The 144,179-nt window shown below is 41.4% G+C and overlaps 3 protein-coding genes and 2 long non-coding RNA genes across 6 annotated transcripts; 4 read left to right on the top strand and 1 right to left on the bottom strand.

The window, feature by feature from the left end:
- The first annotated feature begins 35,439 nt into the window (after positions 1-35,439).
- LOC122647333 (probable glycerol-3-phosphate acyltransferase 8) lies at positions 35,440-37,321 on the top strand. The gene is made up of 2 exons (XM_043840761.1): positions 35,440-36,117; positions 36,396-37,321. Exons 1-2 carry the CDS (start codon positions 35,488-35,490, stop codon positions 37,308-37,310), a joined length of 1,545 nt encoding a protein of 514 aa, XP_043696696.1. The 5' UTR covers positions 35,440-35,487; the 3' UTR covers positions 37,311-37,321.
- Positions 37,322-39,913: 2,592 nt separating this feature from the next.
- LOC122647332 (mitogen-activated protein kinase kinase kinase YODA-like) lies at positions 39,914-67,641 on the bottom strand. 2 transcript variants are annotated; one of them, XM_043840758.1, is made up of 13 exons: positions 66,999-67,641; positions 66,786-66,789; positions 56,675-57,490; positions 55,784-56,521; positions 55,277-55,364; positions 55,049-55,111; positions 53,266-53,426; positions 53,074-53,149; positions 52,633-52,692; positions 52,441-52,548; positions 52,035-52,274; positions 44,032-44,123; positions 39,914-41,011 (listed from the first exon to the last, which is right to left on the bottom strand). In XM_043840758.1, exons 3-13 carry the CDS (start codon positions 57,226-57,228, stop codon positions 40,489-40,491), a joined length of 2,703 nt encoding a protein of 900 aa, XP_043696693.1. In that variant the 5' UTR covers positions 57,229-57,490; positions 66,786-66,789; positions 66,999-67,641; the 3' UTR covers positions 39,914-40,488. The 2 variants fall into 2 exon arrangements, with proteins under 2 accessions (XP_043696693.1, XP_043696694.1); XM_043840759.1 differs by lacking the exon at positions 66,786-66,789 and having other exon boundaries at positions 67,499-67,635.
- Positions 67,642-77,102: 9,461 nt separating this feature from the next.
- Positions 77,103-77,368, top strand: LOC122647329. Its single transcript, XR_006330851.1, has 2 exons — positions 77,103-77,209; positions 77,310-77,368. It is a non-coding gene; the product is annotated as an uncharacterized LOC122647329 (long non-coding RNA).
- A 226-nt stretch (positions 77,369-77,594) lies between these two features.
- LOC122647326 lies at positions 77,595-77,923 on the top strand. The gene is made up of 3 exons (XR_006330850.1): positions 77,595-77,636; positions 77,724-77,762; positions 77,893-77,923. It is a non-coding gene; the product is annotated as an uncharacterized LOC122647326 (long non-coding RNA).
- Positions 77,924-80,261: 2,338 nt separating this feature from the next.
- LOC122647327 (ascorbate transporter, chloroplastic-like) lies at positions 80,262-142,344 on the top strand. Its single transcript, XM_043840749.1, has 11 exons — positions 80,262-80,431; positions 98,553-99,169; positions 99,356-99,463; positions 111,490-111,645; positions 126,779-126,994; positions 127,758-127,967; positions 136,079-136,216; positions 137,240-137,341; positions 140,359-140,424; positions 141,999-142,083; positions 142,180-142,344. Exons 1-11 carry the CDS (start codon positions 80,377-80,379, stop codon positions 142,275-142,277), a joined length of 1,851 nt encoding a protein of 616 aa, XP_043696684.1. The 5' UTR covers positions 80,262-80,376; the 3' UTR covers positions 142,278-142,344.
- Positions 142,345-144,179: the final 1,835 nt, after the last annotated feature.

Below are 144,179 nucleotides of genomic sequence, written 5' to 3'. Positions count from 1 at the left end.
AGTAGGAATCAGCCATGTTTTGCCATATCCTCCTTGCAGAACATCATTAAGAACACAATCCGAATTTTGAAACACTTGCGTTCTAATGGTTTTACTATTCGTAATATTGAGGAATCAATTGTGATGAATGAGGCTAATCATTTTAGAGCAATTAGCATTTCAAAGCTGGCTAATAAGCGTGAGTACTAATTTTTATTTATTTTTATTTTTATTTTAAAATTTATTTAAAGTTTTTTGTAGTATCGTGAGTCCTATTTCCAAAAAATATCAGAAATTCAAAATCCTTCCTAAAGAATCCTTCCTAAAGATAACCAATTCGATCATTGATAGAGTTATTCTTTCATGGCTCGTCATTTTTCCACGAAATCGCTCTGATCGGCATTATCTTCTATCAGGTCACTTCAGAACCCTAGGGAATAAAAGATATTATTATTATTATTTATTTTTATTTTTAAATTTATTTAAAGGGTTCACCACCGGATTTACCTTAGCAATCGGACTTGCTCTGATTTCAAGTAAAAGTTTTTTGTAGTATCGTAGGTCCTATTTCCAAAAACATACCTAAATCCTTCCTAAAGCTAATCACATTCAATATTTCCATTTTTTATGGAGTTATTCTTTCATGGCTCGTCATTTTTCCTCGAAATCACTCTGGTCGGCATTATCGTCTACCAGGTCACTTCAGAACCCTAGGGAGTAAAAAATATTATTATTATTATTTATTTAAAATTCTGACATTTTTTAGAAATAGGACCTACGATACTATAAAAAATGTTTACGTGAAATCAGAGAAATAACAATCGCAGGTCCAATTGCTAAGGTAAATCTGGTGGTGAAACCCTTTAAATAAATTTAAAAATAAAAATAAATAAATATTAGTACTCACCCTTATTAGCCAGCTTTGAAATGCTAATTGCTCTAAAATGATTAGCCTCATTCAACACAATTGATTCCTCAATATTACGAACAGCAAAACCATTAGAACGTAAGTGTTCTAAAATCCGAATCACGTTCTTAATGATGTTCTACAAGGAGGATAGGGCAAAACATGGTTGATTCCTACTCCATGTAAAAAAGATATCAACAGCACTATCGATAAAACCTTGAAGATTCACGGTAGAATCAAAACCTAATATAGCTTCGGGTCGATTTGAAGCTTCTGAGGTTAAATACCCTCTTGGTTTAAATATAAAATCATCATTGGCTGCACGCATTGCTTCATAATAAGCTGAAGGAGTTGGCCACGTTGTGGCAAATTTGTCGTTGAATTTCTGGAAAGAGTGAAAATGATGCAGTATCTTCAACATTCAAGATAGTACTGGATCCATGAGCCAAGTAACCATCATCTTGATTCACCTTAAACAATACACAAACTCCACCTTGGGTACCGCTCATAAGCAACTCCATTTAAGGGTGTAAATGAATAACCGAAATCCGTTTCCGTATCCGTGTCCGTATCCGTTTAGCACTATCCGAATTCGTCTGAAAGCTAAACGGATGCTGATATGGATAGGCTATAGCTATCCGAAAAGCTATATTTACATGTAAAAGGATAAAATATCTGATCCGTATCCGTGTTCATATCCGTTTAGCACTATCTGAATCCGTCCGATAGCTAACCGGATGCGGATACGGATATAGCACTATCCGAGCCGAATCCGATCCGTTTACAGCCCTAAAGTCTCCATCTGAGGGGTTAGGATCTCCAGGATTTAGGATTTTTTTTTTTTTTAATGAGAAACAAAGAAAAAAACCCAAGTTGAGGATTTAGGGTTTTAAAGATTTGGGATTTGGGATTTAGGATTTGGATAGGGTTTTAGTTTGACCATTAGGGGAGAAACAATGTACCCTCTGGAACTGGTTCAGTCCAACCCATTTATTAGGAGTGTAAATGAATAGCCGAAATCCGTTTCTGTATCCGTGTCCGTATCCATTTAGCACTATTCGGGATGCGGATACGGATAGGCTATAGCTATCCGAAAAGCTATATTTACATGTAAATGGTTAAAATATCCGATCCGTATCCGTTTAGCACTATCTGAATCCGTCCGATAGGTGATCGGATGCGGATGCAGATGCGGATATAGCACTATCCGAGCCGAATCCGATCGATTTACAGCCCTACCATTTCTGCGATTTTCCTATATAAAAAAACCCAATAGATCTTTTAAATTGACCTGTAACTTAAGATATGGTTAATTAACCCAGAAGTTAAAAGGAATTGTAAAATGGCAGCAAGAAAACAGACACAACAGCAAAGTATCATTGATGATGACACAACTGCAGCAAATAGCAAACAGATGACTAAAACCAACCAAAATTTACACCCACAGGCAATTTAATTGGTCTATTCCATAACCAAAAAATCTGAACCACATGTTCCCCATGACTTGCCTTTATTGATCATCAACTTCCCTAATTCTAAAAGACCAACTTATAAAAATTTAAGGATTCAAGAAAATACTATAAACAGTAGTTTTGAGCTTTTTATGAATAAGAAAATCAGAATTGGATATCAATATTAAATATTATTCACTAGAAATAGTAAAACAGTATATACTAATACAAGAAAAGAAAATGAATTTAGTAAAAGTATAAAATTGTAAACTCGAACCATAGGGGTATGGTAATTCTATGTTAGGGGTGTGATCATCGCCAGTCAATGAAGTAGGTTGGACCTGAATTCAGTTTATAAAAGAGTGTGCTTGGATTACAAACATTAGGTCCAGGCCCAGCCCATGTGCACCCCTAACCAAAGGTATCAAACAATAGAATCTAAACTGGTTGATGTAGATTCTGGCCAGAGGAAGAAGCAGAAGAACCATCAAACTAGGTCCTTTTTGGGCCAGAACTGGACCAGCTCGAGCCAGCCCAACAGGACTTCTAGAAGTTGCCCAAAGATGCTCCATGATTTTGCCAGCTACTCCTTTCACAAGTCAACTAGGATTGGTACACCTTAGTTTCTATTTTTAGGATTGCAGCATTTAGTACTTACTATATTTACTAATTTATAATTGTTCCTTGCATGTTTTTTTTTTTGGGATGAACAAGTATTAAATTACGAAGAAAAAAGAAGGAATATACAAGCCCGAAGGCAAAGCCGAAGCCAAGAGCTAGCTAGGGCGCAAAATGGAAAGAGGGAGACCCCAGGAGACAACAATGAGCCTGTTCCTTGGGGTGTTCCTTACATGTTGGCTGAACTATAAAGCCTAGTTTCTATTTTTAGAAGCTACTATTTTTTAAGTTTCTAATTTTGTAAGCTGACCAATTCCATTAAATAGGCAGACCCTCTTGTAATAGAAACAGATTTTGAAGAATAGAATTTTCTGGCCAAGCTTGCCATCGATTATGGGAGTAATTCCCTGTTTCAACAGCTGGAATAGCTGTGGGTGAGAGACCCAGGCTCAGAGAGTCATTCCCCTTTTCTTCTCTATCTTCTCTTTCCCTTACAATCGAACCCTGTGTGCTGCTGCTTTCCTGTGAGCAATACTAGTGCTGTAAAGACTCAATCAAAGGCTGCAAACAACTCCACAATCCAAGACTGTTGCTGCTACTCCTTCCTCCATTCCAGAGAAGACTGTTGCTGCTCCTGGACTTGAGTTCCTGCTGCAGAGCTGCATATCTCCACAGACCTCAAAACCTGCTGGATTTTGTAACATAGAACCACACCATCAACCACCCCACTTGATCCCAAGTCTGGCCCATCCATTGGCTAGATTGCTCCATATTCACAAACCTTCTATTTTCATTCCGCTCTCATATCTTCACTTCTGTCCATTAGAAACTCACCAAAATTGTAGCAAAGCTCCTTCATACCCAGCCCTACACTTGAACCTTCTTGGAGACCAAGGGCAGTGCTGATTTGCAAGTTTTCTACAAACCTTCTAATTTGGTGTTGCTGCCATATCTCCCAACTCAGCCATCCGAATTGAGTGAAACTTTCAGCAATGCTTCTCCTCCATACAAGCACCCTTCGATCCAAGTTTGTTTGAATTCCAAAGGCTGATTTGGTTTGAAATCCTAACTTTCTAATGTCTGCCCTAGCTGCTATTTTTTATTTGTGGGTTTGATATGGAGCTAAATTAACCCTAATTTAGTCTTACATTACTGGTAGAAGTAGATTAGAAGAAAATCCATAGTAGACTCAAAAACTTTTGGACTATATATTATTCTACTAGAAGTGTAGAGATCCATGATGAAATCGAATTATATTGGCTAGGTTATTCAACATGAAAGAAAAAAATTGATAAGAGAGATTTACGGAGTAACATTATAAAGAAAAGGGGGACGAATATGGACTAAAGATTAAGAAAAGTATATCAGAATACCATACTGGCTTTCATTTGGGAAAACTACTTACAATTTAGTGAAATATTAGAAAAAAAGGTGCATTCTCCATACAGTTGTTTTTGAATTGGAAGAAGCTTCAAGTACAATTATAAGACAGATAATCTGATGGCTGTTTGAGGGAAAAGGAGTCATGTACATGTGAAAAAGAAAAACTAAATTACACATTATATTTGCACCATCATTCAATGAGAAAAACTATTGGGTTCTTATCTAAATGGATTTACCTTTAATATCTGATTCTTTAAATTAAATTTCTATTTGAATTATAGGAATGTAATTATTACAGTGTGGAAATGATTTCTATGGGTTTACATCAGGGGTTATTTTTGTTTTTGAATCAGTTAGCCTGCTTCTCACTAAGTGGCGGTCCCTTGGTTTATGTTGTTTGCTAGTGACTTATTGGCTGTTGGGACAGGAGTGGTAGAGAAACCAAAGCTAGAACTATTGAGGGCTGTAGATCTTAAAAAAAAAAGTGTCCCAGTGCACGAGGCTCCAGCTACAACAGGGTCTAGGAGGGGCAAATGTACGCAGCCTTACCCCCTGCTTCGCAGAAGAGGCTGTTTCCAAGTTTTGAACCCACAACCAATAGGTTGTAATAGCGCAACTTAACTGTTGTACCAAGGCTCATGAGGTCTGACGGTCTTAAAATATGTAATAACCACACCTCCCCCTCCATCCCAAAAAACCCAAATAATAATAAATTATATTAATGTTACCAAAAATCACGAAATAAATCTAAGCCATATATTTTGAGATTCTTTTAAAATCTAAACCATCTGTTCCCACTCAAAGTTGGGACAATGCACATTACTGTCTAGAGTATTGCGTACTGGTATATATGCATGGGCATACACGGCATGTGTGCCAATACAAAAGGGGGAATTTGATTGAATTAGACTCTGAAATTTGACACGTGGCGAATCTAGACCATGGCTTCTCTATCCAATGGTCGGAATCGACATATCATTTGTCCACCAAGGTTCAAGGAACTGAATTATTTCGGGTTTCAACCGACTTCTGGTTGAAATTCAGCAGGGGTTGGTTGGTGGATTTGTTTGACCATTTCAGTGGTCAAATGGCCATATTTTGGGCTGAAACTTAGCAAAGACCCTGATTAAGCATCCCTAAACACATGGAACCTTTAGATTGCTGATAAACACACTCAAATTGTTAGTTTGGTTTCATACCCTAGGTTGGCAATGTACATTGTATCTTGCCTTTTTTATTTCTCAAAGATAATCTATGTTACATTTAATTTACTACTATAACATACCAAATAGAAAGAAATTAATTAAATACAAAATTGCAATTGACAAATGGAGAAAAATCATTAAATATATTAAATGTCAAAAAATAACATCAAAGGTGCAAGTGTATAGTCACTGACTTCACAAGTTCAAACCAAAGCCCAAAGGTGGAAATAAGCAAAGTACTCTGCCCTTCCTCCTAGTCTCTTATTCTATGTCAATACACCACGTAGAGTTCTGGGCAAGTTCGAAAGTTATGAGTAAGATTGATGTCGTCGACGAAACTAGATGGCTATTGTGATGGTATGTTGAAAGAAATGCTAAAAGTCCATCACAATAGCCTGATATGTTTCATCATCCACATACTCTAGGTACCCCAACCTTCGATACAGATCACCGGGTTGGGAAGATGATACGAACGTGCTTCAATTTTAGTTGCTTGGTGGACTGGACTGATAGGGCTATTGGGACCTACCAACACAATTTTACTATCTTTCGTATAATTAGAATTTATTTTTTAAGGCAACATATCTTTTCTATGTTGGTGCCTTGATGGACCGTCCTACCAACCCCATTGTGCAACTATAATGTAAATGAGGCTAGAATGAGAGTTTACCAGAGTAGACCAGCTAGTGTGTAGCTGCTTGAGCACGTCATAAGATAATGGCCTTTGGGGTTGGGCCAATCTGTGAACATTGAGGAATTAAATTTTGGATAGACACACTTGTAGATGAGTGGATACTTGGATTAAGAAATTTACTTTTAGATGGCCCAATCTTAGATTTGAGTTGGGACATTAACTAACCCTAATACCTCCTGTGTTGGATTGAGAAATTTTTTAACAAAATTAAACCATGTATAAAATATCTCCTGTGTTGGACATTTGTACCTTAATCATCCTCAAAATCAAGAGAAGATGTGGATTATTTATTTATCAAATGCGAAATTGCTCTTTAAATAAGTTTAAAAGGCATTTTAAAGGGGTTGATAACAATAAATTTGTAAGTTAAAAATCGTTTAGAGTTCATCATAGCTATATGGTGCAATCATTGAGAAACTAAGGAATAAAGATAACAAGTGAAGATGGTGCAATCATAGAGAAACTAAGGAATAAAGGTAACGAGTGAAGATGTTTTGCATAGACCAATTCAGCCAATCTAATTATTTGATTCTTAAAACAATGATGTCTAGAAATACAATATAACTAAATGCATAGATAATATCAAATTAAGGTTTATTTAAATTATGTGGTCTTACCAAAATTTTCCGAGTCCACCCATTCCAAGGAGAATCATTAACCCAAATGGTCTTATTCTCTTCTAAGCTCCAACATTTTACTAGTGGAATGCAAACTCCAGAAACAATTAAAACGCAGATCCAGCAGAGACAATGCCCCAAAGAAACTTTCATCAGCTTCTGTATCTGCTTTTGTAACTGGAATGCCTTCTGCAGTGAGACAACTGAAATCATATAAAAACCACAGATGTATATATGGAGACAAACATTGTTAGCTGAATGGAAAGGGTGACAGACAAACCAGTATCTCATACCGAGATCTATCGGTTCGCGGAAGTAGGGAGCGGAGAGACAAAAGAACAAATCGTCGTTCAATCTCTTCACAGTCACTGGATCTACGCGTAGCAAAAGAAAGAAAACAAGAAAAACCCCAAACCCGAGGGTGAGACCTCACGAGAGAGGAACCAAACCTTATTATCAAAAAAACCGGGAGGCAGAGCGCGCAAAAGGAAACGAGGTTTGGTCCCTTTTTTTTTTAATCAAACATTGATACGAACATCGTCAAGTAAGGGAAACACAGAGAGAGACCGTGAAGCAAAGAAAACAGAGAGAGGGGTTCGAACCTGACTTCCGTTGGATCTCCGGCAAGGCGAAAAGTTCGACAGCGAGGTTGCAGAGGTTCTTCAAGGGCAAGGCGAGACTTCCTTCGAACCTGGAGAAGCCTCGCGCGGTTGCAGATCCAGATAGGAGAGAGAGGTCCCTTTTCGAAGAGGGTTTCGCCGATTTTGCAGATCCAGAGAGGAGAGTCTTCTCCGGCAGGAAAGCGAACTCCGGCAGATCTAGAGAGAAAAAAAATCCCTCTCCAATTTTGAACTCCGGCAGAAGACTCTTTCTCGCACGCAGGTTGCAGAAGAGAGGAGAGAGAGAATCGAGAAGACAGAGAATCGAGAGGAGAAAGACTTTATAGCGGAAAAGAGAAATCGTTTTGAGAAAAGTGATTTGGGAAAAGCAAAAAGTGAAATTTGAAATGGATTGCCCGAATCGTTTTGGCCGACCAGCGGGTGAAGAATTGGAAGAATCGGAGGGATGTCAGAACTGGAGGAGATAAAAATCCGGTGACATAGGGTTGGGTTTATAAAATTTCAGTACAAACGTAAGTCCTCTTAACTCAGCCTAAGCCCAACCTGGCCCTGAGGGCTAGGCTACTCCGCTGGTATGCTAGGCTGAGGTGATCAAATTGATCATATTTTTGTAATGACTCTTTTTTTTTTTCTTTTTCTTTTTTTTTTTTCCATTTGTGTCTTCTTATTCATTAAAAAAATGAGAAACATGTAATTGGTTATTGGTTTTTTCATATTCAGGTGATTATTAGATTTTTCTTTGGATTAAAATATTAGTTCAATCTTAAACTTTTAAACATTTTCGTTCAATAAATAATTAGACATTTTTTTTGTAAACCAATAGATAATTAGATACTAAAACAAATATTGTAATATGTAAACATTAATTTGTAAAGCATAACCTAACACAAGGTTGGGTCGGACCGGGCTTAACCAAGGCCTCAACCCAACTTGACCCTAACCCCAGGCTTGAAAATTCCAACCCTAACCCGCCCTCAAGGCTGAAAAATCTAGCACAGGCTCTTTTTGAGCCCAAGACAAACCAAGGTGGCCCAGAAAGGGTGTCATTTAATGGCAATAATGTGATCAGGAGAGTCGATCCCATGACCTCATCGGGAACATGCACTTCAACTGGCACCTGTTCAACCTCATTGCAATGGTTTTTTATATTAATTAGTTTTGTTTTTTAGAATTTGGAATGAAGGATTTTACCATTGGATTATACATATAGTAAAATGATCAAAATATTCTTTAAATTTCAATGCAAAAAGTTTGTATCTAAATTAATAGATTTTCATTGAGATTTTTAAAAAAAATGTTTTAATAGATGGATTCAATTTAAGAACAAGTAAGTTACGATTCTCCCAAAAAACATTGCACTATGTGCATTGGGTGTGTGGGTTTAATCCTCACATCAGGTGTGTGTTGTATATATCTGGCATTCCGCGGCGTCGAAAGTTGATTAACCTTTTGGGATTGGTTACGGTTTGTGTGATTACTATTAAAACAACAAGCAAGTTACAATTATGGATTGATTGATAGTCCAGCATCAGACCAAACTGGTTGGACCGCGGTGTTTTATTTAATCAGTAGTTGATCAATGTCAGTTTATTACATTTGGTTGAACCATAGCAAATTCATAATTGTTGACCAACAGATCCCCTTTAGGGTTCATGTATCTGGTTCTGACCTCAAGTGTCTATGATATCCTTCTAGGTATCCAGTTTAGTGCACAAGTAAGTTTCGATATTTCCACATTAGACCTGAAATTGTCATGCTATAGACTTTTATCAAATCTTTCGTAGGCCAAGCCGATTTATGACATATGGTTGGACTTGGGTTTTTAAAGCTTATTTTGCCAAGTTGTCAACTTCTTTTGTGTTGAAATTCAATATGTGAACAAAGGGTTTACAAATCAGGGATTTAGTAACCCGTATCGGCCTATAGAAACGGATCCGGATCGGACGGTTTTATTCCTAATTTTCATTAAAAATAGGATTCTAATACTTTTTAAGGTTTTGCAATTTGAATAGGACTAAGGAAGACTTGTTGACTTAGATCCTTTCCATTTCCGTATGAGTCCAGCTCAATGTATCTCACGTTGAGGCCCAATTTTTCTCAGGGACTCCTCCACATGATGCCATTTTGGACTGGTATTAAAAAGTTTTTTGCCCTTTTTGGCCTTTTTTGTAAGGGGTGTTAATTTTGGATCAAAATCGGCCCGTTAGGAATTGGAACCAGAATCGACCCATCCAATAATTTATTGGTCTGGTTTCGAATTTATAAATTAAGAATCTGTAGAACCGGAATAAATTCACATTCTAACATTAATTTTTAAGACTCAAGGTCATGAGAGCTAAGATCAAACCCTTTATGTTTTTTAAATCTTTCAATTTTAGCTGGTACCATTTGTTTCATTAATATTTTACCAAAGATTTAGCTGTAAATTTAAGGTCCAATTTTGTTATGCTCATTTAAGAACATACTTTAAAAAAGAAAGTGTCCCATTGCACGAGGCTCCAGCTACTACAAAGTCTAGGAGGGGCAAATATAAGCAGCCATTCCCCCTGCTTTGTAGAAAAGGCTGTTTCCAAGTTTTGAACCCGCAACCAATAGGTTGCAATAGCGCAACTTAACCGTTGTGCCAAGGCTCATGAAGCCTGACGGTCTTAAAGTATGTAATAACCACACCTCCCCCTCCATCCCAAAAACCCAAATAATAATAAATAATACTAATGTTTCCAAAAATCACGAGATAAATCTAAGCCAACTTAACCGTTGTGCTGAGCTTTCTTGATTGGCAGAGTACAATTGGGATTCGTAGTTCGAGTGATTGAACGAAGAATATGTGCATTTGATTTTGTAATTTTCTGTTCTTTCCCTTCCAAAAGGATTCCTTCCTCAGTTCCAATACCCTCTCTGGTGTTTGGTGTTTCCCTCACAGCAACAACTGAAATACTAGTTAGCTTTCAATTCTCTTCTTAAGGAATTAAAGTGACTTAAATATGGCAAATTGTTTGAGAAGGGTGAGTAGACTCAGTAGAGTCATAAAACTTGATTTTCCATCAATGATAAGCTTGATTAATTGTAATTAAATACGTGAAAGGAACAAATCAGGTATCGTCGTATCGGTATGGTAGGGGAATCAGTTGAGTCCAATCGGTCTTCCCCACTTTAGCACCTCACACCATGATCAGTCCGTTTAAGTAATCGATCCTCATAGGCTAGGCCTGCTCCCAATTATAAACGGTCAGTCGAGTACCAGTCCTTAATCATGGTACCAATAATTGGGCTAAGCGGGTCTTAGACAGACTTTCAGCGGGTTAATGAAACATTTATGTTGAAATGGGCTATGAACGGGCTTTAAGTGTGTTGGGCTGAGTAGACGGGATCCAAACGAGTTCTGGCTCTAAATGGACTATAAACATGTCGGGCTAGTAATTGGTTGGTCCCCGTCGGGTAACACACTTGTACCAGGAACGACCAAATGTTAGTCGCGCCGGGGTTGGGCAGGTTTCAAGTTTTTCAAGTCAAGCTCAGTTGGGCCTTGAATTGACACCTCTAGGTATCGTTATCAATATCTATCCATATCTATCCCGATCAGCCATGGGCCAGATTGTACTGTTTTCTCTCAAAATAATTCCGACACCTTGATTTTTTGGACTATATTCACTATACCTTCCCTTATAGGCCTATATGGATACCCACACAGATTATGTATTGAAACAACCGATCCGAAACCGATACCTTGAACCTTGGATGAATCAGAGGGGGATTCTTCTCTTTCACAGTGGGCAAAGGAAAACTCGATTCAGTGAATATTGATTGCTTGTGACATTTAACATTTTTAGCTTCGTGTGATGCCACATATGACAACACTCATTCTAGAAAGCATGATGGGCCTGGGGTGCATCCCAGTTGCATCATTGGCAGAACTTGGGCCTAAATATCAAGCTTTAAAGTCCAAGGAAAGGTCAAGGTTTGCCATGTTATTTTGCTTGGGCCTTTTCTTTTCGGGTATGGGTGCAAGTTTGGCTCTGACGGCCCGAGCCCGCCCTGAGCCCGAATAGGGCCTAGGCTGAGATACCTTGGTCATGAGGACAGGTCAGGGTTGGGAATCCAGGGTTGAGGCCTTAAGTTTAACCCGGCTAGGCCCAACCCGACCCAATCATATCTTCTTCTTCTTCTTCTTCTTCCTCTAGAGCTGTCTCGATTTGGGATTTCAGAACACCAACCGGATCTGAAATTTCTTCTTGCTTGGATTTTTCTGGCCCTGAGTTAGGGCCGAGCCAAGCTAGGGCCTAGCTAAGGGGACTCAGGGTTGGGCTGGAGTTTTAAAAGGCCCGGCCCAGCCCGACCCTGTTGCAGCCCTACTTTCAAGGTTCCTGCTTGGTTTCTCGAGTTCATTTTGGTACCCTCTTCTTCTTCTTCTTTTTTTTTTTTTTTTTTGGTGGTATGATTCATTTTGGTATCTTCAAGGATGAGATAAAATGGACTTCAGGAAATAACATTGACGTATATAATTCAGTGTTAGGCTAATTGCAGAATAAATTCAGATTTTTCATTAATGAATAGCATATTATAAGGTTATTACGGTTGTTTATTAAAACTTCTTTTCTGACTCTAAAAAAAAAAAAAAATGCCATTGTGCACATTTTCCTAGGGTTTTGGATTTAAGTGTGGTAGTTGCTTCAGTTTCGATTCAGGCTGATGGTTTTTTAAGTGAAACAGAAATCGAACCGAACCAAATTAAATGCACATATACCAGCATCGAAACCAAACCGTATTTATTCGGTCCAGTAAGTCGGCTCTGATTCGATTTGGTTTTGACACCCTTAGGGCCATGCCCATTTGAATCAATTTTGGATCTTAGGTTTATGAGATCCGTAACCATGTCCCGTTCACATGGTTTTAGTATGTTTGCCTTCTTCTAAACAAGTGGTTATGGACTTAGTTAACATATGCCCTTCATCTAAGAGACTATGAGACCTTCATTTGACCTTCGTTTAAGAGACTATAAGACCTTCATTATGTTCATAATTCAAAATTTTTAAGGTTGTGTTTGATATGCATTCTTGATGGAATACAAGACATCGAACCCAACACTTTCTCTCACCAAAACTCAACATCACAGAGTAAGATTGCACAAGAATAGTACAAACTTGGAATTGAAGAAGGTTTAGTACTTCGAAGCAAGATAAGTTCCAGATATCACTAGGTAAAACACTGGATCTCTAAGTCAATTCCTATTAGATTCCATTATTGAGGATACCAAACTTTATCGATAGTTGTAATTTGTTGAGCAGGTAAAAAAGAGAAATCGATTATATGGTAGGATGACCATGCGACATTGTTGGGAAAGTTTTCATGACGAATTTACAAGTGTAATTATACAAGACTGCTCGACCATTGGCGAAGAGAATAAATTGCCATCCACCATACCCGAACACACTGCCCGAGCGGTGGCTAAATTGTCATTTCACGTCTCAAATGAGAGGACAACACTCTGCTGTCCGGACAGCGGACAGCAGAGGATAAAAATTCGTCTTTAGATTGGTCATTCGTCTATGCTAGAAATAGTAAAGAGAAAACCTAATCATTAATCGATGTCGAAGTAAATTTCGGGTAGCACGTAATTGAATTGCTGGATCAAGTTTTCGTATAAGAACCATTCTCTTATGCTTGATCCCAAACAAATGGAATCCACTCATTCTCTTGGATTGCATCTGTGTGGGATCTAGCGTATAGGTTCTCGTACAAAAACCTAAACCATTTTCGAGGAAGAAGATTAAGACATGGGTCCCACTTCCTTTGATAAGGGGAATTAGTTCTAAAACATTGAGTTGGAGAGGCTGAGCAAATGTAAGATTAATATAAGGGAGTGAGAAATTTTACCTTTTATAAACTGCTTAAATTCCTTACCGTTGTCATTTGTAGGGTGTCAAACACATTTTTATCCAGTTACCTAAAAAGAAATGTTCTGACACCCTCCTGTTCATCCCACGGATGAATTTGAAAAAGATAATTCGTACGAATATAAACTCTCTTTGTCTCCTCTGTTTCCCTCTTTTCTCTTTCTCTCTCTCTCCCTCTACTCGTTCATTGGGTTAAGGAACCGAACGAACAGGATGGTGTTCAAACCGAAGATGATAAAAATCCGATGTCAAATGGTGGGTTTGATATGGTTTCGATCGAGCCAAATCGGTTTCAGTCTAGGAATGAGTGAGACCAAATTTGGGCGGTTTTGATTTTGGTTCGATACGTCTTCCGTTTATTTAGGTTTTTCATTATCGAGTTAATATCGGTTTAGATTGATTTGTTTTTTGATTGAACCACAGTAAAACCTTACATTCATAACCTTTACTCACTAAATATTCGGTAAAAACACCTTCAATCATTTTTCCCCAATCAAACAAGTACACAACCAAAAATAAGCAAATTGATTTTGATGTGTTCAGATTGTATGGGAAACAAAGAGGAATAAATAAGACTTGCAGAGAAATCAATGGTAAAAATCAAATTATTATTTATTAGTGTAAGGGAAAGATAACTAATATTGAAATCAATGGATAACTAATCTGTAAAAAGAAAACTAAAATAGAAATCACAAAATAAACTCTACTAACTAATCATTCATTTAATTGTCCAACTAATTTTGTATAGTGAACAAGGAGATCAATGAAAGCATTGTTAAAAATCAAAATTTCTATTCATAACCCCATGCTCATTGATTTGTAACAATTCGCCTTACAACCATAAAGATTCTCACTAATATTGAAATCAATGGATAATCAATTCAACTATTCATGACTTCATACTTAATGTTTGTTGTACTAGTTTTATTCAATTCGGTTTTTGGTTTGGATATCAATCGGTTTAGTGCGGTACAATTTTCAACCGGCCTCATCATACCCCAGTCCAAAACCAATTTGATAATGATCAATTCAATTTGATCCGGGTTTTTTTGATTGTTTCAGTCAGTTTTATTGGTTCAGGCTAGGTTTTGATACCCCTAATCATTTGGTGTTAGGCAGGGTTGAGCTAGCCTTGGCTGGCCATATTTTTTGTCCATATATACATACAATATAATTATATATCAGCCCAGGCCCGACCCTCGGCTTGGAGTTTGGGGCTTGGAACTTAGTCCAAGCCAAGCTTGTACATAGTAACCCTACTTTTAATTATGTTTATGGTCATCGATCAAAGATGTCATCAGTTTACATATATGCACACTGCAGCAGGGTATGCTAGCATTTCTATGTCTAGCTCTCCAACTGATCAAATAAAATAACCTTGCTACTATCCCATGTACGATACAAATTTTTCTCACCTCATTGGTGTACTCCCTTATACCACTTACTCAGGCTGAGATGACCCTCTCCCTACTAATAACAATAATCTCAAAGGTTCTTTTTTTAATCGTAATTCCTAATGGACTACCCCTTAGTTGGACGTCCAACACAAAAACCCCTATTCCCATTCCCATTTATCATGCAAAGAGTTTACAATGTAGATTACAAACCCCACTCCCCTCCTTCAAAGTTCAAACGTAATGTTGTTGGCCTACCATAAAATAAACATAAGATCCTATTTGGTCCCACTTATAGGACCGACTTTACCCACACCCAGAGTCAACTAAGGGATTCGGATGGGAAAGAGAGGGTTTAGCTTTGCACCAAGGACAGGGCATATTAACAACCATTCGTATACAGACGCACAAACATTTATGCTCAAATTTTCTCCAGTAAACTCGTTGGTGAGTGTTCTGAGATTAGAACTGTCCAAATATCTGTCAGCTGACAAATTAAGAGGGCCCACATATTGTTTTGATGGGTAGACCTCCAAGTCTCCTACCTACTACATGCATGGTTCAAGCCTCAAGGTATCACTCACTATCGGATTTAACATTCTGGGTGATACGTATGGGAATGGTTGGTATTCCATACCGATATCAATTTCGAGTTGGTGGGTATCAATCAGTAGGAGAAAAGGTAAAGTGATCCAACAAACCAAGGTATCTGTATTTTAAGGGGGAAAACAATTTGAGCCGCGGCATGATATGGCTGATCTGTATCAGTATCGGTTGAGACCGACACACATACTGATACTGAAACAGTGAAACCTAAGACCTTGCTTACATATCAAGTTTTAGCCTAAATGATATTTGTTGAATGATAAAACAAAACTACGGACTACAGTGGGGTGCATGGGTATACGGATACAATTGAAAAAAAACATATATAAGGATGAATGGATATTGATACATCCAATATTCACCGGTCAATCAACGATCGCCACGTGTCACAGACGACCCGCCTCATAGCCAAGGGGAACGAACCGGGGTCCAAGGACCACCCAGGCGCGGTCGGGGCGCGGCCTCACCAGGCGCGGCCTCCTCACTGGCGCGGCCTCAGGCGCGGCCTCCTCACAGGCGCGGCCTCATCAGGCGCGGCCTCACCAGGCGCGGCCTCACCAGGCGCGGCCTCAGGCGCGGCCTCATCAGGCGCGGCCTCACCAGGCGCGGCCTCAGGCGCGGCCTCACCAGGCGCGGCCTCAGGCGCGGCCTCACCAGGCGCGGCCTCACCAGGCGCGGCCTCACCAGGCGTGGCCTCAGGTGCGGCCTCGGGGCGCGGCCTCCTCACAGCCTAACCCACGCGGCCTCACCTAGCCGCAGCATCAGGGGCACCTGTGGGGGCCACCCATCTACGACCCGATCGTATCACTAAGACTCATGTCACTACCAAGACTCTGGACCTTAGAGGTCACGTCATCCAGACGGATTCAAGCACCAAGGACGTTATCACCACACGCGGATATCTATCCACCAAGGATCCTGATGCCACCAGGACACTCCCTCCCGCGGGGAGATGGCCAATCAGGATAGAGCCCCGTTACCCAGGGCCTCTATCCACTCAACGGCACACTCGCCATCAAACTGGGACTCTCCACTCTGCCATACACCGCCATATGCTACTATAAAAGACAAAGGTACACAACCCCAAGGGGACATCTAAACTTCATCGAATAATCACTATTCATCCTGCTTGCGCCAGAGATCTAACTTTGGCATCGGAGAGCCCTAGGCCGGGACCACACCGGTTCTCTCTGATCGACCCCTTTGGTCCACTTGCAGGTGACGGCACTCGCAGGACCGCTCGACGATTTCTTGACGCAACAGATTGGCGCCGTCTGTGGGAACGACGCTAGCCATTACATCTACTAGCTCGCTTCCATACTCATTCAATGGCACGAAGGAAGACTACCACCACCAACAACGGAGCAAGGAATGGATCACCACCCCCGAGGGCTCTCGCCGCAGCCAACGACCAGTGACCATGTCCCTCTCGGGAGGAGATCCCCCTTAATGACCAGCCGTGATCGCCGAGCCCAACAATGACGAGGCCAACGATGTGGTGGTGGAGGTGACACCGACCCCAATGCTCCAGCCCATCGTGGGTCGATCAACGACCGCAACGACGGATCCTCGATGAACAACGACTCTTGCGAGAATACCCGACGCAGCATGCGACATCTCACCGTCGGAGGACTTCACCCTCAAGAAGGGTGGAGTCCATACCTCAACAAGAGCCAAACCCTAGGAGATCATCTCCCGTGGGGCGCGAGATCGAGAGACTTGCGCGACAGCAACCCCCACTCGCAGCGGGGAGCCTTCCCAAAGATCCCAGGAGAACAAGAGACCTCTCGCCACTGGCCGAACGTGGGAGGACGCCAACACCCAGGGCGAGGGTGTCTAGCCCGCAGGATCGATCCGAGGTCCGTGTTCGACTGACGACCGGGAAGAAGGTCACATACCACGACGGCCGACCCCAGAGAAGAAAGCCCTCACCTTCACGACAGGTTCATCCCAAAGATGACCATTCACCATCCCGCCAACACTCAAGGCGGGAGGGGACATCCAGAGAGAACGTGAACGGGTCGCAGCCGAACGTCCGGCTAGGCGTGGGGGCGTGCACGGACGAGGAGCTCGATCAAAGACTCCGCGACCTAGATGAGAAGTCGGAAGGGTTGAAGAAGCACCAAAGGCGAGACACACTCCATACCGGGACAACACCCCTTCTCGGCAGAGATCATGTCGCGACACTACCTTCCGTGCTTCGACTACCCACCTTTGAACTCTACAAGGGTACCACCGACCCTAATGACCACATCAACTACTTTAATGGCATGATGACGCTGTATGGGGGTCGGACGTGGTATCCTGTCGGGCATTCCCTGCGTCCCTCAAGGGAGCAGCCACATCATGGTTCTCCAGGCTACGACCGAGATCTATAGGCTCGTTCGCAGAGCTATGCGAACAGTTCGTCACCCGCTTCCAAAGCAGCCACAAGCGTAAGAAGACCACCGTCAATCTATCGAACGTGGTACGTAACCCCGGGAATCTCTCGTGAGTACGTTACTGTGTTCACCAAGGAGTCCCTGGAGGTACGAGACTTGGATGACCAGACACAGCATGCAGCCCTAGCAGGAGGTATTAGGGACCTGGACTTGATCAAGGACCTGGCACGTCATGAGACCAGGACTATGAAAGAGCTTCTGGAGCGATGCAACGAGTTTGCAAATATGGCCGAGGTATTACAAGCTAGAACAAAAATAATCGAGGCCAAGCCACAGGACAACAAGAGGTCAGCACCTGATGACCGCAAAGAGGGTAAGAGGTCGAGGACAGAGCGCCGACAAGAGAAGAGCGACCGCCCATCTAGGAGGACAGACCGCCGCCCAGAGAGAAGTGAGAGGGCAAGCACCCCTGAGTTCACACCACTGAACACCACCAGGTCCCAGATACTCATGCAGATCCAAGACCGTGACCTACTCCAGTGGCCACGACCCATGCTAGCAGCGCCAGAGAAGCGAAACCCTAACAAATATTGTCTCTTCCACAAAGAGAATGGGCACGACACGGAGGAGTGCTATCAATTGAAGAGAGAGATAGAACAACTGGTAAAAGCAGGAAGCTTGAACAAGTATGTGAAGGGGAGACGTGACAACCGCCGTGCCAAGGAGATAGAGGTCGCGACGGAGACAGAGTGGAACCGAGACGAGAAGAAAGAAGAACAGATCGAGAGAGAGACCACCTGAAGGCGGAGAGATGCCACCGAACCTAGTGGCACCAAGGGACCTCCTATCCTCACCATATTTGGAGGACCAGGGCAAGAGTCCACCGTAAAAGCTAAAGCTCATGCCAGGTTCGTGGGAGTGGCAGAGAAGCCCAGCAAGATAGCCAGGACCGAGGCGGTGATCTCCTTCTCGGATGAAGACCTGGAAGGACTAAACTTCCCGCATGAAGATGCCCTGGTAGTACAGGTGGAGGTAGCCAATCGACTGCACACGTGGTACCGATAGACACAGGGCGTCTCGTTGACGTACTCTCCTTGGACGCCTATCGACGCGGGTTCGGGGACGACCAGCTCAAACCAGAGCCCACTTATCTCCATGGGATTCTCAGGTGCCACCGCCTCCATCAGAGGTACCATAGAGCTACCCGTCACCTTCGGGGTACACCCTCGACAAGTAACCATCATGGTAAATTTTATGGTAGTCAAGTCCGTGGTGTCCTTCAACGGCCTCTTAGGGCGACCATCACTGACAGCCCTTAGAGGAGTCATATCACCACTTCACCTGAAGATGAAGTTCCCCACCGAGAACGGGGTAGGCGAAGTCCGAGGAGATCAGAAGAAGGCAAGGGAGTGCTACGCCACCTTCATGAAAAAGAATAATGGCAACACCCGTGGAGTGGCACTCTGCCTAGAGAGCATGATCAGTGACCAGAGAGATGAGCTGACAGAGAGAAGGGGAAGGCCAGTGGAAGACCTCATCCCATGGCCACTCAGCCAGGATGACCCCTCCAAGGTCGTTCAGGTCGGCTCACTGCTAAGCAAGGAACAGAAAGAAGAACTTGGACACCTCCTCCAAGCAAACATAGATGTCTTCGCATGGTCAACCTCCGACATGCCAGGAATACCACGTTCCATAGCGGAACACCGACTACACGTCGACCCAACCAGGAAGCCCGCTCAACGTGCGGCGTAACTTCGCCTCGACCGACAAGCAAAGAATCAAGGAGGAGGTCGAGAAGTTAAGCCGATCGTGGTTCATCGAAAGGAGAAGTTCCCAACCTGGCTCGCCAACGTGGTCATGGTACCAAAGCCAAATGGGAAGTGGAGGATGTGTGTCGACTACACCGACCTGAACAAGGCATGCCCAAAAGATGAATACCCACTGCCCAGGATCGACCTACTGATCGACGCCACCGCCGGCCATGAGATGCTGAGTTTCATGGACGCCTACTCCGGATACAACCAGATCCTCATGTGTGAGGATGATGAGTCTTACACCGCATTCCGGACTGACAAAGAGAACTACTGTTACCACGTCATGCCGTTCGGGTTAAAGAATGCAGGGGCCACCTATCGAGGATGGTCAACAAGATGTTCGAGGAGCAGATCGGGCGCAACATGGAGGTATATGTGGATGACATGCTCGTGAAAAGCGTCCACGCCACCAACACTGATCGACCTAGAGGAAGCATTCACAAGATCGAGGAGGAACCAGATGAAGCTAAACCCTCGTAAAGTGCGCCGGCGTAACGTCAGAAAATTCCTGGGGTTCATGGTCTCATCCGTGGAATAGAAGCCAACCCATCCAAGATCAAGGCCATCCAAGAGATGGCACCTCCTCGAACGGTCAGAGAGGTGCAGAGGTTGAATGGAAGGGTCGCCGCCCTTTCCAGGTTCGTGTCACGATCAGGTGATAAGTGCTTACCATTCTTCAAAACATTGAAGAACCTCCGAAGCCCTAAGGACTTCACATGGACGGAAGAGTGCCAAAAGGCGTTCGGAGAATTGAAGGAGTACCTAGAGAGCCCACCCTTGCTTGGGCGACCGGAACCTAACGAGGAGTTGCAGCTCTACCTGGCCGCCACCCCTGTCGCGGTCAGCGCAGTACTGCTGAAGGAAGAAGACAAAGTCCAGAGGCCGATCTACTACGTCAGCCATGTCCTGATCGATGCAGAGACCAGGTACACTAGGATCGAGAAGGTAGCCTATGCATTGGTAATGGCGGCTAGGAAGCTACGACCATACTTCCAAGCCCATACCATCACAGTCCTCACAGACCTACCCTTGAAGAAGATATTGCACAAGCCGGACGTCTCCGGACGATTGATAGCATGGGCGGTGGAGTTAAGTGAGCATGACATCAGGTTCCAACCAAGAACAGCCATCAAAGGCCAGACTCTTGCAGATTTCATTGCAGAGTGTACCCAATCTGAGATCGAGTCACAAACAGGGGAGCCCGAAGAGAAAGATCACGGATCGTGGGACATGTTCGTGGACGGGTCGAGCAATGCAGCAGGAAGCGGCGCTGGGCTCATATTAACCAGCCCCGAGGGATTTCGTATCCAATATGCTCTCAGGTTCACCTTCCAAGCATCCAATAATGAAGCAGAGTACGAGGCATTACTAGCTGGACTCCGGGTGGCCAAAGCCATCCAAGTCACACACCTATCCACCCGGAGCGACTCCCAGCTCGTGGTGAATCAGGTGAATGGAGAGTATGAGGCAAAAGATGAGAGGATGGCATCATACCTAGCACGCGCTCAAGCGTTGATCGAGGGTTTCGAGAAGTTTGAGATGGTTCGAGTTCCCAGGGAGGAGAACGCCGCCGCTGACGCCCTATCCAGGCTAGCCAATGAGGAACTCCGAAATTTGGCTAGCGCAGTCTATGTTGAGATCCTGCATGAGCCAACGCATAAGGAAAAGCAGGTTAATGAGATCACGGAGGGACCTAGCTGGATGGACCCTCTACTCAACTACCTCCAGAACGATGTCTTACCAGAAGACAAGGCCGAAGCAAGGAAGATCAGGATGAGAGCTGCAAAGTACACCGTCCTAGACGGGGTACTATACAAGCGGGGGGGCAACAGCACCACTACTCCGGTGCCTAGGACCCAAGGGGGCAGAGTACGCCCTAGCCGAAGTCCATGAGGGGATATGTGGAAGCCACATGGGGGGACGAGCCCTAGCCTACAAAATCCTCCGCCAGGGACTATACTGGCCTCGAATGCAAGAGGAGGCCATCCAATATGCCAAGAAGTGCGAGCAATGTCAGTTGTTCGCCCCAGTACCCCATCTACCCGCCACCAAGCTGACATCAATCCTCAACCCCATACCTTTTGCCATGTGGGGACTAGACATCTTAGGCAACTTCACCGCAGCACCAGGAAACAGAAAGTACCGGTCGTCGCGATCGACTACTTCACCAAGTGGGTTGAAGCTAAACCCTTGCCAAGATAACAGAGACAGAGATGGAGAAGTTCGTCCGCGACGACGCCATCTACAAGTTCGGGTACCACGGATCCTCGTCTCGCATAATGGAAAACAATTCAACAACCCCAAATTCCAAGCATTCTCATCACCGCTACAACATCGACTATCGGCCGTGTCGGTAGCATACCCACGCCAATGGTCGTGGAGGTCACCAATGTAACGCTATTGGAAGGAGTCAAGAAAAGGCTAGAAGGAGCCAAAGGCAAATGGGTAGAAGAGCTACAGCGCCCCGTGGGCATACCGAACTACAAGACGGACGCCCACAGAGAAAGCCCATTCCGCCTAGCATATGGCATCAAGCATTGGCGCCGTAGAGGTCGGCGCCATGTCCCATAGGGTTCTCGCACTTCAATGAACGCACCTATGTCGACGGATCGCGGCGAACCTCGACTTTATAGATGAGGTCCGAGAGAGAGCACTACTAAGGAACGCCGCCACCAAAGAACGAATCGCCAGTACTATAACGCCAGTGGTCAAGGAAAGGCTATTCCACCAGGGCGATTTAGTACTACGGAGGGCAAGTGCATCGCAGCCACGTATATGGGAAGTCACACCCAATCGGGAAGGACCCTACATAGTCTCCAAGCGATACGCCTGTGGACTTACCGCTTGAAGACTCTGTGGGCAAGAAGGTAGACCGCACTGAACTCGTAACATCCTCAAGAAGTACTACCAAGAGAGGCATAGCAAAGAGGGGTAGTGATAACAATCGCAGAGTAGAGGAGTAGCAGAGAGACGACATCAAGGGCAATGTGAATTTCAATAAAATAAAGAAATGTTGCAAGAATACTTGTCTTCTCCTACCACTCAATCGAATCACGGCCACTACACTAAGGCGGTATGCCAACATCGAGGCTTCGTGCCTAAGGCGGTATGCCAACATCGAGGCTTCGTGCCTAAGGCGGTATGCCAACACCGAGGCTTCGTGCCTAAGGCGGTATGCCAACACCGAGGCTTCGTGCCTAAGGCGGTATGCCAACATCGAGGCTTCGTGCCTAAGGCGGTATGCCAACACCGAGGCTTCGTGCCTAAGGCGGTATGCCAACACTGAGGCTTCGTGCCTAAGGCGGTATGCCAACATCGAGGCTTCGTGCCTAAGGCGGTATGCCAACACCGAGGCTTCGTGCCTGAGGCGGGATGCCAACATAGAGGCTCCAAGCCTAAGGCGGTATGCCAACACCGAGGCTTCGTGCCTAAGGCGGTATGCCAACACTGAGGCTTCGTGCCTAAGGCGGTATGCCAACATCGAGGCTTCGTGCCTAAGGCGGTATGCCAACACTGAGGCTTCGTGCCTAAGGCGGTATGCCAACATCGAGGCTTCGTGCCTAAGGCGGTATGCCAACACTGAGGCTTCGTGCCTAAGGCGGTATGCCAACACTGAGGCTTCGTGCCTAAGGCGGTATGCCAACACCGAGGCTTCGTGCCTAAGGCGGTATGCCAACATCGAGGCTTCGTGCCTAAGGCGGTATGCCAACACTGAGGCTTCGTGCCTAAGGCGGTATGCCAACATCGAGGCTTCGTGCCTAAGGCGGTATGCCAACATCGAGGCTTCGTGCCTAAGGCGGTATGCCAACATCGAGGCTTCGTGCCTAAGGCAACATGCCAACGCTGAGGCTCCAAGCCTAAGGCAACATGCCAACACTGAGGCTTCATGCCTAAGGCGACATGCCAACACCGAGGCTCCAAGCCTAAGGCGCCATGCCACCATTGAGGCTCTACGCCTAAGCCGCTAACTATCAAGGGTCAAAGAGCATCAACGTGCAAATAATCACCAAGAGACAAGGCAATCAAAGAAAAGCAAAAGCGATCACATAGAAAAGTCATAGTAGTTACAACTCAAGTTCAAAAAAGGAAAAAGGTTGAGACGTCTACAGGATCGGACGACCGTAAGGTCAAGGGATCACAGAGTGATGGGTCACCTCCGACCCACCGGAGACATCATGTCCGCCTCAGAGGACGCACAAGAAGACACCCCTCAGCAGGGCAGCCTCCACCTCGACACCGAGCGCTCTCACCACAAGCCTACACCCGAGCGCCGCAAGAAACTCGTAGAGAACCCCAAGACAGAGAAGTCATAGTCGTGGGTCACCTCCAGACACAAGCGGCTAAGTCCCGGACCCTCCCTCATAGGCGGGCTGAAGTCGCTACCGATACAGCCGAGAACGCAGAGGATGCCTCGAACTCACCCACGCCGCTCACCGCAGACGCCACCCACCTCATGCCTTCCCTCAATGAATGAAGCTCCTCCTCCAAAGCCGTAACCCTAGCCGAGCTCTCGGCCGCACCACAGTCACACGCAGCCTCCTCGTACACCTCTAGGAGCTTCCCGACGCCACAAGAAGTTCCCCGACACCTCTCGCGTCGCCCTCGGCCTTCTCACGGCATCGACTGACCCTGGAGCTCCTCTCCATGTCACGCAAGGTGCGCAGATCTCGCTCACGAGAAGCGTGACCTCCAAATAAGCACCGCCTCAAAGAAGACGGTGATGGACCTACAATCAACATGGCAAGCGATAAAATGAGGTAAAAATAAATGGAGCAATGGACATGAGGAGACAAGAAAGGAATAACTCACCGAGCCATGTCATGGTAGAGGGTCCGAGCTGCATAAGCATCACTAAGCCTCTGCAAGGCCATCCTCGCGGTAGGGAGCCTGCCCCGTCCACCCACTCCGCGACACGCCGGCCTCGCCAAGGTCGAGCCCTCCCAAGACGCCCAAGGTGATCACTGTGGACTCACCCAGTGGGAAGATCAGGCGCACCGCCGAGGAACCCACACCTTTCCCCTTGGAAAGGGGCACACAGTAAGATCCGAAGGAACAAACAGAGGGGGACAGAGGCACAGAGCCGGGGACGCCATCGTCACCAGGAGAAGTACGGGGAAGGAGGACCCGCACGCCGCAGCTCGCACGCGGCATGTCCTCGGTCCACCCTTCCGCTTCGCTCCAACAACCACAGCGCAGTAAGCACCACTAACATCGGTCACCCAAGCAGATGGACCACCCTCGAAGTCGCTTCCTCCGCAGATTGCCACGAGCAAACGAACCGGACGCTGATCCACCGTGATAGATCGACCAACCAATCGATGACACATACATTCAAATACCAACATGCCAATCAAGTACAAAAGACAATGCTCTTACCAGACTCACTTCCAGAGAGACAGAAGGCCTCCGAGTCCAACTCCTGGACGTGGAACGGATCGCGACCCAGCACGCCTTGAGGGAGTCACCCTCAAAATCACTCACCAAGCCCCCGATTGACCCTCTTGAGGTCAATAACTTCCCTAACAGTCCGTAGTGAGCATCGGGGGACCGTGGCAAAAAAGAAGCGATCCCTCCAATACTTCACGTTGCTAGTGATCCCCGTAAGAAGCTCCACAGAGGCATAGGGCCCCTTGAGCACGCGGCGGGCAAAGTGATAACATTCATGGTTCCCCTTCTTCAACAGATAAAAGTGGGAGAACAGGGAATCAGGCGGTACGCCCAGGCGGGCGAAGAAGACATAAAAACCCAAGATCACCCTCCAAGAGTTGGGCAACACTTGCCCAGGGGTGAGGTGCCAATGCTCTAACACCAACTCGACAAAGCGAGGGATAGGAAGGCGAAGGCCCTGGAGGAAAAATGAACGGTAGAGGCAGATCTCCCCCGCGCGATGAGAGAAAGCATACTCGCTAGGCCCAGGAGCACGCAACATGACCTCGGCAGAATATGAAACTCCTCACTGAGGGAAACCAAGTCGTAGGATGACAAGATGCTAGCAACAGGCCTAACCTATCAAGACGACCGCACTGGGATGGCGCCTGCAGGGTCGACGATCCCTACGGGGACCGGAGACACTAGAGGGTCCCACTCGTCCATCGCATCACTAGGGGAGGGTATAGAGGAGGGAGTACCACGTAAGAAGGCGATCCGGGAACACTCAAGATCCAACCCCGATCAAGCAGGCCAAGGTCACCCGGGAACGACATGAAGGACAAGAGGGGAACGAACTACTTACTCAAGAAAGCGATCTCCCCGAAACTGGCAAGAAAAAGGAAAGGAATGTCACCTGCAAGATATAAACAGCAGATCCATCACATACAAGAAGAAGAACATGGAAGAAGAGCGAAGGTCCATCACACCCACACCGCGGCCACCATAGGCGCGGCATCACTGGCAAGGCGCGGGACACAGGGCGCAGCCAGGCGCGGCCAGCAGGGCGCAGCCTCACCGCGGCCACGCCCCAGGTGCAGCTTCACCGCGGCCACGCCCCAGGCGCGGCCTCACGCGGCCACACCCGCCGGGCACGGGCTCACCGCGGCCACGCCAGCAGGCGCGGCCTCACCGCGGCCACACCCCTCAAGCGCGGCCTCGAGGAGACACCCTACAAAAAAAAAAAAAAAAAAAAAAGAAGAGGGTGGGGATCGATTTACCTCAGAAAAAAGGTGACCGCGCGAAAGGACAAGCACACGGCGATGACGGCAGCCACACCAAGAGGCACAATCAAGGGATAGAGGTCACAAGAGCCAAGACACTCAAGCCCAGCACCACTCAAGCTTCCCAAGCAAGCCAAGGCACCAAGGGCACCAAGAGAGCACAACCCAAACACAAGGGCCCAAAAGCAACAAAGTGTATACTAGTGGAGGTGACCCAAAAACAAACACATGGTGGGCACCAAAGAGAGGACAAAAGGCAAAAAGGGGGAATTAAAGGAGAAGGGGAGACAAAAAGTAAGAAAGAGAAATGAGAAGTGAAAGAAGAAGGAGAGAGGAAGGAACATATACCCACAAAAAACAAAAAGAAAAAGTGTAGGAGGTAAGGTTTGAACCCCTAACCTCTCCTACCTCATTAGTGGATTTACTGGCAAACCCCACAGAAAGTTTATTCGCAATGACCCCTCACTATGCAAAGACACCTACTCTCGGGACATCCTATCCCAAGAGAGTGGGGGCAAATGATACATCCAATATTCACCTGGCCAATCAACGATCGCCACGTGTCACGCATTTACCCGCCTCATAGCCAAGGGGAACGAACCGGGTCCAAGGACCACCCAGCGCGCGCGTCGGCGCGGCCTCACCGGCGCGGCCTCCTCACGCGCGCCTCACCAGCGCGGCCTCAGCGCGCCTCACCAGCGCGCCTCAGCGCGGCCTCATCAGCGCGGCCTCACCAGCGCGCTCAGCGCGCCTCACCAGCACGGCCTCAGCGCGCCTCACCAGCGCGGCCTCAGCGCGCCTCACCAGCGGCCTCACGGCGCCGGCCTCACCAGCGTGGCCTCGTGTGCGGCCTCGGGCGCGGCCTCCTCACGCCTAACCCACGCGGCCTCACCTAGCCGCAGCATCAGGGGCACCTGTGGGGGCCACCCATCTACGACCCGATCGTATCACTAAGACTCATGTCACTACCAAGACTCTGGACCTTAGAGGTCACGTCATCCAGACGGATTCAAGCACCAAGGACGTTATCACCACACGCGGATATCTATCCACCAAGGATCCTCGATGCCACCAGACACTCCTCTCCCGCGGAGATGGCCAATCGATAGAGCCCTGCTACCCAGGGCCTCTATCCACTCAACGGCACACTCGCCATCAAACTGGGACTCTCCACTCTGCCATACACCGCCATATGCTACTATAAAAGACAAAGGTACACAACCCCATAGGGGACATCTAAACTCTTACTGAATAATCACTATTCATCTGTTTGCGCCAGGAGATCTAACTTTGGCATCGGAGAGCCCTAGGCCGGGACCACACCGGTTCTCTCTGATCGACCCCTTTGGTCCACTTGCAGGTGACGGCACTCGCAGGACCGCTCGACGATTTCTTGACGCAACAGATATAAATGAAAATGATATTTATTCAAGGAAGTATTTGATATGCACGCTATCAAGGTCAGGGTCAGGGTCAGCACGGCCCAATCAGGGCCAATCGGGTGGGACTTGGGCTATGATAAGCCCAACAGGATGACGATCAGGGTCATGATATGGCTGATCTGTATCAGTATCGGTTGAGACCGACACACATACTGATACTGAAACAGTGAAACCTAAGACCTTGCTTACATATCAAGTTTTAGCCTAAATGATATTTGGTGAATGATAAAACAAAACTACGGACTACAGTGGGGTGCATGGGTATACGGATACAATTGAAAAAAAACATATATAAGGATGAATGGATATAAATGAAAATGATATTTATTCAAGGAAGTATTTGATATGCACGCTATCAAGGTCAGGGTCAGGGTCAGCACGGCCCAATCAGGGCCAATCAGGTGGGACTTGGACTATGATAAGCCCAACAAGATGACGATCAGGGTTGAGTTTTTCAGACCCGACTCAGAGTCAGGACGGGCCTGGGCCAAGGTAGGAGGATTCAGGGTTAGGTTGAGGTTCCACCCCAACCCGACCCCATGAGTTTTGCATTTCATCCCGGCACAGAGTATGTTCTTTGAAGCTCAAGAATTTCTGTGACTTAGCTCTAGGTCAGCATCCATAATCCATGCGGGCAGAGATAGGGCAGGGTTGGGGATGGGTATTCATTGCAAGGATGGGGGCAGGAAGATACAGGAGGAGGTTGGGCTAGGAGCTGCAAGAGGAGGGAGATGCGGATGGAAAGCAGAGGAGGGCAAGTTGGAGAGCCAATGAGGAACCCACGCTAGAATTAGAGTTGGGGAACGAGAGGGAAGGGAGGGAATTAACATTACAAAATTAACCTCATTAAAAAACAGGTTATCAGTATTGTGACCAAGGGCAAAAAATCAGTTTAAGTTGCACACAAACAAAACTAAGTCACAAACAGAACTAAATAAGTTATAAAAGAGCAAGACAACAAGTACCCTTCAAGTACCCTAAAGGTCACCTTACCGCAAGGGACTAAATTGATCAAAAAATATACTAAACAAGTCCATAAAAAGAGGAAAAAAATTCATTGTCAATCCTTCGAAACTGCAAAAGAAAAAAAAATAGAAATGATTACTGATAAATGTTAAATAATAATAATTAAAATAAAAATTAAATATTACTTACATGAATAGAATTGTGGGAAAGTAAATTGCGAGAATAACGTAGGAGATCATTTGGGTGACACGAATATGGATTAACACCCTTTATGATGCCTTGGTGGGTCGATGGATCTGTCATACGAAAAAAACACATTACATTGGCCTGTAGATCTGTGTGTGTGTGTGTGATTCGTGTATAGAAAGATACGAGTATTATGGAAAGATAAAAGAGCATAGAAAGAAAACATACAATTGTATATAGTTGTGTAAAGATGGTACTGCAAAACCAAATAAGATCTCCAATCAGGGAGATTGTTTCCAAGCATATTAGCGAAGTTTCCCCCTTTAAGGAATGTATTGATTGCACGTCAAACATCTGCCTTAGGAAATAAGATTCCACAATTGTCCCAGATAAAAATAAAATAGGCTTCTCTTTCTTTGGGGCCCCAGAATATGAGAGCCTCATGGATGTTCCGCCCATTGGGGTTGTTGGGAAGCCTGTAACATTTGGAAAATAATATAAACTTTCAAATAAATATAAAAAAAATTTATAAAAAAAATTTACTCACAATCGGTGAATAAAATATCTAAAATCAGGCAAGTTTTGCAAGCCTAGGATGAGGCCCTCCAATCGAGCTAGTTCTCTTCGAAGTACATTGGTTAATGCTTCATACGGAACTAAAACAAAACCATAAAAAAATTTTTTAAAAGATATACAGTAAATAGAGCAAAAATATTCAGGTAAATGGAGCAGATATATAGTAAGGGAATCACAATAACATGCATTTTTGTATAAAGATTTCAAATACGTAGAGACAAAAACAAAATACAGCAAGAAAGTAACAGTAACATGTATCCTCACACAAGAATCTTAATAAGAAATCTCTTATTCTAAAAAACGATTTCCAACAAAAGCGATCAGGAATACAATGAGATGCGGGGATATTAAAGACTTTCATGGCAATTATAATCCAAGAATCCTACTCTTAATTCAAAGATCACCATAGTTGTCAAGGCGACCATAGTTGTCAAAGCGTCGCCTAGGCAACGACTAGGCGTCCAAACGCCTTGCTCTCGCCTTGGTCGCCTAAGCGACGCCTTGTTAGTGTCGCTTTGCTTTTAAGCCCCTCGATCGCCTTGGTTCGCGTAGGCGCCATAACAGCTTTCGATCACATATTAGAGAAATAGGAATTGACATAATGAGAGAAAATCAATTACACTTATAGATTCCTAGTCCACCCTTAAGTAAGACACAAACTAATCAAAATAGGAAAAGAAACTGAAAACAGAATTTTATCTAAATAGAACCTCATAGTAGATCAAGAATAGGATGATTCCCAGTGATACTCAGGGTTGGGTCGGGGTTTTAAAAGGCCCGGCCCAACCTGACCTTGTTGCAGCCCTACTTTCAAGCTTCCTGCTTGGTTTCTCAAGTTCATTTTGGTACCTTCTTCTTCATTTTTTTGTTTTTGGGTATGATTCATTTTGGTACCTTTCAGGGATGGGGAAAAATGGAGTTCAGGAAATAATATTGATGTATATAATTCAGTATTAGGCTAACTGTAGAATAAATTCAGATTTTTCATAAATGCATAACTTATTATAAGGTTATTACGATTGTTTATACACACTAGGGGCTACACGACTAGTGAACGTTCTCTTGCCCTACTAAATAAATGCCTTAGTACTATTTCAAATTTCCTTTTAATTGTCTAGTATTTTGGAGTCTTCTTCCCATTTGATGTTTCAAGTTTCCTTTTAGTTGGTCTACCAAAAAGTTTCCTTTTAGTTGTCAAGAATTTTGGAGTCTTTCCATTTTCATCAAAATAAAGCTACTCCTAATTGTGTACTAGGAATCTAGGATTATCTACTTCCATAAATTAAACCATAGTAATAACTTGACCTAACCAAATGAGATAACAAAAGACCGTTGCCCCCTTTTTCTTTGTTTTTCTATTTTGGACTATCCTAAATTCCTAATAAAGGGGTCATGGCCAACTACAACTAAGAGGGGGAGGTAAGGCTAAGACAAACCAACAGATCTACAACTACAAGGGGGAGGGAGGGGAAGAAAATTAGTGCCTTAATATGGCACAAATGTGACCTTTAGAGTCGAACCTATGACCTCTGGGGGGCAAGCACTTCAATTGGCAAGCCTCCAACCAACCAAATTAGCGGCCGTTCACACTGTTGCCCTGTTCAATAGAGGGAACATCTAGGTATTCTATAATACTAGGGAGGATGAGAGATGGAAGTTTGCTAATATGGGGATAATCAGAAAAAGTAGCTCTTGGTAGCATGGTTTGAGCCTTTGAGGTATTGGTATGTATCGCTCGTATCAGGAGATACGTGTCAGTATCGCTAGTCATTGATCTCGATGCTGTGTCAATACCATATCAGTGAAATAGTACGGACAAGGGATAAATTAAAATAGTAAAATAAAGTCTTCTTTAAGGAAAATCAAGGGCAAATTTGTCTAATACAGTCGGTCCATGTCAATTCCGTATTAATATATTATCGGTTTTGCAGGTGACAAATACCCAATTCTATACCATGCACTAAAACCATGCTTATTAAGGGAGCTTGAGCATTAATAAGGCAAGTTTAAAGGATTTAGAATTTTTTTTTTTTTTTTCTTTGTTGGAATTATGTTCTTTTCTCTGATTGTGATTTGATGTTATGGTTGGATTCTAAGAAGGCTGAATGTTGTTATTAATTGTCACTTTATCGTTGAAGGTGGACATATCTTTCCGTAGTTCAATGGAGGGTCAGATCTCGTAGATAAAAAAATTATCTCTTAACCGTGGGTTAAGAGAAATGGGGTCCTTATTTGTTTTGTTTTCTAATTTTAACTATGAATTGTGAAAATTCAAATAGATATCCGATCTTTTTAAGAATTTAAAAAAGACATGATTTTTTTAATAAAAAAAATTGGTCTGCTTTTATTATCAAAAACATAATTTTTAAAGTAAAAATTCTTAAATTCAGCTTGGATAGTTGGGTAACCAAACCAAACCAAACCAAACCAGATGAATAAAAGAATTAAAAATGGTAGTTTTGCTTTGTTTTTGCGAAGGAGGGGAGGGGGGATTGGGTGATAAATAGAAGGGTTAGAAAGTAGCATTAATGGATGGAGATTGAGTTGGTTGCCGTTGCATCTGCCCCCTAATTGTTGAAGTTTTCTTGCTTGGTGATTGGTAAAGTCGTCTCTATTCGATTTGCATTAAATGTAGTTATATTGACATAAATGTTAATTCAAAATGAAATAAAAACCTTTATCCCTTTTATTTGATGGAGTTGATGGAAGAGTCTACCGTGTACAAATAGGGAATACATCCTAATATCTCATAAAGTATAGGGATTTCTTCTCACATCCTCTCATATGATGAGGGACAGGTGAGATTCCATTCTCATACATTGAGTGAGTCGCACAGATGGCATCCACCTCGAGTGGGTCTCATTCCTAGGATCCCAACTCAATGAGGGTTAGGATCTATGTTGACACTCGTCTGACACAGGAGTGCACAAATGACTACCGTACCCTTGATCATTTCTATTTTTCCAAGAAGGTGCAACGGTCATTACACACACCCTAGTATCCGGGCGCAAGGATGGCATGCGTTGCATGACAGGATGGTGTTCTTTCCCCCATATTTAAGCTCTTATACTGACCCTACATTTTGTTTATGGGAGACTGTCACACACACAATTTATGACCCCACATTATGTGCGAGATAAATATGATTGATTTTATGTTATTTTATTTAAAAGATGGAAAAAACAGTAAAAAAAATAAAGATCAAACATGATTTACCATCAAACCAAAAGTGGTTCAAAAAATCTAATAGAATTGAGATATAGTGTAGCCAATTTTGATTCATATTCACATGATCTGATTCCAATTCTTCAAACCGTGCTATGGACCATATATGGTTTCAAATTTCAGTGTTGGATCATCTATACGATCAATCCATATCGATATTTGTCTAGATCCGATCGATCCTGTATCGATGGAATGATTCTTATTAAAAGCAAGATTGTCCAAAAAGAAATTTTAATTGAATTTGAAGACAAAGTCCTCTATACAATTCAATTATCGATATTGGAATTGGTATCAATATGGATCCGATATCGATATTAAAACCCATGGGACTCGTGAATGTTAAGCTCAAACCCCACCCATGGAGTTAGTAATCGGTATCAACGTCGATACTGATACGATACCGATCCATATCAAGTTTGGGTCCTTTGATATTCGTTGTTGGAGACTTGGAGTGTACAATTATAATTTCTTTTGGAGAAAAGTTCCCCGTGTAAGACACAGGGGCCACACCCAAACACATTGGGGGGGAAATAACCGCCCAGCCCCATGAATGACAGAATTTCCGTCCCAATGTGCCAGTCAGCGTGGTCTCACTGGCTGCCCCGGGTGTGTGGCCTCTGCGCTCTTGAAAAAAAAAAAAAACCCTCTATAGTGCCTTAATCTTGTTGTGCACTGTAATGTAGGCTTGAGAGCTCGACACGTGAAAGTTGCAACATCTAACAATGCTGAGCTGAGCTTGAGAAGAAATTAAAAAAAAAAATTTGTCCTACATTGAGCACACATTGTTAAAGTTTCTTCCACACATGTCGAGCTCTCAGGTCCGCACTACAATGCACCGCAAAATACCCACAATACAGAGGATTTTAATCCCTCTAGCGGTCCCATGCAAAGAACGGTTCCCATTTTTTTAGACTTTGACATGTATCTCCATGTGACATGCTTCCCGGTGGGCCCCTAATCCCATCTTCAATTCTCATCTATATTCTATAAATATGTGGTGGGCCACGGGCCCAGAGAGGAAGCCCTACTCGACAAGTAAAAGTGTTAACCGAAAAAAAGGTTAAAGTTATTAAGGACCAAGTGAAAAAAGGTTCAACTACTTCACCTACCCAACCATACATAACCATCTCATAACCATCTCATTACTACACGTTACTACTACTTAGTTCATCTAATACAACACGTTACTACTTAGCTGGTTTACCAAACTCAACTTAATTAGCAAAATCGTCCAACTTAACTATTCCTATGAAAGTACTCCTGATTTCTATTCATAATTAGAATTTCAAATAAACAATTTTGGTTTTGATATAGTTGGGGAACAACTTAAATTAACCAAAAAAGACATGAATTAATAGGGGATTAATATTTGGCCGCTGGACTAGGGGTGTCAATAATACCTGGCTGGCCCGAACCCGCCCGAACCCGCCCGAGCCCGGCCCGACCCGACCCGACTCGATCCGCCAGCCCGAAGGGCGGGTCGTGGTTGAGATTTTGGCTGACCCTGGCGGGTCGGGTCGGGTCGGGCTCAAGGTGGTGGGCCTAGCCCGGCCCGGCCCCGACCCGACCCTATATAAGTTATACCCATTTATTGGGATCCCACGATTCTCATCAACTAACACCTGATGAGAAGCATAGGGTTGCAGAGGCTCTCTATCTCACACACTCACACCTCTTTCTCATCTTTTCCTAATTCATCAAAATATTCTCTGCTTGCTTGCGATTGCAGCAAACCCTACCCTATTATTATTTTTTTTGTTCCCCAATAGTTACCGCTCCTGGCGATCCGATAAACTCCCCGGCCAGAGAGAGAGGCGAGGCAGCCATGGCGGAATCCCACAACGGAGGTAGTTTCCACAGGCGCTCAACAAGTCCAAAGCTGAAAGTGTCACCTCCGTCTCAATCTGAGCTCTACAACCAGAGATGAGACCTGCGAATCCCGACCCATTGACACCCCTACGCTGGACAAATAAATAGACATCTCCTAAAGAGGGCAACTTGCCATCACTAAAGTGTGAACTACGAAACTCTGATCTTATTTTATTCCTAAAAATTATTTATTGTAAAGATAAAATATATCTTATAACCTTAAAGGCCAAAAAATAAGATTACGAATTTTTATTTTCATCGACCTTATTTGCAACAAAAAAAATTTCATATATAAATATCGAAAAAAAAACAATTTCCAACATGCACCCTCTAACATAATGAGATGTGGGCTTACACGGACATTCTCACTTCTATTCTAACACATGTATGGTTTGATGTGATTGATATCATTCTCTGCACTGCCATTGGCGTAGCAGTGTTCGTATTCCTCCCACACTAACTTCATGAATGTAAATTTTGTTTAGTTTACCCTCATCTTTCTTATTAAATAAACATTTCAGTTTAATCATCATAATGTAAGCCCGTCCGTCTCCCATGGTTGGTTCCACCTTAGAGGTTAAAGTAAGCAGAATCAGCAACAAGATCGGCCTCATCTCATACCAACTCAGCTGGAATTGATTGAACCCTAGAAATCTAGTACAAATCGGTTGGACTCGAAATCATGTCGATTCGATCCCGGTTCCTCGAACCATGGATAAATGGTAATTGAACGGTCGGGGCAGATCAGACCGGGCCCTTAACCCTGTATTTCACCAGCTCGACTCATTAAAGTCAATGAATGTCGTTGTCGTACTGCAAGCCCCATTTAATGGACAACCCCGGCAGTTCAGCTTCTCATCTAAAAAACCCTCAAACCCCTTCACTCTCTCTCCCTCGCTCCCTCGCTCCCTCCATGTCCATCACTGACACAGAGACTCCCCTCTCTTCCCTTTCCTAGTTCATAGTTCACAGTTCTCTGAAGCAGAACAGAGACTTCAAAGCTTTGAAACATGTCTCCTGGGCCTCGAAGAAGGTTTCCATCGATCTTGCACTGTGATGTGTCGGGGCGAGAGGAACAAACGGTTGCGGCAGACCTGGACGGAACTTTGTTGGTGTCCAGGAGCTCCTTCCCATACTTCATGCTGGTGGCCATAGAAGCCGGCAGCTTTCTCAGGGGAATCGTTCTCCTACTCGTCTCTCCTCTCATCCTCATCGTTTACAAGCTAGTGTCTGAGTCCATGGGGATCCAGCTTCTCATCTTCATCTCCTTCTCTGGTTTGAAGTTTCGTGACATCGAACTCGCTTCAAGGGCAGTGTTGCCGAGATTCTACGCAGGAGACGTGAGATCGGAGAGCTGGAACGTGTTTAGTAAGTGTAGGAGGAAGGTGGTGGTCACGGCCAACCCGACTGTGATGGTGGAGCCGTTCGTGAAGGATTTCCTGGGAGGAGATAAGGTGCTTGGAACAGAGATCGAGGTGAACCCCAAGACTGGTAGAGCTACTGGATTCGTGAAGAAGCCTGGAGTGTTGGTCGGAGAGCTGAAGAAATTGGCTCTCTTGAGGGAGTTTGCCGACGATGATTTGCCTCATCTTGGGTTGGGAGATCGTGAGTCTGACCATCCTTTCATGTCCCTCTGCAAGGTTCGTACGTTAGGATTTAATTCAATTTTAATGGCGCAAAATGTGTCCATTCTGTTTCGTTTTCTAGTTTCTGCTACTTCCACCCTGGAGAGACTGGAAAATGAAACAGAGAAGGGACAATTATGAATTCTGGTCCCTCCATGACCAATTAAAACGTAGAAGTAGTAATTGTAATAATGTCATTCACCTAACAAACCTAAATTTTGATCCGTAAAGGAGAAATCATTATTTTTGGTCTTCTGGGTTTATCAATTTAATGGTGAAACATTGATTGACAGGAGGGATACATGGTCCACCATGACCCATCAGCGAAACCTGTTCCACAGGGACGACTGAAGAGCCCCATCGTCTTCCACGACGGGCGTTTGGTCCAGCGACCCACCCCAGGCAACGCACTCGTCACTTTCCTCTGGTTACCGGTGGGATTTTTTCTCTCCCTGCTCCGAGTATACATCAACCTCCCACTCCCAGAGCGCATAGTGAAGTACACCTATGCCCTCTTGGGCATTAAGCTGGTGATCAAAGGCACACCACCCCCGCCGCCCGGCCGGGGCTCTAAAGGGTCACTGTTCGTTTGCAACCACCGCATGGGGTTGGACCCCATCATCATTGCCATCGCACTGGGACGCAAGGTCTCGTGCGTCACCTACAGTGTGGGTCGCATCCAGCGCCTCCAGTCTCCGATTCCCACGGTGGCCCTGACACGCGACAGGGCTACAGACGCCGCACGCATCTCGGCGCTGCTGGAGAAAGGAGACCTGGTGGTCTGCCCTGAGGGGACGACGTGTAGGGAGCCGTTCCTGCTCAGGTTCAGCGCGCTGTTCGCAGAGCTAAGTGATCGGATAGTGCCGGTGGCGATGAAGACGGAACAGAGCATGTTCTACGGGACGACGGTCCGGGGGATGAAGTTCTGGGACGCTTATTTCTTCTTCATGAACCCAATGCCTGTCTATGAGGTCAAGTTCCTGGACAAGCTTCCCCAGGAGATGACTTGCAAGGGTGGAGGCAAGTCCGCCATTGAAGTGGCTAACCACGTTCAGAAGCTGCTTGGGGGAATCCTGGGCTTTCAGTGTACGGCTTTTACACGCAAGGATAAGTACATGGTCTTGGGTGGCAACGATGGCCGAGTCGAATCCATGTACTTATCTTCTTCTTCATCTACTACTACTGCTACTACTACTCACAACAACTGAACTGGTTTGATGATCATCTCATCTCTCTAATAAAATTTGGGGAAAGAAATTTATATCTATCATAAACCCTGTGTCCTAAGGTGACTGGACTAAGCCAGAATTCATGAGTGAGAGCAGAGGTGGTTCATTTCAATGTGATTTCAAACGAGGCTCCTTCTCTTCCACCCAAAATCACCTCTTTGTATGCTCCCAGAAGGTATTGCAGGGATTTTATTTTTTCATTTGAAGTCTTGCAGGGATTGGAATTGAGTCATTAACTTTTGGCTTTGGAGTCTTTTGGAGGTTACTTGAATTGGAGTTGGGTCATTCGGTATGAGTGGGTTATTGTGTCCAAGTTCTGGAGATTTGAAAGAACATTTTGAGTTTTTTGCAGTATTTATTTTGCTATTTGAAAATAGAATATGATTTAGATTTGGATTTGGTGTCCAATAAAATAATACATGTCTCACTGTGTGATTTTTCTCTTCCCTAATTCCATTTCTCGTGGCTTTAAAAATTGGGATTGGGTCGATCGGATTCCCTTCCAAAATCTAGGGTTAGGCCAACTTTGGGCCGATTCTATTCCTCATTGATCCAGATCTCGATTCTGAGTTTTTATTCCCTGCTTCTCTCTCCTTGGCTCATTTGTCTGGCTCCTCTCCTACAACTGGCCCACCTCCCGAATTTGGCTCCTCTATGGCCGGGCAGCGGATTTGCCATTGTGCTTTCCACATCCAGTCGGGTGAAATGACCGTCCTACCCATTGCCTGAACACCCTGCTTGGGTGGGGTCCACGCTCCTGTCTGTGTAGGCAGCACAATGGCTGCTACCTGCCCAACTGTAGAGAATCCAAATCCCCCACCTCCCTCCCTCCCTCCTATCAGACACAAAGAGGGGTGGACCTTGCCCCTGCTTGTGTCTGGTAGGAAGGAGGGAGGTGGGGCAGATCGTAGGAGAGAAGCCGGATCCCAAAGAGAAACTAACCTCACAGTCTCCTCTCCCCAACTATGAATTATGTATATGGGCAAAGAGCTCTCTGGAGCGTGAATCCTGCTCGTGCATGGGGCAATGGGAGTGCTGTGTGACGACATCAAGCATGAAATCTTACATCATTTGATACCTCCTGCAAACAAACATTTGAAAATTTTTCAACGTTTTACATCAAAACAAACAGAGCCTTATTATTTACTTTTTCCTAAGCATTTTTGGTTGTGAAAATCCATCTCAAGTATTTTCCATTGAAAAATTAGGGCACCCTTCATGAAATAGAAGGACCGAGTTTCCCTTCACCCATGCCCACGATGATGAAAGAATTTCTTAAACCACGACATCTGACCTTTGAATTCGACTATGAAAGAGTAGTTTTGATTTCATACAATAGAAGGCAAGAGTTAATGACAATGATACCTTAAAAGAGCTTCCTGAGGGGTGTTATATCCAGCATCATCAAAAAGATTAAAGGGAGGGTTAGTGTCATTTAGCATATTTAGCTACACTTTTCAGGCTTTCAGCTTCTTGGCTGCTTGTTCCTCAGTTTTAAAACATGTAGTAAAACCAAATTAAAATATGAAAAATCTTTGAACTCCTGATATACTAAATGCCCATAAGCCTTTGAGTATCATATGAAACATAAAATTTACATCCAGGTCTGCAACGTTTCTTTAACGCTGATCAGATCTAGGTCTGCAAGTGAAGTCTCTTCTGTTTTGTAACGACCTCCGATGTGAGATTGAGAGAGAGAGAGAGACAAGAGATCCATGAAGCTTTTATCTGTTCAGAGTCATTTAACTAGGAGAACAAATAGAAAATAAGCTTCACCCAAGAAAATCCTCAATACCGTTGTAGCATTGCCCCTTCCATAACTTCCGCACAGGAGCAAAGTTAAGCATGTGCAAGGGCAAATCCCTTTTCTATATTGACAATTAGGTTTAGGTTACCACCTATCCAGAACAATTCTTAAGGTATTGCCACTCGTCAATTCCTCTGAACTGTTAAATATGTGAAACATAAAATTCATTTTTAACATTTGGGAGAGGGTCTCTAAGCAAGTGGCATAGAGGAGCACACCAATGAAGTGATACAAAACGGTATCGCACAATGAAAGACAGCAAGGTCATTTCATGTAAAGAGGAGAAAGATAGAAACAAAGGTGCTAACATACCCTACCCCAGCGGCTCAAGCTCAGAGAATCTTTTTCCTTGACATTTTTAGGGTTAAAAGTTCATGAATAATCCAACATTTATGTCACTGACACAGGAAATCTTTCAGGAATTCACTCGGTCATGAATTATTACCAAATTTACCAACCAGGCTCCAGATACAAGAATTCTAGTTATGACCAGAAGAGTTCAGGTAACAGAAAGAGGAATGGAATTAGATTTCTTCAATTTACTGCAGTTATGATGTACATACAACAAATTAGGTAGAACAATCTACAATTGTTAATACTGATACAGCATCAAGTGGTATGTAACTGAACAGGGCAAGCTTTGCAAATTCCCAACTGCCTCCCTGACAAAATCTGGACCCCAATCCAGTTTCCCATCTTCTGTACATTAGTTTTGGATCAAAAAGCAAAGCATCAAAATTTGAAAAAAAGGGGTGAACATAAAGAAAAATGGAGTCCAAAATGCCAATAACTCTCCCAACTTACTCTTCTTCATTTGTATGATGATCTACAATGTACAGTTCTTTCCACTACTAAAGATATTTTTTTTTAACTGTATGGAACTGCTGAATTTTCGGCCATTGGAATCCGTCTCCCATCCAAAATCAGATTTCTAGTTCACAATTTAGTCAAGTGACTCGGGCAAGTTTCAACCATATCTTGTTCCGCAGAAATTGACAAAGCAATACAAAATGAGCTTGATACCAGCAGAATAGCTTAAAAGCTTGAAGCATGTTTCAGCAATTGTCATATGTCAAAATTAATTGAGTGCAGATGGCTCGGGCATCAAAACATGAATTAGGATAGCAAGGTTGCTTACTATATGGAGGAACTGAAAGGAGACCATAATGAGAAACCTCTGTTGGCCACTTTGGCTTCCAAGGATCCAACCTTATTCCAGTATTTTCCTATGGGGGTCCTTATTGTACAAATGAGCCTTCTTTGCCAATAATATGCTTATAAATCAACTTCCAGACTCACAAAAAGAATCCTATATGCTCAGGAGCCTGCTCCAAGGGGTACGTTGTGGAGTCAGATACCATTGGTATGGTGTAACATTGGGGAGCCAGGACCAAGGTCCAGAGATGGATTTGATTTCATGAGATCCCTCAACAGCTGCTGAGATACTCTATCAGCCAGCACAGACTGACCATCATACAATTCCCTTGAATCCCCATGGGCACGCCTTCCAAACTGCTTCCTAAGAGAATCATTTTCGGATGACATAAGTTCCCGGAATACATGAGATCCGGGCTGCATCCCCCGAGAGAGGTCAGGCCTGGGGTCATGATATGTGGAACCATTGACATAGAGACCGTTTGGAGACCTTGGCACGCTCCCAAAGCCTTCGTGCAAGTAAGCTGACTGCTTCAGGTGATGAAATGGAATGGCACCATTTCCTCCAGTGAGGGGTGTGGATGAACCAGAAGTGGTACGGGGGCTAGATATAGGAGAAGGAGACAACCTTCCATTCACATGTTGGGGGGATCTTGAATGGAGAAGAGGGCTTCCGATGGGAGAAACTGGACATGATATGTTCCTCAGCATGTTATCACTGGACATCAAAAGGATACTCATTCAATACATGGGTCATTAATAGCTAATCATAACCATCCAGAATATATTTGAGGTGTTCTTTGCACAGCAATTAAGAAACTCATCTGTTGGGGAAAATTAGCAAAACCAATTCTCAACCCACCAACATTGACTGGACTCAAAAAAAATCAGAAACAGGGGTTTTTGGATCCTAGCATGGAGCGTCTTCTATATAGTTCCAAATCATGGAAAGACATAAAAGTTATAACTGAACCAAAAGAAATTATTAAAAGGATAAAAAGAGCAACATGTCATATTTGATATTAAGCACAATCAAATGGAAAACAACTAAACTCATTACGCCTGATCTCAAATACCTGGGTTCAATATATATATATATATATATATATATATATAAAGGGTGTACCCAGTGCATGGGGCTCCCACCACTGCGGGGTCTGGAGAGGGTCATAATGTATGCAGCCTTACCCCTGGCTTTGCGGAGAGGCTGTTTCCAGAGACTCGAACCCATGACGACTTGGTCACAATGGAGCAACCTTACCGAAGGTCCACTCTCTCTCTCTCTCTCTCGATCGGGTTTAGCAGCTAAACTTGTGTTCCACCATTTCACTCTATTCCAGCCCAATCACTTAAAATAGATTAATTAAAAAATTAATCACCACAGAAATAACAAGTGATATCTAGTGAACATCAGATCATTTCCTACACTCCATTATGATTTCCTCTTGGTGAACACGTAATGCATCCCAAGGATAGGTTCCCAAATACATCTGGATTTATGTTAATGTCATTTCCAATGTATTATTATCACAAGCGCTGAGATGCATTTCCTACCGTATGCATGTGAACAAATGTGCACACAGGAAAGCATACAGAGCCTCCAAGTTGATGTGCATTAGTTCACCACCTAGGGTCTCAGGTGTGGTTTTTGGCTAGCTGCATGCCTACTAATTTTCCTTCTTATTACATGCTTATCCATATGAACCCAGAACTACCATGAAAATATTCCACAGGTTCTACCGATTTAGTAAAAATGAAGTTAAGATAATAACTACCTGGAAAATGCATGCAGTGGATGGATGAAAGTAAAACCACTCGCACTTAAAAAGTCACCTACGTGCTTCCACCTAGACAATCTCCTAGGGATACCCAGGCATTTTTGCAACATTGGCAACCCAGCACAGTTAGACTTGCTAAGCAGGAGCAGCCACATAACTGTTTGAGCCGGCTAGGCATGTTCAAGTTATCTGTGCACATGGGCATGTTCTAAAAATTAACTAGGGTGTGACATTTTAGGGATTCTACGACCAAGACAACAGAATTCATTGACTGTTGGTTGACTGACTTAATGGTGATCAAGTTGATTGAGTAGTTATACATCCCGACTTATTATCACCGACAATCCTGACTGATTTGAGCAGTCATGTTCATATACCAGTGTACGCATTCAAGTAAACAATCTCCTGACCAATCACTTAAGTGGTATCTCTAAATGCTGGTGATCAAGAAAACTTCCCCAAAATACTGTGCCTTGATGACAAGATGAGGCTCAACCTAAGTTCTGACACCTTCATGCAAAACCTTTTTCAAGAAGATGATGATTAGGACAGTTCGAGGATCATGATTTATTCTCCAGTAATGACCTTGGGTTAATAATTCACACGTCAGGCTACAAAATTAGCAGAAGTTTCAGGTTTGGTGATTGGGTTTACAGGTGACTGATTAATATTTGGGGTTAAAACGAAGGATTTAAGGGGAGACAGAGTCAGCTGGCCGAACATTGGGTATGGTAGCACTGCAGCAGTAATATAAACTAAAAACAAAAAGATGGTGCTCTGTGGGAGGAACGTACAGAGAGAGTGAAGCTCTCAAGAGATAGAGAAAGCACTCTGTCACATATAGAGATAGATTTATGCACGGATACTGTGGTCCGCACACAGTGTGTGAATAGAGAAGGTGAAGGAGGAGGAAAAAAAGAACAAGGAGAAGAGTTACCTACTTGTACAGTTGAGTCACAATGATAAAGCTCTAGCAATCACACCTAAAGTGTGTATGAAATTTCACACCTTTAAGAGGTGTGGACGCAGCATCAAACTAGCAATAAATTATACATCTCTTCCTATCTATCAAAAGAAAACCATACAACTCTTCAGGAACCTTTTAGAAATCAAATCATCAAATTAAAAGCTTGCATTGATGCTTCAATCTTCTGCATCCTTTTTTATCCCTCCTTCAACATTTTGATCCAATTATAAATAATAAATCTAGAATAATTCAATAATACAGTAAACTTGCTCAAATAACACAAAATTGATCCAAACAAATACTTAGGAAGAAAAAATAATGGTACCAGACAATAAAAGTATTGAGCCAAATATAAACATATTCCTAGGACCTCAGATAAGGAAATTCAAATATTTAAAAAACCTCACCAATCAATTAATCTAGAGGCCCCCATGGTTTTCATGTCCTTGGCATTTCCTGGGTGTCAATTGACCACTAATGCCCCATAATGTAACTAGAGAAATTGACCTTGCCAAAAGTAGAGAAGGCAATAGGCCAATTAAAGTGAGTACCCACCAATGGAATGACCTTTATTGGGTGAGGGTTGGTATGGTATTTGAAAAAACCCATGATACCCACCCTGTTACCTTGTAAAATTAGGAGGCTATGAGCACCATGAATGTCTCCCAGAGCAGGAATTTTTTTTTGGCAATATTTTAAGAGGGACAAGTATGCTATTGGTGATACCATCCAAAACCAAGCCTGTTGCCATCCCCTTACCAGAAGTGTCCTAAAGAATTTTGCCCTTACTGGGTCCTACAACAAAAGTTCAGCTGCTGATCCCTACTAAGGTATCCAGACTGGGAGAGAGATTTCAGCTGTTGATCCCTACTAACATATTGAGATTTTCATTCCATGTGTGTGCACAGATGCATGCAAATACACACATGAATATGAGAGAGAGAGAGAGAGAGAGAGAGAGAGAGAGAGAGACAGACAGACAGACAGACAGACCTGGATGCAGGGCCACCTTTGGTACCTCTGGACTGATGGATTGCTAGCCCTTCTGCCTCCAAGGAAGAAAGGTTTCTCACATGCCCAAGACCCTGAAAGATAGACCATAGAAAATATCAACAGTTAAACATCCAAATTTAACCAAAAAAATTGTTTTGATTTTTATTTTTCAGTTAATTTCATCATTTAAAGAAAGCCCATCAGCAACGTTAGGTTCTATAGCTCTTTCGTTCATTGCTCATTACAATATTCTTGAAAAAATGCCATTCATCGAACCATTTCAATTCAAGCTAAGCTATCATATTTATCAACTTCAAACCAAAACTGTAACCGCTTCTGCCAAGAAAATGTGTAAAGAGTACCCATAACCCACAGAAATAGCATTTGATTGATGTACTGAGACCTAATAAATGGCGGGTGGAACACTTCCCACCCTGCCTCCTTCATTCGCATTCTTTTGAAATATTCCATTACACAATTGGTTGAAGCAGTTACAGAATGAGCTGGGTGGAACACTTCCCACCCTGCCTCCTTCATTACTGTTGTTGTTGAAAGTTGACAGGTTTTGTTCAATTATTAAATTGGTGACCTGGTCACTACAAGAGTTGAGGGCTAGGCAGCTTTCCGAATATTGCCTATTCTAAAGAAGTCATTTATGTTAAGCATGGTCCTAATATGAAACTAGTGAAAAAGCATTAGCATGCTTGATTACTAGTTTGAAAATGATTATCCATGGGAATAACGCTTTGAGTATGATAGGGAAATAGGCCAACCTTGAGAGGTAACAATCCAAAGTACAGTATGATTACTGTTGTAGGCTTGCAGCCTTGCAGGTTTGACTGCTGAACTGTTTCCATGTAAACAGTCTGGATGAAAACCTTGGTGACTCATACAGGCTCAAGATTTTTAACCTTCTATTGATACAACCTTAATTCCTCCAGACCTCCACTCTAGAAATAATTTCCTTTTAGTTCTAAGGTCTATATTATCCTACCACAAGAGTCCTGAGGTGTTCTGAAATTACAGAATTGCCACTGTTTGCCCAAACTTCATCAACAGATCCTGATTCTAAGTGTGGTCCCTACTTCTATGATCATCTAGATTCTATTCTGTAAGGTAAAAGTCAAGTTTGATAAAATCAGAATCAAGGAAAGCACTTTCAACATAGCTCAACTCAACTCAGCTCAATGAAGTCCATTTGCCCTTTTGCCAAAAAAAAGATGTCGGCTACATGGATCTTGTTTCTCCATTCAAGTTTGTTTAAAGTCATGTTTGTTGTCAACCTAACTCCATTCATATCCATTCTGAATTGGGAAAAAATAATGAAAAGCTCCAAGAAAATACTATTGAGGTTAACATTCGTCATCCCCCCCCCCCCCCAACAAAAAAAATTGTTTTTCCCACGTGTACCAACTGCTTACAACCCCACCATGCAGATTCCGAACAATAAGATTCGATCAATTGAAAAGAATGGTAATCTCGTAATTATTCGAAGATCATAATATAAGAAAAGGGACATAAGTGGAGTGTAACATATTGGGGGGGAGGGAGGGGAAAACTTGGAATGGAAAACAAATAATGGTAAGAGGTAAATAAAGAGAGGAGGGGTGTTTTGGGAAGTAGGAATAAAATAAATTGTGCCGGGGGGGGGGGGGAGGGAAAGCACTGTTTGAAGCGAAGATTTCTCACAATCAGCCTTCTTGACCCCAACAATTGGCTGCCCCAAACATCGTGTGAAGAGAAGTTTCTCAAGCACTGAAACTGGACATGGCAGTAAGGTATAAAAACCAGGAATATGTTTGGATTTCGGTCTCACAGTATGGGGGTCCTTTGGGGATGAGATTCTAGTGTTCAAGTCACCTAGGGTAGGGGTTTCTTCAACTCAAAATTCAAGGTGAAAGGGTTTGAAAATATGGGATTCATTCCGGTTCTCTTGGGCTGCAAATACTGCCAGAACAGAGTACCAGTAAAAGTAACAGCAAATAGAATAAAGGAAGAAAGATGGAGCAAGGGAGAAGAAGATCTCACAGGGGGCGAGAGAGAGAGAGATCGCATACGCACTGGCCACACAGGTACTTAACCACATAAACTTAATCTTTTTTCATTGTATTCCATCCCCCTAAGGCCCCGTTTGTTTGACGGGGAGAATGGGGTGGGAATGTTGTGGGACTGGGTCCCACAGTAAAGTGGGTTGGGGAACAAATGTGGGATTTTTACTTTTCCCATGAACAATAACCCAAGTCCTTCATTTTTTGTGGGACTTTGGATAGCATAGGGGTGGGATTTTCAAGTACCCGTCAGCAGACAAAGCATTTAATGTTGTTCCCTGAGATTTTATAAGTTCACCACCCCAGGTTAAACAAACAAGGTTGGGGTGGGATTTTGAAGTGCCACATCAACATTTTCCCACCCCAACTAAGTCCCCTCTAAACAAACGGGGCCTTAAGAGAAACTGAGTATGCTGAATTCATAAAACGAGGGAGAGTGGGTAATGCAACCCCGAGTTCCAAAACCCTGTTTTTTGGGTCTCTATGGGCCTACTAAAGTAAATAAATCCAAATAAAAAGGAGTGGCAATTTCATAATTTCACAGCACAATTCAAGACTCTTTTGAAAGGAAAAAAGGGACTTTAGGGTGGGTAAATAAGTTTAGAAGGAAAGGACAAAAAATGAAATTTTAATGAGAATAGTTATAAAACATAAATAGTTCTAAAATTAAGGGCTTTTATGTAAATAAGGGAATAAGGATTTATCTTCTTCTTCCTCACGCTAGATACAAGCAAGGCGGTGAACCTGAGTTGGTTTCCAACACTGAAACTCAACCAAACAAGCTCAGATCAACTAAAAATTTCAGGGAAAAATTTCTGATTCACAGACCTATTAATTCCACCAATCAATCAAAGGGTTCAGCTTCAGCAGCTTCAAGATCCAAAGGTATTTTCTGAAACAAGGTCTGGCAGAAAGCTCAGAATCAGACCAAGGTCTTCTGTGGGATCTCACAGCAGAGGAAGCTTTTGGACCTGAGCTCCTAAGGTTTGAATCACCCTAGAGGAGGAAACTTACTCCCAGAATTTGAGAGAGAACAAGAAATGATTGAAGAAGATTGATTCAACCATGTAAGGCTGCGAGTGACGCCCACAAACACAAGGAAGAAGAAGAAAGAAGAAAAGAGAAAAACAAAAAGGAAGAGGGAAAATAATGGATCATAAGTGAGCTTGAAGGGTCATAAGATTTAAAAAAAAATGGAGAGAGAAAAGAGAACCAGCAGCCAACAAGCTGCTCAGGCCATGCAGGAAACACTCAAGCGAAAACTCAATATTCATTCTGTGTTCAATTCGTTGGATGACATGCATATATATAAAGAGAAAAGAACGGACTCCTAATCCAATTCTAAAACAGAAATAGAAAGCAACTCAAACTAGGAAACTAAACAACTCAATCCAATATCTAACGTATCTAACACAAATAGAACAGAATAAATAAAATAGAAGATACAATTTCAATTAATGCCTAAATATCCTACTGGACCACAACCAGATTTGGACCCGGTTCATCTCAATCTGGGCTCCCAAACGGGTTTGTACCGATCCAAGAAAGCATTACTGCATGAGGGGGTTGTATGCTCTTTACATGTATTCACAGAAATCAAAAACCAAGACCAACTAACCAAGCTCTCAACCAGCTCAGGAAACCTCCTACTTCAGCTAGGACTCTAATAAGATTTATAAAACTGGAAAATGGCTGATACAATTCCAACCATGATTATGAGATGGATTAAGAATAAAAAAATCAAAATAACTCCTACATACTAAATACTAAACCCACGACCATGAGTGACACTAACTCCTAATTTCATGAGGAAACATCAATGCAAGTCAGGTCCTTCTCTTGGTCTTCATACTGCATCAGTGCCATTCGAATTCAGTTAAATGAAAACCACTAACTAACCCCAGTCCAATACACAGCTGCCCTCCCAGTAAAAAGATCCAGGCTTCACCCTGGTCCAAGATAGCATCCAAATCCAGTGCAAATGAAAACCACTAACTTTCAACTTCTACCTTCAATAAGGGCGCTCATGATTTTTCTCCACTAGAAACAACATATCAGTCAAACGTACACTCATACAGTGGGTTGAAAGTTCCCAAGAGACTATCTCTGTCTGATTTCCAAGCTAGGATTTAGGACTTGGACTCAGAACCAGATCTGATCCGAGTCAACTTGGTCAAGTTTCAGCTGAATCAGCCCAGTTTGGACACAACAGTAGTCCTCCAGACCTATTACAACGGAGTTTATAGGGAGGGATTGTCAAGTCAACTCGATCCCAAGTCCCAAATCCATGTCTCCAAGTCCTGAACAGACTACAGGATGACCAAGCTACTAGTTTAGCAATCCTATAGAATGGAACCTCTTGATTCAACATAAATTTCAAAGAACTAAAAAAAGGGGGAAATTTTGGATGGGGCAGAGAAATTCCTTGTGCATGGTAAATTTTGCAACAAAATGTAAGCTGAAAGTTCAATTCAGTCTTCATTCATTATGCAGCTGCTGTTCTCCAAATAAGAAACATATATTCGGGAGGAATTCACCTTTGGAAAGTAGTTCTAGAATAATCTTGTCTATACACCTTATACACCCACCCCAAAAGAGACGAGAATGAGAGAAAGGAGCACAGAAAACACATGCTTAAAGCTTGAGACTAACCTCCACTCCATAAAAAGGAGAATACAAAAACATGCTGGAATGTAAAGAAAAGCCTCTCCTGATACGGGCCCTTGGAATCTACTACAATGAACTAATAAAACTTAAAGCCCTCTGTGAGGTCGTCATTGAGAAGAATATTATCCTTTTGACACAGACAACTGAGTCCAAGAAGATGGTTCATTTCTGAGTACAAACATCTATAACAACATCCCAACCCCGCCACCAAAAAAAAGCACACGGCCCACACACAAATACATAGCCAGAGAATAAGAAATTGTACCTTTTCTTGTATAATGGATAAGATATATCCTTTAATTTTTTTTTGAGGACAATAATCTTCCATCAGTGAAAAATACGATGGAATGCACACAGGTAACACACAGAAGGCAAACCAAATTAAAGCAAGCTACAACACATCAAAAACCAATATTAACCAAATACTAAATCTCTTATGTTCCATAATAAATCCTCGCCTAATCATTGTCTTAAATGTCCCATTATAAATCATAGCCTAACATATATACTTTGTTTGGCCAAATCATCTGCACCAAATGCTTGCATTCACCCTGTAACAACTAACAATGGCTGAATCACCCTCTAAAATCACTTTAATAAATCCTCTTCACCTAACAAATCCAAAGCCATTTTGAGGGATAAGATTCTGCCTTGGTAGAATAACCAATTCCAGTTCACCCAATTATGGACCAACACCAGGATTTGAAGTATCAGTAAGTTCGTATCCTCCGATATGTATTGTTATAGGTGGGTATCGATACAATACTTATTTTTCAAAAACAATTGTATCGACCGATACAGGTCAACAGACTCAACAGTCCCATACAGGTAAGATACACTTGATACGCCTCCTTTCAACTTGCAAAACAAAAACCGTGATACAGGATCACTCCCTCGGACCAGGCGGAACCTATTTGAGAGTCCTGACCAAGAACCAAACCCGAATTGGGATTTGGGTTTAGTAGGATAATTAGAAATTTATTTTGTTAGGATGATATATGATCTTTTTATTTTTTAGAAGTTCAGCTACGTAGCAAGGTACTAAAACTCGGGTCTCGGTACCAACTCAGCTCTTGGAAAAACTAAGACGAGTCGAGATCTCGCCGAGTTGGTGCATTTTTTTTTCCCCAACTCGAAGCCTCAACTTTGGGTCAACCTGAGATCTGGACCCAAGATCCCAGATCTCGCCGAGATATGTCGAGTTTTGGCAAGTTAGGTAAGGTATTTAAGTGGTAGGTGGGGTAAAAAAAGGGTCGAAACCGAGATCCAAACTGAGATCCGAGATCTCGCCGAGATATTGCACTTTTGAGACTCGCAGGCAATCTCGTCTCGGTTTTTCCAAAAACCGAGAAATTCAGCGAGATCTCGCGAGTTCTCGATCCATGCTATGTAGGATATTTGGTTTCCCAGTTTGAGTTGTTCTTAGTATCCTACTTAAGAGTTTCTAAATTTTAGGAGTCATTTCTTATTTATATGTTTGTAGCTACCAAATATTGCAGATTTGATGAATGGAATCTTGAGTTGTTTGGTAGTAGCCTGCGTGGCTTAGGGCAGCTTGGTTGTCATCCTCTTTCCCCCCCCCCCCTTCTCTCTCATATTTTCTTTTTCTTATCAGTCGTCTCTTTTACCGTTCCTTCTCTGTTCCAGGCAGTAACAGCAGGCCCTTCCCTTGGCCTATCTCTTCCCCTCTCTGTTTCTCATGAGGTTAGGGTCAAACTGTCAAAGTTTCAGTCCCTAATCCTTACCCGACCTTGAGAACCAGACCTGCAACTGGGTTGTTCATGAATCTGCCCGCCAGTTGCGGCTCCAGCCCTAACATCTCAGCAGTTTGATGGTCGATTGGGTCTCTGTTGGGTTATAATACAGAGGTCTGTCAATGATCCACCTACCATTAAAACCCTAGACCAAACAGTGAAGCACCAAAGGAGTTATCTCCATCAAAGTTTTGCTGGTTTTTCAGCCTTGCTCACAGTCGCAAGGTTGAAGATGATTCTTCCCCACCCCACCCTTTTCATGATTCTTCTTATCTCCCCTCTTCTCATAATACTCTTTTGTCCTTTATTACTTCTCCCTCCCAATAATGCCCCCCCTTCTCTTCTTATTTATCCTTTTTTTTTTCACTTTGCTTCCAAGTTTACTCCTATCAAATAAATACTAACTCCCACTATATCCCGTCTACCAATTAACACCTTAACAAATCTGGTTATTTACCAGATAGCCACTCCCCTTGCAAACCTTGAAATATTTACAACATTGCCACTTTCTATCCATTTTTGGCTATTATACAATTGGGTGGATCCATAGTGAACCTATATAGAGTTTTGTGACTCAGGTTCCCCATCAAACCGTGATATACAAAGCTAAGAGCAACTGATGGCCTTGCAAACTTTTTTTTCCTTCAATATGAGTTGGAGGAAATCGTCTAACATAAGAACACTAATCTCCACTATTTCAACAAGTTTTGGGGATTTACAGTGCTCAAATCAAATATATATATATATATATATATAACGACTCACATCCTTGCATCAAACTGATATATATTTACATATTGCATAATGAGGTGTTTTATGCTTCAAAACTGTATTTTATATTTGTATATATATCATAAGCACATCCATGCATTTCTTGACCTTTTCCATGCATATCTTGCATATCTTGCATCTTTCCGATACGATACGATCCATTTCTTAAAATCACCCCTCCTGGCCCTCCAATATGATACCCGATATCAATACTTAAATCCCTGACCAACACAGTAGCATCCACAATAACTACCACCTACTCTGAGTCTGGACTGCCTAAGTTCTCCAGTCAGCAGCCCTGTATCAAAGTTCTTCGGTAAAGCTGGAACAAGTCCGAATAGAAGAAACACTCTCTGGATGAGACAACAGAAGTGTATATGATGAAGTTGTCAATATGTTAACTAAGAATTTCCATGTTTCCCTCATGTTATCACCCAACCGTTCAGCAAAAGTAGCTAGACCTATGGTGTATCTGAAGACCATTCCAACCTACTAATAAGCACTAGCAAATTACAGATGGAATATGCTAAACCTATTTTCAGATCATGCAGTCGTGGAATTAACCACGGTACACATGCAAAGTGACTTTCATAGAATTTCTCACAAACACTGACTGCTAAAATAACCAGAAACAGCGGGCAGATAAGCAACTTTGTTCCAAAAACTAATGATTTACAATGCATCCTGTGACTGTCATATGTCATAAACAAGCCAGCAACAAGTATACAAGACAATAGCCAAGAAGAGGAAAGTATATCCATACCAAAGTTCTCACTCCATCAGTAATTCCAGGCAGTATTTCTGTAGGCTCAGAGGCCAAAATGGGTCTCTCCAGTGGTGCAGCATTTTTTACAAAAGGGTGTTCCAAAAGCTGAGCAGCTGTAGGACGACGTACAGGATTGCGTTGCAAACACTCCCTGACAAAATCCTTCCCCTCATCTGAGAGATGATCAGGGATTGCTGGAAGCTCTTTACTGTTCCCGATCTTAAACATAGCAACAACCTTTTAACCAAAACAGAGAAATGTCAGTATAAGAAGCCAAAAAAGTGAAATTTATATTTTAATTAAAGAAGAAACAACTAAAATTTGGACAATTTATGATGAAATATAAGATATATTAATAAAAAAAGATTTCAAAATCTTCCAGCCCTGATATACAACGACTGACCCCTTCATACTGGCCCCAAGGTGGTTTTGTTGTAGCCATCTCAAGAACCGTGCATCCAAGACTCCATATATCAACAGCAAGATTGCAGCCATTTGAATTCTTTATAACCTGAATGAACAATTCAAATGAGAGATGCTACTTAAAAATGTTGTAAGCCACCAGAAATGGGTTTTAAAAGCAAAATATACTGACCTCAGGTGCCATCCAGTAAGGGCTTCCCTTGAAAGATAAGGGGCACGATTGCCCAGTAATCTGCAATTGTGATAGAAATATTGAGATTTTCCTCAACCAGAATGTCAAACAGGGACCATACAACATACGGCATTGAGCATTCAACTTTGTGTATAACTGTGAACCAAAATCGAAAACAAAATGACACAGAAAAATTCTAACAAGCCACAACCATAGCTTCTGTTCATTACAAACTACTTCTCATCCAGTGGTTGGAAATCATTTGAGATTTCACCCGGGGACCAGGAATGATTTCAACCCTCAGGGAAACACAAATATTTTGCTAATTTTGACAGGTTTTGTCCAAATTTTCAAACATCAGATTTGCCTACATATCGAGATTGAGGAACGGTAGTGAATGGATTGAATGCTAAATAAAGAAACAAAGAGAAAAAAGATTACATGCTTTGCCATCCCAAAATCTGCCAATTTCACACGTCCATTGGGGTCTACAAGTATATTTGCTCCTTTAATATCCCTGTAGAGCAAATACAGCTGATATATAAAGACAGACGACTTAAACAATAGCCACTGAAAGAGGTAACAACCACATCTGACATAACCAAACCAACAGAAAGTGGCAACTATACCAACCTATGGACAGTATTCTTAGCATGCAAATATGCAATGCCTGAAAGAATTTGCTGAGTATAACTGCGAATTGCCAGTTCACCAAACTGCCCATATTCTTGAAGCAGCTTATGGATGGAGCCACCCGACACATACTCCAAGTATATGTACAGTTTGTCATCAACCTGTTCAAGAAAAAAGTTTGAAGATCATTAATTAAAAATAAAAAGTTAGGAACTTGTACAAACGACAACTGGTGATAAAATGATAAAACAAAAAAGTGAGTCAGTATCAACTATACTGTTCTAATAAAGGAAAGGTCCAAGACTCCAAGTAATATATCAGAAAAAGACAGGTTCGAGTCATGACTTTTGACACAGCATCCTAGTTGATAACAGGCAGGCAACCACATATGTAGCTCCTGTTCTAATAGTGCAAAATATAATTAGGGAAAAGATAAGATGAATTGAACATTCAACCCAGTAACAACCCAAATGAAACTGATAAAGGAATTCACCCAGACACATGGACTCAAGTTTCTTATGTTCAACTATAAACGCAAAAGTTGCAACTAAAGACAAAGAAGTGCACTCTTTCAAACCTTAATGCTATCCAAGAAGCTGGGAGCTGAAAACTGAAAAACCACATTAGCGAGCAACGTAGAAACAATTCAACAGATAAAAGTATAAGATGTATGAAATGCAGTATATCAACCAGAAGAGAAAGAAACATTAGAATGAATTACAGCAAAACCACAACACTACCACATGTCAACTTTTGGAATAACCATTTACAGAGTGAAACATTCCAAAATTTGGTCTCAGGATGGAGTTATATTGCAGGATAGTTCTGGCATCATTGCCGTTAGTAACTCCATCGCTGTGGAATTAAAGAAAATTATCAGAGGCTTCACATTTCCTCTTCCACAGGATGGATGAAAGTGGAGGTCAAAGGTGACTCGTCATTGGTGATTGCATGGGTTTCTCACATGATACTCAGCCTTAGCAATAATCTTATTGATAAAAACAAAGCCAGATTGTTTTGATCAGGATTCTTTTTTTTTTCCATGGAGGAAGATATCAGTTAATTCATTGGCTGACGAGCTTGCTAAGGGTGGGGTTAATAGGAAATCTTTGTAGTTGGGTCATTACCCTATTGAGTAGTCCTGTACATGGGTCCTAGGTTCAGCCTCTTGTTGTTGTTATTGTTGGACTATATGCTTTATATTGCTTGCATTTTATTTCAGCAATAAAAATCATTTGTTATCTATCAAGGGGGGGGGGGGGACTTAAAATGAATAAGAATAATAAATGAACTTCCCCAAACTTCTCATGACTATGGCCATTAACTATTTCTGGGATACACTTGACAGAACCATGGTTTAAAATGACACCAAGCTTGTAAAGACAAAATTGACAAATTATTCCTGTAACTTCCCCAAACCCTACGAAGAGTAGGTCCCAAAAGCAATCATGACTTTGATCCACTTATTTTAAAGGACAGAGTAACATCATGTATCCCCCTCCCCCTCCCCCCCCCCCCCCCCAACAAAGAATATATAAAGAAAAAGAGGATAAAAACCAAAACTTGTCAGTAGTATTAATTCGTTGAGCAAATAGTGAAGACAAGAGAGCTTGTCTAGATGATAATACCATTAAAAAGAGCAACACCAAGCTTCTACAAACAAATTATCAGCAACCAAATTTCCTAATTAGATGTACACAGAATCAATGATAAAACAGGACTAGTGAATAAGTGAACTACAGCGAAAGCATTTTGAACAGTCCAGAACTGACCGAATGCTTACCGTCTCAGAACCATAATACTGCACTATATTTGGATGCCGCAAGCGACTCAGTAGAGCAATTTCCTGTGAAAATAAACTTTAAAAACTGAATTCTCATTCAAACTGAAACATATAGTAAAAGTAATGTTGTGGTAGAATCTTAAACTTCTGAATTCAGAGTTTGACTAGAGACCTCCTGTCAAATCCATTAGAGGGGGAATTCAATAAATAAATAAAAACTACACTTACTTGCCCCAACTGCTTCGCACTTTCCTTTGACTTCGCATCATCTGAAAATAGTATAACCTCCTTCATAGCACACATTTCACCACTTTCACTAAAATAAGAGCAACAAAACAAGAACAGGAATGTTTCAATGAGAACCACTTTATGCGAATTAACGGCAACATGAAATGGCTTCTCAAGATCAGGTCAAATGCATTTAATCACAATTGCAATGACTTTTTAAATAGTCCCAAACTAGTTATTAGGTCAATAACAATATAGTGATGAGATCAACAAAAAAAAAAAGTTTTGCACGAACAATCTCTTTTTTCTAAAACTATAAATGAATCGCGTGATAATCAATAAAGTGACTGAAGGATTCAACCATTAGCTACTTGCAAAACTGAGAAACGGGCAGAAGGCAAACAGTAATATCTTGTACATAATGCTCATGTAAATTTAATGGACACATGCATTTAAACTTGCATGTGTGTGTGTGTGTGCAAGCATTCAACTTCTTCAGATACAAACCTGTTAAAACCTTCGTAAACATGTCCAAAAGCACCTGTGCCCAGTAGCTTTCCCTTCTTCCAACGTGAACCAGGACTTGTTGGATTCTCTGCCCTTCCGGGACTTCGTGGGAGTGAGGACATTGTTGGAGGCGAACTTGACGTAGGGAGAGGGGAAGAACTAGGAATAGTTATAGGAGGAAGTGGCAACCGATGACCTTGTTTCCCATCCTCCTGCCAGCTTGTTGATGTTTCTGTGGCTGTTCCTCCAGCCCGTGGATGCAGAGGAGTGACACAACCACTATGTATCCTGGAGCTAGGACCAGGACTTGTCAGTCTGGGGCTAGGTATTGGAGAACACTCAGGGCTTCCCCTGCTGTGCTGCCAAAATAACTGTCCTGACATATCTCCTCCCATCGAATTATGTCCAGAATTCTGACCTGAACCTGGACTCGAGCAATGACCAGATCCAAGTAATGAAACATCTGGATAAGGCTTTCCTGCCCAGAAGGCAGAGCTAGTAATCTGATCGGTGCCAAATGCTCTCATAGGACTTCTTGAAGGGCTTGACATCGAGCTGTCTGGAGCACTTCCAAAAGCACCATGGGAAGGAATCTGTAAATTTGGTGCATAATTGCTTAAGGGTCCCCGTTTAGGTGATGTAGAGAGTATCTGATTGTTGAACGAGGGATTAGTTGGATTCAGCACCTCTCTTGAATTCTTTGAAGTGATGATAGCCGAATGTTCCTTGTGCATCGTGCTTCAACAAGACAATACAACTTTCTTTAGAATTTACGGGGGAAAAAAGTATATAAAATGTAATAAAAAAGCACTCATACATAAGGAAGAGATACTCCATCACAATAGCCTGGGGAACTACCAAAATATGTTATCAGTTCATATGCAAGCTCACCTGGATGGACTGTTCGCTGTTCTGGTCCCACTTTCATAGTCAGTTGTCTGTGGGCCAAGATGATGTGAGTCAACTGGATCATCACTATCAATTGAACTATCACTAGAAATAGATGCAGATGCCAAATCTCCATCAACATCCGTTACATTTGTCCTGTGTGGGATACAACCAGGTTTTGGGAGTGGCAAACACAACGATGGCGTAGAGCATCTTTCCAATTTTGTTTTTATAGATATACTGATTCCAGAATCCATCCGTCCTATGCTTGCAGGGTGCAACCCTGGAAGAGGAAGTGGTTGTGCTTGAGGCCTTTCTGCAAAACTTTGACATCGTGACACTTGTGTGGAGGAGGATGGTGATCTTGATGCAGCACGGGATCGAGATCCTTTTTCTGAAACTGTATCACTACTCCATCTACGAGATCCACTTGATCTAATATTACCCTTTTCTTCAGATGGAATCTTAAATTTTCGGTGTAATGTATCAATAAAACTTTCCTTGCTCATTTTGTTCTTGACTTCTTTGGATGAAGACTTTCCCCACCATGAAGGCATATTTTTAGGTTAAAAATAATTACAGAAATGACAACGGGTTCTTCCAAGTTAACACTCAACTGATAGAAGTTACAAAATTACCAATAAATTAAGTACCACCAGATCAGATATGAAATCTTGAAAATAATCAGAAGGTCCAATTGTTTACATCTAAAGACCTTCTCATCAAAAAAGAAGTTTTTGACGACAACACCAACCAACTTAGACTTGGAACAAGCACGGTTAAGAGTTTAGTTGAGAAAGAACGTGTGACAATAAGAACCTGTGGAAAGAGAGTCATTATTAACTTGATTGGAAGTAAGATTTCATACATTGCATAGCTGCTCGTACTATTTTTAACCATGCAAGGAATACACAATCAAAGTTCTACCACTAAACATCAGAAAAACAATCCGTGGCAAAACTATGCAACACAGTTACACAGAGGGTTAGAGAGGGATATTTAGGCCTTCTTTCCTTATTTGCAGTTAAAGCCTTATATCATTAAAATTACCAAAAGGCCCTTATCCCATTAAGTTAATAATTACTCTGCCTTTGCTGAAATACAAGATCTGTCCCTCCTCTTCAAAGTTAATATTACTTTAATACCCATATTCTGTTTGCCCTTCCACACTGGTCCTAAACTATTTTAAATATTTATGATCTGGACACTGCTCATTGTAATTGAGTTTTCCATTATTTAGGTGGACCCATAGCAACCAATTTTAGGGTTTCGGAACCCTAGGTTGCATCACTATGTATGTACAATTGGTTTGTACGATTGGCTGATCTAGATCAGGATAGGATTTGGTCCTTTCAGATCCAAAAGCTGACAAGGTAGGATGGGCCCACTCATCTGATTCTCCATGTGGATCACAATTTTAGGTGTTTCATGCTGTTAGTGAATTGGGCAATCCAAATCAAGATCTGCTTGGACCAATCCAAATCAAGATCTGCTTGGACCAATCCAAAGACTCAAAACCCTGCATATGCACATTTATGTATGTAACCAATTCAAGTCAAGACAACATCATAATTTGGACCGGATACTAGAATATTTTTCAACCATTCTTGATGCTGATTCAGAGATTGAGTACATAGAGTTCGTCATGCCACCAAAGTTCATTGAGGAGAAAGTTCCACGCATTGAAAACTACATTCCTAACATCCACGAACTGCCCGAGTACAGTTATGGTTTGAAGATGGATGTTCACCACACAAAGTTGATTCCTCCATTTTGCAAAATTCGAGGTCAAGTTTTTTTCAAGCAGGGGAGAATTGATGCAAATAAGTCACCTAAAGGGCTTATTTTATTCGAAATACACTTTGGGTTGGGTTAAGTATGGGTTGGACCTTTGATCCCATGGGCTTTCTTTGTAATGGGCCTAAAATTTGGGTAGAAGGCAGGCATATGGGATTAGGCTTAGTTAGTTAGCCATTTAAGTGTTCTTATTAGTACTATGTTTCCTTTGTTAATTATGATTTGTAATTAGCAATAGGATTTGATTTCATAGTCATAGTAGGATTAAGTTATAGTTTTCTAGAAAGGTACTGAAACTTCCAGATTCCTCCGCCCCACTAATTGGGCTTCTATTTGCCTTCCCAAAGAGGAGGGTGGCCTAGGATTGCACAGGATTAGAGACTCCAATATTGCCGGAATCCTCATGCTTATTTGGATAATTGTTTCCAAACATGATAGCATCTGGGTTAACTGGGTCTACTCCTGCCCCCTCAAAGATAACTCCCTATGGACTGCTCCCCAGCCCACAGACTCCTCTTGGGTCTGGAGGAAAATCCTCCTTCTCAGGCCCATTGCTCTTAGAGCCATTCTCTCCAGGATCTTTGCTGGGTCTACCACCTCCCTTTGGCTTGATCATTGGCACCCTATGGGCATTCTTTTCTCTGTTGTCGGCGCGAGAGTAGTCTACTCTTCGGGTATCCCCAAGCACTCCACAGTAGCCTCCATTATCTCCCAAGGCTCTTGGTCTGCTCCCCCCCCCCTCTTCCCCTCGCCCTGGCCTCCTCTTGTATCCTTTGCTGGAACGGCCTAGAGGACATTGACCACCTATTCTTCTCTTGCCCTTTTGGAGCCTCAATTTGGAAAAAAGCCCTTGCTACTTGCTGGCCCCGCCCTAGATGATCCTTACCCTTTTCCAAGGAGTGGCTTTGGATGGACATGTCTTTCTCAGGAAGTTCGATTTGTGACTCTGTGAGCAAGCTTGTATTTAGTGCTACTACTTATCATATTGGATGGAGCGGAATCTTCGTAGATGGACCTCCAATCTCATTCTTTAGACTTGATTTGGAAAGCCATCTTTTTTTTTATGTGAGCTCCAAGCTTCACTTGTTCCCTCACAAATGTGTAGTCGACTCCCCCAAGGAACAGGCATATTGTTGTCACCTGGGGCCTTCCTCTTTTTCTTCTTGTTTCTTCTTTCCCCTCCCGGTAGGGCTGGGTTTTGTATATCCTCCCCCCCCCCTTCTCCCCTCCATTTTTCGGGGTTTTGGTAATGAATTATTTATTCACCAAAATAAAAGTTCTAGTTTTCGATATAAGCTTGTAAGAGCTAAGACTAATAGGACGATTGGATGAATAAAGTTTGAAGTTTTCTTCATGAGTGTTGTGCGATTCAGTTTGGGGTGAGATATCCTGGGAGGGCAGTGAGATTCTGTACCTTGTTGGTGTAAAGCCTTGGACAGTGGGATTCTGATCCAATTGGAAGCCATTGTTATCATTCTTCTCTTTCTTGTACTCTATTTTTTTACTGCAATTAAGGTACTGTTATTATGTTATTTTCTCCACTAATCTGGCCACTAAAACTCCCTGCGGTTCCCATTTCTATCATCACAAGGACTTCAATTTGAAGGTGAGTTTATATCTGATTTAAGTTCTGTTTTCTGCAATCATCCATTAAAATTACCTGCTTTCAAAACCAGTTTTCGATTTCTGTTTCTGCTGGTTAAATCTAACAATCCTCCTCATACTAGGAGTTTTGATTTGTGAGGTTCCATAATACTGATTTCAAATTTGATTACAGAATAATGAAATCAAGAAATTTCTCTATCTATCCCAGTTTTCAATTTCAGATTCTGTCAAGTCATTAATGGAGTCCTATTTCAAGTAGGACTGCTCATCACCTTTAATGGTTGAATCGATTTCCCTATTCTGTTGGTCCATTATTTCTGGAATTAATATCATAATATCAATTCTGTTTTGATATTATAATTTTGTCATCAATTTATTAATCTGATTTGTGAAGTGACAGCTTTACCCCTCTCCTAGTCTCATTAGGATTCCCTATTATACTCTGATCCAACCATTGGATCCTGCTGAAACCTTCAGCAAGTTCTCATTCATTATTAGGAGATCTCAACCTGAATCTTAGGTTGATCTGACACTCTGATTTTGATTAATTAGAAATCTCCTATTTTATGGATTTCGATTTCAGATTTGATTAATCTTCAATTACTTTTAATCTGACAGTTGGGTCCTTACTATCTTCTGAAGGACATCCCTACTATTTATTTGTGATTGACTGTTAAAGTTTGACCTTCATCTGAAAAGATTGCTTTTGTTGACTTTTTTATTTGGGTGACTTGGGGATCCTGTCCGAGGGGTGTTTAGCCTGAACCTAGGGTTCATCCCACCTACCCCCCCCCCCCACCGGTTCCACTCCATCAAAGGTCACATCTTTCTTCGACTCGTAAACTGCCATGACTTCCTTATTTTCACCCAAGTCCTTTTCAGCCTTCTCCTTGTCCTGCTATAGCCTTGAACTTGCACCATATCACTCCTCCTAAGTCCTAACAACTAGAGTCCTTGGTTAGCATTGCACAAAACCAAACAATTTAGTCGACGACTAGACTATCCCTCATCTTGTTGCCTATAGTGTGCAATGTACAAAAACTCGGTAAAAGTCGGTCGAGATTTTGAGAACCTCGAGTATCTCGGTCTGACCGAAATGAAACACCACTTTGAAATGAAAAAATACAATAACTTGACCAAAATTTCGGCCCAGGGCAACATCTCGCCGAAATATCGGTGAGAACAAACCCAAGTTAAAAAATGTCAAAATCTCGTGAGTCTCGGTCGAGCTCACAAGGCTTGCTTTTTTCATTTTCTTCCTCCTTCACTTCTATTTGGTGATTTTTTAACCGGCCTTCGAATCTTCGCCGCATCTTCGCCGGAAGCACTTGGAGAACACAAGATTGAACCTTTTTAGCATATCTGTGAAGCCTTTCCACTATTTCAGGTAAAACCATTTTCTCCAAAAATGTTTTTTGAAAAACTCAAAAAACATGATCAATACATATTTGTTTGTGATGAAAGTAATATATGTCACACACCGGAGGCCACTCTACAACCTCATGGTGTCAAAAAAATTTTTTGTGTATATATTGTTTTTTTATTCTTCTGCTTCAAAATTTTAATTTTCCTACAACCAAAATCTTTAAAAAATAGATATTGATGTCATTGACTTATTGTACTTAATATTATAACTTATGAGACATTGAATTTATGTTTCCAAGTGATAGATAATCAATAGATTCTATTCATAAAAGGAAATAAAAGATGATATAGAAATAACACAAAAAAAAAAGCGCATCCACAAGTCAACTACAATGAAAAGACAAACCACAATACATGTCCACCCTATGTCCCTACAAACCCAGCTTTAAATAGCCCAGCTGCTACATCACTTACTTCCTTGTGCACAAGCAAAGACAAGATATTCAACAAAACAATAACGATATGTATTTTGATGATATGGGTTAGTCTCCAAGATTCATTCTCACCCTTGCCTCGTTCTACAGAGTTCCTTGAGCATGATAGGGAGGTAAGAACCCGATCAAGCACAGATATACCAATATTGTCCTGTAGATGCCGTATGTATGGAAGGAACAGAAAACTATTTGACTTAAGTTCTACCCCATAGATATTTTCAGCTGTAAATAATGTAGTTCATAAAATTCTACATGGTCCATAAGAAAATCGTTTCAGCACCACATCATCATCTTTACTTTTTCATGGTCTATCATTAAGTACCATGTAGATAACCAAATATATTAAAATAATAGAAAGAGAATTTAAACATCAAGAAGTATTTTTTTTCTAATAACTACATCCCACAGATATATGTGCAATATCAGATTTTGTGTCACCCTGTTACCCAAGTTTAAGACAAAATGCTTGAAGTAGAAAAAAAACTAGTCATATATGGGGAATTTTTTTTAATCTACAGATTCAATATCAAGATTAACTTATTATAGGATCAGAAAAATACATCCATTACCTAAGAAGTAGTGGATCCCACAAAAGGCACATACAAGGGCCATGATGCTTAACAGCAGTACATCATTAACATTAAAGAAAAAAATAAAACATATATAAATGAATGTGCGCATAGTTGAACAAAAACAACACAAGAATTGTACATCCACTCTTCACCATGCGGTAGGCAGAATGATGCAGATTAAACATAGAAATAGGCTTATTTTAATGGAAATAAGCCTTGGGTTGGGTTATATATGTGTTGAGCCTTTAGTCCAATGGGTTTTTTTTTGTAATGAGCCACTTTAATAGGACTATAACGTGGGTAGAAGCTAGGTATACGGGATTGCTTAGATAAGTGTCCTTATTTCTTTATTTTAATTGTTATTAAGTGTTTTAATTGGGCTGGATTAAGATTCTATAAGTCAAGCTCTGTTTTGAGTCTGTTTCCTTTATTATTTCAGTTTTCCAGTCAGTTTAAGTTGCCTTATTAGTTAAGAACATGGAACAAGAACTCGACGAGATCTCACTAATAACTCGGTTTTTTGAAATGGCGAGACGAGATGATTGGCAAAATGCATGGTTTACAATATCTTGGCCGAGATCTCGGTTCACTTAATCATCTGGCCCATATAAAAGTTAGAGATCTCGATCGAGACCAGTCGAGATCTCGCTTCTCTCGCTGGTCTCGACAGAGAACATACAGAAAACCCAAATTGCATGTTTTGCTCCCATTTCAACCGAAAATTAGTCGGATCACGCAGAGAAGCTGCATCCAACATCAAATTTGCTACATCCACAACAAATTTAAAGAAGTTTGAAGTTTGGAGGATTACAAGGTAAACCATTTTTCCCAAAATCTATTTATTTACAAAAAATGTGTTCAAATCTTGGTGGTTGGGTGTCAAATTAGTATATGTTACACATCTTTGGCCGATTATGTGCGATTCTTCAGCAGCACTATGACATGGGAATCCTATGTGACACATTCAGAGGAATACTTGATTCGGCAATTTGGCTTGGGATGATAGATGTATATGTTAAAATTGATGTATTTTACACTTTTACATTTCTAATCCTCATTTAAGTTGTTTTATATTAATTGTATGCTTTGATTGCTTTCTATTACTAAGAATCTTCTATATAAGTTTGTAAAGGAGGCTAGTATTGTACACGAATTTAGAACGGAAAAAAAATTGCAGCTTTTGCTTGCTTCTTCATGTTTGAAGATCTGGTGTTTGATCAAGGAACCCCTTGTGTGCGATCAATGTAGGTTGGTGTTTGATCCCATCGAACCACCTTGCGGTGTGAAGCCTGAGTGTTATTAGTTGTTGTTCTTATTATTCCATCTTCTTCTTCATCCGTTAACAAATAAGTATTCTTCTATTTTCCTGCAACTAGAACCTTTGTTTCTAGAAGATTACATGCTATATTTTTTTTTTAGATTAAGCAACCCAGCAATTAGATTCCTTCAAGGCTTTGACCATACATTTAGAAACTCTAATAGATAAATTCGATATGAGTTTGACCTAATTCTAACCCGCCGATCTGGAGATAATTTCATTATTCATATTCCGCCCTTTATTCCCAGATTCTGGAATTCTGGAATTCTGCAATTCTGAGTACTGATTCAATTTGATTAATCTGTTGGATGATTATTGCTGCATAATTCTGTCATATATCAAATTCGATTGGTGATCAATATTCTGTTTTCAATTTGATAAACTGATTTAAGATTTGACTGAAATACCCCTTCCTAGTCAACAAGGACTCATTCATAAACTCAGAATTGTCCATCGGATTGATCTGAGGTTTTCAGCAAAGGTTCTTCCCCCATAGAACAGAACTCGACCTGTGTTCTATTGTTAACTGACCATCTGATTTGTTGCTATTAGTTATTCTCTTAATCTGGATTTTAGTCTCTGAGAAAAGGTCCAATTTTGGTACTGTTCGAATACTCAAATTCAGTATCATTATAGGTCAACTATTGGATCTGAATAAATCTAAAAGCAAACAATGAGAACAGCCATTACCATATGACCTGTTATCCAAGTTCAAACAGGAATTATTAGATATCTAGGATCACCAATCCACTAAGAAATTTCAAACTAAACGATCTATTGAATAGGTTATTTAACAATTTGAAAGGGCATGAATCTAGAGGTTGGTTGAGTGCATTTACTCACCAGCTTGTTTTGTCATGCAAATATTACATTTTGGTTCATAAGTATAATTTTTACAATGGGACTGCTAATTATCTGCTTAAAACTCTAGAATATTTCAGTACAAAGGCTTCTTATAGGAGTTCAACTTGTGTAACAATGGACACTGCTGGATAGTTCTCAATGGATAAGTTTTGACAGAACTATAATTGCTGCATACCGGTGCACAATCAGCCATTTGAATTTCTATAAAGTTTGTGTTGACCAGCATCCTTATTGGGAGGAGCCAACATTTGCTAGGTTAAAATAGGACCACATGATTCCAACAGGAACGTTTCTAATGACTTTACCAAGATAAAAACAATATTTCTATTATTATGCACTCGTAACCTTCACAGTTGAAACAGGGTGAAATATAGAAATCAGAAAAATGTCATTATAAATGGTGAGAACATAACAAGATATAGCTGTGGAAGGAGAATGGTGGCATCAGAATTAGATGTAAGGCCACATCTAGTAGGACCTACGAATGAATTATGTTAGCACTATTTATGAATGATGTAAGAGTACGATTGGTATTTTGTGGTTTGAGTAAGTTAAAAACAATGCTTCAGTTGGCTGCTGGCATTCTGAAAAAACTGAGCACTAAACCTTTTAAATATGCACCCAAAAATTCACTGTTTCGACCCCTAAATAGACTGATATAGCATAATAAGGTTTGTAGGCGTGGCTGACCTAAATTCATTAGGATAAGGCTTGGAGAGTTTTTATTTTCAGCAAGTTTAATGGAGGAGAAGCATTGTAGTTCCGATCTACAAAAATAAAGGTGATATCCAGAGTTGCAATAACTATAGAGGTATAAAACTAATGAGTCACACTATGAAATTATGGGTGAGGATTACTGAAGCCAACCTAAGAAGAGAAACTAATATATTGGAGAACCAATTTGGTTTTATGCCAGGTAGATCAACGACAGAAGCTATTTACCTACCGGAAAGATTTAGAGCTTCCAAGAAAGATCTTTATATGGTCTTTATTGACCTAGAAAAAGCCTACGCGAAAGTCCCTAGAGAGCTAATCTGGAATGTGCTATAGAAGATAAGGGTGTCAAGTAAATATATAATTAAAGATAGGTATGGTAGCGTGGTGACTAGTGTGGGAACCTTGGGAGGTCAAAGTAGTGAATTCCCAATTACAATTGGGTTACATCAAGGATCAGCTCTAAAACTTTATTTGTTTGTGCTTATCATGGATGATTTAACTAGGAACATTCAAGATGAGGTTCCTTGGTGTATGTTGTTTTCTGAAGACATTGTTTTACAAGATGACTAAAGCAGGGATTAAGGCTAAGTTGGAGTTATGGAGATCAACCTTGGAATCAAGAGGTTTTAAGATGAGTATGATGAAGACAGAGTATATGGTGTGTAACTTTAGTTGCAATATAAGATGGTCTACGAAATGTTGAAAATAGAAGAGAGAGAAAGAGACCGCAAAGTGATGATTTTAGATATTTGGGGTCTATCATAAATAAAGAATGTGATATACAGGATGATGTTACACAGAGAATTAAAGTAGGATGGATGAAATGGAGAGGTGTGTCTAGAGTATTGTATGATCAATGTATTCCTCTCAAGCTTAAAGGAAAATTCTATAGGACAGTAGTTCGACCAACTACGATAGATGGACTATGGGGCAGAATGTTGAGCTGTTAAGAAGCATCACATAGATAAACTAGAAGTAGCAGAAATGAGAATGTTGAGATGGATGTGCGGCAAAAGTAAGAAGGATAAAGTTAAAAATGACCATATTAGAGCTGACTTGGGAATTGCCCAATACAGGATAAGCTTCGGGAGAGTCGTTTGAGGTGGCATGGCCATATTCAATGGAGGCCTTGGGATGTTCGAAGGAGTGATTTGATCCGGGTCAAAGGATCTAAAAGAGCTAGGGTCAGGCCTAAAATGACCGTAGGAGAAGTAGTGAGGAAAGACATGTAGAGTTTAGGTCTTGTCTCAAACATGAAAACGAATAGAGCTGATTGGATGGCAAGGATCCGGGTAGCTGACCCCATCTAAGTGGGATATTGCTGAGTTGTTGTCGATGTTGTTGTGCTCTTTTATTTTTACTATTACTCTTAGTATTTTGACCTCCCTAGGATCCATGTAGCTGACCCCATTTAGGTGGGATAAATTAAACTGAGTTGTTGTTGTATGGCCGTTTGTGCACTGCAATAAATAGCCTATGCCAACCGATACATCATATCATTTTCCACAATTAGATGAGAAGGATCAAAGGAAACAAGATGAGAATTCCAAACTAAAATAAGAAGGGACATACCTCAGAGTACAATTACCGGAAACTTAGATAATTTCATCGACGACAAAGATATAGTTGCTATTCAAAATCTTCCCGAACCATCAAAGGACTTGATTATGGGATGATCTTCTAATTTTTTATTTGCAATGCCCCCAGACCATGCTATATGTCAAACCCTATCTCCAATGAAAATGAAAGGTGACTCTCAATCCAGTAGTGAGATCTCTCCAGTTCCATAATCAACTCACACTGCCGAAACCATATAAATCCCATGAAGGTCACAAAATCTACCGAAAGCTCAGAATAATTTCAATTGAATCCATTTCAGACCCAGATATTGCATAGACTTATTTCTTGGTTGCGACTATCAAACTAGGAAACCAACGCACCAGACTGCTGCATAATCCACTCAACTTCTCAAGCATCACAACTAAATAAACTCAATATTGCAACACAGATCTACGAATCCAACCCTTCGCCCTAAATTATAAAGTGAAAGAAGAAGATCATGTGACTGCAATGACAAACATTTTATTCCACAAACCTCAAGTAGACAGCAACTCAAAATCCGTCTACTTCCTGGCTTTGAGTCTAACCCAGAAGAGGAAAATGAAACCCTATGAGCCTAACAGTACGGGTAAACGAAATTGAGGATTTAGAGAATTTCCAAGGTCAGTTTCGGGAGACAACGAAGTTGGAGAAAGATGACGAAGAGAAAAAGATATGGCAAGACGAAAGAAGCATCAAATAAAGAATTGGCAGGTAAAGAAAGAGATGTGAACTGGCTGTGGAGCTGTCTGAGAGAGTCTGGGTATTGTTAATGAATTTTTAGTATTAAAAAAACATACTAAAGGATTTATTAATAATATATTTTGACGCCAATAGACTATGGGAAGGAGGAAATAATATAACTTATGATCTACGCAATTTCTTTAAAATGTCTTTAGTCTAAGGCTTTGTTTTTTTTTACTTTATTTCTTTTTCCTTTGCCCCCTAAAAAAACAGCCAGAAGGTATTTCTCCGAGCAATTTAGATCCTTTGCTACCGCCTGCCCTTGCAGCGTCGCACAAGCATGGATGAATGATCGTCCTACCCACTGTTTGAGCACCCTGCCCAGGTGGGCATAGGCGATCATTTTGCCCTTGATTGTGCAACGCTGTCGGCAGGCGACAGCAGAGGATCAAGGTCCTTCTTGAAGTCGTCGTGGGATAAAATCTCATCATACACTTTTAATTGGTCATCGTCACAAAAGTGGAATCAAAAAACCATTTTAGTCTTACTGATGGTCGGTCCATAATCAATGAGAAATCAGTCAAAACATACCTTAACCCTGGATTTCAAAAAATATAATCCTCAATTCAAGCATAGGGAATTGATGGTACTGAAATTATGATTCAATACACGGCTAAGAAACTATCTCGAGCAGGGCATACTACTCTTATCAAATCAATTCTTTCTTCTACCCCAACTTACCATATGGTCCTATTTAAATTTCCCTACCAGTTTGTCAAAAACTCGACTCCATACAATGGAACATTTTTTTTTGGGGGGGGGGGGGGTCATTCTTCAACTCAGTGCAAACATTCATGCAATTTATTAGGATATCTTGTGTCAACCCAAATCTCAAGGAGGATTGGGTCTTCGCAATAGTAGGATTCATAATATTGTCTAAATTACTCTTACATCTAAGTTGGCGCCTCTTACACAATCATTCGTTTCTTTGGGTTAAGACACTGTAAGTACGATATTTTTCGCAACTCTTCTCTCCTCCAAGCCCCAACTCCCATAATTTGTTATAAGTTTTGGCGGAGTACTTTATGAATTCACTTAATCCTAAAACAAATGGTTTGTTGGAGAATTGGTTTTGAGAATCATGTGAAGATCTGGTCGGATCCATGGGTCCCTTCCCTTCCTCTCTTGTCTATTCCACATTCGATTTAACCCTCTCCCTCCTACTCTCGTGTTTATGAATTAAGGGACTCAAATGGTAATTGGAATCTCCCCCTCATCTCCTCCATCTTCCTCTCCCCCGGAGATTGCATCTTGTATTCTCAAAGTTAAGCTATCACTGTCTATTACTAATGATGAACTGTTTTGTCCCTGTCCTAAAAATGTGAAATTCTCTACCAAAGTTGTTGCATCTTGTCTTGCTAAACTTGATAATAATTGCTTTCCAATCTTCCTCCATTTCAGCCCTCTGTTTGGTTTATCATCTAGAAATTAAAAACTCATTCCAAATTCAAATTGTTTTTTTTTTCTTCTTTTGAGAAATGTTGTCACAATGGACTACTTTCACGAGGGTATCTTAATAAACTATTTCCAATGGATACCACGTGTGATGTGTCAAGAGGATGAGGAATCTGTATAGCATTTGTTTTTCGAATGTTCTTTGTCTGGTTTACTCATTTTCATCTTTGATTTCTGACCTTTTAACTTCTTCTATTCTCAAACCAGATGTAAAATATTTTCTGTCGTTCGCATCTTCAATTTTATAGTTTATTTGGCTGGAAAGGAACCGTAACTCAAGACCAATATAGACCTAACCCCTATCGTGTCCTTTCAGATATCAAGCATTGGACAACAATTTTAACTCCATTGCCAGACACAATCCCAATATTTGGAGTCCCCCACCTCTCAAATTACCTTGGATTCCTCTCACCCTTCTTTAATTTCCAATATTGTTTCTCTTCATCACCTGAAACCTCCTCATGGATAGTGTTTTGTATATTGATTTAGATATGTATGTGTTTCTCCTTTGATTATGACATTGTAGATTCTACAGATGAAACAGAAAAGAAGGCAATTGAACAAGGTATCCAGTCAAGAAAAGACCCAAGGCATCAAACGCCTAGCCATTTAGACAGACTTGGCACATTTAGTCTTTTGGCTGAAGGAGAACTTATATTGCTGGCCCTGGCAATGCTTTCACCCTCTTATGTATGACTGTTTTTTATTTTGTGTGTGTGTTTTTTTTTAATATGTTATTATTCATAGAATTCATTGGGATGTAATTTGGGTAGCTCACGTTCTAGCTAATATGTCTCATACATCTAAACGTGTTAATACGATTGTGGGTATGGACTTTGACTTCTGTAATCTCTGTTAATATTTATATATTTTAGTGTCATATAAAAAAAAAAACTAACTATTTTGCATAATGAGAACAAATTATTCATTCCAAAAATTGTTTGTTACATACATGGTAATTTTCTTATGGAAAAACAATTTTACCGATAATTATATATTTGCATATTTATCAAAATATATTGCATTAATTTTAGAACAAAATTTAGTAGAAATACCATTACTAAAACAAGATAATTTTATTAAATACCATCAATGAGACACATTGGCTTTAGAAAAAATTGGAATAAAACTTTAGTGAAGACCCACTAAAACTATAGCCTAGAAACCTTAGACACTGTAGTTTAAAAGTGTCTGATCGTAATAAAATAATCAGGGTCAAAAGTCTGCTTTACACAAAGTAAGACATAGATGAATCCAATATTCAAATAATAAAAAAAAGTAAATTATTTGTACCTCCCTCGTAAGTAGCTCGAAATGCCACATAACCCCATGTTTTGAAAAAAATATCACATATCTCCTCCATTTTTTTACAAATTTATAACATGTAGATTCACTCTGTTAGTTGATCCCTATTAAGTGATGATGTCAACAAGTTAGAGTTTACTAAATGACCGAGCTACCATCGAAGAAGGGCAAACTTATTGTTTTACCCTTCCTTACAAAACCCCCAAATCAAAAGTGAAATCAGTTAAGGGTTGAGTCTCATTTCTAGCAAACCCAAATCAGTGAGTGTTCGGGTGCCTCCAGCAGTTGGATCCACGCTAGAGAGGATCAGGGTCAGTACATGAAACCATTCCTTATATATATATATAGGGAAGCAGTTCTCTGTCCGGGAGTGTGGCCTACGCCAGCACTCCCATGTGTCTATCTCTCTCCTCCTTAAAACAAGGGGGCAGAGGTGTCTTTTTACATGAGGAGGAGAGAGATAGACTCATGGGAGTGCTGGCATAGGCCACACTCCCGGACAGAGAACTTTTTCTCATATGTCATACTATTATATAAATGTACGAACTCATGTTTCGTGACTATTTTTTCACTTGACTATTTTATCCTATTTTTTTATTTAAATATCATATTTTCTTCATTATCTCTCCCATTTTTTGTTATTATATTTATCCCAAAAATTGGTAACCCTTAGGTTTTTATTTTATTTTATTTTTTCTTAATTCTTAAACCGTTTTTAGTACCCATTTATTTATTTATTTCCTGAAATACTTTTCCCCCTTCTTTCTTTAATTCCTGTCTCTCTGTTTAATTCGTGATTCAATTATTGCTCGAAATTAAGGTGTACTTCTCGAACGTGTAACCGAACCTTGTGTTACCATCTCTGATCCATAGTCCGTTATCACTTCTCTTCGATGCAGTTGTTCAAACCAATCAAACCTATAACTCAAGTCTCTTTTCCTCAGTCCCATTCACTGCAAATGTGACCGAAGTAATACTATGCTATTTTGGTCATCAGGGATTGAAGAAGAGGCCAGATGCAATGGCAATCAGTGTGATGGTGAAAAACTTGATCAGTGGTAGAAATGACACCAGAAATTTGAAGCAAAAGTACACAGCTTGATTTCATTTGTTTGTAGCAGAATTAGCGTCACTAGCATTGGTTTATCTTCTTCTTATTTTGCTTTTTTGACTTTCAGGCTAAAGAGGTTTCGTTAATATTGATGCAGAAGGAATTTTGACAGGAAAAGCCGAGCTCTTGTAGTGTGAGTAGGTAGAGATTGGCCATGGGTTACTTGAATTGGTAGATCTATGCTCGCATCTACTTTGGTTTTATGGTGATTTTGACTGGCCAATTTACTCGCGAATACACTGACTCGTGAGATAGTAAGGATGAATTTTGACGTTGTAGCCTGTTTTCCTTCGAATAGATCTGCAGATTCTGGAAAATAGTTATCAGTTCATTTATTTCCTGATTGGTCCTTATGGCATTTGTAATGGTCTGCTCTGTACGGTTTCCCAAATTATTTATTTTATTTTCTTCCTATTATAAATTTTATGAGAATGATGAGTTCCTAGAACTGAAGTATGCTTTATTTTCTTTAATTTGGCAGTTTTTGCTATCAATAGCTTGTATGCCTCGCTGGGCTACCCTGTCCTTCCTGGATGGATTCCAAGTGGAGGAGACCCATGTTTTGAGTTATGGCAAGGTGTCCAATATGTGAACGCAAACATAACCAAAATGTATGATACTTTGGTGATCCTCAAAACCCCTTTATTTTTATGGATTGTCCACAGTTTGAACAAAATCATGGTACTTGTATGAATCATAAATTGACATTTATGTTGTTAAATTGATTATCTGTATTTTTAACCTAACCTTAAATATATGTTACTTGGGTTTTTTTTTTTTTTTGAAACTTTTTTTATGACATTTTCATGCTGAAGCATGGGTTTCAATTTCTATAGGTTTATAGTGACTGCATGAAGAGCTTTATAGTGAACATGTCGGATTTCTTAGAGGCAGGACTTATTACAAACATTATAGTGGGACTTGGTCCAGCAGGGGAACTCAGATATCCTTCTTTTCCATAAAACCAAGAATTGATTTTTCTTGGAACTAGAATTTCATGTACAGATTAATTTATCGTTTCTTTCCACTCCCAAGACTAGCAACTGTAGGTTATTGCTTAAAATTTTAAGCATTCACTCTCTCAATCTCATTAGTGTTTGGTTATGGTATCTGGGCTGGCATCTTCACTGATTGCCCTGTAATTAAGAAAGCATTTGCTTCTATGTCAGGTAATCAATCCCACATACTTTATCACAGTGATGAGGGCCTCAAATTCTCTAATCTAGGTGTCTGGTGCTACATGATTGATTATGTAGGGGTATATACAATCCTTCATACAGAAGGATCTCTAAATGTCAAAATTAATTGCTGCTGTTGCACAATCGGTTCTTCATCTTTTTGATTGATCATTAAGGATTGTATCAACTTGCAGGGAAATGGTTACGCTGGTTGAGCCCCCTATGGAATGGGATCCCAAGGAAAACATTACTACTTGATGTGGCAAACCTTGTTCGAGATTGACACAAACTGTGTGCCTATTAAGCCCATCGGAAGAGGAGCTTATGGTATAGTGTGCTCTTCTATCAAGAGGGAAACGAATGAGAAAGTTGCAACTAAGAAGATTAACAATGCCTTTGAGAATCGTTCTGATGCACTGAGAACTCTATGGGAACTGAAACTCCTTTGACATCTACGACATGTCACTGTGATTGGTTTGAAGGATGTTATGCTGCCTATCCATAGGAGAAGTTTCAAGATGTTTGTCTGGTTTATGAACTAATGGATACGGATCTTCATTAGATTATCAAATCTTCTCAGGCACTTACAAATGACCATTGCAAATATTTCCTACTTTAGGTATGGTATTTTAATTTTTTTTTCTGTGGAATTGTGATATTTGTGTTATTGCATTGAAATAATTAGCGTAGTACTCTGTTCCTTTGGGCTTTCTTTTGCCTTTGAATTGATGATTATTAATTCTATGAAATCATGATTTATCTTTACTAATTGTATGAGATCATGATTTATCATCTATTTGATTAATGTTCTGGCTTTGTATGTATGCTTTAGGTGAATTATCCATCTATTATTTTTGCCTTTGTTGACTGAAATTATTTTTTTCCAAATAAAGTTTCATACATTATTTGTTGGTCGTCCTGTTATTGTTTTTTCTGTTATTTGATTTCAAATGAAAGTCAACTTTTGATGGTTTCCTTTAGTAGTAATTGTGTGGAATCATTTGCATTCCTTGAGACTTGTGTGCCTATGATGGATTTAAATATACTATGAGTTGCTACTCAATCTTTATTAATCAGTCAATTTTAAATACAATGAATTTGTCTTCCCTGTTTATAATTCTTGCCATTATCTTTCACTCATTTGTTGTTTGAGTTGTTCCTTTTTTTTAATTGAATATAAAAATGACTTCGTAGTTGCAAGTAAATGAAGAGCCAATGGATTTTGCAAAGTGACTTGAGATTTGGGAACTTGATATTAAACACAACCTATGTTTGCTTGCATTTGATCTTAAAGATTGCCCCACTGATAAAGATATAATATTTAGGAACTTGCATAGGTGATCTGCTTAATATCTCAAGCAAGATGGGAATTTTTTTTTGAAGGTGGAAGATGAAATGCGAATGGTTGTTAAATCAATGAAGAAGCAGCAGGAAATTATTACTTTCTCATTATTCTCCTGCGCTAGAGGTGCGACAATGAGATCTTATGAATTGGATTCTTCTTTCCTGACCATTCTATTGTATCAATGTTTGGTTTATTTTCTCAGTCGAGTCAAGAATCATATGCAACAATCTGTTTGCTCCTTAGTGGTGGATTTGGTTTTTACTTTTGTTATATAAGCGCTCTGAAGTTTCCTTTCACAATTCTTTCTTTTATGATTGATTACAATTATAACCAAGCACAAAAGTCTGCTTTCTACGCTCTTACTTTTATGCAGGGAGGGAAAATTCATCACGGTTATTTACTTTTGGACGAGCAAGGATGTTTTATTTGTTGCAATTCATTGGTTGTCATATGATCGTAGGCACTACTGTTTTCAATTACTTTAGTTATTGTGGAAATCCCAACTTTTGGAGGGAATTGAGAATCCAAATGTTGTGTATGTTTGGTACAAGTTGAGATAAGTGGGCTACCCTTCCCACATGAGTGTACAGAGGAAGAGAGAAAATATCAGATTTCAGTGCACATCTAACAATCAGGTTTTTTAATGGACAAGCTAGGGTTGAAATAGAGTGGCAGGTGATACCGTAGTTCAACTTCCATGGCATGTGATGTTAGACAGTAAGATGATACACTTATATGTGATACTTCTGGCTGTTGGGGTTACTACTTTCCGAACTCCCTTAAATAGATTATGAAAAGTTTGCTAATGTACCAATCGTTGGGTTTACTCAACTTTTGAATTGCATCATTCTTAAAGCATGTTGAAAATGATTATTCTTCTGATTACCTCGCTATCATTCACCTATGAGTCGGCAGAGGGCACTGGATTATCTGGGTATTGGAGGTGGTGAATGCATTGAGAAGCAGCATAAGTGCTCTCTCTCTTATGAATTTCTTAAAACAATGTGTAAGGATTAAGATCGATCGTACATGGCTACCTCATCTTCAATGATTGAAATGGATGAATATGGTGAAGTGAGCTTATGTTTTGGCCGTAGATAGTGTTATTGATAGTAAAAAATTTTGGGACGTTGCTCACAAAGTTGTAAAGGGACAGCCTAATGACCAGTTTTTGTTTTGGATGTTGTAGGAATTCTCGTGATTTCAGTTTTATATATTATTCTGTGTACTCTAGAATGAATGACAGATTACAGAAAGAATGGTTTTGGTTTTACTTTGTAATATTGAAGAATGAAGAGTTAACTCCATCTCCTGACGTAATCTGGTCCTTATGTTTGTGTTACAGTGACGATGGCAGAAAATGGGCAGAGGACACTGGAATATCTGGCTTTGGGAAGTGGTGAGAATCATGCCTATGCATTGAGAAGCTGCGTAAGTGCTCTCTCACACATGAATTTTTAAAAGAAATATTCTCTCTCTGCAATTGGATGAAGTTTCAATAACATAATAACAAGTACCTCTCTTTCTCTTTTTTTGTTCTTTATGAATCTCTACAGTAGAATGGAGTGTCAATATTATAAAAAAATTACGTCTCTTCTTTTGATTTATATTTTCTCTATCTCAATTTTTTGTTCTTTATGAATTTTTTTTTGTTAATATTAAGTCTCTTTGATTTTTGTTTTAATTGTTTTGATAAACCAAATTTAATTAATTTCATCTTTTATCATTTATATTCTGGCGCTGCTCCTACATCATCGGAGCTTGCTGTCACATCAAAGGATACTTGTTTATCCTATTTGGGATTTAAAATATGCATGTCTGGACAGTTGTCCAAAGGAAAAGGCATTAGTCAGATTCCAAACACAGCTTCTGAGTTTCCTATTGTTCCTGGTAGCAGGACCCTCTATTACTGGGAACAACAGTAACGTTAGGAACTGTGCCCAGGATTATACCCACTTTGTGCCTACGTATTTCAGAAGCTGTTGCTTCTCACTTTTGCTTCATTCTTCTATGCTTATCACTTTCTTCTTCTTCTTCCTGGTCTTTTTTACAACCTTTCACTCACTCTCATTTTTTTGGATGTCCGTGCTTCTCAGCTCTGACGTTTGCTTTTCACAGAAATCAACTAGATGTAACACACTTATTTAAGTCATTTATTTTGGATGCCCCCCCTCTTCTCAGCTCTGACTTATGATTCTTCTTACAATCAATATGATGGTAACCACACACATTAGGATCAATTTTAACATTTGGGGGAGATCTCTGTGATGAGAACTGTTATAGGAGTTAGCAAAATTAGCTTGGCGACATTGTTTTTGCATTATTGCACTCTAGCTAGACATGTGAAGGGAAATTTATCACAGCTGATATTAGACATGTTCTTTGGCACAAATATTAGATTAGAAACAAGAATGTTAAGGAACACCAGGGAGAGATGTATGTAGTCCCTACCCCTTCATTCCTAATGAATTAAAGAGACATCTGCACTTAAGTGTAACGAAGTTAACATTGAAATTTGTTTTCTTTTTGTACCATACCAAAAAGTTTCATAGCAAATTTAAGATATTAGTAAGTTAGGAGGTGATATCCTGTTTAGACTGAAAATTGATAAGCTTCTTCTTCCGTAATTAAGCATTAAGGCACTCTGTATAGAATCATATAAAAGTGCGTAAATTTATACAAGCAGGTGATGAGGTTTCCATATTTTATTTCCAAGTAGTTTCTCTTATATCCTCACATAGTTTTTTATTATCTTCTCTCTCCTGCTTTGAATATGTGGGCCCCATGTGGATGATGCCTTCTTCAGTACAACCATTGGTGTGATGTACAGATTCCTCCCCATGCTGGCATCACGGGGAACCCTCTCCCATCATTTTATTGTTCTGCAATTTGAGTGAAGTAAAATAAACTGGAAAAACTATTATCTGTTTTCAGAAATGCTGTGTGTGTGTGTGGTATGAGTGTGAAATTTCTGCTGAGTTACAGGCTATTCCAGATCTGATAATTGGCAATTATAGTGATGGGAATCTCGTTGCATCATTATTGGCTTATAAGCTTGGAGTCACACAGGTCTTTATCATCATCTGATTGCATGTTTATGCATACCATTGTTAGTTAATCTATCAAGAACCATATTTTGCTTTAAAAATTTTGAATGGTTTATGTACAGTGTACAATTGCACATGCATTGGAGAAAACAAAATATCCAGATTCAGACATATATTGGAAGAAATACGAGGACAAGTACCATTTCTTGTGCCATTTTACTGCTGATATACTTGCCAATCTAACCGTTTTATATGGCTACACATGCAATCTGTCTAGCCCAGCCCCAATGACCCAAACCCAGCCACCGTCATACCCAATGTGTCTAGGCCTAGCCTGCGCCCAGATGCGCTCCCAGACAAAGAAAGTGCACCCTTTCTTTTATCTTACTCTAACTTCTCTCTATTTAGATGCTCTTTTGATCCTTTCCTCATGTTGGATGAGTTCTTTGGTAGGTTTCTTCTTCTCCCCCTTTTTATGGCTCTTACTTTTAAAATGCATAATTTTTACTTAGTTCTTGTCTTGCTTGCTTTTGTAGTTACTGCTCCTGCTGGATTCCCAGACCATCCTTATAGAGGTATGAGAGTCTTACCAATTGGTCCAAATGCACTTTTTTGCACTTTAAATTTTAATTTTTTATGGTTCCTTTTTACACTCTTTTGTCTCTTCTTTATTTTCTAAAACTAATTTAGGTTGTATCCTTTCAGGTTTTGAGACAGTTACATGTTGGAGGTTTGTGTTTATATAAATTCTCGAGTTACAAACTTAAATAACAAGTTGATCTTTTGGGTGATGAGTGCTGGTAGTGGGATAACAATTCAATTTAGTTCTTTTTCAACTTTTAAAAGTACATTAAAAAATCTTATAGTCCCCGGATCCAAAATTCAATCCCAAACTCAAAGGATTGAGCCCAACTATCAAGAATTGCGAAAGAAGGACCATTAAGACAATAGAAGAAGATGGAGTTGAAGTCAGAGTTATTGCTGGGGAAGCAATGGGTGTCCGTTCTCCAGTATATAACCGAACACCGGCATTGTATCTTGATTTCACCCTGAAACTAGGAGCCGAATGGCATCAAAGTATCCCACAGTATCATACGTCAGATTTTATTTTGTTTTTGTACCTTAATCATGATATTTTTAGCTAACATTTGAATCATCCCATTTAATAGGACATTGTGTATGATCATATTTTTATTTTGTTTTATCTCTCTCTCTCTCTTAACATATTGGCACACGTGGGTATGCATGTGTGAGTTTACTAGGTTTAGTAAACAGATAAAATATTTGATTTCCCCCATGTGGATGATACTTTTGTTTTTATTTCAACTTTGACTTGAATTTTTGACTGCATGTGGACTTTGAAAGAAATAGATTAAAATTTTTGTACTCTTTCCGATTAAGTGTAGTGGCATAGATACCAGCATAATAAGCAAGTAGGGGTTTTTGTTGGCACATATATCTTGCTGGTTAATAGCATTTTTCTTTTCTTGATTTCACAAGTATTAAATGTGGGTCTTTAGCTCAATTGGCAGAGTACTTGGGGTGTGAGAATTACTCCATACTTCAAGAGGATGGTGGTTCAAATCCACTAAGTCCCTTATCAGTATTTTCATTTAAACTTCAATCGTAGTGTCATGAGAATTGGTATTTGATGATGTAGAGAACCCAATTTACAAAATTGTGTCTCCAACTTGTTTATCTTTTACCATAGGTTCTCTGTTATTTTATAAGTCTTACCTCTTATTTTTCTATAGGATGCCTTTGTTATATATTGGTTGTGCTATCCCTCATAAACTCTTTTTTAATGAACTTTATAGATTATTAATCTGTATCGTACCCTTATAACTCTCTTTCTCTCTCTTCATGCAAATTATTTGACCTTATTTGGTTCAATTGTTGTGAAATTGTAGACTGTTAAAATATCTAGAAAGAATTGGAGAATTATATCGTATTAGAACACTAAGTATCTCAATCAATAAATAGTTAAAAAGGTTAGCTAATTTCTCTTCTACTAAACTACATTGGCCCATTTTAAGAATACAGTCTTCAATGGATACAAAATCTTGATGATATTTTAAATGCTCTAATCTCGTGTTAACTCAATCACCATTTCTTTCTCTTAAGTCTGTAAAATCAATTGCTAAAAACGACAAAGCTATCTACCACTGCTCCTTCAGTGTGTATTTATTAGTATTCATTTATACTATTCTGTCTCTCATTTTTTATACCATAATGTTTTATGATATGCATAAATATTTATTGAAAAAATGTCGAGTACTAGATATTATTTTGCACATTGAGAAAATCTCATTATCTTATGAAACCAAAATAATTTGCTCTCCAAACACTTAACAAATGCTTACACGTGCATTTGCACGTGTATTTTTACTAATATATATATATATATATATATATATACTTATTAAAAGAGTAAATCTGAGGTACATTTGGATTTTGTGCACGGTAAGGCATAGTGTAAGACCATGCAAAGAACCGTTGGATGGGAATGAGGGTCTATGGTGCACCCCCTTTATATCCATCTGACGGCTATGTGCATGGACACAATCCCACAACCTTTTGCCTTTTTTTATTTTTTTTTTCACAAATTGTTTTCGGGTATTTACGTGGACAGAATATAAAACCGATACTTCCGAAGAGAGACTGGAAGTCAGTAGAGTAAGCAGTAAGCAGCACATGTGATTTAAACGAAGGAGAACGAACGCCTCTTATTTTAACCCTTTTCTCGTGACGTTGAAGGCTTGAAGGGTCCTTCAAATTTCCGATAAAACCATCTTATTTCCCCCTATATTACGGATTGAACCAGGATCTTTTCCCAATATTTTATTGAAATTTGAAAAAGCTCTGGTGCACACGGAATTTTCCGTCTTCAATAAGGAAGATGAAATGCCACGTGTCAAAAACGCGACCCTCCTTCAGACTCGGTGTCTAAAAACCAGTCTTGGATTTGGGTTTTTTTTCCCGCTTTGGGAGAAGCCCATTGATTTGCATGAAAGGAATTTCTGTTATCCTTTCTCGATCTTCTCTCTGACAGTAGCACAGGAGAGTGAATGAAGTGAGAAGCTTATGGTGTACATAACCTTGTAAACTGAATAATCCTTTTTCCGGTCTTCAAATGGTCGTTTAACTTCGCCTTAGTATTGAAGTGTTGTGGTTGTAGTCGCCGGACTAATGGCCGTCGGTGCCGTTATTTCGAGCCATAATTTCGGTTATTTTCTTGGTTCAGGTATCAATCTTCCAATACTATTTCAGATATTATTTCCAATATTTTGTTTTTGGCTTGGGGATTAGCGGTCTGAGCTGGATTTTGTTCCCTCATTTTGAGTTTTTCTTTGATTATGCTTATTCCGATTGGTGTTTTACTTTAAATTGTTCTCTTTGAATTCGAATTGAATTTGTGGATGCATGGGTTTGGTTGTTGTTTTAGTTTTGATCTTTCTCCACAGGAGGAGAGAAGTGCAGTTATAGGAACTCTGTATTGTTTTAAATAATTTGAATTGATTTGCTATCTGCATGCAGTTACTTTTGTTGAATTTTATGCCTAAAGCTGTCCACTGTGTTGCAAGGAGTTTGATCGAAGTGTATTGACCGTCATTTAGTCGCTGGGAGTGTAGTGCTCTGTGGAGGACTCTGTATAATTTTAGTCATGACATCTGTTTACTTCATTGGTTTATTCTTGTCTATGAACTAAGCAGTTCCTTTGTAGACTTAGTAGTTTGAAATAGTTAAACATGGCAATCAGCAGAGGATTCAGTGCATGTCCAAACTACAACTGGTCAACGTTCCATACACAAACAAAAACAGGTTGGGGGTGGGGGGAAGTGTTGCATCGAGAAATCTCCACGGATTATCTTCCGGCGTAGCGGCCTGCACAGAGGAATAGAGAAGATACCAGAGAGCCGGTTTGCACCAACGGGGGGGTTCTTTGATGCCTAAGTTAGATCTCTCTAAGCAACTATTGAGAATAATTCAGATGGTTTGTTCATAGTTATACCTGAGTATATATAGAGTTTGTTGCTGGTTGAGGCGGTGAGAGAGAGAGTCCCAACTTACTTAGGCTTTATCTTTGGCAAGGGAATCAACAGTAGAGTTCCTTTAGGAGTGTGATTCTTGGTTCGCAGGGATTCGGAGATGCCTTTTCTGATAGTTTCCTTAAAAAGGTAAGTTGTCACGAGGAGAGGTACTTCGTGCTGATGTGGCGTGTTGTGTCGTTTTTAGTAGGTTCGTTATCGGGGTAGACTGTAGGGGTAACATAATACCCTTTGGTTATTGTGGGGCCATGATCCTTTGATTGCATGGCATAATTCTATTGGAAGGTTATATTTAGGTATAACATAAGCCCCCCACTCCATCAGAGCTGATAGGGTTTGTTGGAGTAAGTGTGCGAGGCGCCAGTGTCATTAGCTGAATGGCTTTGCTGTCGTCACTTTCACCTTAGTGGGTTTGTCATTATTCCTGACCGAATGGCTTTGTCTGCACTCTCGACCGAGTGATTTGATCACGCCCTTGACCGAGTGGCTTCGCCTATACTCTCAACCGAGTGGTTTGATCATGCCTTCGACTGAGCTGCTTCGCTTACACTCTCGGCCGGACGGGTTTTGGCGATGCTCTCAAGTAAGAAACTGGTTTCATCGTTTCCTGGAGGTATGCTTTTTTGGTATTCGTAGAGAGTTGGCAGTCTAGATGTCCTCATATTATGGTGAGATGTGTCGTGGGCCCTGGCTGACAGTCTAGATGTTATAGGGTCATGATTCTTGTCGTATCAACACCGTCAAAGCCGCCGAGATGGGGTCTTGTGCCATGCTGGCCCTACCGGTACGTGCCACATCCTCGGGTGCACTGCCCGGTGTGAGGAGACGAAAGGATGTTTTTAAAAAACTTTTTGAACTTTGATTTTCTATGCGTGTGCTTATTCATTTCGTGGATGTGAATTTCGCGGAGCATTTATAGCTCCATTCCATATTTCTCCTGTGTTTCTTGCCTTTTTAAACTTTCTCTTCCTTCAACGCTTTCTTCTTCTGAGTTTTTGTGCTCTTGGAGTGTTCCTTGTTGTGTTTGTCTTCTTCGTGTTAGGGCTCTTCTAGGTGGGAGTCAGGCTTTCTGCGTTGTTCTTCTCTCTCTGTCTCTTTTCTTTTTTCAGTTTCTGTATTTCACTTTGTTTTTCCTTACTGTAAATGGCTTCTGCCTCGTCCTCTTCTTCTTCTTCTTCACATCGGGTTCTTAATGTGAACTGTCCCCTTCCGACCACTGTATTGGCTTCTGCCAATCAGTTGTTGTACCCTGGTGAGGGTTTAATCCTTAACAGAAACCCAGAGGTTGAGATTCCTGACTATAGGAGTCTCTTGACCCCCTCCAGGGGCGTCGCAGCTTCAGGGTGGGCAATTGCGGCTATGCCCAGTGTTGGAAGGGGTATAGGCACTGCCTTTCCTGTTGGTTGGGCGGCCTTGGAATATCCTTGCTTTTTGACTGAGGAGGTCTTGCAACATTGCAAGAATGAGTATCATATTCCTGCTGATGTCGTTTTTAGGCTTCCCGTGTCTGGGGAGTAAGGGAGTTTGCCTGTACCCCACCCGAGGGTGAACTTTGCATATGTACAAATGTTTTGTCCGGGGGTTTAGGTTCCCCATGTGCAGTGCTGTTTGGGGTTTTATAAAAGAGTTGTTGGATCACTATTAGGTGGCTCCCACCCAACTTATTCCCAATTCCTGGAGAAGTGTTCTAGGGTTTATGGCGTTTTGTATAGATTTAGGCCGTCCCCTATCTCTCTTCCTTTTTCGTCATCTCTACCATCTTCAGAGCCAATGGGCGAAGGGGTGGTACAGCTTTAGCTAGTGTCCCAAGGTCAATCTTGTAAAAGGGTGGGATTCGTTGGTTAAGGGGTGAAAGAACCATTATTTTTTTGTTTCTGGTTTAGAGGATCTCCCGCTGGGAACGTTTGGTGTCAACCTTCGATCAAGGAGGTGAATGCTAAGGTTGTCCTTAGTGATGAAGATTCCGAGACCCTTCGCTTGATAGAGGCGTCCCAGCCATTCGATGTTGGTAAACTGACTGAGGGTCACTTATACTGTCTAGACCTTAGTCTTGGTGAGTTCCCAGTTGGTCAGCTTATTGTGTTGTCTTGGCCCGAGTTTGTTGACTAGTTCTTTATTATTGTAGTGGCATTCAACGACGGTGATGTCGAAGCTGCTTTGATTAGACACCGTGCTAGCCATTCTCCCCAAGTTGTCCCTGTTATGGGTTCTAGTCAGACCGCCCAGGTAAATGCCCATGCACTGCCTAAGTCCGGGCAGTCTAAAAAGAGGAAGGGGGCAAATGAGTCATCTCAGAGGAATGTTCATGCTGCCATGAATGCCAACTTGGCCCCTCACCTTCTTGCACGGTCTTGGAGACTCCCGTTGGAGACCTTCCCAACGTCGTCTCCCGCTTTGAGGTGGAGGTAATTTCTTCTCGGGGTGACTTGGACATCAACCCTGTTGAGTTACCTCTCGTCCGGCAAGAGATCGGTTTGCTTACGGCCCTACCTGCCGATGAAGGTGTCTCAGGTACTCGCGTTCCTGTTTCTGAGGATGGGGGGAATGATCAGCTTTTTATTGCTCCCACTGTTCTTGACTAGGGCTTACTGTGGAGGACGTCTTTGAGCATGGTGGGGGTGTGGCTATGAGGTGGACCAAAGGGTGTGTTCTGCCGTTTGATTGGCAAAATCTAAAAGAGAAAAGCCTCCAAACTAGAACTGATTGGGGGAGGGTTTATACTGCGTGGGTTAGTTTTCTATCCTTTATCCTCCCATCTTCAGTTCTGTGTTTGCCTTTCTTGATTTCTTATTTTTGTTGCAGCTTACGACTACAATCTCTCACGCCTTCGATCTGCTCGATGGTTTCGACGTTAGCTATGCTGCGTTGATGCAGGATATGGAGGACCTAAAAGGTTCTCTTACCAAGGCTGAGCACGAGAGGGATATAGCATGTGCTGACTTGGCCGCTTCTGAGCTAGAGAGGAAGAAACTGGAGGAGCAAATCAAGTTCGTCTCCGAGCGGCTTGTTACAGAGGAATCCTATGCCAAGGGGTTGGAATCTGACTTGGCTAGGGAGGAATGTAAGTCAAGGGAGGCCGTGGCGGAGTTGGAGGAGCGCCAGGCAAGGGATGACGTGTAGAGGCATGTGAAGCGGCTTGAGGGACTATTGGCAGCCGCGGAGGAGACGAAGTCTGATATTGCCGCGTAGGCAGTGAAAGAGTACAAGAACTCTGAGGATTTCAAAGATGCCTGTGCAAATGCTGGGGTAGAGATGTACATCAAGGCTGGAGTACAATCGCGGGAGTATCTCTTGAAGTTGATCCCGGGTTTTCATTATAAGGGCTGCCGTGCCATGTGTACCAACTAGGTTTCTTCGCCCGGGGTTCAAGCAGAGGTAGGGGGAGACGACGTCCGGGATCCGGCTGCTCTAGGCGGGCGAATTGACAAGGTTGTTGAGACGGATGGCAGTGAACTTGTCCTCTTCGAAACCATGAACCCTAGGAATTTCCCGGATGTGACCCCAAAGGCGCTCTTGGCAGGATTCAACTTCATCTGATTCGATTTGAGGACTTGGAAGACTTCATCTAAATCATCGATGTGTCGCTCAGCCTTAACCCTTTTGACTAACATATCGTCGACGTAGACCTCCATGTTTCGTTGGATCTGATCCTTGAATATCTTGTTCACCGTCCTTTGATGGGTAGCTCCCGTGTTTTTCAGCCCGAACGACATCATTATATAGTAGTAATATTCTTTGTCCATCCGGAATGCTATGTAAGATTCGTCTTCCTTTTCTCATGAATATTTGGTTGTATCCAGAATACGCGTCCATGAAGCTTAACATCTCGTGACCTGCCGTTGCATCTATTAGTAGGTCAATGCGCGATAGGGGATACTTGTCCTTCGGGCAAGCCTTATTAAGATCCGTATAGTATACGCACATCCGCCATTTGCCATTCGACTTGGGGACCATTACGATATTTGCTAGCCAGGTTGGAAACTGCTCTTGTCTTATGAGACCGGATCGGCTAAGCTTGTCTACTTGATAGCCGCTTGCCGATCGGCTGCAAAGTTCCTTCTTTTTTGCTGCACGAGTTTTTTCATGGGGTCGACGTAAAGAGCATGCTCAACAATGTGTCTGGGGATGCCACAACTGCTTGTTTCTTGCTGCTCCATGTAGTTAAATTTCCTCCAACAAATGTGCAATATCCAGAGGTTGACTTCCTATCATCTGGACTTCCTGCCCAATCTACATCAATGTAGGTTTCTATCCGAAGATGACTAGGTGGAGAATACAAGACTCCTTTTCCAGGAGATGACTTCAGGTACCAAAGTATTCTGTATGCAGCCTCCAAGTGAGAAGAGTGAGGATCATGCATGTATTGACTCACAACGCTTACAGCAAATGTAATATCCGATCGGGTATGTGAAAGATATATCAACCAGCCAACTAATCTCTGGTAGCTACCTTTATCCACCGGGTCACCTTCCTTACTCTTCAAATGTGTGTTGGGCTCAAGAGGAGTATTTGCCGGTTTACAGCGAAGCATCCCTGTCTCACTCAATAAATCTAGGGTATATTTTCTTTGGGAAGAGATATGCCCTTGGCTGAATAGGCAACCTCAATCCCTAAGAAGTACCTTAACCGGCCCAAATCTTTGACTTCAAATTCGGTGCCCAAATAAGTCTTTAGCTTCTGGATTTTCTGTGCATTGCTGCCCGTGATAACTATGTCATCAACATAGACAATCAAAATTGTCACTTGCTGTCCCATTCTTTTAACAAACAAACTATGGTCAGCATTGCTCTATTTATAACCATAAGCAATCATAGCCTTATGGAACCGGCCAAACCAAGCCCTTGGTGACTGCTTCAAACCATACAGAGCTTTCTTCAACTTGCATACCTTTCCCTGTGTATTTGGGGAAGTAAAACCATGAGGTATCTCCATGTAAACATCTTCCTCTAGGTCTCCATGCAGGAAGGCATTCTTCACATCAAGTTGTTGGAGTTCCCAACCTTTATTCACAGCACAAGAGATGATGGCTTGTACGGTATTCATCTTTGCTACAGGGGCAAAGGTTTCTTGATAGTCAATTCCTTGGGTTTGATTAAACCCTTTGGCAACTAGTCTTGCTTTATATCTTTCCACTGAGCCATCAGCCTTGTGTTTCACAACAAATACCCATTTGCAACCAACGGGTTTCTTCCCTGGTGGAGGATTCACTAAATCCCAGGTCTGGTTCTTCTCAAGGGCAAGCATTTCTTCGTTCATTGCATCCTTCCATTTCTGTTCAGCTATTGCTTCCTGCCAATTGTTAGGGATGGAAACAGAGGATAAAGAAGATACAAAGGCATAGAAAGTAGGTGAGAGAGTTGTATGACACAAAGTTGGAAATAGGATGTTGTGTACAACTCCTCTTTGGTTTTCGAATAGTAATAGGTAGATCGAGGCTGGGATCAGGAGGAAGCTTACCAAAAATATGACTAGGAGCAGGACTTGCAGGAACAGATGTCAATTGAGTAGGAGCAGTGGTGGTGGTCTCTTTGTACCGTGGGCCATGTAACAGAAAATCAGTTCCCCGAGAGTAAGTCTGTCTGTTGTTCTCCCCTGGATCGGTTGCTGCTCAGTCTGCACTTCTTGTTCCTGACTTGTAACTCCATCTTCCAACTTAATAGGGACATCCTCTATTGTAGGAATCTCAATATCCAGAGGAGCAATCAACGGGACCTCTTAGCCACTTAGAATTTCCCCCTGTAGAGGTGCCGGCTGTTTAAAGTAAGCTTTAGATTCTTGGAACACAACATCCATAGTGACGAACACTTTCCGTGTAGGAGGATGATAGCATCTATACCCCTTTCGGGTAGCAGAGTAACCAAGAAAAACACATCGTAGCCCTTTAGGATCAAACTTGTCGTGTACATGGTGATTTCGGGCAAACACAACACAACCAAAGACCTTGGGAGGCACCGCAAACGTGGATTTCCTAAACAAAACGTCCAATGGGCAGCGGCCATCTAATACTCGGGATGGAAGCTGATTGATAAGATAAGCAGCTGTAAGGATAGCATCACCCCAGAAACGCACCGGAATAGCCATGGTAAACATGAGAGAATGTGCAACTTCCAAAAGATATTTGTTCTTGCGTTCAGCCACTCCATTTTGGACTGGAGTGTCAACACAAGAAGTTTGATGTATGATTCTATAGCTGACCAAGTATGAGAGAAAGGCACCATCCATATATTCTTTTCCATTATCAGAGTGGAGAATCTTCACTTTGGCATCGAACTGGGTCTAGACCATTTTGTGGAAAAGAGCGAAACATGTGAATACATCACTTTTGCTATGCATCAAGTACACCCAAGTCGTCCGGCTAAAACAATCAATAAAAGTTACAAACCATCGAAACCCAGAGGTAGAAACACATTGGGCAGGGCCCTACACATCAGAATGTATCAAACCAAATGGAGTCAAACTTCTATTATTTGAAATAGGAAAAATACTTTGAGTTTGCTTGCCAAAGTATAAGCATCATAAGAAAAATTATGTCTATTACACCGTTTCACCAAGCTAGGAAATAAAGGAGATAAAACACCAATCGGTGGATGACCCAAACGAGGATGCCAATTATTCAAATAAAAAAGTGCAGAATCAAAATCAGAAGATGTAGTCTGAAATGTCAATGCTGCCCGGGAACTATCAAGCACGTACAGACTACCAACCACATTACCACATGCAATCGTACTGTTCATTGCCAAGTCCTGAAACAAACAATGGTTGGGAAAGAAGGTTGCTTTGCAGTTTAAGTCATTGGTTAAGCTACCAATGGAAAGCAAATTAGTAGTAAATTTTGGGACATGCAACACAGAGGAAAGACTCAGAGAGAAGGTGCATTGCACAGTTCCCTTTCCCGAGATAGGAGAAAGAGACCCATCAGCAACACGAACCTTATTATGACCAGATAAAGGAAAATATTTGGAAAAAAGAGAGGAAGAACCTGTCATATGGTTGGTTTCCCCTGAGTCAATTACCCAAGAATCGGGCATGACCGAGGTGCAATTCTCACCAAATGAAATTCCTGTGGAAGAAGGTGTAGTGGGGTTGGTAGGCAGTGACATAGTCGAGGCAACCATGGAAGGCTATACAGATGCCGAAGAAGATGTGTCCAAGCGATTTACCATATCCCGTAGACTTTGTAATTCAGCTACCACTTGCGAAAGAGATTTATCAGGCTGGTGCAGTAGTTGCCTGATGAGCATGGGTGTGACTATGACTGGACCGATTGGAACCACCCTTCCCACGTCCGCAAGTATCCCAGGGCGGCCATGAAGCTTCCAACATCGGTCCTTGGTGTGCCAGTCCTTCCCATAGTGATCGCATTTAATAGGAGGGCGATCACTAGATGTCCGATCAGATGTAGCAGAACGGGAAGAATTCCCATGGGAAGACTGTGAACCGGAAACAAGTGCCGACCGTTCCTGAGTAACAGGATGAACCATGGCTGTACGCCGGCTGTCCTCAGCCGAAAGAATTGCATAGGCTTGCTCCAGAGTTGGAAGTGTTAGAGTTGATAGTAAATATGTATCAGGGGTAGTTCAGGAACTAGACTTCTAACTAGTTCCCTTATTATGTATTTTTAACTTTTTATGTCTTTTTACCTTTTACCTCCCTAGGGAGGTGATTGTAATACTTTTAGTAATTCTATTTGAGCAATATAGGTGGGTTGGAGAAGTCTCTCTAACACACACAACTTTCAACCGTAACTCTCTCTTCTTCCCTCTCTTGTCTCCTTCTTCTCTAACATCTTCCTTCCTTCTCCATTGTTTCCCTAATCTGAAACTCATCTTGGTATCAGAGCAGGTTGGTTTGAGAGTCGTATTTGGTTGCTCTTCTCTATTCTTTTCTTCTCTTTGGAATCCTAGGATTCAAAGGGTTTCAAAGAGAAGCTTCCAATGTAAAAAATCGTTGGTATAGAAGTATGAAATAGGTTGGAAATAACCTACTCACCTGTTTGGAGGTGTTCTTTGAGCTTGGTAGAAGCTATTATGAAGTTTTGAAGCCATTCCATCACCTGCAACTATTACCGCCAGCTTCAAGTTCGAGCCCCTGGTTCTCTCTCTCTCGGCCTTGGTTTCAGCCTTGGAATGGCTCCATAGAATCGCCCAAGGGTGTTCTTTTCATCCCATCGGCCTTGGTTTCAATCTTCCGCTCTTTGCTGAGCGGTACTCTCTTTCGTGGAATCTCTGTTTACGCCGAGGTAATATCGAGGCTGCAATTTCTACTGCTCCTCTTGTTTCTGGACTGCTATGTATTGCTGCCTTTGCTGAGAAATGTTTAACATCAGCCTGTGTGAGGGCCTTGAGATTGTTTCAGATATGTTATTTCTTGGTGAATGCTAGGGTGAAGCACCTTTTTCCTGTTTTTTCCTTTACTTGAGCCTCTACAGGCTGCCTTTACTTGCTGGTTCTGTGTTATCAGACCTGTTTGGAAGTTTTTTTTTATTATTTGGGTTGAGTGTGTACTCCCCACTTGAACAATGGCTGATTCTGAGATTTTGGGACCTGGTATAGCTGAATCACAGCCTGTCCCTTCTCCTCAATTTGCCTATGAAAGCACACAGTTTCAGCTTTCCTTTGTGAAACTTGATGAGACAAATTACTTGGACTGGTCACATTTCGTTAAGCTTTCCCTTAGGAGCAAAGGGAAGCTTGGGTACATCACAGGTGCTATCAAGCCTCCAGAGCCGAATGCACCTACTTATGAGAAATGGGAGACTGAGAACTCTACAGTCATGACATGGTTGATCTTCTCCATGAAGCCTGAGATTGGGAGAAGATTTATAAGAAAGGAGACTGCCAAGGCCATCTGGGATAGTGTCTCTCAGGCCTATGACAGAGTGGGTGACTCTGCCAAAGTGTATCAGCTGCACCAAAAGATTCATTCCATGAGGCAAGGGGACAGAACTATCTCTGAGTACTATAATGCCTTCCTTAGTCTTTTGGAAGAATATGACCACTACCGGGACCTCCATTTGACTAACCCGGCGGATGAAGCAAAGGTGTATCAGACCTTTGAAAGGGAGCGGGTGTTCACTTTACTTGGTGGTCGAACCGGACTATGAATCCATCCGGCTCCAACTCTTAGGCCGATCTCCTCTTCCATCTCTTAGTGAGGTGCAGCAGTTACCTACAGAGTGAGGAGACTCGCCGTGTCACTATGGACTCCACATCAGCATCATCTCATGACAAGTCAGCTCTCAATTCCAGTTCTTTTCGAGACACCCGTGGGGGTAGTAGAGGCCAAGGGCCCAATCGTGAGGCAGCCAGTGTAGTAGAGACAATTGGTGCCTGTGGAGTTGGGAGAGACAGGTTTAAATGTGATCACTGTAGGAGAACTGGGCACACCAAGGATAGGTGTTGGTCCCTTCATGGTCGCCCCCCTAGCACATGTAGTCGTGGTGGTCGTAGAGGGGGAGCTCGAGCTCACTCCGTGACGACTGAGGCAGATGCTCCACAGGATGATCCTATCTTGGTTGACACAGTCCGCCGGATTATATCCCAGTTGAGCACATCTCCTGCATCTACCGTGGCCAGCTCATCTTCGTCCTCAGCCTTGCAGGTCTCCGCTACAGCCTCTACTGCAGCCCAGTCTTGGGTCATTGACTCTGGTGCCACTGACCACATGACTGGTATGTCCTCTACTTATGATTCCTATACCATTTGCTCTGGTAAGGATAAAGTCAAGATAGCTGATGGATCCCTTTCCTCGATATCTGGTAAAGGTAGTATCCCTGTTACCTCCTCTATTTCCCTTACCTCAGTTCTTCATGTTCCTAACCTTGTTGTTAACCTTTTATCTGTAAGTCACTTGACTAAATCCCTCAACTGTTGTGTCACCTTTTTTCCTTCTCACTGTCTCTTTCAGGATTTGGTGACGAAGAGGATTATTGGTAGCGGACGTGAGGAGAAAGGCCTTTACCTTTTTGATCCTAGTGTACCCACAACTCAGTCCTATGTGTGTGGACGTGATGACAGTAGTTCAGCGGAGTTTGTTATGTTATGGCGTCGGCGTCTAGGCCATCCATCTTTTGTTGTAATGAGGAAACATTTACCTCACTTATTTTCTTCTGTTGCATGTTTTTGAATGTGAACCATGTATGTTGGCCAAACATTGTCGCTCCTCTTATCTATATCATGGTAATAGAACTGCTGCTCCTTTCCATATTATACATACTGATGTTTGGGGACCTTCTCCCATTACTTCTTTATTTGGCTTTTGTTACTTTGTCTCTTTTGTTGATGATTTTTCTCGTGCCACTTGGACTGTTCTTCTGAAAAATAAGAGTGATGTTTGTGAGGCATTTCAGAATTTTTATCAAATGATCCTTACTCAGTTTGATACTCGTATCAAAGTTGTCCGGTCTGAGAAAGGGGGAGAATATATGTTTAGTGGTCTCCAAGCTTTCTTTACTAAGAATGGCATTCTCCATCAGTTAGCGTGTGTTGACACACCCCAACAAAATGGGGTTGCTGAGAGGAAAAATCGCCATTTATTGGAGGTCACCCGTAGTCTCTTGTTTGGTATGCATGTTCCCAAGACTTTTTGGTCGGCTGCTCTTCTCACTGCTTCTTTCCTCATCAATCGCATGCCAACCAAACTTCTTGGTTTCAAATCTCCCTTAGACATCTTATCTCCATAGGTTTTTGCTTTCTCTCTTCCTCCTAAAATCTTTGGCTGTGTTTGGTATGTGCATGTTAACAAATTACATCGCACAAAACTTGATCCCAAAGCCCTCAAGTGTCTTTTTCTTGGCTACTCTTCTACTTCTAAAGGTTACCGGTGCTACCATGCTTCTTCTCATCGGTGCTTCACCTCTAAAGATGTCACCTTCCTTGAATCTGTTCCTTTTTATGCCCCATCTCAGCATCCTCTTTAGGGGGAGAATTGTGGGAATGAACTGGCTGCTGATTCTCTCCATTACCCACTACCTATCTCTCCCTTTATGTTTGACATTGGGAAGTCTGTGAATCTGGATGATGTGCATACTGATTCGGTGGTTGACAGAACTGCCAGTGGTCCTAGTAAGGAGAAAGATTACCACATTACATACAGAAAAGGTGAAGGCTTGCATAATGAAAGAAAGAAGACCTACCAAGAGTCCTCTTTGGATCCAGATCCATAACCTGAGATCTACTCTTCTAACTCAGGTGATCTCCCTTCTCCTTCTTTATGTGATTTAGACCTCCCTATTGCTGTTCACAAAGGGAAAAGAGCTTGTACTAATCCTATAGCCCAGTTTGTTTCCTATGATGCTCTTTCTCCTACAGGTCTTGCCTTTGTTACTGCCCTCTCTGCTGCTTCTACTCCCAAAAATGTTATTGATGCTATGTCTGACCTAAAATGGAGACAAGCTATGTCTGAGGAAATGATGGCACTTGAGAAGAATGGTACTTGGCAACTGGTGGATCTTCCTAAGGGACGTGTCCCTGTTGGATACAGATGGGTCTACACAATCAAGTACAAATCTGATGGGAGTGTTGAGAGACACAAAGCAAGGTTGGTGGCTAAGGGATACAGTCAAGTCTATGGAATTGACTATCAGGAGACATTTGCTCCGGTTGCCAAACACAACTCAATTAGAGTTCTTTTGTCATTGGCTGCCAATAAAGAATGGCCATTATACCAGTTGGATGTGAAGAATGCCTTTTTCCATGGGGATTTGGAAGAGGAAGTGTACATGCAAACTCCTCCAGGCTTCAAAATGCCATCAGCTGAAGGGAAGGTGTGTCTCCTCAAGAAGGCATTATATGGTCTCAAACAGTCACCAAAGGCATGGTTTGAGCGCTTTCGGCAGGCCGTTCTGAAGAATGGATATTCCCACAGCCAAGCTAATCATACTCTCTTTACTAAGAGGGGCCATGGTACCATTACAGCCCTTATTGTTTATGTTGATGATATTGTGGTCACAGGAGATGATATAGTTGAGATAGATAACATGAAGAGTTACTTGGCACGACAGTTTGAAATTAAAGACTTGGGTCCCTTGAAGTATTTCTTAAGCATTGAAGTATCAAGGATCAAGAAAGGAATTAATATATGTCAACGGAAGTTTGTTCTTGACTTGTTGACAGAGACTGGAATGTTGGGCTGCAAACCAGCCAATTCTCCTATTGAGCAAAATCATAAACTAGGAGAAGATTGTGGTTCTTCTCTAGTTGATGCGGGAAAGTACCAAAGGCTAGTGGGGGAGCTTATCTATCTTGCCATGACACGTCCAGATATCTCCTATGCAGTGGGAGTAGTGAGCCAATTCATGCATGCTCCCAAGAGTGGCCACTTGGATGCTGTGTACCGTATTCTTAGATATTTGAAGTCTTCTCCAGGGAAAGGATTGTTGTATGTGGAAGGTTTCACAGATGCTGATTGGGCTAGCTCCATTACAGACAGGAGATCCACTTCCGGTTATTGCACCTTTGTAGGGGGTAATTTGGTTACATGGAGAAGCAAAAAACAGCATGTTGTAGCTAGATCCAGCGCAGAGGCAGAATTTAGAGCTATGGCCCATGGAGTTTGTAAACTTATATGGTTGAGAAGACTTGTTCAGGAACTGGGATTTGACACTGAAGGTCCTATGAGACTCTACTGTGATAACAAGGCAGCCATCAGTATTGCCCACAATCCTGTTCAACATGACCGAACCAAGCACATAGAGGTTGATAGGCACTTCATCAAGGAGAAGATAGACTCTGGCTGCATTTGTACTCCCTTTGTGAAGACCGGTGATCGGTTGCGGATATCCTCACCAAAGCTCTTGGCTCTCCTCGGTTTAATATCCTTAAGCAAGCTGGGAATGCATGATATATATTCTCCAGCTTGAGGGGGAGTGTTAGAGTTGATAGTAAATATGTATCAGGGGTAGTTCAGGAACTAGACTTCTAACTAGTTCCCTTATTATGTATTTTTAACTTTTTATGTCTTTTTACCTTTTACCTCCCTAGGGAGGTGATTGTAATACTTTTAGTAATTCTATTTGAGCAATATAGGTGGGTTGGAGAAGTCTCTCTAACACACATAACTTTCAACCGTAACTCTCTCTTCTTCCCTCTCTTGTCTCCTTCTTCTCTAACATCTTCCTTCCTTCTCCATTGTTCCCTAATCTGAAACTCAACTGGAAGTGGATCCCGATTCAAAATATTGGCTTGGATTGGATCAAACTCAATATTCAGTCCGGCCAAAAAATCAAAAACACGTAGACCATCCTACCATTTCCGGAAGGATGCATCATATAGGTGGCAGTGAAGGTGCCTAAAAAATCCAACTGCTGCCACATGGTACACATGGTATTATAATACTGAGAAAGGGACAATTCCAACTGCTTGGTAGAATGGATCTTTTGACGAAGCTCATAACATTGGGCGGCATTCCCAACCTGAGAATAGGTGTCCTGGGCGGTCTTCCAAATTTTCATAGCCGAATCAAGGAGGAGATAACGCTCGACAATTTCTTGTTCCATGGAATTAACCAGATAGGACATAACCAGAAAATTGAAATTTGTCCATCGATCAGTACCAGCCGTAGTAGGCCTAACTTGAGTGCTCGTGATGTAGCCAGAGAGACCACAGGAACCAATCGCAAACAAGCAAGAGCGAGACCATAAAAGATAATTCAGAACATATGGAGGAAAGATAAAAAACCCTCGGTGGGAGTTAACTCACCACCAAGGCGATTTATAAGAGGGGCAGTAAGGGAGAAGCCTCTTGCACGAGATAAAAAAGAGGTGAGAGGCCTACAGGGCTGAAGGAGGTGGTCGAAAGGGAAGGAGAGGCCTGCGGGGCCTGGCGGAAGTGGCGGAAGTAGTGGAGGGCCTGTCGGGGGCTGGCGGTAGTGGTAGAGGGCTTGGTGGGGTTTGACAGAGGGGGTGGAGGGCCTGGCGGTAGCTGGCAGAGGTGGCGCTAGGTGGTGGAGGGGTTGGTGGTGCTGTTTCCTTAGGGCAGAATCACGAAGGAGAAGAGAGGAGCGAAAATTGAAAAAAAAATCAATTCCCATATTCCTGGAATATTTTTAGCTCTGATGCCATGTAGAATGCCGTGAATACTGACTTGTCTTTGTGACAGTGGCCATGCCTTTATTTATAATCTTAGAATTTTACAAATATGGAATGACTTGCTCAACATTCAACTAGCACATTTAACATGTGCATAATGAACCTAGACACTATAGGTACAAGGACAATATTACCCTTGAACCCATATTACAACAGGGTTATATATGGCCTCAGTGACATTCTTGAGAATGCAGGTGGAGGAAAGATCAACAAAAAAGACAACACCAAAAGAAGAGAAAGGAATGTTACTTGACAACAAACTGGGCTATAGGATTAGTGCAAACTCTCTTTTCCTTTCGAGTAACAATGAGAAAATCTAACTCAAAAGAAGGAAAGGAATGTTACTTGACTGAGGAAGATGGATCTTAGGATGTGGATCCAAAGAGGACTCTTGGCAGGTCTTCTTTCCCATTCTCTTGTACACAAATAACTCCTTCTCATAACCATAACCAATACCTAAATGATTTTCAACCAAAAAAAAAAAAAAAAACCTAAATGATCAACAATATCAAAAACATCCACTTCTTTGTGTTTCCCAACATGTCATTTGTCTATCTATTTTCATTTTGAACTTAACCTTCTGCATCTTCTGGAGGATGTTGGAATTTCGCTCAGGCTCAAGGGTCTTTGGAGGGTCCTTGCTGATCGCTTTCTATGGAGTGGTTTCTTCAGGGCAAAGTTCTTTAGAAACCTTCATGTTGCGTTGGCTAGAGCGCAGGGGGTTGGCTCAAAGTCTTCGTGTAGTGCGTTGGCCTTTAAGGGGTTCCTGATGGATAGAGCTCGGTGGCTCCTTGGCTCTTGCAGGGTTTCTTTCTGGCTTGATAGCTGGACGGGAGCTGGTCCCCTGATTGACTTTGTTGACAATGGCCTTCTGGTGGACACAGATTTGTGTGTGAGAGATGCCTTGGGGGCGGACGACACTTGGAGATAGGACATCCTGTATCATATTGACTCTTCTGCCATAAGAGATAACATTACTTCTGGAGGCTTTGCTCTTTCTAATAGAGATGATGTCTTAGTATGGTCTCCCTCGAGTGATGGATGTTTCACAACCAAGTCGGCTTGGAATGAGGTGCGGAGTGCTTCGCCTGTGGTACCCTATGCGAAGTGGCTGTCGAATCTTTCTGTTCCAGTCAAAGTCGCCTTCTTCTTTTGGCAGCTTCTAAACGGAAAGGTCCCCACGGAAGAGGCTTTAATGGCAGTTGGCATACCCCTGGCCTCAAAGTGTAACTATTGTGGGAGCCCACGGAGCGAGACGACTGACCACTGTCTGCTGTATGGGGGTACGACTTCCAAGGTGTGGAGATATTTCGACATCCCCTCTCTTCCCTCACAGGATGTTAGAGGTCGAATTGTCCTGTGGTAGAATTCGGCAAGCTGTAGTAGCCTTAGTGCTTACATCACGGGACTCCTGCCGTCCTTGGTTGTTTGGGAGCTGTGGAAGGAGAGAAATAATAGAAGGCATGGAGAAGGTAGGCGCATTGCTAGTTCATTAGTTGAAAGCATTAAAGCCTGGGTGAAAGAAATCCGGCTTCCCCCCAAGATTGGCCGGTTAGGGTCCCTGTGGGATGGTCTAATCCTGTAGTGTTTTGGCCTCATGCCTCCAACACCTAAGTTGAAACGCCCCTTGCCAGTTTATTGCTGCCCTCCTTTTGCCTCTGTAAAACTCAATGTGGATGGTGCTTGTAGGGGTAATCCGGGCTTTGGAGGAGGTGGAGGAGTCATAAGGGACCCGAATGGTATGGTTCTGACGGCCTTCTCTAATTTCTATGGTGCATGCACCAGCTCGATTGCCAAGCTTCGTGCCTTGAGAGATGGGTTGCTTCTGTGTCAAGATCTTGGGCTCCTTGACTTGGTGGTTAACGTGGATTCAGCATCCACTGCCAGTATGGTTAGTCAGAAGAGGTGTGACTTATGGAAAGGCTGGTACTGGTTCCAGGAGATCTTGGCCTTGGTCTCGTCTACCCGAGCTTATGTCTCCTTTGCCTTTCGTGAAAGTAACAGGGCGGCTGATTGGTTAGCCAACCTTGCCTGTGACTTAGGGTCTTTTGTCACATTCCATTAGGGCTGCTTGCCTACAGGCGTTTTTCAGGTTATCCTTCTGGAGGATAAGGCGGGTCTGCCGGTTCTTAGGAAATAGATATTGTTTTTCTCTTGCTGTTCGGGCTAGGTATTCTGGTTAAGAGGCCTTGGGTGGTTAGCTCCTTGGGTTGGGGTAAGGTGGAATGTCCCCCCTTGCGTATGGTCCTATTCTTTTGTTGGTTTTAATAAAATGCTAGGGGCCGGCCCGGGTCCTAGATAATATTCGGGTTTGAAAAAAAAAAAAAAAAACCTTAACCTTCTGCATGGACGAGAGCTTTCTGGAAGATTCATATTCAGCACTCAACATCAATGTAGATTGTCCTTGTCGTGTGCCTGCAAGGGTGGACCCAGGAATTTTTCCTTGGGGGGTCCAGAAGCACCAAGGATTTAGGCCATGAACCGAATGATCTGCTTCCAATTTTGATCAGTCCAAATCAACTTAGCCAAGTTTTGGCCAATATTGACCAAGTTTGGATAATGGTCTGTATCACCTCCCATATCGCCTTGAACCGATTGATCTTGATATTACTAAGCCGATATGACACTCTCCTTCACGTGTAGGCAGGACGGAACTATGTACACAGATGAACAGAGGCAGGTCTAGAGACAACTGCAACAGGACAGGAGAAAACCCACTCTGATACCATGTAAATATGCAGCCCAAAAGCTCAAACTATTGGGTGGAGGGACTCACAGGCATATTTTTTTTAATCTTTTGTTCAAATTAATGGGCCAGCCCGTCTAGTACTATGGTTAAGGGGGAGGGTCAGGAGGGTGTTATTAATTTGTAAATGGGAGGGGAATCCGTTATAAAAAATATAGAAAATATATCTGCTATTAGGTAAAAGTACTATACGATAGAGGGTTTTCAAACCCCCCGGGTCCGCCCTTGTGTGATTGCCTTTTTTGCAGAGTTAGTGGAGCATACTTTTATGCTTCACTCTTCCCAATAATGATCAAGCAGTTTCCTCTTATGGTGTGGATCTACACAGTATACAAAACTGTATCACTCTGCCGCTTGCTTTTGCCTTCAGTGTGCCTGAACAAGTGTAACTTGTGTATTTACTTATGGACCACACAATGGTTTCATTTCTGCACTTTGATGCTTCTGAGGGAACTCATTGCTACTAACCCACTAATCACCGCAGGAAAAGTGTATCAAACAGAGCAGGCTGGTACACATCAAAGGGGAGAGCATCAAGGTGTTTATGGAATGAGATATGCACGGGGAAACATTTTCAACAGAAGGTCGCCTACTCTAAGAGAATGCTATTCATACATGCCTAAAAACTTGTATAGTTCAGTGATTCATCTTATTGGTCCTTTGGACAAGAATACTGGAAAACTAAAGACAGGAACCCTTGGTGAAGTGGGGCATCTTCATTTATACCCACCATTTACTGAAAATTTTAATGTGTTAAATCTTAAGCAAAGAATTCAAGGAAGACGTGGAGGTTCTATTTCTTCAGATTCCTCTGTTTGCAGTTCAATTCAGCCCCGAAAGCTGCATAAATTTGGCATATCTAATGTGCATTTCCAACATTCTGAGTGTCGTAAAGCAACTAGGACACCTGCTGATTATAAATCAGAGCAGTATGACATAGCAGGGGCAAAACTGGACTCATCGAGCTCTTCGGAAATGCCAGATGAAGCTATTTTAGTGGAAGGGAGTGTAAAAGATATATCTTGGTGGGAGCAGTTTCCTAAGCGTTGGGTGATCATACTGCTTTGTTTTTCTGCATTTCTCCTCTGCAACATGGATCGTGTAAGTGCTTATCTTCCTTTATAGTTTATAGCAATGTTTGGACCTTCCCATAATCTATGAACTCCTGAACTCTCTCATATACATTGTTTCCTGTGCACTGTTTTATTAATATATATTACACTGACAATTTAGAATAATGAAGTGTCATTGATCTATATAGTAACTGAACGATATAATACTATGCAGGTCAACATGAGCATCGCCATACTTCCAATGTCACAGGAGTTCAACTGGAGTTCTGCAACTGTTGGTCTAATTCAGTCTTCTTTTTTCTGGGGTTACCTGCTTACTCAGGTTTGGTTTGCATGATTATTGGTTTCTGAACTATAATATGAGTAGCACAACATTAATATCTGGGTGTGAAAAGTAAGAAACTCAAAAGTGAGTTCTATATCCACTAGTGAGACTGAGAGAAGAATGAAAAAATGTTGATGTATACATTTACCTTGCCCTTCCCTAACAGTTTGAGCTTTTAGGTGAAACGGTAATGAAAATGGTATCAAAGCAGGGAGGTTGGGTGCTAGACTCCTGGGAAGTGCAAAAAAAGGGAGTTTTCCCCACTTCTGTGCCCTTGGTGTCATGTGTGGGCACACGTATGTGTCACGTGCATAGGTCCAAGATGGCATGCATGTGCGGGGGACTGTTGGTGAATACATTTCTGTTGCCCTTCCCTAACAATTCGAGCTTTTAGGTGAAACGATAACGAACAACAAAGACAAGTCCCACCTAATGGAGTCCACCTGTGTTCTTGTTTTGATGTGGTCCACTGGTCCCACCCTAGAATTATTGTGATTTTCCCCAAGATTTCTTGTTTGGGATGCTACAAGAGACAGTTTGGGACAGTTTACGTAGAATGTGTAATTGCATGCTATACATACCGTAACACCCCGCAAGCAGGTCATCAATAGTTAATTGGATTACTTGTTAATATTTTAATGTCTGGGTGATTATTTTATAATTTTACAAATGAGATATTGATATTAAAAGATCATGTGGTGTTATTATACACTATGGTATATTATATGTACTATAGTATATAATAAGTAATACAAGGCGTATATATATAAAGATACACTAAGTGAATACTGAAGCATGAGGTGGCAAGATTAGGTGGAAGTAAGTTTAATTAGGATTAATCTTAGTTGTTTAGACTAAGTGTTGGAATATGTAATCCAAAATACCGTGGGGGTATTCTGGTCCTTTTGGGGGTAGTTTAATTCTTATGTCATTAAGTTGCTGTTCTTATAGAGTCAGTTAGTTAAGGGTAATTATGTCTATTTCAGTCCCTTTGTAACTTTCCCCACTATTATAAATAGAGGGGCTTACCTATCGTTGAATAAATTATTCCATTCTCTAATTCTCTCTTTCTAACCCGATTCTGCCAACACTAAGTGTGCTTAGTGGACTGATTAAGGTGGCAGCTCTTGATTGGGTCACATGGTTGCACATGCTCTAGCATGAGGTGGCATAGAGGAGACTGCCACATATCTTAAGAGGAGGAGGTGACATTTGAACTTTTACCACATGGTGCATGGAGAGGATGAGGTGGTGGCATGGTTAGCAGCCATATGGCATAGAGGTGAGGTGTTATCAAGGGTCAGCCACTTTGTTTGACTTAGTCTAAACAGCTACCATTTGCATGGCCAAGGTGGTGGTGGCAATAGGAACTCAGCCACATAGAAAGGTATGAAGGAGGTGGTAATGAGGTGTCATGTGCTTGACTAGGAGCTGTCAAATATTCTGTTAAGCTAAGTTTGACTAGGTAAATGGTGTATTATTAGTCTAATTAATCTAAGTTAGTAAAGGAATTAGTTGAACATATCCTGTTAAGCTAAGTTTGACTAGGTAAATAGTATATTATTAGTCTAATTAATCTAAGTTAGTAAAGGGTTTAGTTGAATTAATTAGACCAAAAGTTAGATTAGTGATTTGAGATAATACTTAGTTAGCTTTTCTAAGCTAGAATTAAGTAGATCGATTCTTTCATTTTGGGTTTGCTGAGTTCTGAACTGAAATTGATGTTAGGTTTATCAATTAAGTAGGGGATTGAGAAACAATGGGCTGCTTGAGGAATGGAAGATGGGTTTAGAGTTCTGGACATCTGAATTGTGTTTGTAAGGTTAGTACATCTTAGGTTACTGTTTTGATTTTAATAGTTAGTTTAGAAGAGGATATGTTAATAAATATTTTTCATGGTTGGTTTGAAGGTGTTATGTTCAATCTGGAACTGGAATTGTCTGTTAGAATGCTGAGAGTTTGACTGTGGTGAAGTAAGGGAGATCAAAGTATAGGAGTGCTCAAACATCAAAGAGTGTATACTTGTGCTATTGATTGACAAGGTGATGTACTCAAGTGGAATAGAGGTGAGGGAAACATACTAGTATTTCTATATGATGTATATTGAAATGTATGAGCATGGTCATGTGTTTTATGATGTGTAATATAGTGTATCAACATGATATGGATTATTGAATGTTTGACTTGTATGCATGATTAATGAATGTGAGAGAATTGTATATGTTTTGCTAAATGAGGTGTATTGAAATATTTGACATTACACATTATAAATGATATGATTTTGGGGTGAATGAAATGATGTTAAGTAGATGTTAAGGTGTTATATGATAAGTTGTATGAGTATATGTTGTTAGAGTTGTGATTCAGCCGAGCCAAGCCCAGAGACATCAGATTCAGCCATATTGTGGGGATAAAACAGGCACTTAACCATACACAAGGATCTCCAAGCAAAGTGTGGAGTACACACTCAACCCAAATAAGGATTCCAAACACAAGAAATAAATTCCAGTAGAAAAACACAGGTGAAATCTGGACAGAACTTCACCCAACACCTTCCAAGAAGCAACACCCACTCAAACAAGCTCTAAGACCTCAATCAAAGGTATCCATAATCACTTCTTAACCAAGAAAGAAGTCCATGGCACTCCAAATGCAAGAAAAAAAGGAGGTAGCAGCAGTCACGGTTTTACTTGGGCAGAAAAGAGGGTCCATGAAAGTGAGCTATGCTCAACCAAGAGAACCCTTCATCAAAGAGGCACACATGGGGCATAAAGAGTACCCTTGTACTATCCTAATGAGCTGTTCCAAGCTCCAAACCCATGCCGAGAAGAGAAGAGACAGGAACTGCAACTTTGAGCTGGCGAAAACCCTAGGTGTAGCTTGGTTGGCTTCAAAAACTTCAATGGAGCTTCAATACAGCTCAAGGATCATCTTCAAACACTTAAATAGGTTGCATAGAACCTATTTCATCTCTCTACAGCAATTTGTTTACATAGAGGCCTCTTCCTTGAAAGCCCTTGTGTCTTAGGATTCCAAAGAGAGGAAAAGAATAGGGAAAGAGGGTGAATATGACTCTCAAACTTAAAGCTCTGATACCAAGTTAGGTTTTAGGCTAGAGATGTAAGTAAGAGAAAGAGGAGAAGTTGAAGGAGAAAGAGATGAGGAAGAGAGGAAGAAGAGAATGGAGAGAGAGGTATTTTGGTTGTGAATGTCTTGTGTGTGAGAGACTTCTCCACACTACCATATTACTTCAATGATAAGAAAAGAATATTACATCCACCTCCCTAGGGAGGTAAAAGGTAAAAAGGATAAAGAAGGAAAAATACATAATAAGGCAACTAGTCTAAAGACTAGTTCCTAAACTACCCTTAATACATAACTTCTAACAACTCTAACATATGTTTGTGTACAAGAAATGTGAGCATGTGAATGAGAAATGTAAATATGTGTATGAGATACGTGAACAAGAGTAAGAGTTATGTAAACAACTGTACGAGACATGTGAATCAAATGAATGAGATGGATAATAGTAATACTATGAGAACATGACCATGTGAATACTGTCCCTTTTCAATAGGGGGTTATTGTTAGAGTTTATGTTTTAGGGGTATTTCTGTAACTGGCCATTATATTGTGCCTTAAGTTGTATTTTGTTCTCTTGTTTCTTCTTTTTCCTTTTACCTCCCTAGGGAGCTATTTGTAATTCCAACAGTTAATTAATGAAGAATATAGGGGAGAGAAATCAATTCTCTCTCCCATACGGTTGTGTTCATTTCTCTTCTCAGCCTCTACCTTCTTACTTCTTGTCTTGAATCAATCCTAGCTCATTTCTAATTGTTATGTACTGGATGAGGTTTCTAATGAGCTAAGGGATTGATAAAATCCTGTATGTGGACGAGCTAAGGACTCGATAAAATCCTGCATGTGGACGAGCTAAGGACTCAATAAAATCTTATATGTGATACGAGAGCGAGCTAAGGGCTCAGTAAAATCCTGTATGTGGACGAGCTAAGGACTTGGTAAAATCCTGTATGTGATACGAGATTACTAGTATGAGCTATGTCATTCCTCTCCTAGGTACAATACTGGGGTAAAGAGTTGATTTATTGGCACGAGGCCAGGGTAACCTCTTCTATATAGTGCACTTCCGGTATTTCACAATATTGACTAAGACTTAACGTAGCACTATAATGTTGTATGCATACCTGTACACTGTTAATGAAGCACATGAGCACTTGATTGTATTGTAATATGTTTTCCTCACTGAGCTGTTGGCTCATCCCTGTTATAAATATTCTTTTCAGATGATGAGTTCAGAGGAGAGGTGATGTAGGGCATCCATCAACCAATAGGCCAGCACGCCTAGTCTCTAAAAATTACTTGCGCAGGCCCAAGCCCAAATCCAAAACTTCCAAACCTCGTCCATCATTTTCGGCCTAGGCTGGCCAGGGCAAATCTGGCCTTGCAATTTCTGCTGTAGTATACCTAGTGGCTTGCTAGAAAGCCACTAGAATGTCTCTTTAATTTTCCTAGTTTCTAGTGTTTTAACCTTTTGTATTCCAAGGCATAACTATAAGTCTTTTTTCTATTCCTAGGTTATTAGTTAGTCTTTTCAATTTCCTAAGTATTAGTCTAGATTCTAGTGTTAGTCTCTGTTTGTTTTTGGTCTTATTATTTTGACTTGTTGGGAATTTCCTTGTCTTGGAATCCCAAAGGTCTCTTCAATATTTTTTGGTAAGTTCCAAGAGTCATTAGCCTCCATGCCTTGGTTATAAAAGAAAATCGTGGGAGTGTCTTAGCAACCATAAATTAAAAAAAATCAAGAATTCTCACTTGCAACTCAAATGGCTATGGATCTCAGCGTTTACATCCAAGGTGGATCTCTTTGGTGGTGATCTAGGTGGACTGAAGAGCGCGTTTGGTAACACTCTTTGAATCGTTTTTTCAAGCCAGGGAGTGTCTTGGGCACAAGAAAAATGAATAAAGTGTTTGGATAATCCAGTTTGTTTTCCTGTGCCCGAGAACGAACCAAGTAAAAAACTAGGCCCAAGAACGCCCCTCGACAGAACATGGTTGCCCATGTTTTTGCATCTCTAGAAGGTTTTGAGGAAACGAATTTAGGTTTTGTTCCCCATTTTCCCGATAATCCCTATCGTTATACCATTGCTCAACACAATGAGGTCCTGCAACTGAACTTGAGCCTCCTCCTCCCTTGCGAAGCTCGCCATCTGCAAAAACAATTTCAGAAACCCTAACACCTCTCATTGCATGGCATCTCTGGCCTCTCCTAGTCTCCCTCACACTCAACGGCAAGCCGCGAGCCAGTAACCTGCATCCCCGGCCACCGGGAACTTGCAGTGGTTGAAGGACTCTTGCACAATTTCTCTCCAATCTTTCTCACTCCCAACAACTCTTACGGCTTACCCTTCCAGACCAGCGGCGATTCGGAAACCTGCAGCGCTCGAAGGACTCCTATTGCTGGAGCTAGAGAAGGAGTAGAGGAGAACCACTGGTCAACAGAACCAGGTAAGTTCCCCTTAGGCCCTTACTTTGGTAATATCCCTTGCTTTGATCGTCTTCTCAAACGATGATAGTCTCAGGCTCAATGGCTCATCCTGCTTTTACGTTTCTGTTGAGCATTGTATGTAGGTATTCTGTATTTTTTTGTCTGTTATCTTTCTTCCTTGGCCAGTCCAATCCGTAGGTTCGATTAATTTGCTTACAATGCAAATGGGTTTCTCTTGCTTCTTAATTTGCTTGTTTCTATTTGGAATTTTTTTCTCCTTTTGGGAGCAACCGAAAAACTATGGTACTTTTGCTTTATCTTGATTCTTGACTCATCTAGTGGATTATTTCTTGGGCTTCTACTCTTGCTGCTAAAAATTCTTGCTTTTTTTAAAATTTGTAAGAAGTTCTAGATAGATGAGCCAGTGATTCTGCAATTCATACGTAATGTTAATTGCATTTCTGTGACTTACGTAGCCATTATATTTTTTTAGTTGCAGGATTTCTTGTCTATTCTTCTTCTGTTTTTCTTCAATTTTTTTGCTCCCTTTCCCGGTACTTCAGTTTAATTTTTCCCTCAATGGGTTACTTTGGAATTATGTTTCCATATTTATACTTGAAGAGACATATGTTGATCTTGAGCGTGATCAACCTAACCCTATATGAAGGAGAAGTATGATACATTTGTGTTTTTTTGAATGAAAGACATGGATGACTTTAAATTGAGTTGAATGAAAAAGCAGGATTCAAGTAGCCACCCCATGTGTAGAATTGGGTTACTTGAGTAGAATAAAGAGGTTGAGAGTCCAAGAAATAGAGGTAAACTACAATGGGGGGAAGAACTAATAGTTTGTGGGGCCCAACTTGGGCAGTTTTAATTCTTAGGTTTCCACTCATAATATGGAACTTTGCTGCTTCGAAATACCACAATAATCCTGAGGTAATGTCTGATTTTCGACCCATTAACCTTTGTAATTTTTCCTATAAAATTATTGTCAAAATTATTGTTTCCAGGTTGGCGGGGCTACTCCCTACCTTGATTGCTGAAGAGCAGGGCGCTTTTGTTCAGGGCAAGTGTATCCATGACAATATTTCTATTGTCCAAGAGGTCACTCATAATTTAATCAGGAAGACTAGGGGAGGCAATGTGATCCTCAAGTTGGATATGGCAAAGGCTTATCCCGTTTGGAATGGAGGTTTCTTTATTTGGTCCTGTCAAGGTTTGGGTTTGCTGAAGCATGGATCAATTTAATTAAGAAAACAACAGAGAATTGTTGGTTCTCCATTGTCATGGGGGCCAGTTCTTTAGGATATTTCAAGTCTACCAGGGGTTTGAGACAAGGGGATCCTTTGTCTCCTGCTCTGTTTATTTTGGCGGAAGAGGTTCTGGGTTGAGGGTTGAAAAATCTATTTGAGGAAAGGCGTGCATCCTATTTTCGGCTTCCCAGGGGGTATCCTGGTATCTCCCATTGTTTGTTTGCAGATGACACCATTATTTTTACAAGGGGGTTGAAGCGCTCCTTGAAACAATTTTGGGTTTCTTAAGTAGGTATGAAGGCTTCTCGGGGAAAATGGTGAACAAACAAAAAAGTTGCTTTCTATTGGGTGACAAGGTCTCTCTGGCTAGAGCTCGAATGGTGGGGTTAGTTATACAGTTCGCTTGAAAGCCGCTCTCGATAACTTATTTAGGAGCCTCACTCCATACTAGAAGACTTAAAATTTGTTTCTTTGATGAGTTAGTTGGAAAAATAAGGAACAACGTGGCAGGTTGGAAAGGAAAGCTCTTGTCTTCTGGGGGACATGTTACACTCTTAAAACATGTGCTAGCCTCCATCCCCATCCATGTGTTTGCAACGTTGGATCCGCCTAAGGCAGTCTTGGGTAGGATCTATGGAATCTTCGCTGATTTCCTTTGGGGAAGCTCGGAGTGGGGCGAGCGTAGGCACTGGGTGAATCGGTAGAAGGTTTATAGGCCGCTAAAAGAAGGGGAGTTGGGGGTTAGGCTTCTAGAGGATTTCGACCTTGCCTTAAGACTTAAAGGATTATGGAGAATCCATGCTGACCATTCATTGTGGAGTGAGTTTTTCAGGGCTAAGTTCTTTAAAAACAATCACATTGCTTTGGCGGACTAGAGTGGGATAGGCTTGAAGTCTTGGAGAAACGCTTTGGCACATAAGGACTTCATCCTGGCCAAGTCAAGATGGTTGATTGGCTCGGGCAATATATGGTTCTGGTTGGATAATTGGGTAGGGGTTGGGCCATTGATTGATTATGTGGACAATGCCCAATAGGTAGACATGTCTGTGCGAGTCAAGGATGCTTTTGAGAAGAATGGCTCGTGGAAGCAAACCTTGTTGGACCAGATTGATTCTGATGTGGTAAGACAAAGCATCATTTCTTTGAAATTTGCGGTGGGTAATGAGAAGGATGTTCTAGTTTGGACTCCTACCAGTGACGGTCAGTTCACAACTAAATCTGCCAGGAATGAGGTGCAGTGCAGATCACCTAGGGTCTCCTATGCCAGATGGGTCTGAAACCAATCCCTGCTCTCGAAGATAGGTTTTTTTACTTGGCAGCTCCTCAATGGAAGAATACCCATAGATGAGTCATAGATGGCTGTTGGTATTCCCCTAGCTTCTAAGTGTAACTGCTGCGGGAGCCCTAGGAGAGATACAACAGCCCATTGCCTAGTAACTGGAGGCACTGCGACTAAGGTCTAGAATTTCTTTTCAGGTCTTTTCGATATTAATGTGATTTCATCTCAGGATGCCAGGAGTCGAATCTTGTTTTGGCATGAGGCAGCAAGTTGTAAAAGCCTCTGTGCCTATATTACTGGGCTGTTACCTTCCCTAGTAGTTTGGGAGCTTTGGAAGGAAAGGAACAACAGAAGGCACGAGGAACGAATGCGAACTGCGAGTTCAATTGTTGAGACCATAAAAACTTGGGTGAAAGACATCCCGTATCCACCCAAGTTTGGGTCCTCGGGTTCTTCTAGGGAAGTGTTAATTCTACAATGTTTTGGCTTATCGGCTCCGCCTACCAGACTGAAGCGCCCGATCCCTGTTTATTGGTGTCTACCTTTCACCTCAGTGAAGCTTAATGTTGATGGTGCCAGTAGAAGTAATCCTGGTGTAGGAGGGGGTGGAGGGATCATCAGGGATAAGGAAGGGGTCGTTTTGGCAGCCTTTTCTAGTTTTTATGGTGAGTGCACAAATTCAGTTGCAGAATTAAGGGCTTTGAGAGATGGCTTGAAGTTGTGCCATGAGTTAGGCCTGACTGATTTTCTGGTGAATTCAGATTCCTCCACTACGGTCAGAATGATACAACAAAGAGGTGTAGCTTATGGAGGGGATGGTACTGGTTCCAGGAGTCCATGGCCCTTTTTCGTTCTTCTCGGCCTCTTTTATCCTTCGCTTATAGAGAAAGTAACAGGGCAGCGGATTGGCTTGCAAATTTAGCTTGTGATACAGGTGCTTCCATTGTTTTCCACTATGGCAGTCAGCCACTAGGGGATCTGCAGCGTATTCTTCAGGAAGACAGGTCTGGTTTACCAGTCCTCAGAAAGTAATGTAAAGCTCTTCATGTTCTTGTTTGGTTTGGGTCTGGGAATAGGTTTTGTTGAGAGTTATGCCCCTTGGGTTGGGGTAAGGCGGTACGTCCCCCCCTTCTATTCTTTTTCCAAGTTTTGACATTAATAAAATTCTAGGGCCTGGCCCTGGTCCCAGGTAATGTTCGGGTTAAAAAAAAAAAACCACAATAATCAGGTGTAATACGAGTGTTTCTTTATGGTGGGTTTCTCAGGTCTGGATGACCAGTCCAGTTAGGGACAAGTAGTTCAAATTATGGTGGAAACTTTATTAGCCGTATGACTGTGTACTGTCAATTTGATGGGTTACTCAAATCTGGATGATCATTTTAGTGTTTCTTTATCCATGAATAAACACACTTGACCACCTAACACTCTTATCCAGCCTGCAACCCCAGTCACACGTCTTGTTTGCATTTATTCTTTGTTCCTATTCAGCCAACAGGTTAGTTTCACTTTTGAGTTATCTTGTTGCAAATGGAATTATTGGAATTTAGTATTGAAAGGTCTTAGCTGCAATTATCTTTAATTACTTCTGATGCTTCTAATTGATCCTGCTATTTTTATCATCAAGTTTATATCAGATGATGTCTCAGATAATTTTATTACATTGCTTCAAACAGTTGTGACAATTACATAAGTAGTAGAGTTATAGCTTCAAAAGTTTTACTCCCTCAACTTTTCGTAGCGATATTTTGATTATTAAATTTAAAAAGTATTGATCGTAATGGAATTTTTATGATTTTGATTTTTAAGTTGTCTCATAAGTAGTAGAGTTAGTTTTAATGTAATTCTGTAATTATTGGTAACAGTATAAAAACCCGTTTCCCGAAAAGGTTTTATCAAACGCCATTGGTGTTCCAATTGTGTTCTGGAACCGTTTCTGGAACAGGTTTACCAAACGCTTTTGAATACCCCAAAAACTGTTTCTCAGTACAGAAACGGAAATAGATGTTTCTGCTGTTTCTCAGCACAGAAACAGCAGAATTGTTATCAAACATGCTCTAAGATCGGGTTCTAATGGATCTCTAGTAGCCGAAGTTATCTTTATTTATTTTATTTATCCTATTTCTTTTAACTTCAACTTCAACCATTCCCATCATCTTCAACCTCCCTTCATACAGCCTTAAACCCAAACCATGGTTAGGTGACTCTTCATCTTCCCTAGCTTGCAGACTCTCTTTGAATTCAGAATTGTTTCCCCCTCAGTCCCTTAAGCCTATCTCAACATCCCAGTTTTAATCATACCTCCATACAAATCCCAAAGGTCCTACACAACCTGATCCTAATCTGGTTGTCCTCCAGATTGATCCTGAAGTTGCAGATCTATTAGGATCTGCCATCAAGAGGTGTGTACAGCTCCAAACTCTTTGGATTGTGAGTGTACAATCTAGGGAACAGGATTGAGAGAAGTGTTTGTGAATAGTAGGAGTTATGATGTGAGAAAGACAAAGAACATGTAAAACTCAATGTGGATGGTGCTTGTAGGGGTAATCCAGGCTTTGGAGGAGGTGGAGGGGTCATAAGGGATCCGAATGGTTTGGTCCTGGCGGCTTTCTCTAATTACTATGGGGCATGCACCAACTCGATTGCCGAGCTTCGAGCCTTGAGGAATGGGTTAGTTCTGTGCCATGAGCTTGGGTTCTTCGACTTGATGGTTAACGTGGATTCGGCATCCACGGCTAGGATGGTTAGTCAGAAGAGTTGTAACTTATGGAAAGGCTGGTACTGGTTCCATGAGATTTTGGCGTTGGTCTCGTCAACCCGAGCTTGTGTCTCCTTTGCCTTTCGTGAAAGTGACAGGGCGGCTGATTGGTTAGCCAATCTTGCCTACGACTCTGGGACTTCTGTCACATTCCAGCAGGGCGGCTTGCCTACAGGTTATTCTTCGGGAGGACAAGGCGGGTCTTCCGGTTCTTAGGAAGTAGGGCTTGTTTCGCTCTTTCTCTTCGGGTTAGGGTTTCTGTTTGAGAGACCTGGTGTGGGCAGCTCCTTGGGTTGGGGTAAGGTGGAATGTCCCCCCCGTGTATGCTCCTATTCTTTTATTGGTTTTAATAAAATGCTAGGGGCTGGCCCGGGTCCCACATAAAGTTCGGGTTAAAAAAAAAAGAAAAAAGACAAAGAACATATTTTGCAATAAAATTTAAATTCACAGAGCTTTGTAATACTTGTTTAATTGCCACTAATGTTATATGTATGTCATGTATTAGTCTTAATGTCTTCCGCTTTGTATTTAATTGTGTATGTACTGTATGGGAGTTGGGTTATTTATACAAACGTGAAAGGTGATTTCTGATCAATGCCTGTGAGGGCAGACTTTTTACCTTGTCCGGGTTTGGGGTCATTACATACATAGGACATGTAATCTGTTCAGGCCTGGAAATTGGCAGTCAAATAGTGTGACCGCTCTCAACAATGTGGGCAAATGCGAAACTAAAAATTGAAAATATATATTAAAAGATTCAGTCAATAGCCCATTGAGTTTAGATTGGTTTCAGGGTCATTTGTTATTTAAGAGGTCTTGGGTTCAAGCACTGTGCAATGCACCTCAGTAAGCATTTTCAAATCTTGAAAGATTTGTACACTGCAACAGCAGTCCATGGAGTGGTCTGAAATCTGAATGGTTTATTAGCAGTACAACTGTTTGAACTAGAACATCTGTTGAGCAGTCAACGGTTATTATGTTGTGAAAAGTTCTGACCTAGAACTCGATCATTCAGGCCCACTGGATGGTTTGAATGGTCTGTCTGGTGCAAGCTGTCCATGAAAACACTAGGTAAGATGTTACTTTACTATTAGTAATATTTTTCACCTCTTTGTTTATGTTATTGTCTATGATTATTATTCATAAAAAATATCTTTATTCTTGGAATATCTAAATCATGTAATGGGTATATTCTCTAACTGCATTTTCCTTCTGAATGCTGAATAGATTGTTGGAGGTATATGGGCAGATAAGATTGGTGGTAAGCTTGTACTAGGTTTCGGGGTGGTGTGGTGGTCTTTTGCAACAGTGCTAACACCTATAGCTGCAAGACTAGGGCTTCCCTTCTTGCTTCTCACGCGTGCCTTTATGGGGATTGGTGAGGTTAGCTTCCTTCATTGTTTAATTTTGGTTCTCAGAACCTCTGTTAGATTTATGGAAAAGACTGTCAATTGCTTTCACGTTTCGTGGTAAATCTTTTCTTTTTACTTTTAAGTATTTACAGGAGATTCTTCTTTTGCATTCTTTTAACCCATGGAGGACAGTTATAATCTTTACACAATCATCTCTCTAACTTCTGAAAGGGTGTTTACACTGTACATGTTGATAATAATATAATGCGCTCATCCATCAGAGCACTGTCCTACTTGAACATCTCTTATTTCCATGCCCTCTCACATCCAAACTTCTTGATAATAATCCTTGCGTGTTGGTTTATTTTTGTTTTTTAAAGGAGGCAGAATTCTATCTCAATCTTATATGATCCACTTTTACAACAACAATTTTTAAAGGAGGCAGAAATCTATCTCAATCTTGTATGATCCACTTTTACAACAACAACAATATCATAACCTTATCCCAACTTCATGGGGTCTGCTACTGCTAGAGTTATTAGAAGTTATGTTCTAAGGGTAGTTTGGGAACTAGCCTGTTGACTAGTTGCTCTAATAGTCTAATATGTAATTTCTATCTTTTTACCTTTTTACACTTTACCTCCTTAGGGAGGTGTATGTAATTCTGTATTTCTATTAAGTGAAGCAATATAGGTGTGGAGAGATCACTCTCACACACGACAATTACAACTCAAACATTCTCCTTCTCCTTCTCTCTTCTTCTTCCTCTTCTATTACTTGTTTACCTAATCTAAAACTCAACTTGGTATCAAAGCAGGTTTGAGAGTCGTGTTCTAGCTCCTCTCTCCTATTCTTTTTCTTCTCTTTGAAACCCTAGGATACAAAGGGGTTCAAAGAGAAGATCCCTATGTAGAGGATTGCTGAAAGAGCATGGAATAGGTTCGATTTGACCTATTGGTGTAGTTGAAGCTGCTGTTTGAACTCTGCTGCAGCTCCCTTATGTCTTTGTAGCTCTTACAGCTACCACAGAAATTTCCACCAGCCAGAAGTTGCAGCTTCTGTTTCTCTCTCATTTCAGATGTGTTTCAGCCTTGGAATGGCTCTTTGGAATTGCCCAAGAGTGCTTATCAGGCCCCTTAAGTCCCTCCTTGCAGCTTGAAGTTCCTATTGGAACTATCTCAGTTTTTTATGGAATCTCTGTTCTGCCCAGGTAAACCGAAACTGCACTTCCTCTGTGTTTTTTTGTCTTTGGGCTGCCCTATGCTGATTTCTTGGTTGACGAATGATAATGGCCATCTTGTTTGAGATCTTGGACCTTTTTTAAGATTGTATTACTTCTTGGAAAGTATTAAGGACCAGTCTATATCTGTGTTTTCCCTTGCTGGACTTTCTGTTTGGTATTGGACTCTTCTATTTGGGTTGAGTGTGTACTCCCCAACTGCTGCTTGTTATCTGTTTTTTGGTCAAGTGCTCTTTACCATATAATATGGTTGATACGCCTACATCTGGGGTTGGTTCGGCTGCTTCACAGCCCCTTACCACACCTCCTCCTGTGGTTTATGAGAACATGCCTACCCAAATCTCGTTTGTGAAGCTTGATGGTACCAATTACTTGGACTGGTCACACTCTGTGAGATTGTCACTCAAGAGTAAAAGAAAATTGGGATACATTACAGGCACCATTACAGCTCCAGAGCCTGGGTCACCTACCTATGATCAATGGGAGGCCAAAAATTCTACAGTCATGACATGGTTAATCTTCTGCATGACTCCTGAGATTGGACGAAGATTTTTCCGAAAGGAAACTGCCAAGGCAATCTGGGACAGTGTTTCCCAGACTTTTGATAGAGTGGGTGACTCTGCTAAGGTCTATCAGCTTCACCAGAAGATTAACTCCATGAGACAGGGTGACAAGACAATTTCAGAATACTGCAATGCCTTTCTTACCCTGTTGGAAGAATATGACCACTACAGGGATCTCCACTTGAAGGATCCAGAGGATGAAGCTAAGGTATACAGGACTCTTGAAAAAGAGCGTGTCTTCACTCTACTTGGTGGTCTGAACCCTGACTATGAGCCCATCAGGCTTCAGATCTTAGGCCGCTCTCCCTTTCCATCTCTTAGTGAAGTATGTAGTTACTTACTGAGTGAGGAGACTCGGTGTGTTGCTATGGAACCAGCTCCTGTATCCTCTCTTGAGAGATCAGCTCTCCATTCTAGTTCTTCCAGAGACACCCGTGGAGGTGGTAGAGGGCCAGGGCCTAACAGTGAGGTAGCCAACACAGTGGAGACTGTTAGTGCTAGTGGAGTTGGCAGGGACAGGTTTAAATGTGATCATTGTGGGAGAACTGGCCATACCAAGGATAGGTGTTGGTCTCTTCATGGCCGTCCTCCTGCCACACGTAGTCATGGTGGCCGTAGAGGGGGAGCTCGAGCTCATTTAGTGATGACAGAGGCAGATACTACACAGGATGACTCCCTCTTCATGGATACAGTGGTCCGTAGGGTCATGTCACAGCTTAGCACATCTCCTTCACCTAATGCAGCCAGCTCCTCATCATCCTCAGCCTTACAGGTCTCCACCTCAGTCCCTACTGCCGCCCAGTCTTGGGTCATTGACTCTGGTGCCACTGACCACATGACTGGTACGTCCCATAATTATGATACCTATACCATTTGCTCTGGTAAGGATAAGGTTAGGATAGCTGATGGCTCCCTATCCTCCATATCTGGTAAGGGTAGCATTCCTGTCTCCTCTTCTATTTCTCTTACTTCAGTTCTTCATGTCCCTAATCTTGCAGTTAATCTTTTATCTGTGAGTCACTTGACTAAATCTTTGAACTGCTGTGTCACATTTTCCCCTTCTCACTGTCTTTTTCAGGATTTGGTGACGAAGAGGATTATTGGTAGTGGACGTGAAGAGCAAGGCCTTTACCTTTTTGACCCTTCTGTTACCACAGCTCAGTCTTTTGTGTGTGGAAGTACTGATAATAGCTCTGTAGAGTTTGTTATGTTATGACATCGTCGTCTTGGCCATCCATCTTTTGTTGTAATGAGGAAACAGTTACCTCACTTATTTTCTTCTGTTGCTTCTTCTCATGTTTTTCACTGTGAACCAAGTATGTTAGCCAAACATTGTCGTTCTTCTTATCCATATCATGGTAATAGAACTACTGCTCCTTTCCATATTTTACATACTGATGTTTGGGGACCCTCCCCTACTACCTCTTTATTTGGTTATCGATACTTTGTGTCATTTGTTGATGATTTTTCTTGTGCTACTTGGACAGTTCTTATGAAACATAAAAGTGATGTTTGTGATGCATTTAAAACATTCTATCAGATGATTCTTACTCAGTTTGACACTTGGATCAAAGTTGTTCGATCTGATAAAGGGGGGGAATACATGTTTGGTGGTCTCCAAACCTTCTTTACTGATCATGGCATTCTCCATCAGCTAGCGTGTGTTGACACTCCCCAACAAAATGGGGTTGCTAAGAGAAAGAACCGCCATTTATTGGAGGTCACCCGTAGTCTCTTGTTGGGTATGCATGTCCCCAAGACCTTTTGGTCTGCTGCTCTTCTCATTGCCTCTTTTCTCATCAATCACATGCCTACTAAACTTCTTGGTTTCAACTCTCCCTTGGACATCTTATCTCCCACGGTTTCTGCATTTTCTCTTCCCCCTAAAGTCTTTGGTTGCGTTTGTTATGTGCATGTAAACAAATCTGCACGCACTAAGCTTGATGCCAAAGCCCTCAAGTGTCTCTTTCTTGGGTACTCTTCTACTACCAAGGGTTATAAGTGCTACCATCCTTCTTCTCGTCGGTGTCTTATCTCCAAGGATGTCACCTTCCTTGAATCTGTTCCTTGAATCGGTGTCTTATCTCCAAGTATTGAAAGATATAAAGCAAGGTTGGTTGCCAAGGGGTACAGTCAACTCTATGGGATTGACTTGTTAGAGTTTATATGTTGTAAGGGTATTTTAGGGACTAGTTAGTTTACTAGTTGCCTTATATTGTAATTCTCTTTTTCCCTTTTACCTCCCTAGGGAGGAGTATGTAATTTGTTCTATTCTCATTAGTGAAGTAATATAGGTGTGTGAGAGACATTCTCTTACACACAACTTTCCACCGAATTCTCTTTCTCTCCATTTCTTCATCTTCCTCTTCTCTTCTTCTTCTATCTTCTTCTTCTTTCTTACCTTACATCCATTACCTAAATCTTAACTTGACTATCAGGAGACACTTGCACCTGTGGCCAACCACAATTCTATAAGAGTCCTCTTATCTTTGGTTGCCAATAATGATTGGCCATTATATCAGTTGGATGTGAAGAATGCTTTTCTCCACGGTGACTTGGAAGAAGTGTACATGCAAACCCCTCCAGGCTTCAAAATGCCTTCAGCTGAAGGGAAGGTGTGCCTCCTCAAGAAGGCACTATATGGTCTCAAACAGTCACCAAAGGCATGGTTTGAACGTTTCCGACAGGCTATTCTGAAGAATGGGTATTCCCAGAGTCAAGCTGATCATACTCTCTTTACCAAGCGGGGCAATGGTACCATCACAACCCTCATTGTCTATGTTGATGATATTGTGGTCACAGGGGATGATATAGCCGAGATAGGTAAACTGAAAAACTACTTGGCACAGCAGTTTGAGATCAAAGATCTAGGCCCCTTGAAGTATTTCTTAGGAATTGAAGTATCAAGGACCAAGAAAGGAATTAACATATGTCAACGGAAGTTTGTTCTTGATTTGTTGACAGAGACAGGGATGTTAGGCTGCAAACCAGCAAATTCTCCCATTGAGCAGAATCATAAACTAGGAGAAGATTGCGGTTCTCCCTTGGTTGATGCGGGAAAGTACCAAAGACTAGTGGGGAAGCTTATCTATCTTGCTATGACACGCCCAGATATCTCCTATGCAGTGGGACTTGTGAGCCAATTCATGCATGCTCTCAAGAGTAGCCACTTGGATGCTGTGTATCACATTCTTAGGTATTTGAAGTCTTCTCCAGGGAAAGGACTGTTGTGTGCCAGGCACAATCACTTTAGAGTGGAGGGCTTCACTGATGCTGATTGGGCTGGCTCCATTACAGACAGGAGATCTACCTTCGGTTATTGTACCTTTGTGGGAGGTAACTTGGTTACATGGAGAAGCAAAAAACAACATGTTGTAGCCAGATCTAGTGCAGAGGCAGAATTTCGAGCCATGGCTCATGGTGTTTGTGAACTCATATGGCTGAAGAGACTCGTTCAGGAACTGGGATTTGATACTGAGGGCCCTATGAGACTCTACTGTGACAACAAGGCTGCCATCAGTATTGCCCACAATCCAGTCCAACATGACCGAACTAAGCACATTGAGGTTGATAGGCACTTCATCAAGGAGAAGATAGACTCTGGCTACATTTGTACCCCATTTGTACAAACTGGTGATCAGCTGGCAGACATCTTCACCATGGCTTTTGCTTTTCCTCAGTTTAGTACTCTCTTAAGCAAGCTGGGAATGCATGATATATATTCACCAGCTTGAGGGGGAGTGTTAGAGTTATTAGAAGTTATGTTCTAAGGGTAGTTTGGGAACTAGCCTGTTGACTAGTTGCTCTAATATGTAATTTCTATCTTTTTACCTTTTTTACACTTTACCTCCTTAGGGAGGTGTATGTAATTCTGTATTGCTATTTAGTGAAGCAATATAGGTGTGGAGAGATCACTCTCACACACGACAATTACAACTCAAACATTCTCCTTCTCCTTCTCTTCCCTCCAAACGTCTTCTTCTCTCTTCTTCTTCCTCTTCTATTACTTGTTTACCTAATCTAAAACTCAACTGCTACATGGATCCTAGAAGAGACAGAAGAAAAAATATAAAGAATTTAAAGGGGTGGGGGATACAACATCGACATAAACAGCAATACAAACTCTAGGGCATCGACCATAGCTACGTACTGCTTCTTAACAGCCCACATCTAGGCCTCGTCAAGGAGTGTAACACAGAAAACAACATCACATCATCATAGGACACTAATTGGGGTCGATTGCATGGATCTTTGTTCTCCAATCCGCTCTATTTGAGGTCATACTAGGAACAAGGCCTATACTAAGCATGTCTTTCTTCACCACTTCTCCTATGGTTATCTTAGGCCTGCCCCTGGTTCTTTTGGTTCCCTCAATTAGGATCAGGTCACTCTTCCAGACTGGGGCATCTGGGGGCCTCCGTGAACATGACCATTCCACCTTAAACGACTCTCTAATTTTATCATGTATCAGAGCTACTCCCAACCCAACTCTAATATGATCATTCCTTACTTTATCCTTTCCAGTTTCCCCGCACATCCATCTCAACACCCTCATCTCTGCAATGCTAAGTTTATTTATATGACACTTCTTCACAGCCCAACATTCCGCCCCGTAAATCATAGCTGGTCTAATGACAGTCTTATAAAATTTTCTTTTAAGATTTAAAAGGATATGTCAATCACACAGAACTCCGGTCATACCTCTCCACTTCATCCACCCTATTTTAATCCTTTGGGCAACATCATCATCTGGCGCCATCCTTGTTTACGATTGATCCCAGATATCTAAAGTGATCACTTTGCAGGATCTACCTCATTAATATTCACTACCTCATTTTTTTGGGGTAATTATAAAATGTATTAAAGTCCCAAAAGGGAAACAAAAGTCCACAAGGACAACAATATAAGCCCATAAGGCCAGCAAGAAACAAGATGACAAAAGCCCACATGGGCATGTCCAAAGTAACACAAAAGCCCACACGGACAAGACCAATGCAACACAAAAGCCCACATGGGCTTAAAACAAGAGCAATGAAGCTTATAAGAAATAAGAGGGGTAACAAAGATAATTCCAGTAGGGTCCCCCAAACCCTAGACAACTGATCTCAACACATCTTCTTCCTAGCCGCCAAGAGGAAGTTAGGAACCACCGGCAAGAAGGCAACCAAGGCGGAGGGGCGCTAGCCTTGCGGAGGGCTACGGCCAAACGAGCAGCTGGCCTAGCGAGGGAGACCGCCATGACGGAGGGCGCCGGCCTTGCAGAGGGCAACGGCGAGGAGGCTGCCGGCCGAGCAAAGAGGCAGCCTTGCGGGCTGCGGCCTTGCAGCTGGCAGCGAAATGGCTGAAGGCTGAGCGAGCCAGCGGAACCGGCAGGAGGGAGGCCAAGCAAGCTGGAGGATGCAAGATTGCAAGCCAAACACGCAGGAGACCGATCGTCGGAAGGTTGCAAGCGCCGGTGATGCAGACGACGACGGCAAAGGAGTTGACGAGTGAGGGAGAAGCAGAGTCGAACAAAGTTGACGGATAATCTTGCCCAGCGAAGCGGCTACCAAGCAGGTGCTGCTAAATCGAGCTTGGGATCCAAGGGAAACGGCAGGCCTAGCAGAAGAGGCAACCTGCCGAGCGGCGACCACGCATAGCGAGCGCCCAGAGACAACCGTTCGAGAGACTTCAACCTGCTCAGTCAGTGCCGAACAAAGGAAGAAAAGTGGAGAAAGGGGGAGGAGGAAGAAGAAGAAGAGAGAGGAAGAGAGAAGGAGAAGGGAGAAGGTGGGGAGCAGCCCAGCCATACGGCCAGGCTGCTCCAAAGCGGTGGCCAAGGGTTTAGAAAAAATTTCTTGGAGTGTTAGTGTTGGTTGCGTTCTTTTCCTATTCTAAAACCGAGGAAGCGGGGAAGGTTTTTCCATTATCTGACCTAAAGCTGCTAAAGCTACACACCATATATTCGGTCTTAGTTCTACTTATCTTTAGACCTTTTGATTCCAAGGCTGTTCTCTATAGCTCCACTTTGGCGTTAATCTATGTTTTTGTCTCATCTACCAAAACAATATCATCTGCAAAGATCATACACCATGGAACCTTATCTTTGTATGTCTCTGGTTAGGTCATCTATGATAAGCACGAACAAATAAGGGCTTAAGGCGGATCCTTAGTGTCACCGAATTGTGATTGGATTCACTACCTTAGCCCCCCACCGTTCTAATGCTAGTAACCACCTCAACATACATATCTTTAATTATGTCTATGTAAAGACACCCTTCTCTTCTCTAAAATATTCCAGATTAGCTCTCTAGGGACTCTGTCGTAGGCTTTTTCTATATCTATAAACACCATATGAAGATCTTTCTTGCTCTCTATATTTCCATGAGTCTCCTCAATAGGTGAATTTCCTCCATTGATGATCTTCCTGGCATAAATCCGAATTAGTTTTCCGAAATAGTAGTCTCCTTTCTCAAGTGAGTTTCAATAACCCTCTCCCATAACTTCATCGTATGACTAATCAATTTTTTTTTTGGATGAATAAAAAATTATATTGCAAAGAACGAAGGAGGAATATACAGGCCTGAAGGCAAGAGAAAAAGAAAAGAAAAACAAGCAGTTCGAGAGCTAATCCGGTTGCAAGATGGACATAGGAAGACCCCAGGAGATAACAATGAGCCTGTTCCTTGGGGAATCTTTTACAGGAGCAAGGGGAAGCGCACTAATTTTAAAGGAGACATCGAAGGAGATGGCATTCCAAATCTTATCTAGAGAGCGGGAGTTGAATGTCCATCTTCTAAGATTTTAGCGGCACAAAAGGCAAGCTTGCCAACAGAATCGCAAATAGAATTCCCTCCAAAATTCATATTGATCTAAACCCATTCACGATGAAGGGGAAGGGGGCTTCTTCTGGCCGGCCAACATGAGGTCAACACTCGTTTCCAAATGGAGGAAGCAAAGGGGTAAGAGAAGAACAGGTGATATGTGTCTTCTTGCCCATTCCAACAAAGACAGCATTGGGGAGAGACCTGAATGTGCCGATGGATGAGGAAAGCCTGCGTCGAGAGGCAGTTGGAGAGGGCACACCAAGAGGTAAGGCTGTGGCGGGGAATATGCCCTTTGAACCAGACAACTTTGAACCAAGGACAGGGAGTCCCTCTGTGTCTAACCATATCCCAAGCTGAGAGAGAGCTGAACCTGCCTGAGAGAGAAGGGAGCCAAATAATAGTGTCATCTCTGCCACCATGACCAGGAGGAATGGGGGGAGGGAGTTCCAGAGGGCCTCAAGAGGGCGGGGGGGGGGGGGAAGGGAAGGGGGGACCCAGGTGCCTCTAGAGATGATGGAAGCCACCAAAGCGGATCTACCAAGCCCAGAGGAGTAAATATTGCGGGGGCCCACAACTAAATAGAGAACACCAGAGGGGTGCCATTTGTCAAGCTAAAGGGAGGTGGAGAGGCCATCGTCAATCCTGCATGAAATGGCATCAATGGCAATATGTCTCACTTGAAGAATTTTGCGCCGGACCCATGACTCATCAAAATTTTTTTTTTTTTGGATGAATCATGACTCATCAACTTTACACCTCTATAGTTAGTACAATTCTGAATATCTCCTTTGTTTTTATAAATTGGGACCACAAAGCTTCTCCTCCAATCATCTAGCATTTTCCTAGTGTTCATTATCTTGTTGAACAACTTGGTTAGCCAAGATAGGCCACAAAGTCCAACGTTCTTCAACACCTCAATTGGGATCCCGTCTCGGCCTGGAGCTTTGCCTACTTTCATCTTTCTAATCTATTCTTTTACCTCCGACATCCTAATTTTGCTTATGTAGCTACGTAAAGAGGTGTCCCTATGATTGACGCTTTCCGTAGCCCTGTCACTCGAGGAGTCTTCATGAAGGAGCCTGTAGAAGTACCCTTTTCCATCTCCCTGCAATGTCCTCATCCTTTATAAGTACTCTGCCATCTTCACAATTAAGTTTTAATACATCAGAAATGGTCTAAATCTTTGGACATCCTTTCTCTCGCTTTAGCTATTTTAAAAATAGCATATTCTCCATTTTTCAAATTCAGGTTATTATAGAGTTCGTCGTATTTCTTCGCCCTAGCTTTCTCCACGATCTTCTTAGCTTCGTTTCTAGCAAGCTTGTATCTTGTATGATCCACTTTTACAAGTCACAAATGCTTCTCTTTCTCTCTCCCTCCCTCCCTCCATATGGATAGTAGATCCAAGCTGACAAGAGTTGGGGGGAGGGGTTGTATGGTATCTCTTGGTTGCTATCCTTGACACTCATGGAGTCTGGGATTGTCAGTCTAACAATACTCACACAAGAAGTAGGCATGTAATGGACTGATAAGAATCACTCAAATAATGTGTTGAGATCAGCTGATCATCCTGATTAGGATCAACTGCTGGGTTATAAATGGCTCGCACCTTTCACATAGTTGTGGGTGGCATGGAATAGATATACTGAACTATAATGACCCTTTATTTGGGTGGGGGTGGGGGTGGGTGGGTTAGGTAGAGTTTAAATAAGATTATGGGAAATGATCTACAAAGTCTAGATTTCCAATCAGAATTGAAACACAATAAATCCTAAACATCATATTCTTATTTAGACAAAAAGGGCTTAAAAAAGAACTAGCTGTTGAACTCACACTGTCATTGAGAGGGGAGAGGGGGTTGAATCTGTGGCGCAAGGTCTCTTAAAACTTCTCAATGTATAGGGGAACTCACAGGTTGAGCCGACACACAATCATACAACCATCACAAACCACAACACAAAATAAAATGTGGTTTGCCAATATGGCTATGCCCACTGTTAAAATGGCTACGTGGGCTACAACCAAATCTAGCTTGGTATAAAGCATAATACAAAGTTTAGCGGCAGCCACTACAAGGAGACCAACCCCCAATTCTTGTAGCTTCCACTACAAGGGAGCACCAACCCCGAAATTTATGCGACACCCACCACAAAGGAGCACTAACCCCTCTATTAGGCACCCATTTGCTAGTTGCAATGATATAATCAAAATGTCATATGTAAATCCCTACAATATGCTCAAGATTATGACTGTGATGTTTTATCAAACATCTAGTCTACAGTCTAACACACATACATATATGAGAATGCAAACAAAGAGGTTACTTACATCCAATGTTGCATCTCCTTCTCTTCTCCCACTCAATAGCTTCACCTCTAACATTTGTAGGGCTTCAAACAATGTTATTGAGCAAACCAACTCCTTTTGTGCCTTCTTCACAAACCTTAGGTTTGTTGAGTAGCTCTTCTCCTCCTCTTTTTCACAACCCTTGATGATCTCTCAATAATCTTGAAGAATCCCTCTCAAACAATGTGATGGATTTGGGGAATGGAACTTATGCTAATGAGACACAAACCCTCTTTATTTATAATAAATCTTATGAAGTACACATTACAAATATACCCTTAAGGCAACACCAACTAAACCCTAATGGACAAATATACACTTGTGCCCATATTAAATACTCCCCCTCATGTTGGTGCATAGATATCTATCATCCCCAACTTGCTAACAATAGAAATAAAATTCTTAGTTCTCAATCCCTTAGTAAATACATCAGCTAACTGACCATCGGATGGGACAAATGGAATGCAAATGAGACCCTGCTTCAACTTCTCCTTTATAAAGCGACGATCAATCTCAATATGCTTTGTTCAATCATGTTGAATTGGATTGTGGGCAATACTGATTGCTGATTTGCTGTTGGAGTATAGGCGCATAGGTACCTCAACTGAGACTCCGAGATCCTGAAGTAACCCATGAAGCCAGAGTAGCTCTTACAAATGCTATGGGCCATAGCCCAAATTATGCTTCTGTACTAGACCGAGCCACTACGACTTGCTTTTTGTTCCGCCAGGTGACCAGATTATCACCTAAAAAGGTGTAGTATCCAAAAGTAGACCTACGATAATCTGGGCAGCCAGCCCAATCCGCATTTATGAAAGACTCAATACGTAAATGATTGTGTGATGAGAAGAGAATGATGGGGAATTCTAACCCCACCTCCATGAGTGTTTTGATGATAACAAACTTGTTAGAAATTGTCTTGTGTGTGCCTTTGTGTCAATAGGGCAATAAATCACTAAACTAGAATGCACAAGAGTAAGAAGGCACAAAGTAAAAGAAATTCAAGAACTAACCATTGAAGTTCAAGACTTTGAAGACGTAATAAAGCTTGTCAAGGAAAGAAGATTTCAAAAGAGTGTTTGTAGATTGAAGAACGTCACGTGAAGCAAGAAAGATAAGATGCTCGTGTGCACATACTTAGGACACTCACACTGCATACTTGTATTGTATTTGCATAAATTAAATGAAAAAGCATGTGCATCATTTAGGGACCTTAGGAGGTTATAAATGAACCCCCTATGACCTTAGAATAAGTCTAAATTGATTGGAAAAAGTCCCGGACCAATCCCCTCTGGCAAATGGTCACAAACTAGTTGTTGCTGTGATCCGGTTTGAGCATCCGGTCAATCGGATCTCAGGGTATGGATCGACCGGGCTTCACAGCAAGCTCACAGGTACTTTCCCATTGATGATCCGGTCGACCGGATCAAGTGGGACGATGATCCGGTCAACCGGACATCGACCAGATGCCATTTTAGCCTTCCAACGGCTAGTTTTTAACGGCTAGTTTCTCCAACGGCTAGGATCCGGTCGACCGGATCAATCTTCAGGTCAACCGGATTGGTGAAAAATAGATCCGTTAAAGCACATTTTGCACATGTTCTAAAGGCCATTAATGAGCCTATAAATAGAGAACATGTCAGTCCTTTTCACCTATCCACTACAGTCCAAAATCTTACTTTTGAGAAAGGTGAAAAGTGATAATTGCTCTCATAATTGAAGTCTTGTCCACATCAATCAAGTTCTGACTTCATAGCCTAAAGGACCTTCCCAAGCTTACTTTCTATAGAATAAATCTTAAAGAAGGTCTTTATTGTGCAAGCATCTCATTCGCATCATTTGGCACTTGCAAGGAGTACACATCACACTCCTTGCCTAGGTAATTTTACCTTTATTTCTTTTGTAACTAGTTTATGCTTTTAAGTTTATAAAGCATTGTTTGCATTAGCTTAGACTGTACTTAGGTTGTGCAAGGATCCTCTTATCCTTAAAAGATTTCGGATTCTCTTATCCTTAAAAGATTGGGATCCTCTTATCCCATAGAAAAAAGATTGTAAAGGTGTTCTTCCCATCTACTGTACTGAAAGGAAGGAACTAGTGAATTTTCTCAAGGTTGAGAGGAGTGGACGTAGGCTAAGTTTAGCCGAACCACTATAAATTTGGTATGTCTTTCTATTTGCGCATTTCATTTCTATCTATCTTGTTTAATTTCAAGAAATTTTTAAAAAGGACATAAATTCACTAGTGATAGCCTATTCACCCCCCCTCTAGGTTATCCAATAGAGAACACCTTTCCAGGGCAGCCTTCAAATACCTCAAAATTCGATACACAACATCTGAGTGTGATGAATGAGGGTCATGCATGTACTGACTATCCACACTAACAACAAAGGCTATATTTGGCCTAGTGTGAGACAAATAGATCAGTCTTCCAACCAACCTCTTGTGGCTGCCCTTGTCGACTGGTTCACCATCTTTACTCATGAGATGGGAATTAGCCTCAAAAGGTGTATCTGCTGGCTTACTACTTAACATTCTTGTATCGGATAGAAGATCAAGGGTGTACTTCCGTTGAGAGTGGAAAATCCCTTGAGCTGAGTGAGCTACTTCTATACCAAGGAAATATCTCAATTTTCCCAGGTCTTTGATTTCAAACTCTGTTCCCAAAAATTGCTTCAGGTGAGATATCTCGTCAATGTTGCTCCCAGTAATAACGATGTCATCCACATAGACAATCAAGATCATAATATGGCTACCTGTCTTCTTTATAAACAAAGTGTGATCTGCATTACTTTGTTAGGGGTAAGTGCATTAGGATTCAAATATTCAAATCCCAATGTCGATTCTCACTCTGATACCATTATGGATTTGGGGAATGGAACTTATGTCAATGAGACACAAGCCCTCTTTATTTATAATAAATCTTATGAAGTACAAGTTACAAATATACCCATAGGGCAACACCAACTAAACCCTAATGGACAAATATACCCTTGTACCCATATTACAACACAATGCAAGATAGCTTCAATGAATGGTTTGAAGGTAGTCTTCTAAGGTTTCTCTTCTTAGAGGCTCCCTCTTCTTTTCTTCTCTTGAGTGGAGTGAGTTCTCTCTTTTTTCGTACACCACATTTCCCCTTTTATATGGCTAGAGGCAACTTAAGAGCAATAAACCATGTGTAGCCTAAGTTGACATTGAATGGACCTCTGGTCGACATTGGATGAGGCCCGGACGACGTTGACGCCTCTCATTGAGCATTGACCAGAGTGTGATGAGTGTTGACAATGTCAGTAACATATGAACAGCCTTGATTGACGGCAAAAATCTAGGGTCGACGGTTGATGACCTTCAGTTGACGTTGATTGGGTGTCAATCGATCAGCAGTCAGTCAATGTCGACTCAACTGCAATGGATGTCGACTTCTTCAGTGCTGCCAAACTCCTCATTTGAGCTGCAGCTTTTGCTCTTTTTCAGAGCCAGCCGTTCTTCCTCTTCCACATCGGCAATCCACCCATCTTCTGGTGAATGTGTTGGCCAACTGAATGTGTTGACAACAATGGCAACACACACGACACTTTGCTCAACACTAGCAAAGACAGGCCTTCTATTTATTATTTTCTATCCTTTTGTAAACTTGTTATTTTTGACATGAGAAATGACCAAGTGTAGATCTGGAAAGCTAAACTAAGGTCGACCTTGAAGAATGATTCAATGCACATGATGCATTTCTATTTTTCGTGGGAACATGTGCTGCATCACTGTTTCTTTCATTTGTTCCAACTATACATAAATTGCACTTCATATGTTTTTTTGGTCCAGCTTATCTTAACCCTTTAATAACTTAATTCTGTCATGTTTAAAACGTGATATCTCCTCTCCAGTTTTATCAGTAAACTATATTATTAACAAACAACAAACACCATGAGACTTCCCCTAGTATATGCATAGTTAATTCATCCATCATTAAGACAAAGAGGTACATGCTTAAAGCTGAAATCTCTCTAGCACTAGGACTCAGAGATTCTCTCTTCACATTTTGATTATCTCTTTCAATTATTGTCATGATACATCATTTTGATTTAATTATAACTTAGGATGCTTCCATGTTGGGTGCTCGAATCTTCTACTTTTTCTGTGTTGAACTATACTGGACCTAAATTTCTTTGCTAAGGAGTGGGTTAATTCATCAAATAATTTTTTTTTCAGGGCGTTGCTATGCCAGCTATGAATAATATACTCTCGAAGTGGGTTCCAGTCTCTGAAAGAAGCAGATCTCTTGCATTTGTATACAGTGGCATGTACCTTGGTTCTGTCACGGGCCTTGCCTTTTCTCCTATTCTAATCCACAAATTTGGTTGGCCCTCTGTATTTTTCTCTTTTGGTTCCCTGGGAAGTATCTGGTTTGCATTATGGCTGAATAAGGTGAGTCTGTGATCCTCTTTGTTAATTTACATTTTATTTTCCTGAACCTGATTATGGAATTGGGAAAATAAATTCTAGCTTCTGCCCTAAAGTAAATCTATAATATACTGGCCTAGTTGGAAGAATGAGCTGTCCGCTAGCACTATGCATTGCAATTTCTTTACAGGCAGAAATCTTTCTCCACTTTTCGTCTTTCGTCTAAGAAAGTCTCTCTCTCTCTCTCTCTCTCACTCACACACACACTCACACTCACACTTTTTCTTAATAAAATAGTAAGCAACTATACTATTTGATAAAAAAAAGAGCTACCCAGTGCACAAGGCTCCCGCTACTGCAGGGTCTGGAGGGGCAAATGTACGCAACCTTCCCCCCTGCTTCGCAGGAGAGGCTGTTTCCAAGTTTTGAACCTGCAACCAATAGGTTGCAATAGCGCAACTTAACCGTTGCGCCAAGGCTCGCCCACTCAACTGCACTAATTGGTGCCCCAAAATAAATATCCTCTCTCTCTGATGCTCCAAATGTTATTTGATGCATAGTTCTTAATATGGATTTCGTTTCAACCAAAAAATACCAAGTTTCGACCAATTTTGACCAGCCCATGACATGTTGAGTTTTGCCCAGAAAATACCAGGTTTTGGTCGAAACCTGGAAAATCTTGGTTTCGGCCAGGGTCAAAACCAGTCTCGAAACTGAGATTTAGAACCTTGGTTTCGTGGAAGTTTCTCTGAAACTTATTTTCCTTTTCTTCTTTGGCTTTTCATAGGCACACAGCTCACCGAAAGATGATCCAGACCTTTCTGCTGATGAAAAGAGCCTTATCTTGGGAGGCAGTGCCTTGAAGGAACCTGTTTCTGTCATTCCATGGAAATTAATTTTGTCAAAAGCACCAGTTTGGGCGCTTATAATCTCCCATTTTTGTCATAATTGGGGAACTTTTATTCTTCTTACGTGGATGCCAACATATTATAATCAGGTATTTGAATTTGTCTAGAGTTGGAGATAAAGATTATGTAGTTTGATGATACATTCACATCTATTTAATGTTTAAACTCTTGAGGAGTAGGAACTACTTCAGAAGGCATGGTAAAATGAAAATAGGTTTTGACTTTGTTATGTGTATTGTCACCATGACTTCATATTCAGGTGTTGGATTTACATACTTCAAAGTAAGGTCCCAAAAGAATTTGAATTTCATTATGTCATGGTGTGGCTTAATCCTAATCCTGTTACATTTGGAGGTTTGACGCAGCATAAGTATTGCCATTCAGCTTTAGTAGAGATTTATTGAAATCTGTAATCAGTAACCTACGTTGTGATTTTTGGCTTCAAAACCACCAGTTAGGGTTTTCTTGGGAGAGTAATTGCTATTAGCTCCCGAGTAATTGCTATTAGGGGCTTGCAAATTCTTGAACAAGACCAGAGCCTGGTCTTTTTTTGGTAGATCACAATTAGTGAAGGGTTGATGAGTGTAGCTTTTGGAAAGAGCATTTTTATTGGGTAGTGTGTGTGACTCTTGTTGCAACGGCAAGGTTGCTCCATTGTGACCAAGTGGTCACAGGTTCGAGTCTGGAAACAGCCTCTTTGCGAAAGCAGGGGTAAGGCTGCGTACATTATGACACTCCCCAGATCTAGTGTACTGCAAAATATGTAAAAATCTTCTGCTTCTGTGTTCTTTCTTGGTTATTTTTCTCTGTTGCTCTGTTGCCATATATCTCACGGTCAGACATACAACATGGCTTATTCATGATCATTATCTATTTTATATACGCAAAACTTCATCAGCCCATTCTTTCCATTATTGTGTACATATGATGATGAATAGACAGTACTCAGGACTTGAATTAGTTTATAACTATATCAGTCTCATTTTTGAAATAATCAGTAACTATTCTTGCTGGCCAGTGGATTAGTTTATTAACAGAAGGTGTCCTTGATACATCACATTGCTTAATAGTTAATACCTATCCTGTAGCTATTCTTCTGAAACAATTTAAAGCAACACTTCCTGAAAGCAACTAGAAGACAATTTTTCCATCTTTTTTTTTTTTGGATGGATGAAAAATATATAAACGAAGCACAAAAAATCTTTCCCCCCCAAAAAATATAAGTGGAAAGAACATGAAAGAATACAAGGAGAAAGCTCCACAATAAAACAACGGACTAACCTACAGCCTAATCAAGCTGAAGGGAGACCACCCAAAGAGGAACAAAGGACAACATCAAACCCAAACAACCAATCACCTGTATATAAAGTTGTCCTTCCCATTAGGATTATAGGGAGGAATGGGAGGAATCACCCAACTCCCACTTTGATTCTTGGAAGCTAAGGAAAGACTCTCCTGAGCCAAAATGGCACCATTAGATCCAAATACTCCCCTACCATTGACGATAAAAGTACTATCATCCACACTAGTAGGAGTGGTCACCACGTCTCCGTTAGGATTATCAATTGGCACATCCTGTGCCAACTCAGACTGAGAATGCAGACGAGTCAGCGAAGCTTGCAAAGGACCTCCCAACACGGTGGCCATCTCAACATCCATCAATTCGATTTCCAAGACAATTTGAATATTACCGCCTCTCTCTCCAGGTGGTTCAACGGAATATGGGGAGCAATCCTTTTCATTATTCTCTCTCACGCTACTTAATGCATTGGATGCCCAATGGTGTGCCAGACTGGCAGAACATGAGTTAGGGGCTGCACTTGAGTAGGAGACTCAATAGGTCCCAACTGTCTAACCTCCTCAAAACACTCCAAAATAGCAAAGCTATTTGAAGTCGGCAACAATTGACTTGAAGGAGCTAGCATGTCACCAGTGCCTGCTCTATAGGAACTTTCACCAACATGGAAATTCTTGGGAAGACTACCAACAGGGCCCTCAGTCTGCAAGCTGACCAAAAGTAATGTGGCAGTAGACTTCTCTTGGAAAGCTGACCCCACCTGCAGCTCCAGCACCATAATCGGATCTTGCCGCTGCAATTCTTGAGAACCCACACACAAAGGAGCCTGGGTAGCACCACCTTCATGTTTGGAAGGCCCAGGTGAGCAGCTCCGCTTATTTTTCCGACGGCCTTGGACTTTATTCACCAGAATATGAGAAGAACCAGACTTGCAAGCTCCAAAGGAGTGCCCAAACACATGGCAGCTACTACAAGCAGGCGGCTTCCATTCGTAACGCACAATTAGGTGGAAAGAAAAACCCTCATTGTCTTCAACTTGAACGACATCCGGTAGTTACGTGTCCACAAAAACCTCTACACAGATACGAGCATAGGCCAGCCAATCTTGAGCTTTAGTTCTCCAGTCCAAGCACAGCGGAACTCCTATCATCGACCCAATAGCACACAAACCTTGCTCTCCCCATAGATGGAATGGTAATCTCGGAAGACTTAACCAAATAGGCAGTGTGGTTAAGTTAGTCTTATGCAATGGGGTGTTCTCTCCCATTGACTGAGGATTATCGGCTTACGAGCAACCATCCAAGGCCCCTCCTCCAGCACTTTAATCTTATCCGTTTCTTCAAAGAACTTAAAAACGAATAAGCTGTTCTCAAGCATAAAAGACTCCACCACAGCTGAAGGCTTCCACAATCTCAGCAAGACCTCCCTCACAAGATGAAAAGGAGGCCTTTTTCCAATAAAATGCCCAATGAGAGCATTTTTTTCACTTGCAAATATCTTCTTCCAAATCCTCTACATTAATCCTGGCCACCTTTGCATTGCCTGACCGAGATGGTGGAATGAAATGGAGATCAAGGCCTGAACTCCCAATGGTTTTACCAGCCCCAAATAGTGAGCTCCAAGATGTTGTTCCGGAAGGGAACTACCCTGGAGTGGCAGAGGATTTATTTAAATATGCATCAGAGTCGTTACGCCTTCTATTGACCTTCAAACTTATATCACCACCATCGGTATTCCTATTTCTCCCCAGAGGGGGGAAGTTAATACCATCCGAAAGAGCATCAAAAGAGATAAACCTTGTTCCCTGCTCATTCTCAGGTAACACCACCACGTTTGGAGCTCCCAAGAGTTCTGACTCTACTACACTTCTTTGGCCCAACTTCAGATGGATAGAATTCTGCCGGTTTCCAGCACCCTTCTTCTTCTTACCCATCACCAGTCTATCTTCGACTCACAGCACCTGCCTCCCAAGTTGTATCTCACCAGAGCCGATAGCCTCTCCGGCCAAGCCAGCCTAGGCCAAAACCCCGAACACCTTCTCCTTCTAGCCTCCATCCATCGAGGAAGACCAGAGGAGCACTCAAAGAAAACTTGAGGTCACAACAATGCACAGACTAGATGAATGAAAAAGAAGTTCGAAGTTAATCAGAAAAATATGCATGAAACAAATGGCAAAAGAAAGAAAAAGAGAACTCTAAACCCTGGTCTCACCCAGAACATAGATCTGGACCTAATGCCTCCGGATCAGAACAGAGCTACACTGCTAAGTACTGCCAAAACTCGGAACACACAGATCTGGACTTGTCACTGCTGTAGATCTGGGAAAAAACCACTATCGTAAACTTTGCTCGCCAGAGCCTCAGAAGCAAAGTCGAGTCTCAACCAGATCCCTCAGATGCAGAGTCCCCTGCAGTTTCCAAGAAGTCCAGATTGAGGAAAATCCACCGGCGAGCGTCTCTCTCCGCCTACTACCCCAAACCCGATAACTGTAGATCTGTATAGCTTAACCAGGCTCAGATCTGAGATCTCTATAGCTTAATCAGGGAGAGAGATGTTAACTCTTTCATTCCCACATCTTTGCATCATTCTTAGCATATGGGCTTTTGGCTTTTTGGTCCAATTTTTTTCCCCATCTTACTTTCTCTACCCTAGCCAAAGATTATTTTGGAATGGTCAAAACAAATATGGAATGGTTTATTTCAAAATACTTCTTTATACAGCAACAACAACAAACTCAGCCTTATCCCAACTTAATGGGGTTGGCTACATGGATCCAAATAAAACAAAGTAGGAGAAACTAACAAATGACAAATGACAGATGGAAAATGACGAGACAAATGAGAAATGGAAAATGACAAATGACAAATGACAAATGAGAAATGAAAAATGGAAAATGACAAATGAAAGATGGAAAAAAAGAAAAAAAGAAAAAAAAAAAAGATGAAAGATGCAAGTAAGAGGAAAGAGGCTCAGCTCAGAAAGTTAGGAGAATCTCAGCTAAATGGGGTCTGCTATATGGATCCTTGCCCTCCAATAAGCTCTATCCGAGGTCATTCTTGTACAAGACCTAGACTATGAATGTCCTTCCTCACAACTTCTCCTATGGTCATTTTAGGCCTGCCCCTTGCTCTTTTGGCTCCTTCAATCAAGATTATATCACTCCTCCTTACTGGGGCGTCCCTGGGCCACCATTGAACATGACCATACCACCTCAAACGACTCTCTTGGAGCTGGTCATTGATCGAGGCAACTCCCAAATCAGCTCTAATACGCTTATTCCTTACTTTATCCTTCCTAGTTTTCTCGCATATCCATTTTAACATCCTCATCTCTGCTACACATAGCTTCTCGATATGACATTTCTTAACTGCCCAACATTCTGCCCCATTGATCATAGCCGGTCTTACAACAGTCCTATAGAACTTTCCTTTAAGCTTTAAAGGGATACGTTGGTCACATAACACTCCGGACGCGTCTCTCCACTTCATCCATCCCACTTTAATTCTTTATATGCCATCCTCTATGTCATCTTCTTTATTTATGATTGACCCCAAATATCGAAAATAGTCATTTTGCAGTATCTCTCTTTCCCCAATTCACACCATGTTAGTATCCATCATAGTATAACTAAAATTGCACATCACATACTCTGTCTTCGTTCTACTAGTCTTAATGCCTCTTGTTTCAAAGGTTGATATCTACTGCTCTAACATAGCGTTAATCCCTTCTGTTGTCTCATCCACCAAAACAATATCATTAGCGAAGAGTATACACCACGGGACCTCATCTTGAATGCTCTTGGTTAAGTTGTCCATGATAAGCGCAAATAGATACGAGCTTAAGGTTGATCCCTGATGTAATCCAATCGTAATTAGGAATTCCTTGCCTTGACCTCCCACAGATCTCACCCTAGTCACCATGCTCTCGTACATATCTTTAATTACATCCGCATATTTACTTGACACCCCTCTCTTCACTAGAATATGCCAGATTAGATCGCTAGGGACTCGGTCATAGGTTTTTTCCAGGTCAATAAAAACCATATGCAGATCCTTTTTGCTATCTCTATATCTTTCCATGAGCCTCCTCAATAAGTAGATCACTTCTGTCATGAATCTACCTGCCATAAATCCAAATTTGTTCACCGAGATATGAGTCTCTCTTCTCAAATGGGCTCTAATAACCTTCTCCCAAAGTTTCATAGTGTGACTTATTAGCTCTATGCTTCTATAGTTATTGTAGCTTTGGATATCACCTTTATTTTTGTAGATCGGGACTACAATGCTTCTCCTCCAATCATTTGGCATCTTCCTTGTGTTCATAATCATGTTATATAGATTGGTTAACCAATATACTCCACATCCTCCTAAGGACTTCCGCACTTCTATTGGAATCTCATATGGGCCTGGTGTCTTGCCTGCTATCTTTCTTAAGGCTTCTTTAACTTCCGCCACACTAACCTTCGTACATATCTATGGCATGTGTTGTCTTTTTGAATACAGTATTCATACGGGTCATTTTTACTCGACCTATCTCCATTGAGTAGGTCACAAATATATTCATCCCATCTTTGCACAATGTCCTCATCCCTTACCAACACTCCATCATCCATCATCACCCTTAATACACCTCACTTGATCGAAATCTCTACTCTTCCTTTCTCTCATCTTAGCTTTCTTATATATAGCTTTTTCCCATTCTTTTGTGTTTAGGTTGATATAGAGATCCTCATATTTCTTCGTCCTTGCCATCCCCACAATCTTCCCAGCTTCATTTCTAACATCATTATACCTCTTTTTATCCTCTGTTTCCTTAATTCTTTGCCACGTCTTAAAACAAAGTTTCTTAGACTTAATGGCTGCTTGGACATCATCGTCCCACCACCAAGTCTCCCTAGGGTTCTGATGACTACCCTTCGCTTCCCCTAGCACATTTTTGGCTACCTCCTTAATACAAGTCATCATCTTGTTCCACATTGCATTGGTGTCTCCCTCAAAGTCTACTTTCCTTATTTGACCACCTTATCAGTAAATGTCCTTAGGGATCCCTTTTAATCTCCACCACCTTATCTTAGGGTACATAGGTTCCATCCTCCTATGCTTTTGTGCCCTGAGGTACAAATCCAGGACCACCAATCTATGTTAGGTGGTTAGGCTCTCTTCAGGGATAACCTTACAGTTTGTGCACACCAATCTGTGTGCCCTTCTTGTTAGGAAGAAGTCTATTTGGCTGGTATGATTCCCACTTTTAAAGGTAACTAAGTGCTCCTCTCTTTTTTCAAAGGAAGTGTTCACAATGGAAAGATCATAAGCTACTGCAAAGTCTAGGATTGAGGTCCCCTCCTTGTTCCTCTCCCCTACCCCTTAACCACCATGTACACCTTCATATCCTCTACGATTACTCCCAACATGTCCTTTCAAGTCGCCTCTAATAATAATCGATTCATCCTGACCAAAACCCTGCATTAAATCATCCATGTGTTCCCAAAATTGACACTTACTACTTTCATCCAATCCTACTTGGGGTACATAGGCACAAACAATTGACAACCTTTTTCCACAAAACCAGTTTGATGGATATAATCCTGTCTCCCAGTCTTTTGACCTCTACAACATCATTCTTTAGGTCTTCATTTACAATGATGCCCACTCTGTTTGTATTACTATGATCTCCCAAATACCAAAATTTGAAGTCATCCAACACCTTAGCTTTGTTACCCTTCCATCTTATCTCTTGGATACATTCAATAATTATCCTTCGTCTCCTCATAACATCTACCAACTCCAGGCTCTTACCCGTTAAAGCTCCATTGTTCCAGGTAGCTAATCTAATCCTACACTTCAGGGTTGAAATATTACCTCTCACTTGCCCTTGTCTACTTATTACCATGTTCAGGCATCGGCATGGCGTGTCGCTTATTGGGGATGCCCTAGTAAAATGAGAATGTAAAGACATGAGATCAAGAGAAAAGAGATCATAACATAAAAGGCATGCAAAAGGTGAAACTTCTTTATAATCTTCATAAAAAAATATAAAATAAAGTTAAAACTCTGATCTCATCATCCTTGGCTTCCAGACATACTTTTGCAGTTAGTATGCTACACATGGCCATTTATGAAGGTTAAAAGTTGGAAATAACTCAGCTTATTCACTACTTTGAGTTATATTAGAGTAACTTGATGACTTGTTTATATTGATGAAAGTCATAGAGTTCAACAAGGGCATAGTTGTTTGTTCTCACTAAATAAAAATTACATATTTACTATTCTTTTTACAGATACTTTTCTTATGAATTGATATCTGATGCATGTTCTTTATAGTTGTCAGCCTAAATCATTTCCCTAAATCTACAATAAAGTACAAATTTTCAATATAATTACTTTCTTTTTATTGCTTCCTCTTAACATTAGATTTAGCAGATTTCTTTACAAAATTATGGAAAACAGAATAGCAGAAAACATGATATATGTGGTTTGATAAAATGTTTTACACCAAATGGAAATCTTGGTCAATTACTCAATTATTATCTCATCTGCAGATTTCAATTTGTGTTGGAGGAGGGGGCAGGATGAATGTTTGCAGATTTCTATTATTGTTATTTATTGATATATCTCTTCTGCTGCAACTTTTGAACTTATTCAACTTCCTTGAATAAACGAAGTTTTATATGATTCAATGGCATTTTCGAAGTACAGTTTACTGCTTTTAATGTTGTGTAACTGCAGCTGCAAACTCAGATTTTCCTTGTACAGGTAGTGAACACATGCACATGATATGCACATACAAATATAATAGTATATGATAGAACACAATGTTATGATTAATAGAAAAGCCCCTGAATCAAATATAAATAAGATGACAGTGAGCTTCATGTATCTTAGTTCTTCCCGCTTCTTTGTCCAGGTTTTGAAGTTCAACCTCACTGAGTCTGGGTTATTGTGTGTTTTACCATGGTTAACCATGGCCGTGTTTGCAAATATAGGAGGGTGGATTGCCGACACTCTTGTAAGCAAAGGTCTTTCAATAACCACAGTTCGCAAGGTAAGCTCTGCTGAATATTGACCAAGGAGCACATAACTGGAAAAATTATATAAAAACCTATTTTTAGTCCCCATCAAGCAGATGTTCCTGTGATTAACTGTGCCTACATTTCATTGTTGCAGAATTTAAAAGCTTCTGGTTCATGGGAATGTAAAAATTAATTGTGACAATATCACTGCATTAAAGACAAGCAATAAGAGAAAAGAATAAGAAGAGAGATTGACAGAGAAGTAGGAAGAGGAAACCTGCCCACGATTTGTGTTGTGAACAGAATAACCAAATCATGGGCAGCAGCTTATATTTATAATGTGAGGTAACATAATAACCGACACAAGAAAGAAGAGGAAAATACAATAGTGCCCCTCACTAAACCTTGGGCTTGTGGGCCTAACATAAAGACTAATACTTAACATTAATGCTCTTGCCTTGTGTTAGCTCAGGCATGCTTCCTCTTGCTTAATGGCATCCCTTGTTGCTTGTTTGCTTTCCTTTTTGAACTAGAAAGAAGAGAGGTTGACAAAGAGAAGAAGGAAGAGGAAACCTGCCCACGATTTGTGTTGTGAACAGAATAACCAAATCATGGGCAGCAGCTTATATTTATAATGTGAGGTAACATAATAACTGACACAAGAAAGAAAAGGAAAATACATTAGTGCCCCTCACTAAACCTTGAGCCTGTGGGCCTAACATAAAGACTAATACTTAACATTAACAATTTAAAATAACCAAAATTAGTTGCTTTTCCTGTTCTTATTTGACTATAAATTGTCTGGATTAATTAGCATAAAGGGTTTTTCACTCTGTATAGGCATTTAAATATAGAACCAAGAGCCCCTTTTACAATTGCTTTCACAATATTTAGTATTTTTACCTGGTGAAGCTAATCTCACTGTAAGCCACAAAGTAAAGTTATAGTAATGAGTAATGTTTTTAAGAATGATCAGTGGAATCATGATTTGACACTTTTCTGCTTTCCAGATTTTTTCTTTCAAATCTTTCCTCTAAAACCTTCTAATGCTACAGATCATGCAATCAATTGGATTCCTGGGCCCAGCCTTCTTTCTCACACAGCTGAGCCATGTCCGCACTCCAGCCTTAGCAGTGCTATGCATGGCATGCAGTCAGGTTTGATCCCATTTATTAGCAAATGGATGTGGGGCTGATTTTATGTAAACATTTTTAGAAATTATATGTTGACTTGCTTTGAGTTGGTAATTCCATTTGCCCTTTACTAGGATTATTTTATGCCAATTTAATTATTGGTATCAGAACTTATAAAGAGAATGGTAGTAATTGTATAGATTAGTATTCCCCTTGATAAAAGGGTATGAGTAAAGAACAAGTCATGATACATTCAGAACTATTTGTCACTCCACATAGCGAGCATACTGATGCTTGGGTAGTCACATGGGATTGAATATGGTTTTGGGTTAAGTTGTATGATTGTTTGTGGAGGCATAACCAGTTTGTCACAATAGCTACGAATCATTTAAAAGAAGTAGTAGAACATAAATCAAACTGAAGAATCAGAGAAATAAATATTAATAAACTAAGCTGTGTCACTATATCTGGTCTCCCAGATCAAAACTTCAAAGGAGCTTAACGAAAAGAACAGAAACCTCAAATCTACAAGCAAATTTGAGGCATAAAAAGACCAACCGACTAGAGAAAAAGCACCATAATCTCCAATGAAAAGAGAATCGACTTTAGTTAGTAATTCTTTGCTGGGCTCTCAGTATATTACTGATATCACATTCTGACATGAAACATGCGATAACTTACGGCTAATATGGCTTTAAACAGAATGGCATGGTGAAACAGGTCTCATGTGGCTGACCCCAATTAGTAGGGATAAGGCTTGGTTGAGTGGAATTAAACAGTATCAGTCACTTTGGAAGTCTAGAGAGCAGGCAGCTTAGCTGAAATTATCTTCTCCTTACTGTCCTTGTTCAACCATCTTCACATAAAAAGGTGGCTTCTCTCTACACAGTCTAATGTTTTTTTCCCCAACAGGCTGATACTTAGGGACAATGGCTAAAATTTTCTTGCACAAGTATATGTAACACTCTCTTTAGGACATGCTAAGGACTAAAAGGAAATTGATGAGAGAAGCACTCAATATGAAATATTGCTTCTATTTTAAATTATTTCCTATATAATAGGGCATGGATACTTTTTTTGTCCAGCATGGACAGGAGTCTGACATGGTAACCCCGCATTACATATAGGGAAAATTACAAGATTATCTACAATAGCGTTTCACATTACAAAATTAACCATTCAATCTTTGGTTTAACAGTATTATCTAAAATAAACATTTGCATTACAAAAGTAGCCAATACAGTGTTTTCTTTCATCTTAGTATGTATTATGACATTTTTACCCCCACTTTCCTCTTCATCTTCTTTTCAATCACCACTGTCACCATCACCCAGAAACCCTAACCCTAACGAATTGAAAACAAATTAAATCAAAGTTCACCCAGAAAGAATTGCAAGAGCACTGGAAATCATTCAAACGCTTAATCCATGATCCAAAAAATCCAATTTTTTTTATGAAAAACAGATGGTAAGATCTAGAATTTTAACTCTTGCAATTTGAACTTCATAGGGAGGATCTAGAATTCCAGAGAGTGAGAGAAAGATGTACGGATTCAAGAGCATGAGTAAGGGAGACTTAGAGAGGAGGGGACGCTTTACGCAGGGTTGAGCTATGGAGAGAACAAGGTTCAATATGGATTCATACGGAAGGTATACAGAATCCTTTTTGCCCAGATCGTATTCACCACGATCATCTTGTACACTCCCATCAATGATCTCCTTTGGGGAAGTTCCGGCCTATTGCTGTTCTTCGCCTTCTTGCCCTTGATTATTATGTGCCATTGTACATTTATCACCAGAAACATCCGTTGAACTTTGTATTTGTTGGGCTGTTTCACTGCATCCCTGAGTATCACTGCAGGGTAATTTGTGCAAATATAGAAGGAAAAATTGTACTACAAGATGGTAAAATTTAAGAAGAGAAAGGTTAAAACTACTGCAATAAGCTCCTCTCAAACATTTTGTTTACTTGTGATGGTATTCGCTCATACAATAGAATAAAGAACGCATTCCTCCATGAGGGATGGTTTATATGAACTCATATTTTGATTCAATCTATTGGGATGCTCAATATTGTGCCACCATAGCCCAGAAATCCAGTAATGTTAGAGATGCAGGAGGACAGTTGAACTCCAGTGAAAGGGCAGCATGACCATCCGGACGACGAAGCACCAGTTTTAGAAGAAAGGTGAAATTGTCCAATTCGTAAGAGGTTGAGTACAAAAGTTACTAGTTTAGCTACTTTTGTAATACCGATCTTTCATATTGCTATATTAGTTAAATGAAACATTAGCTAGTTTTGTAAAGTGAAACTTGATTCTAGCTAATCTTGTAATTTTCATATTAGTCACCTAAGTGTGACGATAATCTTGTTTTTCTTCATGCTAATACATACAGGTTTGTTTTTACATTAGGAAATCTCTCGTTAGGAAACCATAGTTGGGGGAGAGAAGACTGTAAACTGACATGTATTACTGAGCAATGAGACCTTAAGCAGGGTATTTATACAGGTTAGAGGACCAAAAAAAAAAAAAAGAGAAGGAAACCAACCCCGAGTCCCCAATTACCTAGCCCTACTACCTAATTTAAATAACAATCTAGACCATTACTATCTCTAAGATCGCAAATACTCATGTGTGTGTGTGTGTGTTTCTCTTCTCTTTTTTGGAGAATAATTGTAGCAGGTGTGCGCTGCTATGTCAACATGCATATCCATGTTGAAGCGGTGATAGATGTTGGTACGGCCAGAAAATGTTAAAATGGCTAATCCTTGTTATGTATATGTTCGTGGGGTCTTGCGAGTGAAGCAAAAATGCAAATTCATTACTAGGGTAGAACCGAGCTCAACTTCTTCTTCTTCTTTTTACGATTCCTACTATCTCACATTCATCATTGACTGTTATTAGAAGCAAAATGTTCAATTGACATTTCTGTATACCTTTTGATGTTACTCTTAATTTCACTTCATTTACTATCCTGTTTCCTCCAGTCAACAATTTCTAATGTAATTAAACTTGATTGTACATATGTTACTTCTTACAGGGATCAGATGCTTTTTCACAGTCTGGTCTCTATTCTAATCACCAAGACATTGGGCCACGTTATGCAGTAAGTTTCCCCTTGATATCTTGCCTACTTTGTATGAGATATTTTTTAATGTTTCTGTGGTTTGAGCTCCAGAAAAGGTTTCTCTCCATGTAAGTTGATTACCTCCATGGTATTTATAGATTTATTTTGTTCAGAAAACAAAAGGTAACATTGCATGCAAAAGGCAATAAAACAACAGTGAGGGATAGCTGAATAGTTCATGCACATTGATTATCCGTAAGCACCAATAAGTCCCTTAGTTGATCAAAGTGGAGCTGCATGAAAAATTCATCTATGTTGCAATCTTTGGGATCTTAAGTTTGTGTTCTCAAGTATTATTACATCTGCAATCTTTGGGGCCCTCAGTTTGTCCCTTTTCTTCTGTTTTGAGTTTTCGAGTGAGTAGGGGCCATTGCTTGGTGTGATGGTAAAAATCTTGGGCTGCTGTACTTGTGTGAAGGCATAGCGTAAAATACCAAAGGTTAGGCCTGTCCTAATCCACTCCTCCCAGGACCCTGCAAAAACAGGATTTTCTGAGGGGTCAGGTGGGGTTTTGGTTAGCAACATTTTCTATTATTTTTCCTAATTTTTATCCAAGGCTTTGGGGACATAAAAGATTTATATATTTGAGAAGTGCTAGGAAGGGATGTATTTCTACCAAACACCACAATTGCCACCTTATGCACTGGCGCTAAAGAAATAGGTCGACCAGAATCATGAAGTTTTCAGTAGGCAACCTGGTTTTGGGTTGGAGTAGGTTAGTCAGGCAAGGCTGTTTTGACATGTCAAGGGACCCTGACTGTTGGCACAGCCAAACAAATCTGCAAAATATTTCCTTTCATTAGTTGGCTACAGACTCCAATGGGAAGCGTGATGCTGCAGACCACTCCAGCAAAGAGGCACTGGTGAGTGGAGATACGGTGGCAGAGTTTTTTATTTTTATTTTAATATGAACTGGATAGCTATATATAAATGGAAGGTTTCTTTTATCCTTGGCATGAAAGGATATAAAAAACTATAGAAAATTAGGATGACACAAACATTTGTAAAGTGATCTGGGTGCTGACTTATGCTGGATCCAAAATTCTAAACCTTCCTGGGTACTCATTTGAATCAAAGGAGCTCATGGGGAAGACCTTAAAGGCCAAAATATAATTCGAGGAAACGAGTTGAAATAGCAATAACAATCAAAATCTTATCTTTTCATACTTCATTATTAATTTTCTTTTTGCTAACGGCAGTATCCAGGCCTTCAGCCTAACTATTCCCTCAGGTCCGTGCGAGCCCCACAGTCACAGGACCGGGTCATTCAAGGATTTAAGTGGAAAGCCAATTAAATCCAAGGTGAGTGGCCCCAGGCATGTAAGAGGAGTCAAACACAGGTCGCCTGTCGATTTAGATCAGCACCCATGCCAACTCCGCTACCCCCTTGGGGTTTCTTTTCATACTTTATAAAATTATGAAATATTAACAAATATCTGTAGACTTGCTCCTTTTGTTTGCACATATCTCCTTCATATGTTCATCGATACAAGGAATCTTTCAACTTTGGCTGTCTGTCAACACAATTTGTTATGTAAATTTTGGAAACATAGGGAGTATTGCTGGGACTATCAAACACTGCTGGAGTGCTTGCTGGTGTCTTTGGCACGGCTGCCACTGGATACATTCTCCAACGAGGTACAGCCATGAAACCAGCACTGTTTACTTAATTGCTGTAAGGTGTCACCTTTGGTTGAACTTAATTACTTGGATCTTTGAATTTAACTCTTTCAGGTTCATGGGATGATGTCTTTAAAGTTTCTGTCGCCTTGTATATCATCGGCACATTGGTTTGGAACTTCTTCTCAACTGGAGAGAAAATTATCGAGTAGGGGAAATATGAAATGATAGAAAGAAGGGAAAGAAAAAGATGAAGCTTATAATGAAGGCACAGAATTCGTAAAGGTCCAAAGAAGAGAAACATAACTAGAATATCAGGTCTCAGGTGAATGGAGCTAAACGTGGCCAAAACCAATATGAGGTTGACTCATTTGAAGCTGTGCCCCACCAATATGAGGCTGTTGCTTGGCTTGAAAACCATCTTTGCACTGGTTTCTAAAATTCCTTTAATTCTTATATATATGTTTTAGTTTAGAAAATTTCAGGTAGTTCTTCTTGGACCTTTTCACCCCTGTTGACACTTGCAATAATTAAGCGAAAACCTCATGGGTAACCTTGAATCTCTAGTGAAGTTTTTTTGGGTGAAAGAACATCCTTTAGAAACTTAACAAAGATTACATAATTCAGAAGTTGCACCAGATATTACCTGGAAAAAAAATCCTCTGCAGTGCCTTGATCTTGTGGTGCCTTGTAGTTCAGGCCTGAGAGCTCAACATGTGGAAGATGCGACATCCAATGGTGTCGAGCTTGAGACTAAAGGAAAAAAAAACTGGGTCAATCGAGCTCGCACCGTTGAATGAAGCATCTTCCATGTGTCGAGCTCTCAGGCCCGAACTGCAAGGCACCGCAAGATAAAGGAATTGCAGAGGATTTTAATCCATATTACCTCCATAGACTTGGTAGTTCTAGATCTATTACCTAATATATGAGCTGGCCTAACTGCCTTCCTTGTCATTTTATTAATATATACATCCTCAAGACGATCAAAATATGATATGATATTAATTAAGTGACGGAATAGCTTCCAAGGATATGTATGAAAATTCTCCTTTTTTAGCCAGAGCACCATTTGAGTAGAATCAGTCCATACTTCTATGTACTTGATGCCTTGTCCAGTTGCTTCTTGTAATCCTTGTTCAATGATTTATTCTTCAGCTTCATCTGCAGATTTTACACATTCATAATCTATTGAAAAAAACATAATTCTTAGGGAAATTTACGTTTACCACCACTGTGGTTTCAAACTATTATGTCTACCACCCCTAAAATGTCATTTATTTCAAAAACCTCCCTTGTATATTGCCCAAATTTTATCTAAATGCCCATAATACCCTGAATAGCACTTCGTTCCATATTTACCTCCATTAGGGTGAATTGCTATTACATTTTTACCCCCATTAAGGATGATGATATCATCTTCTTAAAACTGAAAGACGAAAACACAGTGAAGAAAATGAAAACCCATCGCTGCTCTCCATCGCCATTCCTAACAACTAGTCTTTGCTCTTCAATTCTGTCACAGAAATGACATTGCCCATCGAGATCTCAAGCCCCAAAACCTTCTCCTTGAAGATCAGGGCAACCTTAAGGTCTCTGATTTCGGTCTCTCTTCTCTCCCAGAGCAATTGAAAGATGGGCTTCTCCACACGGCCTGCGGTATGCCCGCATATACAGCCCCTGAAGTGGTTGGACGAAAAGGCTACGACGGAACCAAAGCAGATGCTTGGTCCTATGGTGTTATCCTCTTCGTCTTCCTCGTTTTCGACGATTCAAATCTTGCCGTCATGTACCCGAAGATTCGCCGTCCGGATTTTCAGTTTCCGTCGTAGTTTTCAATGCCGGTGAGGTGGGTGATCACTTGGCCACTTGACCCAAATCTTGAGATCCGCATCAGTATCGAAGCTCAAATGGAAGTGGGTTCGTTCAAGAAATCCTTGCAATCGAAGAATCAGAATCAGAACCATCAGATACAAACCCTTTTCGATTTGCAGCTAACAATGTCGCCGGGAAAAGGTTTGATGAGCGCTTTTGACATAATATCGATGTTTGAAGGGAGGAGGAAGTGGGCAAAGAGATTTACATCAATGATAGAATCAACAGAGAGGATTGTGGAG

This window comes from Telopea speciosissima, unplaced genomic scaffold (genome assembly GCF_018873765.1).
Source record: "Telopea speciosissima isolate NSW1024214 ecotype Mountain lineage unplaced genomic scaffold, Tspe_v1 Tspe_v1.0025, whole genome shotgun sequence".
Classification (NCBI taxonomy): Eukaryota; Viridiplantae; Streptophyta; class Magnoliopsida; order Proteales; family Proteaceae; genus Telopea; species Telopea speciosissima.
Note: the sequence above shows the minus strand (reverse complement) of the source record. Positions and strands in the feature narration are given on the sequence as shown.

Coding starts and splice junctions, on each gene's coding strand:
- LOC122647327 (XM_043840749.1), top strand. CDS start 80,377: ATGGCCGTCGGTGCCGTTATTTCGAGCCATAATTTCGGTTATTTTCTT. Junction 126,995..127,757: donor TTGCATTATGGCTGAATAAG/GTGAGTCTGTGA, acceptor GGCTTTTCATAG/GCACACAGCTCACCGAAAGA. Junction 142,084..142,179: donor TGGATACATTCTCCAACGAG/GTACAGCCATGA, acceptor TAACTCTTTCAG/GTTCATGGGATGATGTCTTT.
- LOC122647333 (XM_043840761.1), top strand. CDS start 35,488: ATGTCTCCTGGGCCTCGAAGAAGGTTTCCATCGATCTTGCACTGTGAT. Junction 36,118..36,395: donor CTTTCATGTCCCTCTGCAAG/GTTCGTACGTTA, acceptor ATTGATTGACAG/GAGGGATACATGGTCCACCA.
- LOC122647332 (XM_043840758.1), bottom strand. CDS start 57,228: ATGCCTTCATGGTGGGGAAAGTCTTCATCCAAAGAAGTCAAGAACAAA. Junction 56,522..56,674: donor ACAGCGAACAGTCCATCCAG/GTGAGCTTGCAT, acceptor GTCTTGTTGAAG/CACGATGCACAAGGAACATT. Junction 52,275..52,440: donor CTTGGGGCCAGTATGAAGGG/GTCAGTCGTTGT, acceptor TTTGGTTAAAAG/GTTGTTGCTATGTTTAAGAT.